Raw genomic sequence first — 115,934 nt, 5'->3', positions numbered from 1 at the left:
TCGTTTGTTGTTCTTTTTCTCTTCTTCGTCCAACAGCAAAGCAAGTACTGCTAGATCTTCTAGCGATTCGTCAACACTTCCAGTCATATTATAATTTTTTTCAAACACTCAAAGTCCGAAAGAACAGTGAAACATAGAATTTAAAAAAACGCGCTTGTGCTCAGTAGATAGGTTCTAACTGTACTGGACGGGCATGTACAACGAATACGGAACGGACACGGAACGGTATTGTATAAATCCAAAGCACTGAAACTAAACGTATGTTACTGATATTGAACGGACACGGAACGGTTATGTGTAAATAGACCTTTAAGCTTATTGTAGTCTGTCATTTAAATTTTTTTTAAATCTCATTATTTTTTTTTTTAAAAATGTAATACTTTTCAAATTAATAAGCTATTTCAAAATAATTTACATTTTATATAAATGTATTAAGAAATGAACCACTAAGTTAACTCGAGTAACACCGAACACCAAAATCGATTTAGTCGAGGACTATTGCATAAAAATTACAAAACTTTATATCGAATACTAATCGTATAGGTATACACACACAAAAAAAATAAAATAAAAATAATAATAAATAAAATTTATATATTCAAAGCTCCGCTCAGAATCAAAAATGTTGAATTATACGTATATCTCATAAGTCAATAAATTATATATAGATTATTGATTGCAACAAAATTAATTTAATTTGTTAGGTCTTCCTGTTCCACCCTACATAACAATAGATAAATATGCATAAAACAGTTTAATATTATTTTATTTTATTTAAATATAATTTTAGAGTACATAGTAATTTAGAAACTGGTTCCTCCCCGAGTAGTATACAGAAACCAAACGCTGATGGTTTTTCCGAAAAAAAACTGATAATACTTCCTTCAATTTAAGTGTTGAATCACAGCCAACACAGATACAATAAGCAATTCAGATGTGGACAAAAGTTTGGAATCCAAAAAATAAATTTCTATGAAAAGAAAAAAACCAGATCATGCTGGAAAGTTGGTTTGATATGTTGAGGGAAACTGCATCCATAAGAAAAGAAAGATATGAAAAAAAGGAAATTTCTGGTCATGATGTGGAGCTCTTTTACCTAAGTATGGCTAAAATAGCAAAACGTTTACCTAAGGCAAAGGAGGCTAAACTTCGTATGGAAATATACAATAAGGTTTCGGAAGCAGAATTGGCTCACTTAGTTGAGATTGAAACAGCCACTCAACCAAACACATCATTAAACCGTCAAATGACCAATTCAGTATTTTATGAAACTCAAAACCAACTGGTACATTTACAACCTCAAAATTTAGTTTGCATCAAGAACAGAGTGAAAGTAGTTGGTCTACCTCTTCATCAACACATTCAAACAGCCAGACTTACGTTTATGACAAGCAAAACTACTGTCGTCCCATCCTTGATGCCAACTTACGTCTTAATAACTAACCTTTCACGTATATTTCAGAAGGTTCATCTAATCAATATGAGTCCCTTAATTAAAATATATTATTATTTATTAATAACATAACATTTTCAATAAAATCTTTTTGTTTTTCAAAGTAAGTTAATATTATTTTTTTTTTCAAATAAATGCCAATATTTATTGTTAGGTATATTTATTTTACCATTCATTTTAAGTTAAGTTAATTTATATAACTACAATTGTTTTATTTTTGAAAAAAGCAATAGGTAAGTATTGCTGTTCTCTTTTTTTCATATAATATTATTACACTGTTTGTTTCCTTAGAATTATTTTTTTGTATTTGTTTATAAAATAATTTACTAAATAATTTATTTTAATTTATAGATTTGCAAAAAAAAAGTCATTAGTTTATTACTACACTTATATTAAAATGCAGGCAAAGTCAAATTTGTTTTTACGTTAATTTTTTACTTGTTATTTTTATTAAAAGTAGGTAAGCAGTTTAATGATAAATAAATATGTATTTAAATTTTCAATTGTTCTGCAAACTTCTTTGTGAAAAATGATTACGTCTTAATTATATAATATTATATTTTATAATGCAAACGAAAAAAAATTAAATTGTATTTATTACTTACTTTAAGCATACAGCTAATCTCTGTTCAGACGGTACTGGTGCTCGAAATTGTGTGTTTTGTATTTTAATATTGTCCTTTATCAAATTATGTAAATTACTAAATTGATCATACGACATACGAAAGTATTGATGAAACTTTTCCGGGTCATTTATTAACTGTGGAAATAAGTTGGTAAATACGCCTTTTTCTTTCATTTCCTTGTTAATAGGGTGCATCCAAAATCTGTGGTTCTTGGCTGTTTGATTCAAATTATATGTTGCTACAACCATTTCTTCTACTTCTTCTATCCAATCACTGTCAGATGAACTTGATGAATAATCCATAATGCAGTGACAAAGTGTACCTTACTTCTTTCGACAACAAAATGGTACTGACTGACAAAAATTAGCTTGTAAAGTGTGTTACCCAATTATTTTAGCATACGATGCTATCACACGCGTTGTATTAATGTGTACATTGCTGTCTCATACGTCTTACCACGGCGTGGTATGTAAAGGCATGTTAACACGTGGCGTGTGAATAGTGTGTCCCGACCTTTAACCGTGGTCCGTCACATGTTATCATAATACGTTGTTATCACTTATTATTTATTTTATCATTACTCTTTAGCTGCAGTCACGGTTTAAGATAATAATAACGATTAAGTATAATATGTTAAATCGTGGCTGCAGTATATACACAGATAATTTTTTAATTTAATTTAATTTATTTTACTTTTTGCTTTCATCGGTATAACTAATAATATCTTCCACATTGACAATTTCAATTCCTTTTCAAAATGTAGTGGCAAGTAAGAAATATGTGGCTGCAGAAATTAAACAAATGGGAATATTTTATATAATATAAAATAAAAGTAACGGTATAAACAAGTTATTGATTGTAAAATAAAACAAGTTCCATTGTAAAATAAAACTAACAAATAGTTACAAAACACAAAAAAAGTCAATTATATAAAATAATAATAATAAAACCAATGTTGTGAGCTATAATATTAAAGTCAATATACTACTTTTTGTATTGTATTATACAGGGTCATTCCAAAAAAAGTCAACTATATAAAAAACCTTCTAAATATTATCATAAAATACTACTCTTTATAATAATAGGAACACACGGATTTCAAAAAAGTTATGGTGTCTATTTGTTTGTCTGTATAGTTTATTATTTTTTCTTTATTTTTTGTATGTGAGTTTTTACTTGATTTATTTGGTTTATTATAACTTTGCATTTTAATGTACACTTCATTTTGAAAATCTGTTAGGGCATTAATAAATATAAATAGAGACGGATGAGTACTAGAGAAATATGAATTGAAATGTGAATGGAACGATTCACAAGCATTAGTTGATGTCGATGATGTTGCTGAGGCCCACATTGTTGGAGGATATGAAGCATCTTCATCAATATAAGTGTTAACTAAATACGAAGCAAAAGTTTCCAATTTTTCATTTTGTGGAGGCATTGCAGCTAATGTGAATACATAAACATTCCCAATTTCATTTGGATCTATTAATACTAAACCAAAAATATAATGCAGCCGTTTTCAACTTCACTAGTGTCATCTCTGTATTCTACAGAAAGTCCTAACTCTTGGATTTTTCTGTACCACGCTTGTGTGAGGTGAAATTTACAACACTCTATTTTTGTTACAGGCTAAACATTTAAAACAGTATTGTGTATAGACTTTTCAATATCTACTATTACCGTCTTGGGAGAAAATAATAAATTCATTTCAGTACATTTATCTACTAAAAACTTTAATACCCGCTCATAAGGTAAAGAAGATTTATCTGATAATAAGCAAAATATCAATGGTATATAGTGGTATATATATATCCATATAAAGTCATCAATTGTTTAAAAAACTTAGTGCAATAAGAAAACTTGCCATCTAAATAAACAGTTTCTGATTTTGTTAAGCAATTTAAATTTGAAGAGCATGCAAATATTATTAAATTATGATGTTCGTCATTTAAAAACAAACAATTTTCATTCTCAGAAGTTTCTACTACAAACGTTTTCAAAATATTATGAACTTCTAGAGTATTTTTGGAAAATGCTGGAAATATTTTAAGTCTTGCATTATACATATTTCTTTTAATTCGTAATAAGTCACTAGTATCAATGGCGTCACTATTACTTTCCTGCAAAACTCTACGCAATATTTTATGTGGAGCATCAGATATATTATCCGTTGCTTTTCGCTTTCCCGATTGCGTGCACAAACGTTGTACCTTTTGCTCATCAGAAGCGTGAGTGTGTTCTACATTAGATCTTGATACAACTTCCCTGTCTGAAAAAATGTATGTATTATAAATTATAATATATATAATGTAGAAATATGTATATAATCATTTAATTGATTTAAATCCTTTAGGTAAACATAATATTTACCCGGGAGAGTTAACTTGTTTTAAAAATCGGGAGAGTTTACCATACAATCGGGAGAGTTACAACCACCCAGTAAATAATTACTACTAAAGCCGTGAGTCTTTATTACTATTTACTATTGTTCAACCCCAACATTTGTGATCCCAAATCTATCATCGCTGTACGATTCATTCACGAATCATAATTTATATGCATATAAAAGAAAATAATTTAACCGACCTATTGTAAAATTAAATTATTATCTTATGTTCAAATAAAACAATTAGTTAACAATCATTACAACCAGCATTGCGTTGAGTTTTGTTACATGGCACGGTACGCAGCGGCAACCAGTACGATAACCACTGCACTTTTGTCAACCGTCACACGACAGCGCGACACTGCCAACTCTCTCACCACGCCGCAAAGGCATAAGGCGGGACGGGAAGGCAAGTCGCGCAAAACGAGTACCGGCTGCCGGCGGCTTGCGATCTTACGTCGACCGTCCCACCGACAACGCTCTCTCGCTCACCAACTGTCAACGTGACCATACCCAAAAACCACCATCGATTGACTCGCTTTGTTAATATCGTTCCGCGGCCCTTTTTATTATATATATATTTCATACTTTAGAGATCACGTCTAACGTTCATCTCACCGTCACCACTCTGCGATCTTTCCTATTGTTGACGTAACATCGCCGCTCTCACTTCTCGACCGGACATACCGTGTGACCGTCGCAGCCGCGAGTGCTACGACCACCGACATCGTTATAGCTATAAGACTAATTCTTCGTAAACTTGTGTTTTTTCTTTTGATCTAACATAATAAAGAGTCTCAGGGCTATACGCAGTAAACCCACAGTGTTATGCATTAAAATTCTTTCTTCCTAGTGTCACCTACCTCTACTACATCAATCATCACCATAGACCTATTAACAGATGAACTGCGCCTAAGATGAAATTCATGTCCTCAACATGAAATAAGGAAAACTATTCCCTATGGAAGAAAAAATAAGAACTAATAATATTTTGTCCATGATTTTAATGATAATTCTCGGATGCGCGTGAAAAAAGGGTTGTCATTAAAATCAAATTTTTCAGGAGAGCAAAAACAAAGTTAAATTAAATATGCAAGATCAGGTATTCAACAGTTAACGTAGTTCATCACACCATTAAAATCTATAAATTCTGCACTACAAAATAAATGAGCTTTTGTATTGCTTAAAATTTGTTTTAAGTCCTAATATTGTACAAACTTAAAAAAAACTGACTTAACTCTTTTTGCACTAATTTCACGATGTGATTAAACGTGATGAAAGGGTTATGTCACCAAAAACAGAATGTTGAAGTATAAAATAATATATTAACTTTTAACAGCATGCAAATACAAAATAATTAACCATATGAGTATATTGAGTATAACAATAAAAAAAAATAAAAACTAAGTAACCGACTTGGTATTTGTTTTACAAAATAAATATTTGTTCCTTTATAAAATATAATATTGAAAAAAGTTTAAAATATAACAAAAACAATACAATATACAATTTTTTCACTTTTGTCATATTATTGCATAAATCGTAACAAAACGTTTTTTATTAATTTGAATTTTTCTTGGTTGTTTTTTTCTTTGACACGTTTTTATTTATTTTTGTAGTTTTACTTTTATTTTTTAGATTTTGTGAACAGCTTTTGTTTTGTGTCGTATCTCCTAAATCAGTTTCGAATTCTTCTTCATCGATCGTATCAGGATATATATTTTTAATATCACTTCTTGATTTGATATTCTTATCAAAGTCTGGGTAGACAGAAGATATATAAGGTAGCATATCGGTCAAATCTTTTTTTTTCTCATCCGAAATCGGAAGAGATTCGTTGTAAGCATTTCTGAGATGTAAACGTGAAGCAGTTTTTTTTTCCTTTCCTACTAAGTTTTACTTCTAAAAACGTTTCACTATTTAACTCATTCTTATAATACAAAGTATTTGGAGAAGATTTTTCATAATGTAACTACTTACCATTGCGCCAAATTAACACTCCACCTTCAGTATTCGGTTTTTTATACTGTAGCTGGTCTTTCAATAATGCAGCAAAATCGAAAAAATCATCTATCTCCATCTCTGTTACGATCATAGGTTTTTTTTTCCACATTGACGAATTAACGTGGCCCAGTCATGAGGATGTTCTATCGAACCATTGTACTTTTTTTTTCTGTTCTATCACAGAATGATCTGTATGGCGCTCCATATGTGTGTGGCCGGGGATGAGAAACTTGTGGTCTATAGTTTGGAGGTTTTTATTATTTTAAAGAGCAACCACATAACAGCCACGTAACTATTCTTATTTTGACCACCGAATGAGTGATAACTCACTGTATATGGTAATTTGCTGAATATTTGAAGGTACATTTAATAAATACTTAGGTTGATCTCTGGCTTTTGGGTCTGGAGAAAAAAAAACGGGAAAAAATTACTAAGTCCATATCACTGCCACAATACTATCATTGCAGCAATACTACGCAGTGTTGCCATAACAATAGTTTTATATACCACAACATCGCAAAAGTATTCTAAGTTCAAAATAATCAATTTATTCACTCGTTCATATTCCAAAATATCGCTGAAATATCGAAAACGTCTTAGAGGTTTTTTTATTAGTATACCGTTATAGAAAAATATCCGGTAGTCAGATTTTTGATTTTTCGTTTTTCCGACCGCTTTTCATGGACCCCCTTGGTTAGGTTAATATATTATAATATTATTATTATTAAATTATTAAATTATTAAATTATTATTTATTTAATTAAATATATTATACATCTGTTATATTTAAAAAATGTATTGTTTGTTTTAATTTCTTATATCATATTTTTTAAAATATATAATAATATATATATTTTATATGATATAATTATATGAACTTACAAATGTGATGGTCCTAAAAAGGGCCGTTTTAAATTGTCGGTTCTTAAAAGAACCATTTTTGTTGATGAACCGGTGGCCTCCTATGAGCAAATCGATCTGTAAAAATATAATATCATTTAAAATTACGCTCCAACCAAATTTATTATGCATATTGAAACTCTCGAGAAATTTTGTACAAAATATAATGTAACTTATTCCTTTTTACCGTTATTCAACTTACCTTATTTAGTTTAGCATTCTGGACACTGGCAGTCTTCAATTTCTCGTGTAATTGGTATGTATCCAATACCAGGATATGCCCTTCCTATGTCTCTCATAAACCTACACAATTGCTGCTGTATACCACCTTCCCGGTTTAAAATATTAGTGCGGTACATCCATTCACCAATGTAAGAGGTTGACTCTCTTGGGCAGTTACATCTAGTTAACACTCGTTTTAGTTCACGCCACGAACGCTTGGTAACGAATTGGTTCCATGTTGGGCGGCAGTGCATCTTCCCACTGCTTGTCCAAGCACTCAGGGCTGAATCGACCGGCAGGTACCCAAATATATTATGTAGAAATTAACAACAAATTTGAATTTACAATATATTACATTACAATAAAAAAATGTTTAACACAAACACGTGTATTCACTTATGAACACTGCACAGTCTCAATAGAAATGAGAGGACAGTGTTAATAGAATTTCACTATCAAATAATGTTTACTCAACGCTCCTCGTCGGTTGTGATGACGCTCGATGTTGGGTTTTTTCAGATATTTTGGGGTTATTACACCGTTCCGTGTAATTAAATTGGAATAATTCGGGTGTTAAAACAACTCCAGTGTTTAGTTAAGTTGAAAACAACTAACAATTCTATAAAACTCAATAACCTAGTTTGGATTAACGTTAATTTAATATTAAACTGAATCCGACTTAATTTTAAATCAATATTCAATGTATTTATACCAAATACTGTTTATTGTTACGGCCCTAATGTTTAAAAATACCACCGATTAAAAGTTAATTTAATTGTATAAGACACTTAATTCAACATATCCTTATTGACCCTCCGATTTGTTGTTAAATTACCGCGGATATTTCTATGCGTGTACATTCAGTTTTACAACATCAATTATTATTCCTACATAACCTAGTAAAGGGGATGATGAGTTCATACATATTTTTAAAAAAATAATCCGACATCTAGAAGTACATAAACTAATTTTCCATTATTTTGTACCGATTTTAACGGTTTTTTTACGATAACACGATAATGGCCCAGATAATGGATTACACACACTAAGGTTCATTACTCACACAATGACAAATATTTTTCAATAATATTTTTGCATAATTTCCTAAATTGTACTACTTAAAATATTCTATGCTCTAACAGCCTTAATATAATATAATTGAGAAATAAAATTTATAATTCACATTCACTACGTGTGTATCAGTCGTTGCCAGATAAATTGAGACGTCGGCGGCGGCGCTTTTCAGAAAGTGAAGCCCAAACTAGTCGTTGGCAGTGTGGTGCAAAGGTCACACAGTTGGCTACGACGCGTGCAGTCACCAGTTCGAACCCGGCTCAGTGCAAAAGTTTTATTTATTATTATTATTATTAATTTATTTATATTATTTTACAATTTCTACTTTTTGTTGTAATAATATTCAAATACGGAGAACCACTGGTTTTCCGTTATCGCGCCGACGCCGCTATCTCAATTTATCTGGCAACGACTGTACATGCTACGACCACGTATTTTTTTAAATTTTCGAAAATAAATGATCGGCGATTGGGTCGTAGTATGGCTTTGTGATTGCGAGGCTCCGTTCAACGTCACATGATGTAGTTGACTCATATTTAAACAAAACAATTTGTCCTGGTGTTAGGTTACAACTGAAATATTGTCCTCGTTCGATTCGCCATTTAATATTTAATTTATTGATTATAGAGGTTATAAATACTTTTTTTTTGTAAAACCAAGGATATTTTGGTTTTAACTTTATCTGCAACTCTTCCGTTACACTCAAGAATCCCTAGCATTTATTATAACTTTCATTAAGTGTTAAATTCTTGTTTTGTAGTTTAATTATGACTTGTGATAAAAAAAATGAATCGCCCTGTATACAGTCTCTCGGGTAAACACAAACGTTTAAATTTAAAAAGGCTGTACCTACTTTTAGTCATATCTTCATAAAGTACCAAATCACCCACGTATCAAAAAATCTCGGGTAAACATGCGCAGCTAACATGCGCACGCCTATGAGTTCATCACACATATTTTTATTTAAATAAATAGCACCATCTATTGTATAAATTTGAGCTCAGTAATAAGTGTACAGGCACTAAACCTAAAATCTTGATAAAAGCATGTTTTTATTTATATTTTTCAATATTCACTATTAATTATTATATTGTTCTAGAGTAAGAATTCGTCGAACCGTCAATGTGATTGGTAAACAATAAAACTATAATAATGTTTTGGTATCATATGATAAAGAATAAACAAAATCCTGGAGACATTTTTCAATTATTTAAATCACTATTTACCAACAATATTGCTTGTTTACTTAGAATGTTTGATCTAATCCGACTTTTTAGTATCTCTATCCATTTTGATTTTAAATGGGCATCATCAAACAATAACTATTTTTCATAACAAATAAGTATTATAGGTAATATATTACATTTTACAAATCATTTAATATAAAACATTGTCAGAATGTGCATTTCAAAAAAACAAAAATTATAATAAATTAATATGTATAATGTATATTACACAGAAATACTTCTTTCGTTTGACGATGCCCATATTTTTATCATGTGTGACGTGTTTCATTTCAATATAATCCAAAATGTCTTTCTCAGAATCAAATATAAACAAATCATGTTACTACTGTTACGTGCCCACGTATTAAGTAGTCATATATTAATTATGTACAGCGCGCTGCACGTTTCTAATAATATTTGACACTATAACTCATAAGGCAATTAGTATAGTATAACATGCGGAGGTCGTTGCAAAAGCGTAGAGAATACAATTAAACTATAGAAGGTGCCGTCACATACGTATCTTTCCTGGAAAGCCAACGCCCATACGCAGGATACGAGTCGACCAGCATACCAAATACGAGACCCGAACTCTGTCTCATGACCGAGCTTAGCCACTACTACAACCACCCACTCCAAAGGACACAATCATATATATATATAGAAGCCCAGGACAAGAGCTCTTCAGACGGTTAGGGACATTCAGAGTCAGGTCGTAACACCACTCACAGTTTATATTCTATCTTAAAGAGTCGTAACACCACTCTTTTACACCATATATTATAACATTGTAATTTTGTACTACGTTAATAAACATTCATCATACCTAGTACATCACGTATTTCATTTCTGCGTTGATGTATATATCGACGTCGGTTGGGACGTAACACTACTTACTAGTAAAGATAAACTTAGGACTGTGTTTAAACCAGCCGGTCATAGGTAGACCTCATCCTGCAGCCGGTAGAACGCGTTCACCGGTAGACCGTATACTATAATATAACAGCCGCCATAAGCTTATAGGACGGTAGATTCACATGGACATGCGTATTTATTATACAACCCATAATATTACGTACCGTGTGTCAACGAAAGTAGGGTACCTACTACCTACACTCGGTTACCTAAATTACTCAGTAAGTTATACTTATTATAGAATTCTGCGTATAATCCACGCAGTTTGAGATAACCATTACCTTTAACTTTTAAGAAATATTGTACCACTTACCGGTAATACGATTTTAGACCGCGTAATTCCGCAGTCGTGTAGCCAACGCGCACGCACAAAAAATGAGTCAAGCGTTTACTGTCTAGGACAGAGAACCGAATGGAATTGAAATGGCGGATTTTTATCATTAATTTACATTTAGATAAGAAAAAACACAATTTGATAGCGTACTTTATATTACAATCCTTATCACAGAATACAGATATTATTATAATAAAAAATAATAAATAATAATATATTATATTACTAGCTCTAAGTGAAACTCGTGGAGGGTTGGCCTCGCTGAGAGTCGGTACCGATTTTGGAGACAATGTCGTCGGAATTATATGGCCCTCCTCACACGGGGATACTGAAAAGAAACTGCAATCGACTAGATACTAGGAGACTAGGCAACTGTGCATGTGTGTTTGAATGGCGTCGTTCAGACGGCGCTAGTAAAGTCGCCGCGACTGATAAACTGACGCGACTAGTCAACTGGCGACTATACATGCCGGTCTCCTCGCTACTTTGGTAGATCGAGTTACTTAGTAATTTTTATTTTGTGTATAATAAAATAATATAACATGGATCAAAATTTTAATATAAAATTTGTGCAACAAATAGAAAAGTATCCTGAGCTATATATTTATACCTTAAAAAGCTACTCCAAAATAAATATAACGGAAAAAGCTTGGAGTGAAGTAGCCACAGAAGTTAAGGCCGGTTTACACTAGACAGTGTTGTCCAAGTAAATTTATCAGTAGCCAAAATGGAACCAGAACTGGCAGACGTAGTGTTATCAGTCTGTGGAGTTTTAGCTCAAGAGTGTGCAAACCAAATTATTTCTAATCGTAAAAAGAAAAGAAAAATATGGGTGCGAGATTGAGTTGCCAGGCGAAATATTTTTGGTGGATCAAATACGTTGTTAACGGAGCTCCAAGTGGAAGACCAGGTTTCATGAACTATATGAGGATGAGTGATGGTCATTTTAATATTTTACTAACAAAGTTGGAAACCCGTATTCAAACACAGGACACATTTTTTCGAGAAGCAATACCAGCTAAGACAAAGCGGGAAATTACATTACGATTTTTTCTCGGTATTTTTCAATTGCAGCAATATTTGCAAAGATCAGTCCAACACTCCTTCCATTGACCACTAATGCTTGTTGAAAGAACCTAATACCAATTTTTAAAATAAAAAGTAATAATTTTGAACATTCTAACTAAAAATAATTTAATGTATTATTCAATTTGTCATTGTAAGGTTAAACATGATGTATTCACAACTACAAATACCTTGATATAATTTTGTTTTTTATAACTGTGAATAATAATTAATGAGTCAAATATTAAATTTGATAACTTAAAATTTGTAAATTTACAGTGAAATTGTTTAAGAGATAATTGTGTCAACAGCATTAAGTATAGAATGCTTATCATATTAATAATTATTATAAACAGACAATGTCCTTTAAAAGCAATATTTTAACTACTTGATGATAAATAGAGATTAAATACACAAAAATACTATTCATAGGTATGGGAAAAAAATAACCACAAATGTGTCCATAAAGGCATAAAATATTATTAAAGGTTTTGATAAAAATATAAGCATCTACCTGGAGGTCCAATTATTAATCTCAATTTAAATTACTAGACATTTTTTTATCAGTAATTGTTAATTTAAAATTGAATAAAATATACATTTCACATATTGATATTATATTGTTAATATATTAAATGTATGTGACTAATTATAATAAAATAGTTTATTAGTTATAAGCTTATTACAAACAATTTCATTTACCTAGATGGGGGATTTTGAACTGTAGAAGCATAAATGGCATTACGTTCTTCATTCAGCGCAACAGCAAGTTGTCCTATGTCAAGTGGTTGTAGTGGGAATCTTCTACGTCTCATCTTTTTCACTCGTTCTTGAGCTTGAAGGAATGTGTAGTTGGGAGCTGCTTCTGGGTGGCTAACAGACATAATTAAAAAATACCAACAAAGTAGTTAAAAATTAATTTATATTGTTCATTATTTATAAGTACTAACAAATAATAAATAATATGAATATGATTATATAGATAAGTTTGAATATGACTCACTTGATAATTTCATTATTATACAATGTTCTCATAAATGAAGTTGTAACTGCTGGATCAATTCCTCTTTCACCAATGGCTTCTCTCAAAAACGGCACATTCAGGTCAATCTCTGCAGGTTGGTGATCGTGGTAGTTCTGTAGATGAATCCTATTATCCCTCAAATCTGTACTTACAGTTGCAGTGGAATGACAGTACTGGTTCCGCTTCTTCTGCCGTTCGCATACTAAATACCTATAAATTTAACAAATATACCTATATTATACATAATATAAAATAATGTTAATTAAGTTAACAATAAAGGTCAAATAAAGTTGGGCAATTAATAATTAAATTGAATAGGTACTATATACAAATTAAAAAATAATACTATTATACATACACGCGGCCTCCTCGAGCTTCACGTTTGTAGTACTTAAATCCTAAATTGTCCACATAAATCCTTGATCGGCTTTGAACTCCAGGAATTATAGAATAAGTTTCAGACACTCCTACAACGACAATCTCTTCATCTTCTTCATCTTCTAGTTCCTCTTCTTCTTCATGCAATATATGATCATCTTCATACACAACTGGCAAAAAGTAGTCATGGTCCACCAAATGATCTGGAAGAGCGACGATTTCTTCGTTGTTCATCATTATTACAAACCTATATGCTAAAGTAAATACACAAATAAAGATAAAAAAAAGTAATTGTTTTTAATTAATTATAACAAATAATATCAGATGAATAGCAGGTAGGCAGTTTACAACGAATAACGAAACACAGAAAATACAAACAAAATAAAATTATTCAAATTACTACTGAATAGACAAGTGATAGCACAAAGTCGACGGAATCGGGTATGACCGATGGTCAAAGTTTTAAAGAGCGTCGTGCGGAAGCACGAACAAAGTCGGCAGAATGAAGTTAACCGATGGTTAACGTTTTAAAGAGTGACGTGTGAAAGCACAAACAAAGTCGGCAGAATCAAGTATGTCAACGTTAAACGTTTCAAAGAACAAACGAACAACTTAAACAGCTAACGGTGGTGCGTCGTGCGTGTATAGAAGCGAAATAATTCCGTAGACGTAGAGTTCGAGGGCGAGTCGTTGTTCAATCATTTCGACTTAGTGCGGTAGCACATCCTTCGATAATCGTGATGGTGGGAGGTGGCTAGGCGGTGGAAAACTGGGAAAAACGTCTCTCAAAAACCGTTACAAAACACAACAATAGAATAATAAAAAGGCGGGAATTATTAAATACATAATTGATATTGAACTTCAAGGTGGTGAATTTATGAATACTAAATTCTGTATTGAAAAATTTGAACTTATTTGAGGTTGGCTAAGTTGGTTTATCATTTTTTTTTTATTTTTTCTTTTTTTTTTTTCTCCCATGATATTTCGGGACAAGTACCCCTATCCCTGACGTAGGTATAGTCGAAATTACTGGTCAGGCCAGTCAGACCATGGCCTGACCTAATACTGACCGGATAACATACCGACTTAATAGAATTTAAAATTAAAATTAAAAACTTTTTTTGTTATTAGAATTATTTTCTTATTCATAATTTTGCCTGTCCTAACAACATTTTCTATTTTCGCTAATGCGTAGTACTAAAGTATAGTGTATAGATCATGTACTATGGTTGTAGCCATCAAGCTAATTCTCGATGCCATAATGAATACATGAGTTCTAGAGCCCGAATGTATGTGAGTATGCGCATAATTCTGTTTGCGGTAAGGTACTGCAGTCAATCGCGCAGTAATTACTAATAACCAAGGCGCTCTAGCTTTTTCAATTATTATTGTGGCATCAAATCCAATACAAAGACTTCAAATATGTCTACACGTCTTATAGTACATGATTTAAAGTACCTACGTACGTACCGTATCATAAAATAATTTCTGGAAATCTTCTACAGTTTTTTGTACCATAGTGTCTTGTGACTTTACCATGTCTACGGCGTCGTCATCAGCGATAGTGCTCGTTGTGGTGTCGGCATCGAAATCTTCGTGACCGTCGGTTGTCTGCAGATGCTGATAAAACAGAGACAATTCGAATTTATTTATTTTAAATATTAAACATGTTGGTGGGTAGGTACATTATTAAATATTTAAGCCTCAACGTACTGCATGCTATACACAAACATTATATTATAGGCACTTACTGTTGCTATAATGGTAGCCTCCTCACCGAGCTGAAGTCCCTCGACTTCAGTTCTATTTTGCTCGAGGTATGTGCTTTATAATTCCAGCGAAGAATAATTGTAGAAATCCCGGAAAAGCTCAGTCACGCCACCACTGTCATTCAAATAATTATTTATTGAGCTCTTCATATTTTCTTTAAAAACTCGGGTTGTCTGACGCAAACCTCGAAGTACACTCTCCTGGTCGGTGCAGAGGAGATTGTTTTCTTCAACTAAATCATTAATCTCAATTTCGTGCTGTTTGACCAAATTATTAAATTTCAATTGCATACACTGTACTTCTTGATCATGATCTTTACGCATCTGGTCTTTAAGTTCACGCATGCTTTTCAGCGCGGCCTCTTGCCGTATTCCCTGGTAATAATTTAAATTTCGCAAATGTTGAACTAACGTCTCATGACTTCTTTGTAAGTTATCGACCATCACCCCGTGGTTTATTTCCAATTCTCCAATTTTTGATTGAAAGTAAATTTGTACATTTCTCATTTGTACTTCGTGATCGATTTGTAAATTTAAAACCGTTGCCTCGTGTTCCGCTCGCAGCTGATCAATTTCCTCTTGCCTATTCGTGTTTACCGCATCGCCGTTCTCGGTACATCTCAGTTGTTTTTTCATATTGCTAACTTCAGCCTTAGTATCTTTTTTATTATCAGCACAAATACTAAAACTGCTAGTCTACAATAAACCAAAAATTAAAAATTAATATATTTAAGATATTTAAGGGTCAGTGTTATCATTTATCGATTAAATCGAAGTATTAAATTATACATTTTTTACATTTTTGTTGCTATTGTTGTGAGCGGTAAAATTTCATTCATAGTCCCAAATTATGCCACACTAATACTTCTTAAATATAACAAGTATCAATTTATTGTATATTATATATAAAACGAGGGCAAAAAAATGAATAAATAAATAAAACCTACAAGGAACAGGTTAACACAGAAAAGTTTATATAGTTGATGATACTATTGTAGCATATTTAAAAGCAATGCTAAATCACCTATTACAACGACAAGCTTGACAACTGCTGTAAAGCAGAGTGGTACCCAATTGACCACCTTTTTTATTTTTATATTTTTTTTTGTCTGTGTACACGATAAGTAGTCGAAATAATGCTTCGATTTTTAACTTCAGTATCTTGTTCGGTGGGAAAGAGAATCTAGTCGGTGATTTGAGGAGGTTAATATTCCCAGTAGATTTCATAAGTGCCGGAAAAAACAACAATTTTCAACAAAATTGATTTTATTTTTTGGTGTACCTAACTCTAAAATTAATAACCATAGATATATGCAATTTTTTTCTAAATGTTTATATTAAAAATACATTATCACAATTTTTTTTATAACCTTAAAGTTCTAATTTTGAAAAAATACGTAAAAATCACGAAAATGTGCAAACTATTTTGAGCTAGAAATTCCAAAATTTTTTGGACCTAACCTGTCACATAATGCAAGTGCATCAATGCTAGTTTTAAGAACTGAATGAGTTCTTGAAAGTTTGGTTTTCCACAGCTTAAACTCTGCTGTAGCTGTAGAAACATCATGATTAACCAATGGTGAATAAAATTCTAATAATTTTTGGAAACTATTCCGTTCTTCAGACGACATAGAGCTATTTGGGGAATGGGACTTTTCGGCGCGGGTGATTCGGCGCGGACGTTTCGGCGATATGTCAATTCGACGATGTCCGTTTCGGCGCTTGACCGTTTCGGCGATACGGCAATTTACTTATCTGTAACATTGTCTCACCGTATGGCGTGTGGTATAGAAATATTATCTTTATTACTATATACCATATCTTATACTATTAGTACTACTATATATTATCTTTACTGTTACTTTATTGTTATTATTACAACACGATAAGGTGGTCACGATAGTCGATATGGATGATCTGATAATTTTATAATTTTATAATTTAGTTAGTCTGCGGAAAGTGAAGTACCTACTTATACGTAGTCAAGTATTTCGTGTATTACTATAAACACGAATTATTTTTTTTATCATTCATAAAAGGTAAATAAATAGGTATTATGTCAAAAGTAAAATCAAAAAGAAATAAAAATGTGATCCCCGTGGATGGTTTTATGTTCATATTTGATAAGCTTAGTGCGGACGAAACTAAACGGTTTTGGCGATGTCGTCGTAAAGATTTGGCTTGTCCGGCTCGAATACATACCGGTATACATGATTTTAAAGTTATAAAATTTTCTTCTAAAAAACATTGTCATGATTCTGAAGCGGCTAGAATAGAAGCAGACACAGCTTTAACGAGTATGCGTCAACGAGCTATTTCAACAATGGAACCTACGTCTTGTGTAATTAACGAATGTGTTAACGGGTTATCAGATGCGGCAAAGGTACACACATTAAATTTTGTTTTTCTATTATTATAATATTATAATATTATACTGTCCCTATCTGGTCCTTACAGTAATAAATAATTTTAATTTTAATTTATAGGGTGTTTTACAATCTTCCGAAGCTCTAAAACGACAAGTACGGCGTATAAGAAGTACCTAATGAAATAGCAGCTCCATGTGATCCATCAGATTTACTATCTTTACAGATACCCGATGAGTATCAAAATTATTCACCATCAATCGGAGTTAATGAAAATTTTTTATTGGCTGATAGTGTGGGCCTAGCAATGAAAGAATATTAATATTTGGTCGACCACTTGGACTCAAGTTATTGAAAGATTCGAAAATATGGTACATGGATGGAACTTTCAAAGTGGCACCTACTCTATTTTGCCAAGTTTATGTTATTTTAGCTGAATTTTTAGGGGGAGTCCATCCTGCAGTTTATGCATTGCTACCTAACAAAAAGGAACAAACATATGTAAAATTATTTAGTATGATTAATCAATTACAACCTGATCTCCATCCAACATCAGTTTCTTGTGATTTTGAACTTTGAGCCATAACAGCAATTAAAAATTCATTTGTAAATATAAATATTTTTGGATGTTATTTTCATTTAAGCCAAAATTTTTTGAAAAAAGTTGGGGAGTTACATTTACTGTCAAAATATAATAATGAAGCAAATTTTTGTGTTGCAACCAAAACAATTATTGCACTGGCGTTTATACCACTGTGTGATTTAGATATGGCTGCAGATGAGTTGGCAGACGAACTTCCAGATGAGCTTATACCATTATTTGAGTGGTTTGAAGAATTTTATATTGGGAAGAAAAATCGACGTATAGGACGAAGAAAACCACGATATTCTCCTGAAATGTGGAATCTTCACCAACGAATATTGAATGATACAGATCGGACAAATAATCATGCAGAGGCGGCGAACCGACGATTAAATATTCAAATGGGTACTCATCCAACGATATGGACCTTCATTGCGAATCTCAAAAAAATTCAAGCCGGGCGTGACACGTATTATGAAAATCTTGTGTCGGGAAATAGTCCTCCAAGGAAGTTGAAAAAATTTCAAGACACAGATAAAAGAATGAAAAGGTTAGTAAATAATTATGATAGGAAAAATAAAATGATATTTTTAAGAGGTATAGCAAATAATATTGCTTTAAAATAAAATTGTAGATAATTTTTTTTTTATATTGGCTAAATAATGTAATATCATATGTCTAACTGTATTAACTAGGTATAAATAATTATAATTATTTTGATTTATTTATTTACGATTTAAAGGGACTTGTCTTACCTTCAAATAATAATTATTATTTTATCCTAGATCCAGCTATTTGTTGTAAATAAACATTCAAAGCCTATAATTTAAAAATATATTTAAGTCACAAGGTATCTATTAACAAAAATTAAAATTCTAAATTTACCTTCAAAAATTTGCTTATGTGCCAGAAATCTTAATTCTAACTGTGATATAAAATAATCAATATAGGGAATAAACACAGAAATCCTAAAATAATCTTCTTACCCTTGATTTTCATCATTGAAGTTATGATTTGCCCTGTTTTTCTGCTTACTAGGTAAACGTTTTCTCTTAATTTCAACATTAATAATATCTGACATTTTCTGTACGCATGAAAATGTAATAAAATAAATAAATTATATTACATGCATTAATATATTCAGTATTATTTAGGTAATATAATTATAACCTTCATGGAACTATATCGTCGATGGGCGAGTAATACGTCGTATCTCAAAAAAAATTGATTTTGTGATTTATACATCAAAAAAAGCAGAGGAAAATAACACATGTTTTGATTAAAGCCAATCCTCGTAGTCGTAACAAGCTCTACCATTGCACGCTTTATCATACCTAGTGTTCCGTATATTTCTATAAGTCTATGCGTAGATCCCTGCATATAGTGAATAACCTTTGCTGTGATTACATTTTTTTATTCTTATTTTATTTTTATAAAATAATTATTATTTATATTGAAATCTATACAACGGTTGGACAAAATATAAACTTTTGGTAACCTATATCTTATATTAATATTATAATATCCATGCATGACGCTTAAAATAAATAAAACCAAATCGTTTCTTTCATGAAATATCGTTTTCGCAGAATAGTTTGTTTGTTGCATAGATACCTGCATCACCTTTGCCATAATCGATGAAAGCATATGCGTGACAAAAAAATAGTATGTGTGTCTCATGCGGGAAGGCAATTTTAGTCTTGGGCGAAATGCGTCTCTCGCCTGCGGCTCGTGCCACACACATCGCCAGCGACTGAAATAGCTAACTTCCCGCCCTTGCTACACAATATACTATTTTGTGATACTTACAGAAGTATACAAATAATCAATGCATACCTACTAATAGCTGAACAAGCGAAAAATTAATTTACTAATTGAGTATATACCTTTTAATTGGACTGTCTCGTAGATTTGTAAAAAGTATAATCTTATCCACTTGTCCTGCAATATCTCCAAGAGCTAATTGTATAAGACACCAAATATATTGTGACAAACGCTATTAAATTTAAAAAAAAAGTAATTGATTGTTATTAAAACAATACAACTGACACACTAGATTAAGCGTTCTGCCTTCAAGTTAACCATTGTCCATTACACAGTCTATTTTTCATGTATAAAACGTAATACTGATTGAGAGTTGTTCATTGTCTATCTCAAGCTTTTCAATAAAAATAAAAGTTCCACTCGTAGTATAATTTATTTTATATTAAATAAAATATATACATTTTAATAGGTAGTAATAAATATAAAAAAAAGTAATCGTAATATTGCTATGTATGTACACAAAAATAATACCAAAAATAAATAATTAGTAAACGAGAATAGGATACATAATATTATAACTGAAAGTAAATAATACTAATATTATATTAGTTACTTATAAGTAACAATTTAAGTAAACAATAAATTTAATGGCACATGACTACATGAGTACAAAATTACAGCGCAACTCATGCAAGTAATACGTAAGGCAATTTATTACAATTATTAAAGAATATTATATATTATTAATACGTATTGTACAAAATAATGATCTATAGCAGTTACAGTACGAAAGTGTCCATAATAATGAACAATATTTACATAAAAATCATAATATGTGTGAGTCTTATAACTAAATTCAATCAACTATATAATAATAAATATTATTCCACAACTATTTATAACTACTATATTATTAATATTTACAATTTAAAAATAAAAGTTATGAGGATGTCAACGCACTATTCGTTTTCTCTCTCTAGCCCACGCGCAACATAGACAAAACGTATTTACGCAGAATTATTTTTCCTATGTTTTTAAGTAATCTTAGAGTAAAATCACCCATTACAAAAAATATTGAGAATAATATTTTTGAGGGAATGACATTTAAATGCGCAGCATTTTTTTGTTTATTTTGAAAGTCAAATAACAATAAAATATAAAATCGATAAGTCATTCCCTCAAAAATATTATTCTCTATCTTTTTTTTAATGTGTGATTTTATTCTAAGATTAATTAAAAACATAGAAAAAATGATTTTGAATTAATGCGTTTTGTCTATGTTGCGCGTGGGCCAGAGAGAGAAACAAATAGAGCGCTGGCATCCTCGTATGATTTATTGACTAATTTTGAGACCTATACGGATACACGTGGTTTATTGTCTTTTGTTTAAAATATTTCTAACAAATATAATAACAAGTTAGGAACTGTCCCAGTCTGAAGTTTAGGAATAAGTGATAAATTAAAAAAAAATGATTACACCTACCTATGTACCAAATTACTATCATTTAATCGCTATTTACTGTTTGGTAATAATTTCACTGGCACTGCGACAGCATAATTTTCGTCCTCGGAATCCTGGTCTTTATCTTTATTGTGGTCATGACTGTTTTGTGGACTGTGGGCGTCTTCTTCAAAATCGTCCAGCTATTGCTGTAGGTCGTCCGTCTGAGTCAAACAATTTGATTCCTTGCGGAAAACGTACTCGTGCAACAGGCTCAGCTTTTTTGCCTATACAAATTTAAGACATTTAATACTACCATAAATAAGTTAAAAATTATAAGAACATTTTCTGATTTAATTTTGTTTGTTAGATACGTATGCAACGGTCCCCACCGCACCATTATCAAAAAATGTAATTTATTAGACCTGATATTATGACGTAGGTATAGTCGAAATTACTGGTCAGGCCAGTCAGACCATGGCCTGACCTAATACTGACCGGATAACATACCGACTTAATAGAATTTAAAATTAAAATTAAAAACTTTTTTTGTTATTAGAATTATTTTCTTATTCATAATTTTGCCTGTCCTAACAACATTTTCTATTTTCGCTAATGCGTAGTACTAAAGTATAGTGTATAGATCATGTACTATGGTTGTAGCCATCAAGCTAATTCTCGATGCCATAATGAATACATGAGTTCTAGAGCCCGAATGTATGTGAGTATGCGCATAATTCTGTTTGCGGTAAGGTACTGCAGTCAATCGCGCAGTAATTACTAATAACCAAGGCGCTCTAGCTTTTTCAATTATTATTGTGGCATCAAATCCAATACAAAGACTTCAAATATGTCTACACGTCTTATAGTACATGATTTAAAGTACCTACGTACGTACCGTATCATAAAATAATTTCTGGAAATCTTCTACAGTTTTTTGTACCATAGTGTCTTGTGACTTTACCATGTCTACGGCGTCGTCATCAGCGATAGTGCTCGTTGTGGTGTCGGCATCGAAATCTTCGTGACCGTCGGTTGTCTGCAGATGCTGATAAAACAGAGACAATTCGAATTTATTTATTTTAAATATTAAACATGTTGGTGGGTAGGTACATTATTAAATATTTAAGCCTCAACGTACTGCATGCTATACACAAACATTATATTATAGGCACTTACTGTTGCTATAATGGTAGCCTCCTCACCGAGCTGAAGTCCCTCGACTTCAGTTCTATTTTGCTCGAGGTATGTGCTTTATAATTCCAGCGAAGAATAATTGTAGAAATCCCGGAAAAGCTCAGTCACGCCACCACTGTCATTCAAATAATTATTTATTGAGCTCTTCATATTTTCTTTAAAAACTCGGGTTGTCTGACGCAAACCTCGAAGTACACTCTCCTGGTCGGTGCAGAGGAGATTGTTTTCTTCAACTAAATCATTAATCTCAATTTCGTGCTGTTTGACCAAATTATTAAATTTCAATTGCATACACTGTACTTCTTGATCATGATCTTTACGCATCTGGTCTTTAAGTTCACGCATGCTTTTCAGCGCGGCCTCTTGCCGTATTCCCTGGTAATAATTTAAATTTCGCAAATGTTGAACTAACGTCTCATGACTTCTTTGTAAGTTATCGACCATCACCCCGTGGTTTATTTCCAATTCTCCAATTTTTGATTGAAAGTAAATTTGTACATTTCTCATTTGTACTTCGTGATCGATTTGTAAATTTAAAACCGTTGCCTCGTGTTCCGCTCGCAGCTGATCAATTTCCTCTTGCCTATTCGTGTTTACCGCATCGCCGTTCTCGGTACATCTCAGTTGTTTTTTCATATTGCTAACTTCAGCCTTAGTATCTTTTTTATTATCAGCACAAATACTAAAACTGCTAGTCTACAATAAACCAAAAATTAAAAATTAATATATTTAAGATATTTAAGGGTCAGTGTTATCATTTATCGATTAAATCGAAGTATTAAATTATACATTTTTTACATTTTTGTTGCTATTGTTGTGAGCGGTAAAATTTCATTCATAGTCCCAAATTATGCCACACTAATACTTCTTAAATATAACAAGTATCAATTTATTGTATATTATATATAAAACGAGGGCAAAAAAATGAATAAATAAATAAAACCTACAAGGAACAGGTTAACACAGAAAAGTTTATATAGTTGATGATACTATTGTAGCATATTTAAAAGCAATGCTAAATCACCTATTACAACGACAAGCTTGACAACTGCTGTAAAGCAGAGTGGTACCCAATTGACCACCTTTTTTATTTTTATATTTTTTTTTGTCTGTGTACACGATAAGTAGTCGAAATAATGCTTCGATTTTTAACTTCAGTATCTTGTTCGGTGGGAAAGAGAATCTAGTCGGTGATTTGAGGAGGTTAATATTCCCAGTAGATTTCATAAGTGCCGGAAAAAAACAACAATTTTCAACAAAATTGATTTTATTTTTTGGTGTACCTAACTCTAAAATTAATAACCATAGATATATGCAATTTTTTTCTAAATGTTTATATTAAAAATACATTATCACAATTTTTTTTATAACCTTAAAGTTCTAATTTTGAAAAAATACGTAAAAATCACGAAAATGTGCAAACTATTTTGAGCTAGAAATTCCAAAATTTTTTGGACCTAACCTGTCACATAATGCAAGTGCATCAATGCTAGTTTTAAGAACTGAATGAGTTCTTGAAAGTTTGGTTTTCCACAGCTTAAACTCTGCTGTAGCTGTAGAAACATCATGATTAACCAATGGTGAATAAAATTCTAATAATTTTTGGAAACTATTCCGTTCTTCAGACGACATAGAGCTATTTGGGGAATGGGACTTTTCGGCGCGGGTGATTCGGCGCGGACGTTTCGGCGATATGTCAATTCGACGATGTCCGTTTCGGCGCTTGACCGTTTCGGCGATACGGCAATTTACTTATCTGTAACATTGTCTCACCGTATGGCGTGTGGTATAGAAATATTATCTTTATTACTATATACCATATCTTATACTATTAGTACTACTATATATTATCTTTACTGTTACTTTATTGTTATTATTACAACACAATAAGACGTACATGAATATGGCCCCCCGTCTTTGTCCAAACATTTTCAAAATTATTGTAAATAATTGTAAATTAATTGTAAATAATTGTAAATTACATTTGCAAATTTGTAAATCAGCAGATAACTTATAAATCAAAAAACAAAAGTCGGGGGGCCAAGTTCACGTAGCCCCCCGACTTTGGCCGATCGCCTCCGGACAAATTGCAGGCAATTGTAAATTAATTGTAAATAATTGTAAATTACATTTGCGAATTTGTAAATCAGCAGACAACTTATAAATCAAAAAACAAAAGTCGGGGGGCCAAGTTCACGTAGCCCCCCAACTTTGGCCGATCGCCTCCGGACAAATTGCAAGCAATTGTAAATTAATTGTAAATAATTGTAAATTACATTTGCGAATTTGTAAATCAGCAGAAAACTTAGAAATCAAAAAACAAAATGTGGGTAAGTGGATGTCACTCTGCTGTACAGTAGGTTACAAGTGGGTCACTGTAATGAATGGTGTTAAATTTGAATTCAATTTCTGTTTTATTTAATACTTAATATAATATGCTAATTCACCATTATATCTCCTGTTGAAACAAAACTTTAATTTTTTTGGGAGATCATTGTGAGATTGCATTATGTAGCATGTTATATTTAAAACTAAACCGTCTGTATAAAAACCCAATGCTTTCAGTAATAACGCATCGTGTGGCCTCAGCATCAAATCAAATTATATTGTTTCGACTGTACCGATTGTTATTATTATTGCATGGTGGACGTGTCGTTACTTGTGTGTTGTATTTTTTCGGGATTTCCTATTTTTGTGTAAAGGCGTCGTCTAGATATGCCATTGACGATTTCTGTAGACAACAATAATAATATAGGCTAAAATTTACTGATTGATAACAATATTATTAAATTAAAATTATAGTGATTGTGTTCTCATATGCAGTCCAGATGTCCAGTCGCATGCTCTTGCATTTTACCCTGGTTTATATATTTTATAATAATTTGTGTATTGTTATATTTTACTTGAAACTTAATACATCTTGTTTATAATGGTAAGTTTAAAAATATTTTCAATTACAATAGTGTGTACCTATTATTAAAATAAATTTATTAAATGATACAGCCATAGGTAATTCTTTTCATAGTCCACACTAAATTCATATTTGTTGATTCAATTTTTGTATGCCATAAAGTTATAATACTTAATTTCTATCAAGACATTTGATTTGATTATATTTTTATCTGAATGATTAGTAAAGATAAGTTTTTGGTTCTTACAATATCCATCTATGTAGTGAGTTACTTTGTAATGGATGTAATATTAGGTATAGGGATGTATATATTATATAATATCTATGGTCAACTTCTCAAAGTGGGCCCACCGCATAACATGTATTTCAAAATTACCTATAGTTACTATCTTTTATGAGGCATATGTAACTTCGACGGGTTTCTAACTCACGCGACATAATATAATATAAAAATATATAATATTGTATATGTTTTTTGTGTTTTACTTTAGTTTATATTAAAAAAATTTAAATTGATAAGAAATCAATAAAAAATCTTTTAAAGCAAATTGATAAAAAATATGTTTGATAAAAAATTCATTATTCAAAAAATCTATATTTTAAATTAAAAATAGATAATTTGTAAAAAATCTATTGAATAAAAAAAATGTTAATTTATAATCCAAATTTGCTAAAAAAAACTATATTTTTATGTTTTTTTTACCAAATATTGATTGTGTATCAAATAAAGATTTTGTATAAATTTAGATTTTTTTAACCATATTTTATCAAATATATATTTTTTAAACCATAGATTTTTATCAAACGAAAAATACCTCACATTATTATTTTTTATTTCATTTAAGTTTTTTTTAAAAATATGAATTTTTTATCAGGGATTTTGTTTTATAAATTTTTTTTTCAAATTTAGATTTTTTATCAAATATTGATTTTTTTACAAATAAAGGTTTTTTAGCAAATTCAGATTATTATTTAGTATTTTTTAAATTGTTATTATGAATTATCCATTTCTTCATTACATATATAATTATCATTGAATTTTTTATCAAATAGAATTTTTATTAAATTTATTTTTATAAAATTTGGATTTTTTATTAAGATTTTTATTAAATTTATTTTTATAAAATACGAATCTTTCATTAAACAGATTTTTAGTTAATTAACGTAACAAATAGTTATAATACGTAAAAACTGTACAAAGTGTAAATCAATACTAGACACTGCTAATACTATTAATTCATTAATCCATTATAAATATTATAAAGTTTTAATTTCAAGTAGGTTAGGTTAGGTTTTTCATGTTATGTAATCCTCTTCATCATTATTACTTGTTGTGCTTAATTGTATAGTTGTATATTTTCTTATTAAATAAAAAAAAAAAAAAAAGTTTTAATTCGGTGAAAACTATAAAATAAATTGTATATTTTAGGCTACAGTTAAAAGGGGACGAAAACCTCGTGTTGACGAGAACCTAGTTTTTGAGACATTAAAAAAAAGAAAGCATGAAATTATAAATGAACAAGGTTTAATTAGCCCAGTTTCAAGTAATGTGTGGAAAGTTTTATCTGAAGATTTAAATTACAAACTTCCTTCAAATTCATTATATATTATGTTTTATGAGGATAGACATGGATGGAAATCTAGATTAATTAAATTGCTTGGATTGGAAGATCATATAAAAAATTCTATAGAAGTAGACCAAAGTTCATCATCAGATACAGAATGTTCATTGCAATCTAATGAAGGTGAATTCCTCAAAAAGTTATTTCAAATAACTATTCCTTTTAATGTGTTCACTCAAATTAAACCTAAAACTGTGTCTTATAAGGATAAAAAATCTGCGTACAGATCGTATGACATACTCCCACCAGGAATTTGGACAGATATGATCAACGATATATTTTTAAAAGAGCATAAACTTCCATGCAATTTCATATATAAAAGAGGAAAAGTTAGTCGTGATCCTCGGAATAGTAAACATTATATTTGGTTCTGTGCTAAATGTAAAGATTGTGGTTCTGAAATGGAAGGGTGGTCAGACACAGAACCTAAAGGTGGTGAAGCACTTATCCTTAGTCTCCGTACTAACGACACTAGGGGCACCGAAACAAAACATGACACTAAGCGTCCATTAAAAGGTTTCAAACGAAAAATTGTTGGGGAACAATTGTCGTCAGATTTTGGATCTAATTGGAGGAGAAAAAATGCCAAAGATTTGGAATTTGGATGTACTTCTCCGCCAAATCTTTATACTCTTAATACTTTGAGCAAAGCTAAGCAGCAATTTAAAGATATATCATTAGGAATTGTTGAAAAGTGTCCTATTAAATCTCTCGTTGAGTTCAAACATAATTCAACTTATGCTGGATCAATATATAATATTGGTATGGATCCATTTTTTGTTTACTATTGGTCCAGTCATCAAATTATTATTTACAAAGATGAAGTAAAAAGTTATTGCAGATTAGCCATAGATGCTACAGGTGGTTTAGTACAAAAAATTAAAAGAACAAGTATGAACATATCATCAAATAATATCTTTCTTTATGAAGGAGTAATAAATACGGGTTTTGGGCAAATTCCAGTAGTACAAATGGTGTCTGAAAGTCACGATACAGACAATATATTCAATTGGTTATGGCGTTGGAAAAAAGTGGTAATTCGATGTCCTCAAGAAGCAGTGTGTGATTATTCATTACCAATACTGGGTGCTATGTCTCGTGCTTTTTGTAATGCATCCTTAAGTGAATATGTTGACAAATGTTTTTTATGCTTAAATAAATCACATAGTAATTTACCATCATGCTACATAAGAATAGACGTTGCCCACATGGTAAAAATATTTTGTAGACTTAAATGTTTGAATGGGAAAAATAAACATCTTAAAGTATTCTATGTCAGTTGTCTCAGACTCCTTTTAGTATCAAAACACATTGATGATTTTCGTGAAATTTTAACAAACTTACTAACTGTTGTATTGAGTGAAACTGATGGATGGTTAGATAAATGTTGTACAAAACCTAATCCTTCAGAAAAAAGTAGAGTCTATTTAGTAAATCGTATAAAGGATATTATACCAATTAAAGACGGAGTAAATTTTGATATGTTAGACGATGAAGAATTTAACGAAGACTCTGAAGAAAATTTGGCTTCTGGTTTCGATGAACGTCCAACCCAGATTACAGCATTTCTAGAAGATGTATTAAAAACAAGTAAAGATAATTCTGAACAAAATGGTAACCGTTTGTCTGCTCATTTACTTCCAGAACTAACCACTGATATTATACGTTTATGTAAGCACTTTCCTCTTTGGACATCTGTCATGCAATCATTGTTTGATTCCCCATATGATATTGCTACTTCTGCATCCGTCGAAGGGGACTTTAAAGAACTGAAATGCAATATTCTTCGTTTTGAACGTAAACCAATGACAGTAGACAGATTTGTTATAAATCATTTAAATAGCATAAATAGTAATGCTCGACTATTCAAGAGTGCCCAAATTCGAAACTCAGCAAAAATAAATAAACAAGAAATATCAGTTAAAGGCCAGGATACAAAAAATACATTATCAGTTGAGAAAACAAAACCACTTGATATCATTGATGTTCAAAATGATATTTGTATTCAGCATGACAAAGATGTATATATACCAAGTTGTTCAAAGACAATATTTGATATTAACGACTCATTTGATGAAGAGTTTGACAAAGAAATAAACGACACGCTACCAAATGTAGTCTCTGACAAAAAACCAGATGTATGTGAAGGCGAAAAATCTGATAGCAAATATAGTTGTATAGAAGATGAAATATCTGACGACAACTCAATAACCCTTTCAACTTCTCAGTCTGGTGAAGAATATGAAAATTGGCGTGGACGTGGTGGTGAATCACAGGAAATATATTTTAATGATAAGCCTAAAAGACAGAGAATAACAAAATATATGCAAGCAAATAGAGATATCGAACTGTCGTTTAATAAAAGAAAAACAAGATCAAATTTCAACTCATTACTATTGAATGGTAATTTATCATCTATAGTTTACATGGAAAAAAAAAGATATCTTGTAAATAACACTTGTGCGTTTGATTCTGTAGCCGTAATTATTTCAAGAGCATATATTGATAATGATGAATATAAACATTATATTGATGAAAGTTCTGATGAGTTTTTGAATTTTTGCAAATCAGTGGCTTGTGGAAATTCCCCAAAAACTATATATAAAGAACGAGTTAAATTAATAAGGAAAATATTTGACGAAGAAGACGGAGTATCTGGATTGAAAGTTATAAACTCTGAGTGCAACGTAACATTCATAATTTATAAATTATTACAAGAATTTCCGTCAGCGAAAGAACATATCAAATGTTCTAATACAAATTGTGAAAATGCCAATAACATCAAAAATTGTAGCACAATCATATTGGATGCACAAAAACTTCAAAAAATATCAAATTTGGAAGGTCTGCTAAAAACATATACAGAAGAGAGAAATTATAACTGTCGTCAACCATCATGCAACGGGATAGTTTCGGCAAACAAAAAATTAAGTCATCATATATTTATTGAAATGGATCAAGTTGTAGGAACCAAACATTTTAATATGGCTCACTTCCCGCTAGAATTGAGTGTCAATAATGAGAGGTATGTATCATTTATTAATTAATTTATGTAATAAAATGAAATTATACTACATTATACTTTTTACTCAGCTTTTTTTTAAATGGATCCATCAATTATACAAATGGACATTATATAAGCCATGTACGCCGTTTGGAAACAAACACAATATGGGAAACCCACAACGATTTGGTTAAAAAAATCGCCAGATGTAAGAAACCAGAACAGATAAAAGTGAACCCACATTTATTAGTTTATACCAAAAAGTAATATTTTTATTGAGCTATATTTTATTTTATTGAATACAGTTATATTTTATTTTTTAATTAAAGATACGAGTTAGTACTTTTTAACCAATCATAATTTTATATTTTTAAATAATTTGTTATAATGAAAAGAAATAAACTATGTTTTTAAGCCAGCTAATTGTATATTAAAATAGATCATTTCAGCATAGATTTCAACTGAAGGTGATCTCAGCCGGTAATGTAGCAACAAATATCACAATTATTCTTAATTTATGATAAACGTTAGGTAATACTCACTTGTACTCCATTCGAAGCCTCAACAAATATCATATAATAATATTATGTTACATTTGTAATACAATTCATTAACACCCAAACAAGTTTTGAAAGGAAGTAGATTTTAGAAATTCTCTAAAAACTATTAAAAATAAAAGGGTATAATTAAACAGGAAATTATAATAACTTCAACACTACCTAATACTTAAAAAAATATCACAATACTTCTGAAGGGTCTAATAACTCAAAATCAGCCAACGTATGTAGTTGGTCGGATTGCTGGACTCGATCGGCCAAAGTCGGGGGGCTACGTGAACTTGGCACCCCGACTTTTGTTTTTTGATTTATAAGTTGTCTGCTGATTTACAAATTCGCAAATGTAATTTACAATTATTTACAATTAATTTACAATTGCTTGCAATTTGTCCGGAGGCGATCGGCCAAAGTTGGGGGGCTACGTGAACTTGGCCCCCCGACATTTGTTTTTTGATTTATAAGTTATCTGCTGATTTACAAATTCGCAAATGTAATTTACAATTATTTACAATTAATTTACAATTGCTTGCAGTTTGTCCGGAGGCGATCGGCCAAAGTCGGGGGGCTACGTGAATTTGGCCCCCCGACTTTTGTTTTTTGATTTATAAGTTATCTGCTGATTTACAAATTCGCAAATGTAATTTACAATTATTTACAATTAATTTACAATTATTTACAATAATTTTGAAAATGTTTGGACAAAGTCGGGGGGCCATCTTCATGTACATCACGATAAGGTGGTCACGATAGTCGATATGGATGATCTGATAATTTTATTATTTTATAATTTAGTTAGTCTGCGGAAAGTGAAGTACCTACTTATACGTAGTCAAGTATTTCGTGTATTACTATAAACACGAATTATTTTTTTTATCATTCATAAAAGGTAAATAAATAGGTATTATGTCAAAAGTAAAATCAAAAAGAAATAAAAATGTGATCCCCGTGGATGGTTTTATGTTCATATTTGATAAGCTTAGTGCGGACGAAACTAAACGGTTTTGGCGATGTCGTCGTAAAGATTTGGCTTGTCCGGCTCGAATACATACCGGTATACATGATTTTAAAGTTATAAAATTTTCTTCTAAAAAACATTGTCATGATTCTGAAGCGGCTAGAATAGAAGCAGACACAGCTTTAACGAGTATGCGTCAACGAGCTATTTCAACAATGGAACCTACGTCTTGTGTAATTAACGAATGTGTTAACGGGTTATCAGATGCGGCAAAGGTACACACATTAAATTTTGTTTTTCTATTATTATAATATTATAATATTATACTGTCCCTATCTGGTCCTTACAGTAATAAATAATTTTAATTTTAATTTATAGGGTGTTTTACAATCTTCCGAAGCTCTAAAACGACAAGTACGGCGTATAAGAAGTACCTAATGAAATAGCAGCTCCATGTGATCCATCAGATTTACTATCTTTACAGATACCCGATGAGTATCAAAATTATTCACCATCAATCGGAGTTAATGAAAATTTTTTATTGGCTGATAGTGTGGGCCTAGCAATGAAAGAATATTAATATTTGGTCGACCACTTGGACTCAAGTTATTGAAAGATTCGAAAATATGGTACATGGATGGAACTTTCAAAGTGGCACCTACTCTATTTTGCCAAGTTTATGTTATTTTAGCTGAATTTTTAGGGGGAGTCCATCCTGCAGTTTATGCATTGCTACCTAACAAAAAGGAACAAACATATGTAAAATTATTTAGTATGATTAATCAATTACAACCTGATCTCCATCCAACATCAGTTTCTTGTGATTTTGAACTTTGAGCCATAACAGCAATTAAAAATTCATTTGTAAATATAAATATTTTTGGATGTTATTTTCATTTAAGCCAAAATATTTTGAAAAAAGTTGGGGAGTTACATTTACTGTCAAAATATAATAATGAAGCAAATTTTTGTGTTGCAACCAAAACAATTATTGCACTGGCGTTTATACCACTGTGTGATTTAGATATGGCTGCAGATGAGTTGGCAGACGAACTTCCAGATGAGCTTATACCATTATTTGAGTGGTTTGAAGAATTTTATATTGGGAAGAAAAATCGACGTATAGGACGAAGAAAACCACGATATTCTCCTGAAATGTGGAATCTTCACCAACGAATATTGAATGATACAGATCGGACAAATAATCATGCAGAGGCGGCGAACCGACGATTAAATATTCAAATGGGTACTCATCCAACGATATGGACCTTCATTGCGAATCTCAAAAAAATTCAAGCCGGGCGTGACACGTATTATGAAAATCTTGTGTCGGGAAATAGTCCTCCAAGGAAGTTGAAAAAATTTCAAGACACAGATAAAAGAATGAAAAGGTTAGTAAATAATTATGATAGGAAAAATAAAATGATATTTTTAAGAGGTATAGCAAATAATATTGCTTTAAAATAAAATTGTAGATAATTTTTTTTTATATTGGCTAAATAATGTAATATCATATGTCTAACTGTATTAACTAGGTATAAATAATTATAATTATTTTGATTTATTTATTTACGATTTAAAGGGACTTGTCTTACCTTCAAATAATAATTATTATTTTATCCTAGATCCAGCTATTTGTTGTAAATAAACATTCAAAGCCTATAATTTAAAAATATATTTAAGTCACAAGGTATCTATTAACAAAAATTAAAATTCTAAATTTACCTTCAAAAATTTGCTTATGTGCCAGAAATCTTAATTCTAACTGTGATATAAAATAATCAATATAGGGAATAAACACAGAAATCCTAAAATAATCTTCTTACCCTTGATTTTCATCATTGAAGTTATGATTTGCCCTGTTTTTCTGCTTACTAGGTAAACGTTTTCTCTTAATTTCAACATTAATAATATCTGACATTTTCTGTACGCATGAAAATGTAATAAAATAAATAAATTATATTACATGCATTAATATATTCAGTATTATTTAGGTAATATAATTATAACCTTCATGGAACTATATCGTCGATGGGCGAGTAATACGTCGTATCTCAAAAAAAATTGATTTTGTGATTTATACATCAAAAAAAGCAGAGGAAAATAACACATGTTTTGATTAAAGCCAATCCTCGTAGTCGTAACAAGCTCTACCATTGCACGCTTTATCATACCTAGTGTTCCGTATATTTCTATAAGTCTATGCGTAGATCCCTGCATATAGTGAATAACCTTTGCTGTGATTACATTTTTTTATTCTTATTTTATTTTTATAAAATAATTATTATTTATATTGAAATCTATACAACGGTTGGACAAAATATAAACTTTTGGTAACCTATATCTTATATTAATATTATAATATCCATGCATGACGCTTAAAATAAATAAAACCAAATCGTTTCTTTCATGAAATATCGTTTTCGCAGAATAGTTTGTTTGTTGCATAGATACCTGCATCACCTTTGCCATAATCGATGAAAGCATATGCGTGACAAAAAAATAGTATGTGTGTCTCATGCGGGAAGGCAATTTTAGTCTTGGGCGAAATGCGTCTCTCGCCTGCGGCTCGTGCCACACACATCGCCAGCGACTGAAATAGCTAACTTCCCGCCCTTGCTACACAATATACTATTTTGTGATACTTACAGAAGTATACAAATAATCAATGCATACCTACTAATAGCTGAACAAGCGAAAAATTAATTTACTAATTGAGTATATACCTTTTAATTGGACTGTCTCGTAGATTTGTAAAAAGTATAATCTTATCCACTTGTCCTGCAATATCTCCAAGAGCTAATTGTATAAGACACCAAATATATTGTGACAAACGCTATTAAATTTAAAAAAAAAGTAATTGATTGTTATTAAAACAATACAACTGACACACTAGATTAAGCGTTCTGCCTTCAAGTTAACCATTGTCCATTACACAGTCTATTTTTCATGTATAAAACGTAATACTGATTGAGAGTTGTTCATTGTCTATCTCAAGCTTTTCAATAAAAATAAAAGTTCCACTCGTAGTATAATTTATTTTATATTAAATAAAATATATACATTTTAATAGGTAGTAATAAATATAAAAAAAAGTAATCGTAATATTGCTATGTATGTACACAAAAATAATACCAAAAATAAATAATTAGTAAACGAGAATAGGATACATAATATTATAACTGAAAGTAAATAATACTAATATTATATTAGTTACTTATAAGTAACAATTTAAGTAAACAATAAATTTAATGGCACATGACTACATGAGTACAAAATTACAGCGCAACTCATGCAAGTAATACGTAAGGCAATTTATTACAATTATTAAAGAATATTATATATTATTAATACGTATTGTACAAAATAATGATCTATAGCAGTTACAGTACGAAAGTGTCCATAATAATGAACAATATTTACATAAAAATCATAATATGTGTGAGTCTTATAACTAAATTCAATCAACTATATAATAATAAATATTATTCCACAACTATTTATAACTACTATATTATTAATATTTACAATTTAAAAATAAAAGTTATGAGGATGTCAACGCACTATTCGTTTTCTCTCTCTAGCCCACGCGCAACATAGACAAAACGTATTTACGCAGAATTATTTTTCCTATGTTTTTAAGTAATCTTAGAGTAAAATCACCCATTACAAAAAATATTGAGAATAATATTTTTGAGGGAATGACATTTAAATGCGCAGCATTTTTTTGTTTATTTTGAAAGTCAAATAACAATAAAATATAAAATCGATAAGTCATTCCCTCAAAAATATTATTCTCTATCTTTTTTTTAATGTGTGATTTTATTCTAAGATTAATTAAAAACATAGAAAAAATGATTTTGAATTAATGCGTTTTGTCTATGTTGCGCGTGGGCCAGAGAGAGAAACAAATAGAGCGCTGGCATCCTCGTATGATTTATTGACTAATTTTGAGACCTATACGGATACACGTGGTTTATTGTCTTTTGTTTAAAATATTTCTAACAAATATAATAACAAGTTAGGAACTGTCCCAGTCTGAAGTTTAGGAATAAGTGATAAATTAAAAAAAAATGATTACACCTACCTATGTACCAAATTACTATCATTTAATCGCTATTTACTGTTCGGTAATAATTTCACTGGCACTGCGACAGCATAATTTTCGTCCTCGGAATCCTGGTCTTTATCTTTATTGTGGTCATGACTGTTTTGTGGACTGTGGGCGTCTTCTTCAAAATCGTCCAGCTATTGCTGTAGGTCGTCCGTCTGAGTCAAACAATTTGATTCCTTGCGGAAAACGTACTCGTGCAACAGGCTCAGCTTTTTTGCCTATACAAATTTAAGACATTTAATACTACCATAAATAAGTTAAAAATTATAAGAACATTTTCTGATTTAATTTTGTTTGTTAGATACGTATGCAACGGTCCCCACCGCACCATTATCAAAAAATGTAATTTATTAGACCTGATATTATGACGTAGGTATAGTCGAAATTACTGGTCAGGCCAGTCAGACCATGGCCTGACCTAATACTGACCGGATAACATACCGACTTAATAGAATTTAAAATTAAAATTAAAAACTTTTTTTGTTATTAGAATTATTTTCTTATTCATAATTTTGCCTGTCCTAACAACATTTTCTATTTTCGCTAATGCGTAGTACTAAAGTATAGTGTATAGATCATGTACTATGGTTGTAGCCATCAAGCTAATTCTCGATGCCATAATGAATACATGAGTTCTAGAGCCCGAATGTATGTGAGTATGCGCATAATTCTGTTTGCGGTAAGGTACTGCAGTCAATCGCGCAGTAATTACTAATAACCAAGGCGCTCTAGCTTTTTCAATTATTATTGTGGCATCAAATCCAATACAAAGACTTCAAATATGTCTACACGTCTTATAGTACATGATTTAAAGTACCTACGTACGTACCGTATCATAAAATAATTTCTGGAAATCTTCTACAGTTTTTTGTACCATAGTGTCTTGTGACTTTACCATGTCTACGGCGTCGTCATCAGCGATAGTGCTCGTTGTGGTGTCGGCATCGGAATCTTCGTGACCGTCGGTTGTCTGCAGATGCTGATAAAACAGAGACAATTCGAATTTATTTATTTTAAATATTAAACATGTTGGTGGGTAGGTACATTATTAAATATTTAAGCCTCAACGTACTGCATGCTATACACAAACATTATATTATAGGCACTTACTGTTGCTATAATGGTAGCCTCCTCACCGAGCTGAAGTCCCTCGACTTCAGTTCTATTTTGCTCGAGGTATGTGCTTTATAATTCCAGCGAAGAATAATTGTAGAAATCCCGGAAAAGCTCAGTCACGCCACCACTGTCATTCAAATAATTATTTATTGAGCTCTTCATATTTTCTTTAAAAACTCGGGTTGTCTGACGCAAACCTCGAAGTACACTCTCCTGGTCGGTGCAGAGGAGATTGTTTTCTTCAACTAAATCATTAATCTCAATTTCGTGCTGTTTGACCAAATTATTAAATTTCAATTGCATACACTGTACTTCTTGATCATGATCTTTACGCATCTGGTCTTTAAGTTCACGCATGCTTTTCAGCGCGGCCTCTTGCCGTATTCCCTGGTAATAATTTAAATTTCGCAAATGTTGAACTAACGTCTCATGACTTCTTTGTAAGTTATCGACCATCACCCCGTGGTTTATTTCCAATTCTCCAATTTTTGATTGAAAGTAAATTTGTACATTTCTCATTTGTACTTCGTGATCGATTTGTAAATTTAAAACCGTTGCCTCGTGTTCCGCTCGCAGCTGATCAATTTCCTCTTGCCTATTCGTGTTTACCGCATCGCCGTTCTCGGTACATCTCAGTTGTTTTTTCATATTGCTAACTTCAGCCTTAGTATCTTTTTTATTATCAGCACAAATACTAAAACTGCTAGTCTACAATAAACCAAAAATTAAAAATTAATATATTTAAGATATTTAAGGGTCAGTGTTATCATTTATCGATTAAATCGAAGTATTAAATTATACATTTTTTACATTTTTGTTGCTATTGTTGTGAGCGGTAAAATTTCATTCATAGTCCCAAATTATGCCACACTAATACTTCTTAAATATAACAAGTATCAATTTATTGTATATTATATATAAAACGAGGGCAAAAAAATGAATAAATAAATAAAACCTACAAGGAACAGGTTAACACAGAAAAGTTTATATAGTTGATGATACTATTGTAGCATATTTAAAAGCAATGCTAAATCACCTATTACAACGACAAGCTTGACAACTGCTGTAAAGCAGAGTGGTACCCAATTGACCACCTTTTTTATTTTTATATTTTTTTTTGTCTGTGTACACGATAAGTAGTCGAAATAATGCTTCGATTTTTAACTTCAGTATCTTGTTCGGTGGGAAAGAGAATCTAGTCGGTGATTTGAGGAGGTTAATATTCCCAGTAGATTTCATAAGTGCCGGAAAAAACAACAATTTTCAACAAAATTGATTTTATTTTTTGGTGTACCTAACTCTAAAATTAATAACCATAGATATATGCAATTTTTTTCTAAATGTTTATATTAAAAATACATTATCACAATTTTTTTTATAACCTTAAAGTTCTAATTTTGAAAAAATACGTAAAAATCACGAAAATGTGCAAACTATTTTGAGCTAGAAATTCCAAAATTTTTTGGACCTAACCTGTCACATAATGCAAGTGCATCAATGCTAGTTTTAAGAACTGAATGAGTTCTTGAAAGTTTGGTTTTCCACAGCTTAAACTCTGCTGTAGCTGTAGAAACATCATGATTAACCAATGGTGAATAAAATTCTAATAATTTTTGGAAACTATTCCGTTCTTCAGACGACATAGAGCTATTTGGGGAATGGGACTTTTCGGCGCGGGTGATTCGGCGCGGACGTTTCGGCGATATGTCAATTCGACGATGTCCGTTTCGGCGCTTGACCGTTTCGGCGATACGGCAATTTACTTATCTGTAACATTGTCTCACCGTATGGCGTGTGGTATAGAAATATTATCTTTATTACTATATACCATATCTTATACTATTAGTACTACTATATATTATCTTTACTGTTACTTTATTGTTATTATTACAACACGATAAGGTGGTCACGATAGTCGATATGGATGATCTGATAATTTTATAATTTTATAATTTAGTTAGTCTGCGGAAAGTGAAGTACCTACTTATACGTAGTCAAGTATTTCGTGTATTACTATAAACACGAATTATTTTTTTTATCATTCATAAAAGGTAAATAAATAGGTATTATGTCAAAAGTAAAATCAAAAAGAAATAAAAATGTGATCCCCGTGGATGGTTTTATGTTCATATTTGATAAGCTTAGTGCGGACGAAACTAAACGGTTTTGGCGATGTCGTCGTAAAGATTTGGCTTGTCCGGCTCGAATACATACCGGTATACATGATTTTAAAGTTATAAAATTTTCTTCTAAAAAACATTGTCATGATTCTGAAGCGGCTAGAATAGAAGCAGACACAGCTTTAACGAGTATGCGTCAACGAGCTATTTCAACAATGGAACCTACGTCTTGTGTAATTAACGAATGTGTTAACGGGTTATCAGATGCGGCAAAGGTACACACATTAAATTTTGTTTTTCTATTATTATAATATTATAATATTATACTGTCCCTATCTGGTCCTTACAGTAATAAATAATTTTAATTTTAATTTATAGGGTGTTTTACAATCTTCCGAAGCTCTAAAACGACAAGTACGGCGTATAAGAAGTACCTAATGAAATAGCAGCTCCATGTGATCCATCAGATTTACTATCTTTACAGATACCCGATGAGTATCAAAATTATTCACCATCAATCGGAGTTAATGAAAATTTTTTATTGGCTGATAGTGTGGGCCTAGCAATGAAAGAATATTAATATTTGGTCGACCACTTGGACTCAAGTTATTGAAAGATTCGAAAATATGGTACATGGATGGAACTTTCAAAGTAGCACCTACTCTAGTACATCTCAGTTGTTTTTTCATATTGCTAACTTCAGCCTTAGTATCTTTTTTATTATCAGCACAAATACTAAAACTGCTAGTCTACAATAAACCAAAAATTAAAAATTAATATATTTAAGATATTTAAGGGTCAGTGTTATCATTTATCGATTAAATCGAAGTATTAAATTATACATTTTTTACATTTTTGTTGCTATTGTTGTGAGCGGTAAAATTTCATTCATAGTCCCAAATTATGCCACACTAATACTTCTTAAATATAACAAGTATCAATTTATTGTATATTATATATAAAACGAGGGCAAAAAAATGAATAAATAAATAAAACCTACAAGGAACAGGTTAACACAGAAAAGTTTATATAGTTGATGATACTATTGTAGCATATTTAAAAGCAATGCTAAATCGCCTATTACAACGACAAGCTTGACAACTGCTGTAAAGCAGAGTGGTACCCAATTGACCACCTTTTTTATTTTTATATTTTTTTTTGTCTGTGTACACGATAAGTAGTCGAAATAATGCTTCGATTTTTAACTTCAGTATCTTGTTCGGTGGGAAAGAGAATCTAGTCGGTGATTTGAGGAGGTTAATATTCCCAGTAGATTTCATAAGTGCCGGAAAAAACAACAATTTTCAACAAAATTGATTTTATTTTTTGGTGTACCTAACTCTAAAATTAATAACCATAGATATATGCAATTTTTTTCTAAATGTTTATATTAAAAATACATTATCACAATTTTTTTTATAACCTTAAAGTTCTAATTTTGAAAAAATACGTAAAAATCACGAAAATGTGCAAACTATTTTGAGCTAGAAATTCCAAAATTTTTTGGACCTAACCTGTCACATAATGCAAGTGCATCAATGCTAGTTTTAAGAACTGAATGAGTTCTTGAAAGTTTGGTTTTCCACAGCTTAAACTCTGCTGTAGCTGTAGAAACATCATGATTAACCAATGGTGAATAAAATTCTAATAATTTTTGGAAACTATTCCGTTCTTCAGACGACATAGAGCTATTTGGGGAATGGGACTTTTCGGCGCGGGTGATTCGGCGCGGACGTTTCGGCGATATGTCAATTCGACGATGTCCGTTTCGGCGCTTGACCGTTTCGGCGATACGGCAATTTACTTATCTGTAACATTGTCTCACCGTATGGCGTGTGGTATAGAAATATTATCTTTATTACTATATACCATATCTTATACTATTAGTACTACTATATATTATCTTTACTGTTACTTTATTGTTATTATTACAACACGATAAGGTGGTCACGATAGTCGATATGGATGATCTGATAATTTTATAATTTTATAATTTAGTTAGTCTGCGGAAAGTGAAGTACCTACTTATACGTAGTCAAGTATTTCGTGTATTACTATAAACACGAATTATTTTTTTTATCATTCATAAAAGGTAAATAAATAGGTATTATGTCAAAAGTAAAATCAAAAAGAAATAAAAATGTGATCCCCGTGGATGGTTTTATGTTCATATTTGATAAGCTTAGTGCGGACGAAACTAAACGGTTTTGGCGATGTCGTCGTAAAGATTTGGCTTGTCCGGCTCGAATACATACCGGTATACATGATTTTAAAGTTATAAAATTTTCTTCTAAAAAACATTGTCATGATTCTGAAGCGGCTAGAATAGAAGCAGACACAGCTTTAACGAGTATGCGTCAACGAGCTATTTCAACAATGGAACCTACGTCTTGTGTAATTAACGAATGTGTTAACGGGTTATCAGATGCGGCAAAGGTACACACATTAAATTTTGTTTTTCTATTATTATAATATTATAATATTATACTGTCCCTATCTGGTCCTTACAGTAATAAATAATTTTAATTTTAATTTATAGGGTGTTTTACAATCTTCCGAAGCTCTAAAACGACAAGTACGGCGTATAAGAAGTACCTAATGAAATAGCAGCTCCATGTGATCCATCAGATTTACTATCTTTACAGATACCCGATGAGTATCAAAATTATTCACCATCAATCGGAGTTAATGAAAATTTTTTATTGGCTGATAGTGTGGGCCTAGCAATGAAAGAATATTAATATTTGGTCGACCACTTGGACTCAAGTTATTGAAAGATTCGAAAATATGGTACATGGATGGAACTTTCAAAGTAGCACCTACTCTAGTACATCTCAGTTGTTTTTTCATATTGCTAACTTCAGCCTTAGTATCTTTTTTATTATCAGCACAAATACTAAAACTGCTAGTCTACAATAAACCAAAAATTAAAAATTAATATATTTAAGATATTTAAGGGTCAGTGTTATCATTTATCGATTAAATCGAAGTATTAAATTATACATTTTTTACATTTTTGTTGCTATTGTTGTGAGCGGTAAAATTTCATTCATAGTCCCAAATTATGCCACACTAATACTTCTTAAATATAACAAGTATCAATTTATTGTATATTATATATAAAACGAGGGCAAAAAAATGAATAAATAAATAAAACCTACAAGGAACAGGTTAACACAGAAAAGTTTATATAGTTGATGATACTATTGTAGCATATTTAAAAGCAATGCTAAATCGCCTATTACAACGACAAGCTTGACAACTGCTGTAAAGCAGAGTGGTACCCAATTGACCACCTTTTTTATTTTTATATTTTTTTTTGTCTGTGTACACGATAAGTAGTCGAAATAATGCTTCGATTTTTAACTTCAGTATCTTGTTCGGTGGGAAAGAGAATCTAGTCGGTGATTTGAGGAGGTTAATATTCCCAGTAGATTTCATAAGTGCCGGAAAAAACAACAATTTTCAACAAAATTGATTTTATTTTTTGGTGTACCTAACTCTAAAATTAATAACCATAGATATATGCAATTTTTTTCTAAATGTTTATATTAAAAATACATTATCACAATTTTTTTTATAACCTTAAAGTTCTAATTTTGAAAAAATACGTAAAAATCACGAAAATGTGCAAACTATTTTGAGCTAGAAATTCCAAAATTTTTTGGACCTAACCTGTCACATAATGCAAGTGCATCAATGCTAGTTTTAAGAACTGAATGAGTTCTTGAAAGTTTGGTTTTCCACAGCTTAAACTCTGCTGTAGCTGTAGAAACATCATGATTAACCAATGGTGAATAAAATTCTAATAATTTTTGGAAACTATTCCGTTCTTCAGACGACATAGAGCTATTTGGGGAATGGGACTTTTCGGCGCGGGTGATTCGGCGCGGACGTTTCGGCGATATGTCAATTCGACGATGTCCGTTTCGGCGCTTGACCGTTTCGGCGATACGGCAATTTACTTATCTGTAACATTGTCTCACCGTATGGCGTGTGGTATAGAAATATTATCTTTATTACTATATACCATATCTTATACTATTAGTACTACTATATATTATCTTTACTGTTACTTTATTGTTATTATTACAACACGATAAGGTGGTCACGATAGTCGATATGGATGATCTGATAATTTTATAATTTTATAATTTAGTTAGTCTGCGGAAAGTGAAGTACCTACTTATACGTAGTCAAGTATTTCGTGTATTACTATAAACACGAATTATTTTTTTTATCATTCATAAAAGGTAAATAAATAGGTATTATGTCAAAAGTAAAATCAAAAAGAAATAAAAATGTGATCCCCGTGGATGGTTTTATGTTCATATTTGATAAGCTTAGTGCGGACGAAACTAAACGGTTTTGGCGATGTCGTCGTAAAGATTTGGCTTGTCCGGCTCGAATACATACCGGTATACATGATTTTAAAGTTATAAAATTTTCTTCTAAAAAACATTGTCATGATTCTGAAGCGGCTAGAATAGAAGCAGACACAGCTTTAACGAGTATGCGTCAACGAGCTATTTCAACAATGGAACCTACGTCTTGTGTAATTAACGAATGTGTTAACGGGTTATCAGATGCGGCAAAGGTACACACATTAAATTTTGTTTTTCTATTATTATAATATTATAATATTATACTGTCCCTATCTGGTCCTTACAGTAATAAATAATTTTAATTTTAATTTATAGGGTGTTTTACAATCTTCCGAAGCTCTAAAACGACAAGTACGGCGTATAAGAAGTACCTAATGAAATAGCAGCTCCATGTGATCCATCAGATTTACTATCTTTACAGATACCCGATGAGTATCAAAATTATTCACCATCAATCGGAGTTAATGAAAATTTTTTATTGGCTGATAGTGTGGGCCTAGCAATGAAAGAATATTAATATTTGGTCGACCACTTGGACTCAAGTTATTGAAAGATTCGAAAATATGGTACATGGATGGAACTTTCAAAGTGGCACCTACTCTATTTTGCCAAGTTTATGTTATTTTAGCTGAATTTTTAGGGGGAGTCCATCCTGCAGTTTATGCATTGCTACCTAACAAAAAGGAACAAACATATGTAAAATTATTTAGTATGATTAATCAATTACAACCTGATCTCCATCCAACATCAGTTTCTTGTGATTTTGAACTTTGAGCCATAACAGCAATTAAAAATTCATTTGTAAATATAAATATTTTTGGATGTTATTTTCATTTAAGCCAAAATTTTTTGAAAAAAGTTGGGGAGTTACATTTACTGTCAAAATATAATAATGAAGCAAATTTTTGTGTTGCAACCAAAACAATTATTGCACTGGCGTTTATACCACTGTGTGATTTAGATATGGCTGCAGATGAGTTGGCAGACGAACTTCCAGATGAGCTTATACCATTATTTGAGTGGTTTGAAGAATTTTATATTGGGAAGAAAAATCGACGTATAGGACGAAGAAAACCACGATATTCTCCTGAAATGTGGAATCTTCACCAACGAATATTGAATGATACAGATCGGACAAATAATCATGCAGAGGCGGCGAACCGACGATTAAATATTCAAATGGGTACTCATCCAACGATATGGACCTTCATTGCGAATCTCAAAAAAATTCAAGCCGGGCGTGACACGTATTATGAAAATCTTGTGTCGGGAAATAGTCCTCCAAGGAAGTTGAAAAAATTTCAAGACACAGATAAAAGAATGAAAAGGTTAGTAAATAATTATGATAGGAAAAATAAAATGATATTTTTAAGAGGTATAGCAAATAATATTGCTTTAAAATAAAATTGTAGATAATTTTTTTTTATATTGGCTAAATAATGTAATATCATATGTCTAACTGTATTAACTAGGTATAAATAATTATAATTATTTTGATTTATTTATTTACGATTTAAAGGGACTTGTCTTACCTTCAAATAATAATTATTATTTTGACTTATTTATGATTTAAAATTACTTATTATATTTTATAACACGTTTTTATATTATATTATATATTTTTTTTTTACTATAAAATTTCACCGAAATGGTCACTCGCCGAAACGGACATCGTCGAATTGACATATCGCCGAAACGTCCTAGATCCAGCTATTTGTTGTAAATAAACATTCAAAGCCTATAATTTAAAAATATATTTAAGTCACAAGGTATCTATTAACAAAAATTAAAAGTCTAAATTTGCCTTCAAAAATTTGCTTATGTGCCAGAAATCTTAATTCTAACTGTGATATAAAATAATCAATATAGGGAATAAACACAGAAATCCTAAAATAATCTTCTTACCCTTGATTTTCATCATTGAAGTTATGATTTGCCCTGTTTTTCTGCTTACTAGGTAAACGTTTTCTCTTAATTTCAACATTAATAATATCTGACATTTTCTGTACGCATGAAAATGTAATAAAATAAATAAATTATATTACATGCATTAATATATTCAGTATTATTTAGGTAATATAATTATAACCTTCATGGAACTATATCGTCGATGGGCGAGTAATACGTCGTATCTCAAAAAAAATTGATTTTGTGATTTATACATCAAAAAAAGCAGAGGAAAATAACACATGTTTTGATTAAAGCCAATCCTCGTAGTCGTAACAAGCTCTACCATTGCACGCTTTATCATACCTAGTGTTCCGTATATTTCTATAAGTCTATGCGTAGATCCCTGCATATAGTGAATAACCTTTGCTGTGATTACATTTTTTTATTCTTATTTTATTTTTATAAAATAATTATTATTTATATTGAAATCTATACAACGGTTGGACAAAATATAAACTTTTGGTAACCTATATCTTATATTAATATTATAATATCCATGCATGACGCTTAAAATAAATAAAACCAAATCGTTTCTTTCATGAAATATCGTTTTCGCAGAATAGTTTGTTTGTTGCATAGATACCTGCATCACCTTTGCCATAATCGATGAAAGCATATGCGTGACAAAAAAATAGTATGTGTGTCTCATGCGGGAAGGCAATTTTAGTCTTGGGCGAAATGCGTCTCTCGCCTGCGGCTCGTGCCACACACATCGCCAGCGACTGAAATAGCTAACTTCCCGCCCTTGCTACACAATATACTATTTTGTGATACTTACAGAAGTATACAAATAATCAATGCATACCTACTAATAGCTGAACAAGCGAAAAATTAATTTACTAATTGAGTATATACCTTTTAATTGGACTGTCTCGTAGATTTGTAAAAAGTATAATCTTATCCACTTGTCCTGCAATATCTCCAAGAGCTAATTGTATAAGACACCAAATATATTGTGACAAACGCTATTAAATTTAAAAAAAAAGTAATTGATTGTTATTAAAACAATACAACTGACACACTAGATTAAGCGTTCTGCCTTCAAGTTAACCATTGTCCATTACACAGTCTATTTTTCATGTATAAAACGTAATACTGATTGAGAGTTGTTCATTGTCTATCTCAAGCTTTTCAATAAAAATAAAAGTTCCACTCGTAGTATAATTTATTTTATATTAAATAAAATATATACATTTTAATAGGTAGTAATAAATATAAAAAAAAGTAATCGTAATATTGCTATGTATGTACACAAAAATAATACCAAAAATAAATAATTAGTAAACGAGAATAGGATACATAATATTATAACTGAAAGTAAATAATACTAATATTATATTAGTTACTTATAAGTAACAATTTAAGTAAACAATAAATTTAATGGCACATGACTACATGAGTACAAAATTACAGCGCAACTCATGCAAGTAATACGTAAGGCAATTTATTACAATTATTAAAGAATATTATATATTATTAATACGTATTGTACAAAATAATGATCTATAGCAGTTACAGTACGAAAGTGTCCATAATAATGAACAATATTTACATAAAAATCATAATATGTGTGAGTCTTATAACTAAATTCAATCAACTATATAATAATAAATATTATTCCACAACTATTTATAACTACTATATTATTAATATTTACAATTTAAAAATAAAAGTTATGAGGATGTCAACGCACTATTCGTTTTCTCTCTCTAGCCCACGCGCAACATAGACAAAACGTATTTACGCAGAATTATTTTTCCTATGTTTTTAAGTAATCTTAGAGTAAAATCACCCATTACAAAAAATATTGAGAATAATATTTTTGAGGGAATGACATTTAAATGCGCAGCATTTTTTTGTTTATTTTGAAAGTCAAATAACAATAAAATATAAAATCGATAAGTCATTCCCTCAAAAATATTATTCTCTATCTTTTTTTTAATGTGTGATTTTATTCTAAGATTAATTAAAAACATAGAAAAAATGATTTTGAATTAATGCGTTTTGTCTATGTTGCGCGTGGGCCAGAGAGAGAAACAAATAGAGCGCTGGCATCCTCGTATGATTTATTGACTAATTTTGAGACCTATACGGATACACGTGGTTTATTGTCTTTTGTTTAAAATATTTCTAACAAATATAATAACAAGTTAGGAACTGTCCCAGTCTGAAGTTTAGGAATAAGTGATAAATTAAAAAAAAATGATTACACCTACCTATGTACCAAATTACTATCATTTAATCGCTATTTACTGTTCGGTAATAATTTCACTGGCACTGCGACAGCATAATTTTCGTCCTCGGAATCCTGGTCTTTATCTTTATTGTGGTCATGACTGTTTTGTGGACTGTGGGCGTCTTCTTCAAAATCGTCCAGCTATTGCTGTAGGTCGTCCGTCTGAGTCAAACAATTTGATTCCTTGCGGAAAACGTACTCGTGCAACAGGCTCAGCTTTTTTGCCTATACAAATTTAAGACATTTAATACTACCATAAATAAGTTAAAAATTATAAGAACATTTTCTGATTTAATTTTGTTTGTTAGATACGTATGCAACGGTCCCCACCGCACCATTATCAAAAAATGTAATTTATTAGACCTGATATTATGACGTAGGTATAGTCGAAATTACTGGTCAGGCCAGTCAGACCATGGCCTGACCTAATACTGACCGGATAACATACCGACTTAATAGAATTTAAAATTAAAATTAAAAACTTTTTTTGTTATTAGAATTATTTTCTTATTCATAATTTTGCCTGTCCTAACAACATTTTCTATTTTCGCTAATGCGTAGTACTAAAGTATAGTGTATAGATCATGTACTATGGTTGTAGCCATCAAGCTAATTCTCGATGCCATAATGAATACATGAGTTCTAGAGCCCGAATGTATGTGAGTATGCGCATAATTCTGTTTGCGGTAAGGTACTGCAGTCAATCGCGCAGTAATTACTAATAACCAAGGCGCTCTAGCTTTTTCAATTATTATTGTGGCATCAAATCCAATACAAAGACTTCAAATATGTCTACACGTCTTATAGTACATGATTTAAAGTACCTACGTACGTACCGTATCATAAAATAATTTCTGGAAATCTTCTACAGTTTTTTGTACCATAGTGTCTTGTGACTTTACCATGTCTACGGCGTCGTCATCAGCGATAGTGCTCGTTGTGGTGTCGGCATCGGAATCTTCGTGACCGTCGGTTGTCTGCAGATGCTGATAAAACAGAGACAATTCGAATTTATTTATTTTAAATATTAAACATGTTGGTGGGTAGGTACATTATTAAATATTTAAGCCTCAACGTACTGCATGCTATACACAAACATTATATTATAGGCACTTACTGTTGCTATAATGGTAGCCTCCTCACCGAGCTGAAGTCCCTCGACTTCAGTTCTATTTTGCTCGAGGTATGTGCTTTATAATTCCAGCGAAGAATAATTGTAGAAATCCCGGAAAAGCTCAGTCACGCCACCACTGTCATTCAAATAATTATTTATTGAGCTCTTCATATTTTCTTTAAAAACTCGGGTTGTCTGACGCAAACCTCGAAGTACACTCTCCTGGTCGGTGCAGAGGAGATTGTTTTCTTCAACTAAATCATTAATCTCAATTTCGTGCTGTTTGACCAAATTATTAAATTTCAATTGCATACACTGTACTTCTTGATCATGATCTTTACGCATCTGGTCTTTAAGTTCACGCATGCTTTTCAGCGCGGCCTCTTGCCGTATTCCCTGGTAATAATTTAAATTTCGCAAATGTTGAACTAACGTCTCATGACTTCTTTGTAAGTTATCGACCATCACCCCGTGGTTTATTTCCAATTCTCCAATTTTTGATTGAAAGTAAATTTGTACATTTCTCATTTGTACTTCGTGATCGATTTGTAAATTTAAAACCGTTGCCTCGTGTTCCGCTCGCAGCTGATCAATTTCCTCTTGCCTATTCGTGTTTACCGCATCGCCGTTCTCGGTACATCTCAGTTGTTTTTTCATATTGCTAACTTCAGCCTTAGTATCTTTTTTATTATCAGCACAAATACTAAAACTGCTAGTCTACAATAAACCAAAAATTAAAAATTAATATATTTAAGATATTTAAGGGTCAGTGTTATCATTTATCGATTAAATCGAAGTATTAAATTATACATTTTTTACATTTTTGTTGCTATTGTTGTGAGCGGTAAAATTTCATTCATAGTCCCAAATTATGCCACACTAATACTTCTTAAATATAACAAGTATCAATTTATTGTATATTATATATAAAACGAGGGCAAAAAAATGAATAAATAAATAAAACCTACAAGGAACAGGTTAACACAGAAAAGTTTATATAGTTGATGATACTATTGTAGCATATTTAAAAGCAATGCTAAATCACCTATTACAACGACAAGCTTGACAACTGCTGTAAAGCAGAGTGGTACCCAATTGACCACCTTTTTTATTTTTATATTTTTTTTTGTCTGTGTACACGATAAGTAGTCGAAATAATGCTTCGATTTTTAACTTCAGTATCTTGTTCGGTGGGAAAGAGAATCTAGTCGGTGATTTGAGGAGGTTAATATTCCCAGTAGATTTCATAAGTGCCGGAAAAAACAACAATTTTCAACAAAATTGATTTTATTTTTTGGTGTACCTAACTCTAAAATTAATAACCATAGATATATGCAATTTTTTTCTAAATGTTTATATTAAAAATACATTATCACAATTTTTTTTATAACCTTAAAGTTCTAATTTTGAAAAAATACGTAAAAATCACGAAAATGTGCAAACTATTTTGAGCTAGAAATTCCAAAATTTTTTGGACCTAACCTGTCACATAATGCAAGTGCATCAATGCTAGTTTTAAGAACTGAATGAGTTCTTGAAAGTTTGGTTTTCCACAGCTTAAACTCTGCTGTAGCTGTAGAAACATCATGATTAACCAATGGTGAATAAAATTCTAATAATTTTTGGAAACTATTCCGTTCTTCAGACGACATAGAGCTATTTGGGGAATGGGACTTTTCGGCGCGGGTGATTCGGCGCGGACGTTTCGGCGATATGTCAATTCGACGATGTCCGTTTCGGCGCTTGACCGTTTCGGCGATACGGCAATTTACTTATCTGTAACATTGTCTCACCGTATGGCGTGTGGTATAGAAATATTATCTTTATTACTATATACCATATCTTATACTATTAGTACTACTATATATTATCTTTACTGTTACTTTATTGTTATTATTACAACACGATAAGGTGGTCACGATAGTCGATATGGATGATCTGATAATTTTATAATTTTATAATTTAGTTAGTCTGCGGAAAGTGAAGTACCTACTTATACGTAGTCAAGTATTTCGTGTATTACTATAAACACGAATTATTTTTTTTATCATTCATAAAAGGTAAATAAATAGGTATTATGTCAAAAGTAAAATCAAAAAGAAATAAAAATGTGATCCCCGTGGATGGTTTTATGTTCATATTTGATAAGCTTAGTGCGGACGAAACTAAACGGTTTTGGCGATGTCGTCGTAAAGATTTGGCTTGTCCGGCTCGAATACATACCGGTATACATGATTTTAAAGTTATAAAATTTTCTTCTAAAAAACATTGTCATGATTCTGAAGCGGCTAGAATAGAAGCAGACACAGCTTTAACGAGTATGCGTCAACGAGCTATTTCAACAATGGAACCTACGTCTTGTGTAATTAACGAATGTGTTAACGGGTTATCAGATGCGGCAAAGGTACACACATTAAATTTTGTTTTTCTATTATTATAATATTATAATATTATACTGTCCCTATCTGGTCCTTACAGTAATAAATAATTTTAATTTTAATTTATAGGGTGTTTTACAATCTTCCGAAGCTCTAAAACGACAAGTACGGCGTATAAGAAGTACCTAATGAAATAGCAGCTCCATGTGATCCATCAGATTTACTATCTTTACAGATACCCGATGAGTATCAAAATTATTCACCATCAATCGGAGTTAATGAAAATTTTTTATTGGCTGATAGTGTGGGCCTAGCAATGAAAGAATATTAATATTTGGTCGACCACTTGGACTCAAGTTATTGAAAGATTCGAAAATATGGTACATGGATGGAACTTTCAAAGTGGCACCTACTCTATTTTGCCAAGTTTATGTTATTTTAGCTGAATTTTTAGGGGGAGTCCATCCTGCAGTTTATGCATTGCTACCTAACAAAAAGGAACAAACATATGTAAAATTATTTAGTATGATTAATCAATTACAACCTGATCTCCATCCAACATCAGTTTCTTGTGATTTTGAACTTTGAGCCATAACAGCAATTAAAAATTCATTTGTAAATATAAATATTTTTGGATGTTATTTTCATTTAAGCCAAAATATTTTGAAAAAAGTTGGGGAGTTACATTTACTGTCAAAATATAATAATGAAGCAAATTTTTGTGTTGCAACCAAAACAATTATTGCACTGGCGTTTATACCACTGTGTGATTTAGATATGGCTGCAGATGAGTTGGCAGACGAACTTCCAGATGAGCTTATACCATTATTTGAGTGGTTTGAAGAATTTTATATTGGGAAGAAAAATCGACGTATAGGACGAAGAAAACCACGATATTCTCCTGAAATGTGGAATCTTCACCAACGAATATTGAATGATACAGATCGGACAAATAATCATGCAGAGGCGGCGAACCGACGATTAAATATTCAAATGGGTACTCATCCAACGATATGGACCTTCATTGCGAATCTCAAAAAAATTCAAGCCGGGCGTGACACGTATTATGAAAATCTTGTGTCGGGAAATAGTCCTCCAAGGAAGTTGAAAAAATTTCAAGACACAGATAAAAGAATGAAAAGGTTAGTAAATAATTATGATAGGAAAAATAAAATGATATTTTTAAGAGGTATAGCAAATAATATTGCTTTAAAATAAAATTGTAGATAATTTTTTTTTATATTGGCTAAATAATGTAATATCATATGTCTAACTGTATTAACTAGCAGGGCCGTCCCAAGGTTTTTCGGGGCCAGGGGCAAATTAATTTGGGGGCCCTTCGACCATAATAATAAGATATGATAAACAAAATACTCACTGAGAATAACAAAATGTTTATGAACGTATTTTTCCAAACCTTAACCAATCAAGCTTATTTAAATTCATGTACCTACTGCATTACATACTTACATAATAGAATTGAATATTATTTATATTATTTATATCAATATTATTCAATACATTATTAGCAATGTATTACCATGTATACAAAAAATTACAATTTATTCCTAGATGGTTATAAATATTCAAAGAAAATATTAACTTGGATGTTTATAGGATTAAATAAATAGATAAGGTAGATTAAGAAAATTAAAAAAAATTTACGTATATTATTTAATTATTTTAAATAAAATATTAAATCGTATATCAAAACACCTTTTTCCTAGCTTTTTTTTCAGCAAAGCTGTCTATAACATCATCATAATCTAGAGTCTTTGCCAACTTGTGTTCGATGGAGAGAAGTATTAAATGATTTAAGCGGTTTTCTTCTGTAGTTGAACGTAAATAACTTTTTATTAATTTCAGTTTACTGAAAGATCTTTCTCCCGTTGACACAGACGTGGGAATGGTAGAAAGTATTCGAAGACAAATACATATTTGAGGTAGTATATTTTGAAGTCCTTTCTTATAAATTTGATTAAGAATAGAAATCGATGCAATTTCGCTATTGTTAAAAATAATTGTTGATACTTTATGTATTTTGAAATAAATTCGTAGTTCCTCTTTTAATACATTAGCACACACGTCATTAGGATATACACTTGAAATTATATCAGCTTGAGCTTTGAAATATTCAGCACTTGGTTCTTCTGTATCTGGTGGACTGATTATTGAAGAAAATGTGTTTGTTATTTTCTCCATACTTGCTTGAATACCATAAATATCTGATAAAAGCCTATCTAATGCGGTTACAAACACTTCAACTTTAAATTTGTTTTCAATATCATGGAAAGGCTGTTCATCTGAAATATCATCGTGAAAATGTTTTTTTCTTCGAACTCTTGAAGTTATTCTAAATTCTGTTGTTAAATTCAAAGTGGAAGCTACTGATTTAGACTCCAGTAATAAATCATTCCAAGAGTCTTTTATCTGTTGAATTTCTGTAGCTAATTGTTGAAAATGCATCGAACTTTCATCTATGGAGGTTTTTTTGCTCTGAAGAATTTTATTACGATCATCAATACACTGAAGAACCTTGTACCAGATAGTTGTTAACAATATAAATTCAAAGGAATGTAACCATGAAATTAGACCAACTGCTTCTGCATGATTATCTGCAGGTAGATTAATTTCATTTTTAACACGAACAAGTGAATTTAGAATACCGGAATAATTTTTAGATAATGGACGAACAGCATCAATTCTGGCACTCCATCTAGTAGCTGATATTGAATGTAGTGAAAGACCAGCAGTTTCTTGAAGTATCTTCCATCTTGATGGACTACAAGAAAAAAAGTTGTATAGCTTTTGAATGTTTCCAAAAAATGATTTTACTTCTAGGCTGGTTTCCATTGCATGTACTCCACATAGATTTAAAGAGTGAGCACTGCATGGTGAGAACAAAGCTTGAGGATACTTCTCTATTATTTTACTTTTCACGCCGTTGTATTTGCCAGACATATTTGCTGCATTATCATAACCTTGACCCCTGCATAGTGCTAAATCTAAATTGCATTCAACTAAAATTTCTTCTATTTTGTTTGCAATATCAGCTCCTGTTTTTTTTTCATAGTCAACCATTGTTAGAAATCGTTCTTGTATATCCCAAGTTCCAGCATTTTCAAAAACATATCTTATAACGAATACCAATTGTTCCTTGTGTGACACGTCTGGAGTACCGTCTACAATAATTGAATAATATTGACATATTTTTATTTCTTCAATAATTTTTTGTTGAACTTTTTTGGCACAAATTTCCAAAAACTCATTTTGACTTCGTGGAGATAGATAGTGAGCAGACATTTTTTTACCACTGTCTTTATATTCCTTAATAGTGTCCAAATGATTTTTCATTGTTTCGCTGTAATGACTAACTAATTTTGCAGTTGAAATAAAAAGCCCACAGTCATCATGATCGATCGTTGAGTGTATGCCTCTAAATGGCAAATTATTTTCTGCTAAAAACAATGTGATATCTACTAATACCCGAAGGAGTTTTCTCCATTTTTCTTTCTCTGTGTTAATAGAAACTTGCAAATCTTTGTCGATCCCTTTCCTACCATTTATTGCTTCTACCAAGTCCTTCCATAATAAATATTTTTCTATGTGTTTCGTATTCCCTTCGTGGTTATCGATCTTGTCATAAAGTTTTCTCCAATTATTTCCAATACCATTTCTACATAAACCCGACGGCTCAAATTCATCATCTCTTAAAAAAAGACAACAAGGAAAGCAAAATAAAGCATTTTTTAGTGTACTCCATACAAGCCAGTCGCGTTTTACTGTTTCTTTATTTGGTAAGGTTTTTTGTAAAAGTGAGATGGGAAAAGAGCGATTCTCATGTTTATCATGGGGAAACTTTGATGGCATAGTAGGTGGACCAACTGCAGCTAAATAGTCACGATCTGACGAACTAAGTTTTTTCCAAGTTCCTGGATCGTTACTTAATCTAAACATTTCGTCAGATTGTTTGTTAGAATTGGCTTCAATAATGCCTTTGGAACAAAATATATTACTGTCAATAACATTTTTATCTAATTCCTTTACACTTTCATTCTCGTTCATTTGTACACATTCAACTTCCTCATTATTATGTGTGTTAATAACGTTTTCATTAATTTCTTTTGGATATGGAACAACTGTATCATCAATTTTACTTTTTTTGGACTCTCCTACGTGAATATTTAGGGCTTTTTCATTTTCTAATACTTCGGGGTCTACAATATCACATTGTTGCTCGTTTATATCATTTTGAGCCAAGTTCCTACTTGACGTACACCAACCTAAATCATGTAAATTACGTTTTCCTTTTTCCTCTTTAAGTTTTTTTTCATTTTTTGCCTTCCTCTTCGCAGCACCCGATAAATACACACGCTTCATAATTTTTTTTATTATTAACAACTCTAAAGTCATAAAAAATAAGTAGTGTAAGTAAATTATATTAATTTAATTAATTGTTTTAAATAAATTATTAGAAATTAAATTAAGTAATCGAGTACGGTAAACGGAAAAAAGTCTCTCGTTTAAATAATATTATAGGATATATTTTATTCAATTTTAAATTAGTTTACGAGAGGTAAACCACAAATATAAATGAATACATTTTTATATTTTTTAAATAATATTATTATAATATATATTATATTCAATTTTTAATTAATTTACGAGGAGTAAACCACTATGATAATCATAGAATACAATTTTATAGACATGTAAACTGTTTTTTCTCCCAGTCTGCCACTGGAAAATGCTATAAAATATTTAGATAACAAGTAAAAAAAAAAAGGTTTTCTTCAATAAATTTAACATGTAATTATGAATGTAAATAGGTATAACCGTATTAGGTATAATTTAGTATTATTCTGTAAGTACAGGTACATATAATGATACAGACTATAGCTTAATGCCCCAATACGAAGATATACTTCTTTAAAGACTAATAGAAATATTAAAAATTAATCATTTTAATAAAAATAAAGAATAATATGTACATATTTTAATCAATTATTACTTACTAATATTCGTGTTTCTGCTAATCGCTATTTACTGTGCTAGTAATAAATTTATAAAAATACAGTGACACTGTGGTAGTGTGGTATACGTCGACTGTCGAGTAATAAGCAACCGACTGGTGCGGCCGTGCGGGTTGTGGTTTACTATTCAGAATAATCAATTCTACAATGTATCGGTTATAGGTTTTTGTCTAAAAATATCGCGTGCTGCGTGCATCGTCACCTATCGTAGCAAATGGAGTATCGTTATCGCGATCTATCCACATTATACTACACACATATACACATTATACTACACACATATACACATTATACTAATATATTAAAATATTAGAAGTAGAAACGGCGGCATAGACGAGCGGTGCGGTGGAGGAAATTGTTTTGACTACGTGACTGGACGTCATGCTTTTATACTCGCGCATTGTATGACTGTATAAGTGTTAAATTATAAAAAATTTTATTTTAAGTATTAATATTATGTGGATGACGCAAAGAAGATAATTTTTGTCTCAATAACGGTGGTCGGTGATAGTTCTTTGTTTTTAATTATTATACATCAAGACTTTTTGGGGGCCCCCTAAAATATTCCAACAATGGGGCCTGGGGCAAAATGGTCCCGTTGCCCCCCCCTCTGAACGGCCCTGTTAACTAGGTATAAATAATTATAATTATTTTGATTTATTTATTTACGATTTAAAGGGACTTGTCTTACCTTCAAATAATAATTATTATTTTGACTTATTTATGATTTAAAATTACTTATTATATTTTATAACACGTTTTTATATTATATTATATTTTTTTTTTTTACTATAAAATTTCACCGAAATCGTCACTCGCCGAAACGGACATCGTCGAATTGACATATCGTCGAAACGTCCTAGATCCAGCTATTTGTTGTAAATAAACATTCAAAGCCTATAATTTAAAAATATATTTAAGTCACAAGGTATCTATTAACAAAAATTAAAATTCTAAATTTACCTTCAAAAATTTGCTTATGTGCCAGAAATCTTAATTCTAACTGTGATATAAAATAATCAATATAGGGAATAAACACAGAAATCCTAAAATAATCTTCTTACCCTTGATTTTCATCATTGAAGTTATGATTTGCCCTGTTTTTCTGCTTACTAGGTAAACGTTTTCTCTTAATTTCAACATTAATAATATCTGACATTTTCTGTACGCATGAAAATGTAATAAAATAAATAAATTATATTACATGCATTAATATATTCAGTATTATTTAGGTAATATAATTATAACCTTCATGGAACTATATCGTCGATGGGCGAGTAATACGTCGTATCTCAAAAAAAATTGATTTTGTGATTTATACATCAAAAAAAGCAGGGGAAAATAACACATGTTTTGATTAAACAATATCTTATCATTATTTAATTTCAAAGAGGTTAGAGACTAAATGGTAATATGATCGTAACTCAATTATAAAATGTTTGGTCATGAAATATGTCGTATCTCATTTCATATAATTGATAAAATAGCACGTTAACTTAATATTATGTTATCGTTCCATTTAAATATTATTTAGAAAAATCTGAATTAATTTCTGTTAATACTGAAATGTAATGAATGTGTTATCCTAGCCTTAATTATGAATAGTAACTACTATATGTAGCATATTATATTTTGTTCTATAGTTTGTTATTATAACAAAAAAAGTTTTTTTTAAATATTTATGATGGACGAAGAAGATATTGATCAGCTTTTGAATGAGATTGACAATATGTCAGATTATGGTTAGTTATAATATTTTGTCACATAATATAAAATCATTCTTGCCTAATTAAAATATGTAATCATAATCTTTAGATATGGATATAAGTAGTAATGATATTGTAATGAATAATGCTGATCACGTAGAATATTATAATAATGTTGAGTGTAACCTTGTAAACAAAGGTAAGTTTTTTAGTAAAAGCTGGTAATAATAATAATAATAAGTTTATTACCATCAAATAAGATTACAAATAGTATTAGCCTAAGCTGAAGTTTAAAAATTGATGGATCTCCTCAAAAGCCGATGGCTGTGCTAGAGGAGAGAGTTCACAAACGTAATTAATGGTTAGATATAGATTTAACGTAAGAGAAAAAACAAAAAAACAAAAAAAAAAACAGATATTAGATAGACTAAATAAAAATAAAACAAGAAAAATTACAAAAACATAGTATTAACATAATTTTTATAACTTAAGTAACTTTTAAAATTATTGATGTTTAAATTATGATCACAACAAAATTTTACAAACTTGAATTGAGGACATTGCTGTCCAAAAACAGTTCTAATTTTTGGTATAATGACATTTGATTTCAATTTTAGTCGGGTAGAATAATCATGGCTTGGAACAGCTATGTCCTCCTTAAAACTATACATTAATAAACAAATATTTTTAAAATATAAAGACTTAAGGTTTAATATATTTAACTCTTTATATAAACTCGAAGTTTGATGCATGCAAGGTATATTGAAAATGAATTTGAGCAGTGAATTAAGTGTTACTTCAAGGTTAGAAAGATGTGTATGGTAAGTACCTCCCCAAAAAGAAATACCATATGAGATGATTGACTGCACAAGTGCAATGTAAGTTAACTTTTTAAGTTTATGATTTAATATGTGTTTGATCGATTTGAATATATAAAAAAAATTTTTAATCGTGTTATTAATATGGTTAATATGAATGTTCCATTTAAGGTTTTCATCAAAATAAACACCCAGATATTTGAATGAAGTTACCCGATTTAGTGTAACACAGTTGCATAAGATTGTTGGGTCGATGTTTTTACGGCAGCTATGCGAATGGACCTTAATTATTTGATCATCATAAAAAGAAGTGTTTTTTATTCTAAAGTGAATATATTTAGTTTTTTCCATGTTAATTGCTAGAGAATTATTGTCAAACCAGTTTTTAACCATTGAACAACAATTCTCAGCTGTTTTAAATAAATCATTAATGTTACGATTATTTACTAAAATAACTGTGTCATCAGCAAAGCAGATCAGTTTAGCCTCTGTGGACAGATTGAGAAGGCCATTAATATAAATTATGAATAGTAACGGTCCAAGAACAGTACCCTGCGGTACTGAGTAATTTATGTTAGCACAATCACTCAATTTATTATCAATTTTCACTCTTTGAGTCCTTCCTTTTAGGTAGGATTTAATTAATTTATAAGTAACACCTCGAATACACCACATAAAAATAATTTTTTTAGTAATATTTCATGGTCAACCATAATGCAAACATAATGCAAACATATATATATATTATATAACCTTAACGTGGGTGACAGCCGGCTTGAGAAGTTGACTTAAAGTGGTAGTGTACACTGTGTACAGTGGATTGGCCTTTCGGCCATCGGTGGCCCATGGCGGTGTCCTCATCATATAGTCGTACACAACAACCGAAATGAAAATCCAGTGTCGTGAAAACGGTTAAAAGATGATACCAAACACGAGGTTAGTGTGGTTGCGTGAAAAATTTTCGTCGTGGACAGTGTTGCAATTTGCATGTCCGGGACGTAATGGAGAATGATGGTTGATGATGAATCCGTAGAAATCGAATGAAAGAACGTTGGCGGCCGGAGCGGTCTGCTGGTCTCCGACGGTGGCTTGTTGAGTGGTAGGTAAAAGGTATTACATGTTATAAAATCTTGAGGAAAGTTAAATTTGTACAGTTATATTAAATCTTGTGTTTTTGTTTAAAGTAATATTCAGAAAAATTATTCAAGGGACTTGATAAAATTTATAAGATTTTCGAAACCTTCCCGGATTTCTTCAATTAATTACGGTGGTTGAAATGTCGATTTGTCTGTTTTAAATTTAATTTCACATGGTTCTACTGGTGCGCATCTAAGTCTAAAGGGTCTGAGGTGAATAAACGCTTGAATTTGTTTATTGGTGTTTGTGTCTTTATACGTTGTTCATAGCTAAGTTCGTTAGGTATTTGTATTATTGTACCTTGTTTATCCGTTACTTCTGTTATTTTTGTTACTATTATTTTTTCTTTATTAATAATTTTATTGTCTGAATTAATATTTTTTATTTCGTATTTATCGCGTTTAATCGTATTTAATTCAGTGGCAATTGCTATAACCATGTTTCTTGGTATATTACTATAGGTATTGGAGAAATTGTATAATATGACTTCGTCATCATTATTTAATAATGTAGCTTCTAAAGTTATTTTTTTATTATTTTGTAGGCGCTCAGTTGGTTTTATTATATATTGTATTTGCTTGTCTTGCATTTTTGTGGACACTTTTAATTTTGACCTAGTCTTTGGAGCTATGGTAATATTTTCGTTAGATATAATTTTAATTTTATTTTTATTAATGTTGGTTGCACTTGTGATGCTTTCAGTTGTATAAATGTTTAAGTTGTGATTTACATTATGTTCGTACCATATTTCGTCCATTTTTATAGAATTATTATCGATTTGTATGTTTTTATTTTTAAAATCGACTATTAGGTTGTATCTAATATTAAAATCGTTTCCTAATAGTAATTTACAATTTAGTCCTTCAACGACGTATACTTTGATTTGATATTGGCGTGTGTTGATTGTAATTATTAATTCTGTTGTTCCTATTTGTATCAGTTCGTTGTTGCCAGCGCCTGTTATAGTTATTTGTTCTTTGGGTTTAGTGACTTGTTTATTTTTTATTAGGGAATAATCTATACATGATATATTTGAGCCTGTGTCTATAATTGCATTTTGTTCGTTGCCGTCTAATTTTATTTTTATGGATAACACTCTTTGTTTTCGTTCAGTATCTGAATCTACGCTTATATTTTGATTGTTGATTTTGATTTCATTTTTTAATTTATCGTTAATTGTGTTATTGAAATTTTTCCCTAACGTGATTATATTACTAGTTTGTGAACCATTGTTTTTAAAATATTTATTTTGTTTTTCATCGTCATTGTTTGGTAGTAGGCATATTAAAATTTTTATTTGCGTGTCTTGAAAAATAAACTTAATCATAGTAGAAATAATGTTCCAATTCATTTTGTCTCGTTCAGTGCAAATTTTGGGTAATGCTAAAGTAGTAATATTATTCTCAATACAAAATTTCCTAGTGTTAGCTAGTGTTCTAAAAATGTTAGTGTACGCTGGTTTGTCGTAATATTCATTTTTTGTTATGAGATATAGAACCCATTGTCTTCCGTTTTTCAAATAAGCAATTTCGGTTATTTTTTTTCTTTGGTTTTCTTTGGTCTATTAAATTTTGAACGTTGTTAAATTTATTTCTAAATTGTAATGCGATCCCCTTCGACATAGTAAGGCATTGACTTGTGCAATGGCCGATTGCGATATCATTTCGTAATGATAAAATATTTACCGTCTGTTCAATGTAATCGCATAGGAAGTCGGTTCTATCGTTATTGCTGAGTAGGAATTTTTGAAATTCGTTTAATGGGTTCAAACTACTTATTGTTACGATGTTTTCTATAGCTTTTTCGTCATCGACGTTTACTTCATAAGTTATTAGTTTATTTGATTTTTTTGATTTGTACCAATTTTCTACAAAATGAATATAATTATTTTTTTCAATTTTTTTATCTCTGTTAAATTTAGAGGTGTCGATTTTTAAATTAATATTATTTGTTCCCCGAGGTAGATATTCCGATTTTTCTCCTAGCTCGTTTTTTGAAAAATTGCAATCGTTTGCATAATGTCCTTTTTCATTTTATTTGTAGCATATTATGTTTTCTCTTTCCATTAAATTTTTCCGGTGTTGAGTATATTTCTCTGCTGTTGTCCCTACTGTGCTGTTTTCTATTTGCGTCATCTCCACGATTTCTGTTGTTATATCTATTTCTACTTGTATCTCTAGACCTGTCGTAGGAGTTTTTCCTATCCCTAGAATAAGACCTATCTCTATTATTGCTAATTTCTCTGCTGTTATCTCTGTATTTATGGTTATTATTTCTATCTTTACTATTTTCTCTGAACTTATAGTCGTTGTACCTATCGGGATAAGGACCTTTTCCCCTATAATTGTTCCTGCCTTTGTAATCTGATTTGTGTGGATATGGACTTTTGTCTCTGTTGCGTGATCTATCTTCAAAATTTACTGTCTTGTCGTATTTTTTTAAATTGTTCATTTCGGTACATAGTTGATCAATTTTGTTTTTGTAATAACTGTCTATTCCTTCTAATTTTGTATTTAAACGTTTAATTTCTTGGTTGCTGTCTTTTGTTTCGGTATTTAATTGCATTAGTTGTTTGTTCAAAATTTCTGTGTATTCGCTAAGTCCTGAGCTTCTTGAATTAATTCTAAATTGCATAAGTTCATATTTTTTTAAATTTTCTTTTAACTTTTTTAAGTTACTGTTGTCGTGAAGTGAAATTGTGTGTAATATAGGTTCTTTTATACCTTTTAGTATGTAAACACAAATATCTTCCTCTTTCATATCCCTGTCTACTTGACTACATAAATATTCTATTTCCGTAACAAAACTAGAAATTGACTCTAAGTCGTTTTGTTTCCTATTTTCTAATTTGGCTTTCAGTATTATAGAGTATCCTATTGGTTGAAATTCGTTTATGAACTCGCTTTTTAGATTTTCCCATGACCAGTTTCTTCCTTTGTTTTCCAAGTTTTGTAAAAATTTGTTGGCAGTATCTTTCAGAAATATTGATAAGAATTTCATTTTTTCATTGTCGTCCCAATTGTTTATTTGTGCTGCTTTTTCGTACTGTCTAAGAAATGTTTTGATGTCTCCTTGTCCGGAAAAACTATCTGGTTTAATTATCATTTTTTCCATTTTGTGTTTTGGATTTTTATTTTTTAAATTATTTTGTTTTTCAGGTGTGTTTTCTATTACAAATTGTGAGTTGCTAAAGAAGGTGGTATTTAAGTTCGATTCAGTTTTAATTGGACTTTCGATATCTTCGTATATGTGTTCTTTTTTTGATGGTTCGTTAGAATTTAAGTTTATTAAATTATTATAATTATTGTCAGAGGTTTGCTCTAAATTATTTTGATATAAAGTATTACTAGTGTCTAAAATTTTGTCTGCCTGAATTATTAATTTATTTGCGTTAATTTCTAAATCGTTAGTTATATTTTTAATGTCGTTAGTAATTGATTTATTTTTTGTACTATTACTTGTTTCAGGACTTGAATCACTTAAGTTACTTTGTATGAGTAAATCTTTAATGTCGATTTTATCTTTTATTGAATTTTCTTGAACTTCGTGTTTTTGTAATTCGCTTAAGGTTTCTTCAATGTCGTCTAATTCTGTGATCCCTTTATAATATTTTGATAATCTAGCCCTTAGATTATCTACGGTTCCTACGCTTTTTAATTGTTTAGATTTGCATAGTTCAATAAGTTCTGATTTTTTGTGTGAATAAATATCTGTTAATTTAGTAATTTTCGAACCTAAGGCTATAAGCTCTTCGTCATTCATATCATATTAAGATTTAATTGAATTAAAGAAAAATTTTGTAATGAAAGAAGTTGATTTTTATTAATATATTTATACTTAACAATAACTACTTAATTTTTGAATAATTTAAGAATTAAAATTAAAATATATTTTTTTTTTTGAAATAAACTAAATACAATTTTAAAGGGTGAACGAAAATTAAACTAATAAAAAATTATTTAAATTATTAAAAAACTAATCTACAATCCTAATATTAACATTTAAGTATATTACAAAACGTTGCTCACCTTGGCGTATATGTGTAGACGCACGGTTAGCAAAATTGTACTCACGCGGCACAAACGTTGTCTTGTCGGTAAGACAAAAATCGAACGCGTATTTGTTAGTTTATCGGTATACACGCACACAATTGCGTTCTGGGTTTCTACTGTACCCAAAACTCTTATAACTGTTATTTTAACTTGTAAAGCACTAAAAATTTGCTCCCGGTTACACTACCAGAAATGTACAATTAATCGCACTTCACTTGTACAAAAAAACAAAAATTATATATTGGTGTACTCACGAGGTACAAGCGTTGCTTTTTCCGTAAGAAAAATTTATCGAACGCGTATGTGTTACTCACTCGGTATACACACGCACAAAATTGCGTTCTGGGTTATTACTGCACCCCAAAACACACACAAAAAGTATATTTTACTTTAACAGGTAAAAACACTAAACTTGCTCCGGGTTTTACTACCCAAAACGTACACAATTGTCGTACTTCACTTGTACAAAAAAAATTGGTGTGCCAAGGGAATTTTGTCCCAGACCACACGTAAAAACTGTTGTACTTCTCGTACATAAACACTTCGAAAAATTAAACGTGCCAAGGTTGAGGTACCAGGGCACACGCACAAAAAAAAAATGTCTCCGCCCGTGAATAAGAACCCCGTTGGGCGCCACTCTGTGGTATCACCCGTAAGTTGACGAAGCCACAAATGTCTAACAGTGATAGATGTGACTTATAAAAAAAAGTCTTGTGTCGGAGTGACAAGCTAAAAAATGTATTTAAATTAGTGAAGAACTGATCAATTAATCTATTAAAACAATCGACTTCCCCGGTTTTTTTTAGTAATTTATTACATTTTAGTAGTACTTACATATAATTGCAGAGTTTTTTCCCCTTTTTAGAATTAATTTTTTCACGACAAACCCATTTAAACTTGTCGAGTGAAGATTGGTCTTTCACCAACTTCATTTGATGTCCACGGATACATTTTTCTTCCGTGGGCAATGCACCTAACAGTTGTAATTTATTTATCAAACCTAAACCGTCGTTTAGGTTTGACATCATAAATAAATCGAATAAATTAATATGATTCTCCATCGTATAGGAAAGTAGTGTCGTAGATGTTTTCGCGTACGCACAGAAAAACACAATGGTTTTTTGTTATAGAAAATGTATAATACGTTAGATATACTTAATCTACAATTTTATGGTGTTTTAATGGAACAATAAACCTAATGCAATGAGTTATTTATATCATTATTTAAGTTTAGAAAATGTATAATACGTTAGATATACTTAATCTACAATTTTATGGTGTTTTAATGGAACAATAAACCCAATACAATGAGTTATTTATATCATTATTTAAGTTTTCGGTGCAACAAATATACATTTTTAATTTAACTTAGGTGGATTTGGATAGCAGATCGAGGGATATTTTCGTTTTTAATTACCTGATAAAGTGGATAACCTCGCACCGTAATCTCCATAAAAGCACAAGTTTCAAAAACAAAAACATCAATCTTTATGATAGGGACAGTGAACTTAAAATAGCCAACTTCATTCGCCGATAACTTCGAAACTAAGTCCGAGCCCCAAATTCTGATTTCACCATAATTTTTTTCTTCAAAAATATGACAAAGTCCCCTAAAAAAAATCGCAAAAAAAAGGGTGTCCGGTAAAGTAGAAAAGTTCCCCATGACGAAATGAATGGTGATACATTCTATGAATGGTTTGTACGTATTCTGCCATTATTAAAAGAAAATGCCATAATTGTGATGGATAATGCACTCCCTGCTGCCACCACCACCAAATGACGCCACTGGATATATGGTTGCTAATATCTGGTATTTAAATCTTAAAATATTTTCGAATGAGAGTCGCACCAAAGTCAAAAGATTGTTATTTGCGAAAACCAGGACTATATGCAGAGAAAAACAATACAAAAATGTTAGGATCAATAATGCTGAAGTATTAGTCAGGAAAGATGATGGCTCAAAAAATTAAATCTGAATTAGATATTAATAAATTGTTAGTATAAATAATATTATTGTAATTCTTTTTGCTATTAAAATTGTTTATGAATGTAGATATTATAATAAATGAAATTGATTCGATAAATAATATTAACTCCATATTTATAGAAAATAATCATATTATTCAAAATTTATATAAATGAAAACGCAATTACATTATTAGCTTTAAATATTAGAAGTAGGTATTAGATTTCATTTTGATGAATTAGCACTATTTCTGGATTCAAATTATTGTGATTACGATGTAATTGTTTTAAGCGAAACATGCTTGCTCATGATTTTAAATTTATATTAAACGGTTATCAGACACTTAACTCAATAGGTAAATTTTATTTAATAAAAGTGATGGTGTAACGATATTGATTAAAGAGCAAATTAAATTAATAAACGTTAGGGACACCATAATTAGTAACTGTAATTCTTTAAAATTTAAATTTAAAATTAATAATAGCATTTATACTAATGACAACTTAGATTTTTTTATAAGTGATTGAGAGTTGTATCTTATTAATTATACTAACAATAATTTAGCAACAAATTAGCAATAATTCTGTTATACCTTCTACCTTCAGAATATCAAAATATATCATCTTTTAATGGATTTGTCTCATGTATTAATAATTTCACTCGGAGTTTCAATAACTCTAACTAGTGCGTTGATCATATTTTTACAAAAAATATAGAAATTAGTGACATCAGTTTATATAATACAATAAAGTGAAACATTACCGATCATTATGCCACAGCGCTTTTCATAAAAAAATATTTCTAATATTAAGTATAGTAATGATAATCTACCTAAGACTAAGTATAAAATTGATTTTATCCATTTGAATAGGTATGCTTATAAAAACAGATTTAAGAGAATTTAAATAATTTAATAATAATAATTAAATAACTTAATATACAATTTAATCTCTGCTATTAGTATTCCGAGGTACTTTCTTTTGTGGGGAGTCTGTATGCTGAATTAATAATAACATTACAATCAACTTTTTTGGCAATAGTTTGAGTTAGGTCCGAGCAATTTTTTGGTATGCCTTTTATTTTGATACTATGACGAAGGTTATATTGTTCCAATTCATCAAATTTAATCTTTAATCAATCAATTTCATTATTAACTTTTATATTTTCCAATGTAATTATAGTTATAAATAATAACAAACTCAAAAGAATAATAAAAGTAAATAAATTAATAGCTTAATAATAATTAGTCAATAATTAAATAGGTAATAGTAGTATATATATACCAATCCTGGCGCAGCTCATAATATATCAATAAAAGATCACAAAGAAAACAATGTGCAAAAAGATCAGAAAATCTAATTGCAATAATAATTGAAATATTTTTCTAAAAATCTAAATGCAATAATAATTAAAATATTTTGTGCAAAATCCCCCCAAAATATTTTTTCTCAAAACTTATGTTATTAATAATTAAAATATTTTTTCGCAAAACTTATGTCATTAATAATTAAAATATTTTTTCACTTTGCAATATTTCTTAAAAATATTTTTAAGAAATACTTATGTTATAATGACACATTCCTAGTATATGGAATCAAGTCAAAATACACACGGTAACAGAGAGTCGTTTTATACCCCCGCGAATCGCGGGGGTTAGATAATCCTAAATCTTCAAGTGATATTTTTTTCATCTTGTTTTTATAGCCTAATATGGTAGCTACATATTTACCTTTAAACCAAGGATTATCGGAATATTAACATAATCAAGACTAAACAAAAAATCTTGTTCTAATCTTTTTGGTTTTGATTTCTAATTAATGTATTGAGATGGTTTACAAATTCATTTCTGTCTATTTTTGTTTTATAATGTCCCCAAGCTAATGTGTTAATACCATTTTCTAAAATAAATCTTTTATCATCATAAACACTTAAAGCTTTTTTGTTTTGTTTTACAGTAAAAATATCATGTTTCTTAGTTCTAAATAAATTTTGTTTAACATGTTTTGATTTTTTTGTTAGTAAACAATTTTCAAAATCATTAAAACATATTTTATTTTCCACAACATTTTTTTTAACACCTTTAGCTTTTTAAATTTCTTTTTCAGTATCTAAGATTCTATGTGAATATAATTTGGATCTTAAACCTATAAATTCAGACATAATTTCTCCATTTAACTCATCTTTAAATTTACCTAAGACTTTTTTGTTTCTTAAAGGTAAACTATAAATATTCTCTTGTGGATAATCTGACGTGTCAAAATGGTCTAACATAGTTTTCATATCCTGGTAGAAATCGTCAGTTTTTATTTCTAATATTAGTGAGTCTGTATCTGTATACATCAATCTAACTCTATTTCCATACTTTTCCTTTATTGTATTATAATAAAAATCGTACATTAACAATTTAGACAAATCTAAAACACACATTCCTATATATATTGGTTGTTTGAAAGTTATTTTTGTTCTTTTCATATGGACTGCAACTAAATTCTCTGTAAAAATGGTTCTTTTGTCAAAATTTGGTTTTGCAATTAATTTTTCTAACTGGAATGCATTATTACATAATCTTATGTCAACATGATTTCGAACATTCATCATGGTACGTCCATAAACACTGTTCTTCATTAATTTGAAATATTCTTGTTCAAACTCATTCTTAGCTTTTGATATGAGATTAGTATTAAAATCTATATACACTTTTAACTAAGAAGATTGACTAAATTCTAAAACTCTGTGAATTTTCTCTATTTTTAAACCTAATTTTATATATAATTTTAATGTTTCATAATGTATTATATATTTTTTCTTGTCATACAAAGTTGTTAATAATTTTGGGAGTTGTTTACCATCAAAATGTCTTTCCGGTGCTAAAGGGAAATCTGAATGTAGATCATGAAGTTCTTTAGGGTAAGTTAAATCGACTTCTAAAATATAACCTTTAGGTGATTCATCAGAAATATTCATAACATTAAAATCCTCATGATTGACAATCCATTTGAAATATATAATAAACATAATAATATTTTTAAAATAAAAACATTATTTAATATTTATTTCTTTAGTCGCTAGATGATATTGACGGCCCACGGACACCAGACGATATTTCTGATCAACAATCGGTCGACGAAAACGACGGACCAGATTTTTTCATGGCACTATCACCATCCCAGTTTATTACGCCACCACCATCAACATTCATCGTGCATCCAACACCGATTCGCAAAGTTAAGCGACAACTATTTTAATTTTTTGTACATCATTTTTGTGTAAAATAAAAAAATAAAAAAAATCAAGCGTGATACTTAAAACAAGTTTTTTTCATTTATTATAATATAAGGCGCAAAATAGTTATAAGGTATAAAATATTTACAAGGTATAAAATAGTTATAAAATATTTACAAGGTTTACAATTTTCTAACATCGCCACTAAACGGGTTGTAAGTTATAATCTGGTCATGTAGTATTAAACAATATGCTGCAGTTTTTTCTGGAATAACTGTATCCGTTTCAAATTCAATACGTAGATCTATGGTCGACGACTTCACATTATCGTTTTGACGTGATAAATCAACTACGACGATTGGAACGTTGTTTTGATAATAATGGCTCGCAATAATCTCGCCCATAATACGATTTTTGAAAGTCTGTAAAGGCCTTATACAAAATACTAGTTGTATTATTTTTAAAATTTGCACGAAAGTCTTCGTACGGATACACTTCAGAATTTAAGTGGACCTTAAGGTTTTTTAGTTGACAGTGATCGAATTGCCCAGCATCGTTTTCAATATTTTTTTTTGGATCTGTTTGTATCCCAAACAGTACAAATCTCGGTTTTTCTAGCAGACTACTAGACTTTACCGTCCACGAATGAGAAGTATTTCTAGGAAGTATCGGATATTCGCCCAGGTCCCGAGTTCTGAACGCACACGATAGTGTTCTATGTGAATCCATTACTTTTATCAGTCTTAATTTTTCTTTATCACTGACTTTGATAATAGACATCTTCCAAGTCACCTTAGTAAGTTCAATTTTAATTTTTTTATTTTTATCAACGGTTGCAGTCGCACCCTCACCAACAACGTGTTCGCATCAAGATCGCTAGATGCGCGATTTAAAATCAGTTGCTGATTACAATTAAGCAATATTTTTTTATAGTCTTCACAAAATCCGAATAAATGTTTTAGAGGTATACACCCGGTAAATACATCGTTGGGCATAAAATTTTTATTGTCTTCGCTATCCATCGCTGAATCCCAGGCCGCGTTTTCTAGTGCATTCAAGTCGTTTGGAGTATACGAACAGTATGCTTTCAAACAAGACGAAACTCCAGGTGATTTTAATTTCTGTATTTCTATTCCGTTTATTTCATATCGCATTTCAGAGAATAAAAATGCCAATCCATTATTTGAAAAACGTACTTCTCCAACAGCATCGGTAGGTTTGTTCACTTTGCCCTCGATGTAAATATAGCTTTCGCACAGTAAAGTGTTAAACTGTAAAGAGTCCATATTCAAAACACTTATCCTGATTTCATCGTTATTTGATAAAGACATGTTTGAGTACGGAGTGAATGAATGATAACTCATTTGCGTTATTTTACACTCGTCTACATAGTCGGCTGTGACGTCTAAATACAAGTCATCCATTATTGCAACGAACGGAGAAAATTTAAATTATTTTTCGTGATCTTGGTCTTGGGTTTAGTAATAGTTTTAGGTTTAGATGTTATCTTCATAACGGCAGACGATAAACTGGCAGGTTTTTTGATTGCACTGGTTTTTATATTAAACTTGAGCGCCATATCCACGCATTATTTGTAAACGAGCTGTTATCGGTTCACTGCGCAAATTTATCAGGCAATCGTTTTGGGCTTTTAGCACAATATTTAGGTACTCTTGTTACTGATCTCGTGTTGAGACCGTAGAAAACCAGATGTCTAGGTACTTCAACGATTTTATACCCAGCAGGCACAGACGGATAAAGCTCGTGTATAGTCTGACTCGGTGCTCCGTCACAGAATGAGCCAGTAATTAAGTTGCACTCTACTTTTATACAGTTTATTTTCATGATGTTGACGATATTTTCAGACTCGTGAGTGGAACCAGTAATGTATACAACATTTTGAAAGCCTAGCAATTTCGCTATACTATTCTCGACACTCAAATCCACATCATGACTACACACTCACTGCACTTTAATGTCTTGCTGTTTGCTTTTAACTCGAAAAAAAGTGACAAAATCAGGCATCATGTTTTGTATAATAGTCTCTAAATGAACCAATTCGTAAGTCCCTGTAGGTATAATAACGTTTTTATTTTCATTTAGAATATCACGAGCAAGGCCGTAACTGGAAATTAATTTCGGGGGGGGTTTTAATCCAAAAATGTGTGTTCTAATTGTATTATAATATTGTGTAGGTAATTAAATATGGTTAAAAATTCATAATATTGTAGAATTATAAATAGTATTCGAAGTACTCGAAGTGCTAACTCTTGTCGGCCACATAAAATAATTGTTTTTATAATTGGAACGAGTTTTTTTCTATTTTCAGAAATTTGTAGAGCTCTTGCGGAATCGAGTTGTTGTCGAATATCTGGTTGAAGTTTGGTATACGTGTTAATAAAATTTTCACCAAATATTACACTATTTTTATGAAACTGTGTTGTGCTATGATGGGATAAAGTTTCAATAGCTTTTTTCCAATTATTAAATGGCTTATTAACTAAGATTCCTAATTGTTGATGATTTCCCTTTCCTCCGAAATCCCTGGCAAATAAAACACAAAACGTGCACATTGCTCCTTGTTCGCCTATTGTTGTGTAAGCAAGCCAAGAAAATCGTTTAAACCAATTAAACTGGAATTTTAAATTTCTTTTTCCAACTATGGGAAATTTATAAGTTTCATCGGGTGTCCATTTATTTACTAATAATTTATACTTCAATTCGTTACTTACAGTTTGATTCAAATATTTCCCAATATCATAAATATTAACGTTTGAGGTAGATGTTTCATTGTTCAACTCTGGACATAAACTTGATGTATGTGGTGTGTCTTCGACTTCATTTTCCAATAAATTTAATTTAGGCTTTTTTATAAAAAAATTATTCATCATAGTGTTTTGTCTTTTTGCCATTTCAAATAAATAAATTAAACACTTCGTAAATCGTAGCACAATAAAACGACAGAACGTAAACCAAATGTCAACTAAATATTGGAAATGAATATTGCCCGTGAAAAAGTTTTAACTATCATCAAAGACTATTAAGATAAGATTACTAAAATACTAAGAAATAGTTCTTTGTCGATTACACATTCTGGTGGTAATGTATTATACATATATATACCTATGCAGTATGTACCTATAATATTATCAAGAAATCCGGCTGATATACCCGAAGTGAATTTATCTGGTACAAATTGTTATTTTTAAGTTTATAACGTAGACCATAGCTGTCATTCGTATATGCACGTATCAATGTTTATCGATTATTCTAGACTGAAATAGTTATTTTATTACGACATAAAATAACGCGAACAATTTCGGGGGGGGGTTTGAACCCCCAAACCCCCCCCCCCAGATACGGCCTTGATCACGAGACCCAATAGTATTACTATTACACCCAGGTTCGATGTTTGGTATCGAATTATTTGTCTGTAAGCTCAAAAGACATATCCGTGCTGTGCTTCCTACTTCCAACGGTAAAAAAATGTCACATGACAATTCACTCGAGTTCCCGTTCAATGTTATCGTGTACATTTTAAGCACAAGTGCCCACAGTTTGTAGTATTATATTTCTGTTCTCTGCTATAATTGAAATTGATGTTACACCCGTGAAAATATTTTTGTACTTCTAATGGAGGTGGTAGATTTCCAAAACTGTCATAATATTGAACTTGATTTCCGATTTTTTTATACGCTACCCAGTGAGTACCTGTACCGTGTTCCGAGTCCAAGTTAACAATCGCTGATTATATTCGTTTACGACGTACGGGTAACCTGTTTCTTGTAAATACACCGATGAAATGAGGTATTTTCATTAAACGAGCGATTTTTATAAGTTCGTAATCGTACACGAAGATTCCCGGGTTTGGCGCCTTGCGGCTACAACCGCGGACCTCACATTAGCGCTGTGCGCTAGTCGAGAGCCGCGGAGGTTCACGGACGGCGTACGGTGGTTTTACCCACGTAGTCCGCCGGCCGCGCGTCGTCTATGGACCACGAGCACCGGTCACACTCCCGTTCCCACCGAAGTCGGGAGAGGGTGTGACCGTACCGTTGGCTAAGGCGTGCACGTGCCCTTCGCCACCCTGGTCGGGCCGCAGGCTATCCTCGTTGCTTCCCGTTTTTGGTTACGGGCAACCTCCGATACATATAGCCTCACCGGTAGGCTGGGTGGGCGCTAAGGAGATACTCACTCGGCAGCCTTCCCCTAGACCGAGCTTGGTCTTTTAACCACAAAGTTAGCTCCCGCTAACTGCCACTCCGAAACCAAACCGCCGTCGACCGCGCCACGACCAGGGCCGGTGCGCGACCGCCGTGCGAGGGCACAGCGTCAATTGCTCAACGCCGCGGGGCTCCCCCGCATCCCGAAGTACCATTCTCGCTCCCGTTAGGAAAGCACATCAATGGTGGGATGTCCGGGCCGAGCTTCGTCGGCTTGGGGCCTCAGCTGTGATCCTGCCAAGATTTATGGTCGTGTATCACGGGCTCATGGTTGGCCCTCACCAGCGGCGGTTGCCGCCGGCGCGGTTTGGCCGCGACCCCCGAGTTAGAGGCTCGGTAGCCTATGCCACGCCTCCCAGAGGCATCACCGAGGTGATCGACTCGCTCTTCACGGGGTCGCAGTCAGAACCCCCAACACCCTAGTCCCCGAGGGTTTCGGTGTGTCCGCGTCCCGGACGCCGGCCCCGCCTGGCCGTTTCCCTTTTAGTCGCCTCTTACGACAAGCAGGGAGTACTGATGCTGAATTCTGGATGGCCCCAGCAACAGGGCCGTACTCCTCGCCCCTGGCGTATGAGCGCGCCCCTGGTCAGGACGCGCTCGAGCGTGCCCCGCCGCTTGTGCCACTTACGCCGTGCGTGCTCATCCGGGGCACCCCGAGACTATGCACATACACCGCCTGGTGTGGCTGCGCCCTGACCTTAATAGGTCCTACCTATCGGTTCTGTTTATAAGACTGTTTTTGCTGAACAATCTTAAGGCCTCGTATGTTTTTCTTGTTTGGAGGAAGGCACCGTTCCTCGGTGGCCACGCTTCCCCTTCTTCCCGTAATGCCTTTTCAAGTGTTTCCCTGTGCACCTTATTCCGTTTGCAGTACAGGAGTACATGTCGGACTGTTTCCGAGCCATTTCCGCACCGGCAGTTCGGACTTGGGACAAGTTTAAATTGATGGAGCTTCCCATAGAAGTCCCCATGTCCCGTCAGGAATTGCGTCGTATAGTGATCTAACGTCATTGGTATCTTGTATCTCCAGCTTAGGTCTGGAATCATAATTTTTGTCCATTCTCCTTTGTCCAGGGAGTCATATCTACTTTGCCATTCTGCAATGAGGTCCGTAGTCATTGTTTCGTAATCCTCCTGGGAGATCATCCCCTTCCCTAGCCTCTGCTTGCCAACCTGTTTTCTGATCTCGAGGTCTAGGGGGAGTGCACCAGCAACTGCTGTGAGGCAGTTTGTTGAAGCCGTCCTGTATGCACTAGTGATCGCTATCATGGGATCTCTTTGCATGCTGCCCAGAATTTTTATTGATTTTTTCAGTTTGCACGCGTCTTCCCATATTTCCGCCGCGTATGTAATGCGCGGGAGGAAGACCGCCTTGTATATGGTCATCGCTGCCAATCTGCCCATGCCCCAGTTGGCCGAGGTCAGGCATCTAAGGCGCTTGTAAAGGTCTTTACTCTTTCCTTTCATTGACGCTACGTGATCCCAGTAGCTTTGTCTGGGGTCGAGTATTACCCCAAGGTATTTGACCGTTTCGCTTGCTTGGATTACTGGGTCATATGCGCCGGTGCCAAACTTAACCGTATATTGTGGCTTCAGGCCGCCCTTTATCGACATCAATTGACTTTTCCCCGGGGAGAACTGTAAGCCATATTTTCCAGCCCACGTCTTAAGTTCTTCGAGGTAGTCCTCGGCCCTTCTGAAAGCTGTTGCTGGCCTTGCTGCTCCGGCTATCAGGGCGATGTCATCTGCATACAAAATGATGTTTGCCGTAGGGTCCATCTTAATTTCGCCAATACTCGTCATGGCCACTTTCCACAAGGTCGGGCCAAGTTGGGATCCCTGTGGGCATCCTCGTTCTAGAGTCCTCCGGAAGTTTGCACCTTCTAGCTCGTAATCTACCTTTCTGTCTTCTAGATAACTCAGGATCAGCCTGATGGTTCTATGGGAGGCACCCATCTCCGCTAGCCTTGTAAGTATGGGAGCCCATCTCACGTTGTCGAACGCTCCGGTTATGTCAAGAAACACTCCGAACACGAACCGACAACTGGTTGTGGCAACCCACTCATACATTTGGGTTATTGCTGTTATGGTTGATTTGCCTGGGACGAAACCGTGCTGGTTCGCAAAGCCATTCAGGTTCGTCTCCCTCTCCAGGTCTTGGATCATTATAGTCTCTAGAGCTTTGCCCAGGGTTGGCAGTAAGCTTATGGGTCGATATGACTTGGGATTTGACATGTCCTTTTTGCCTGGTTTTGGTATGACGACCAACTTTGCGGTGCGCCACTCTCTTGGGAAGTTAGCTTCTCTTATACATCTATCAAAGAGTGTAATTATGACGTCGCCTATGATGGGCCATGCTTTCCTCAGGATGGCCGCATTTATGCCGTCTGAACCGGGAGCTTTTGAAGGACTCATCCTCCAGATGGCGGCTTTTACTCTTTGCCCGTCTATTTCATTTGGGTACATTTCTAATGGGCCTTCGCGTTTGAGCTCACAGGGCTCCGTCTCGCCAGGGAAGAACGACTCGAGGAGCAAGTCAGCTGTTTCACTGATAGTACTGGTGGGAGTCCCATCTCCACGTGTCATAGTCGAGGGCACTGTCCTCGCTTTCGAGCCCCGCTTTGCCCAGCTGAAAGCCTTACCCCAAGGGTTGTCATTTATCTGTTCCGCAAAGGCTCGCCATGCTGTGTCCTTAGCCTTTCTTATTGTTTTCAAGTAGTTATTGCGTACTATGTTATATTCTTGTCTATTTGTACGATGGAGACCCAATCGCCTGATTCTAGCAAATTCTACTCGGAGGGTTGTCAGTTCAGACGTCCACCATGGCTGCTTCCCAGTGTACCCGTTCGGACGTTTAAGTCGGGGCATTGACTTTCTTGCCGCTATCTGTAAAGCGTTCACGATAGTGCGCGCTTGCGTGTCAATGGTGGTCACGTCTATGTTCTGTTTTTCCACACAGAGGCTCTGTGAAAAGGTTACCCAGTCCGCCTTCCGGGTGTTGAATCGATAGGCCTCCGGACCCCGCGGGGCTCGGTCTCTGAGCTTGACTTCGAACGACACCACGTTGTGATCGCTATCCGTTACATCGCAGACCTTCCACTCGCTGACTAGATTGCGAGTTTGGGGTGCGAGTAACGTGACGTCGATATTCGACGTACCCATGCCCTCACGGTCGTACGTTGGAATGTGGCCTGGCATGTTCGCCACCGTTAGATCGTAGTCTTCTACAAGCTCTTCAACTATGAGGCCTCTGCTATTGCTGTTGGGACAGTGCCATAGCCGGGAGTGACCATTCACATCTGCACCAATTATTGTGCGAGGTTCCCGGTCTAGGATTGGTCTTAGTTTTTCAACGAAACTGTGGGTCGGCATGTTGTATTTAAAATATGCCGACACCACTGTGATGTCCTCTGCCTGGCCACCTCTGCAGATTTTTAATGCGACTATGTGTTTCGATGAGAGGTCAGTTAGCTCAATGACCCGTAGTTCTGAGTTTAGAACTACAATTATCGCACCGGGGTCTGACCCGCCGGCAGCCTGTCTGCATCCTTCAAAGGCGTACGCCGCTCCGTTGGTCTCAACCGGCTCCTGGATGAGGACCACGTCCGCCTTTGTAACATTACAGTGGTGCCTGAGCTGGAGACTAGCTATTCTTTGTCGATTTGTGTTGTGCTGCACTATTTTTATGGACTTGGTCATATTTGGCCGAAATCTGTGCGCCTAAGCAGGTTTCTCTTGGCCTGTCCTCGTGCCTTGCATGTTGCACTTGAAGCCTTGTGAGGGCCTTTACAATTAGCACATCTCACTTCTTCCGCTTTGCACGTGCGGGAATCGTGCGCACCTGCACATTGTCTGCACGTGGGTGACTTTTGTTCACATCTTTGGGCAGTATGTCCATATTGCTGGCAATTGTAGCATTGCGGCGTGGAACTATGTAACTTACACCGGCACCGGGTCATGCCAATATATATTGACCTATTTTCTATCTTAACTAGTACATTCGGGGGCGCTTCTATCACCCAATGTACAACATCGCCATCTCTTGGGCCTAGCTTATGTAGCGGGGTCATGCCTCTTACGTCCTCTGCTGTTAGCCCGAGTTCGGGGTTTTGACCCACAAGGCATTCAGCAAGCTCTTCTTTGGTAATTCCGCTATCTACATCATACAGGATAACCCGAGGTTTTCTCGGGCTAATCTCGGTTGCATGCTCAATGCCCTTTATCACCTCCAACGTATTGTTGTCATCAGGAATAATTATCAATGACTTGCCGCTGACGATGGTTTTAGCTCTCGGGTTTTTTAGTTTAGCCTTTACCGTTTCCCATACACTGGTTTTGGCATTTGCCACCGTGACCCCACTAGGTATTTCAATCATAAAACGTGTCGTGGCCTTGACTTGTCTACTCTTATTTTCCTGCTGTTTTCTCTCAGCGGCCTTGCTGGTTTTAGGCGCTTTGGCAGGAGCTGGTGCAACTGATACCGCCGCCGGTGTTGATACACCCGCCGCTGCCCTAGCGGCGTAAGTGTTTTTCGGTCCTTGAACAGGCACTGCCCTATCTTTTTTCAGTGCTGCAAGCTCGGCAGCAAGGCTGTTTGTCTCAGTGTTTTTCGAGTCAAGCTTGTTCATGAAGACCGCCAGGCTTGCTAATTGGGCATCTTCCTGGCCCTTTATCTCACCAGCGAGCCTACTGTTGTCGTGTGTAATGCTCCTTGTTAGTGTCCTAAGACGGCTTAACTTGCTGAGCATCTTCTCAGCAACCGTAATGGCCAACTTCTTCTTTTCTTTTTCTTGGACCACGGTCTGCTCGAGCCAGCCGATAAGCTCATCAAGCTCGCCAGCAGGCTTATTGGCCTTCTTAAGCTGCTTGGAGGTCTGTCCACCTGGCGAGCCCGGCGAGGGTGGGCCACGTTTTTGGCCGCTAATGCCCATATCACCACTTGTGCCAGCTACTTGTGACATTTCGGTGTCGTTATCGCCACCTCCCCTCAATCTAAGAGGGTCTGAGTAGCAGTGTCCGTTATCATAGTACTCCAAGTTTTCCATTTCCGAGTTCGATTGCGCATGTACCGAGCTATTGATGACGACCTGTGTGGCGAGCTCACCCACACCTGCCGGATCTAAGGTTTCCTGGGCCTTTGTATCAGTAACATCGTTTTGTGTTTGTTGTGTATTCATTGTTAATTTTAGAGGGGGCTGCCCTCTGATAGCCCTACACCCTCTGGCCGCCGGCGGGCTAGTTCGGCGGTTGCATTTATCCATGCCAGGGGTTAGAAGTCCGGAGTCGGCCTGCTCCGGACAGTTTGAGAGTCGCTTAGCGCTGGACATGCGTCCAGTCGGGCGGGGTCACCACGACAAGGTGGACTCTCGTCGACCCCGTTCGTAATCGTACAGTGCTCTTCTGAGTAACGTAGATATTAGTTTTTTTTCGGTTTTGAACCCCCACCACTTTTAAATGGTGTAGCACCAGACCCGATTTTGTACGAGTTGCCTTTATACGGTGCGAGATATAACCCACCACCGAAATGCGATGGCGTGTTCCTTTTAAATTCATTAGCCAACTTAACGACGTTGGCAACGCCGCCAGTCAGTGCTCCAAGTGCCGATAAACCAGCGAAAATCGGAATAAGTGGTAACACCCCGCCCTTTTTTGGAATTGTTATAATCCTTGGAACTTTAGTTTTTCTTTTTTTTTTTTAATGTTTTTCGTGCGACGGTTAGACATTTTTTACTTAATTTCATCAGGTTTTTTTCATCGATATTTTTCTTTATAGCGTTTTTAGCTGCTTTGATGGCTGCTTTAAACCCACATCCAGCCTCGATTTTACGTTTTGCTTTCATGGCGGTTGTCACGCCCCAAGCTACAGCTTTCTCTTTTAAATTTGAATCTTTAGCCTTATACTTATCCCAGGCTCGCTGCTCTAATATATTATCGGCTTTGTTACGATCTGCGAAAGAATTACTATTTTCATATGCAATGTCGTGCTCTCTCACAAGCAGAATCCAGAAGGTTTATACCGTTGTCACCATGTAGGTGTTGGAACAGTTAGGGCAAACTTAATAACACAATAACGACACACGCTTTTTCTGTGAAGCACCTTTTATTCAGAGTTCGAATCACAATTTGTTACAATTAATAATCGCGCGTGGGTTCGTCGACGACGGTTCGGCTTAAGCTGTTTTCCGTCGCCACCGCCGTTGGCCGGGCCGGCGGCCGTGCCACAGGCGGCGGCCAGACCGGTTGTCGGTCGCGATCTCGCGGACGTCGATAGAGACGCCGCGGTCGTTGCGATAACGACCGCGACATACTCCCCCCCGAGTCCGCGAGACGCGACCGAGCAACCTAGTCCACGGGGAGGATGACTGGGTCCCCGGGCGTCACCTCCATGGCCTGGATCCACCGCTCCACCGCGGCCAGCTGCTGTTCCGGGGTGTCTGGCTGCTGGGCCAGCTGCTGCTCTGCTGGCGGCTCTGTTGGCGGGGGCACCACGGGCTGCTGGGCTTGCGGCTGTACCATGGGCCGCTCGTCGGTCTGGTCGGCTTGTGGCCGAACCGCTGGCCGCCTGAACCGGCCACGCCCATCCCGGACGTCGTGGCGCTGGTACGCCGTCGCTGTTCGGCGAGGTGGCACTCGTCCGGGCGGTCCTGCCCTAGGCCTGGCGGCTTCGGGCTGTGGGGTGTTCGCTCGAGTGGACCGGCGTCCCTCGGCGAAACCCCGCTCGAACAAGGCCCATGCAGTCGGGCTTGCTCGTATCCGGCCGAACGACGCGGTAGCCGCGCGTTCGGCCGACCAACCGCTCACCGTGTCCTCCGGACCATCGCCCGACAGCCTCCTGGCTTCCCGCAACAACTGCGCGGCCATTGCCCGGAGCTTTTCCACATGCGCGGCAATCATGCCGCGGGATGGCCGGTTGTTGCGGTTCGGTGGGGGGTTATTGGCGCGTTCTGCCATCTGAAACAAGGTATGATTAGTTAGTGTTCTCTGACGGTCCTACAGCTCGCTTCATCGCTGAGACATGTAACTTAGTAGGGTGTTTACCCTCCGTCAAGAACACTCCGGTCCCTAGTGGTTTACCCAACTTAACCGGACCTAACCATTTCGGGGCGAACCCCGCGTGAAAACGCTTCTCCGCACTTGATTGCGGATGCGCTTTGTAATATACCCAATCCCCTACTGACAGATTGTCTTTTCCCGGGGATTCTGGGGCTATATGGGTACTGGGGCTTTTGGGGCTGGACCCCACCGGGTAACCCCTCTCTCCCACCGGAGCATCATCCGGTTCCACCGGAGGATCTTCGATTTCTACCGAAGGGTTCCGATCTGCTCCGGACACCTCCGGACCACCTTTGCCGTCGTCCGGCGACTCTTCAGCCAACTCGAGCTGCCAGTCTCCGGGGGCCTTGATCTCCCGACCAAACATCATTTTGGCCGGCGACTGTCCAGTGTTTCGGTTTTCTCTGTTTCTTACAGAGAACAACACGTGTGGCAGGTAGACATCCCACAGATGATGAGGCTTATCAACGAGTAAGGTCCGCAACCCTTTCTTCAACTCTTGATTTCGCCTTTCTACCGGGTTGGCACGTGGGTGGTATATTGGGGTCGTCCATCCTTCCACTCCCCACCTCTTGAGTGCGTCTCCCATTGCCTTGGACACGAACTGCGGGCCATTATCTGACAATAATGCCCTCGGGTATCCGAACCGTGGGAACAACTCCCGTTCGAATGTATCTACAATCGATTTGGTCGTCGCCTTTCCTAAGGGGTACGCCTCTACCCAGCGACTGTAACAATCAGTTACCACCAAAATCGTTGTCTTACCCCGCTGCGTTCGTGGGTATGGACCCATAAGATCGATACTCAGCACCTCCCAAGGTTGCCGTGGGACTCTGGTGCATATCTGATCTTCTGGTTTGCGATTCAGTGGTTTTACCCGTGCACAGACGTCACACGCCCGCACGTAATTACGCACTGCTTCACGCATACCGGCCCAAAAGAAACGACTCTTTATACTTCGGTACGTTTCTTTCCACCCTGGGTGATTCGCTGCCTCATGGTCGTGAAACCTTTGTAGCAAAACCTGGGCCTTGTCTACCGGGACGACCACCCCCTCTTCTCCAAGCGCGATGGATCGAGGGTGGCGGTGCAACACCTTGTCCCGGATGACGTACAACTTCCGAAGCCGACCGAACCTTGCACCGTCTCCAGAGAGTTTGGCAACTAACTCCCGTATGTTCGGGTCGTTTTGTTGCCACTCTCGGACAGCTTGCAATGTGACGTTTCCGTCACTCCTCTTCGGCTGGATCGCTCCACACTGGGTGACACCCACACCGGATCCTCCGGACATGCCGGACAGATCACCGAAGACTCCGGAAGTTTCTCCGGACACTCCGGGCCGAATCACTGGGGGATCGTGGATATTGTTCTCCAACGATTCTTCGTCCACTGTGTTCGGTCCCACCGGACAACGGGATAGCGCGTCGGCTGCTTCATTTTCTACTCCGGGCACGTGCCGGATTTCAAAATCGAAAGCCCCGAGTTGTAGCGCCCATCGCGTTAGTTTGCTGTTGGTACAGCGAGCTTGCTGTAACCATCGGAGTGCCGCGTTATCTGTAAATAACGTAAACTTACCAGACTCAAGATACGGCCTGAACCTGTCAACCGCCCAAACTATGGCTAGACATTCACGTTCAACTGCCGAGTATCTTCCCTGTGCTGGATTTAGTTTTTTACTGGCGTAGGAAATGATTTTCCTGTCACCACTCTCCCCCCGCTGGAAGAGCACGGCACCAACTCCGACTTCGCTCGCGTCGGTCTGTAGGTTGAATGGCTTACCCGGAAGAGGAGGGCAGAGCCGTGGTGCGGACACCAAAGACTCCTTCAACTTCCGGAACGCCTCTTGCTCAATTTCTGACCAACGCCATTTGGTCCCTTTGGCCAACAGACTCGTGAGTGGTGCTGTGATCTCGGCGTAGTGCGGCACGAACTGACTGTACCAACCACAAACGCCTAACACCCGCAACACGTCTTTAGTCTTCTTTGGAACCGGTAATTCTTGAATCGTCGTCAGTTTTTCCGGCTCCCTGTCTATTCCTTCACCGTCCACGACGTGACCTAGGAATTTGATCTGTGTCACCCCGAATGTACATTTTTTCGGCTGGCACGTCAGACCGTAAGACTGGAGTCGCTCCAAGACTCTCTGCAAGTGGTTTAGATGTTGATCGGGACCCTCGGAGTATACCACGATATCATCTAAATAAACCAACACAAATTTACCAACTAACCCACGGAAGACTTCGTTTACCAAGCGGCAGAAAGTGGCGGGGGCGTTTTTAAGTCCAAAAGGCATTACTCTGAACTGGAATAATCCTCTTTGGGTCCTAAACGCCGTGAGTGGACGTGTCTCTGGTGAGAGACCCACCTGCCAGTATCCTGATTTCAAATCCATGGTGCTGTAAATCTTCGCTCCACCCATTCCTCGGACCATGTCATGGAGATCCGGCATCGGGTGAGCGTCCGACTCCGTCTGCATGTTCAGACGGCGATAGTCAACGCAAAATCTACGTGAACCATCCTTTTTCTTCACGAGTACCACCGGTGCAGCCCATGGAGATATGCTCGGTTCGACAAAACCCTGTTCCTCCATGTCTCGCACCATCTCGGCAATCACCTAGTTTTTCTCTCGGGAGTACCCGTAAGCGTTTAGAGCCACCGGATTTGGATCCTTGAGACGGATCTGGTGCTCTATCACCCGAGTTCTGCCTACCTCTCCGGAGAATACCTCCGGATATTGGCATAGGACTTCTTTGACCCGCATACCGTACTCTCCTTCGGGTAAACCTGCGGTTGTTAAGTCCACTCCTACGGTGACCGGAGTTACTGGATTTCTCCAACTCACGGAAACACGTCTTTCTTTCCCCAGGTGGATTATGCAACCGCTATAGTCCCAAGCGACTTGTTGCTCCACGAGGAAATCATGGCCCAGGAAGACATCTCCAATTAGGTTGTCTAGCACTGCGGCCCTAAAGCTTACCTCCAGATCCACTATCCGGGCCCGAAATTCGGAAAACTCCGTAATTTCTCGGGTCCGACCGTCCGCCATCCGGACAATCTCCAGTTCTTCGGTAAAACTCCGGCCAAACTTCTTTGCCACCCACGGTTTGACGTATGTCCTCGCCGCTTGGGAGTCCAGTAGCGCTACTACTGCCCCGAGTGCAAACTCTAGTTCAATGGCCGGTAACGGAACATCCGTTACTTTCGTTTTCCCCGTTGACACCGTTGCAATGGCTGGAGACTCTAACACTCCGGTCCGCAGATCCGAAAAGCGTTTTCTCAACTCAAACTTTGAGTCCGTATCCGAGTCTCTCCTCTTGCACTTTTCCCGTGGATCAGGAATAAACTCCTCGGAAAAATCTTCGGATGTGACCGGACAAATTAACAACTGCTTTGTTAACTCATCTTGTTCCGCATCACCTGAAATACTGTCCGCGACATTTTTATTGGAAAAATTACTCACCTCGGTGAAATTTTCACTTTTGTCCGGAACATTTTCGATCCTTAATGATTTTCCCGACCTGTTGTCCAGCTGGTCGGAACCCGTATCCATCACCGAACCATTTACCCGGTCCATTGTCACGAACTGTGGTTCCTTTGTCGGAACGTCGCTTTCAATGGGTTTTCTCGGGTGGATTCGGCGATTTCTCCGGTGTTTTCCTAGAGGCTCGACGGTTTTCACCGGACAACTCTTCACTCCGGAGGTTATCTTCGGGTGACCAAAGTTTTTCTCCGGAGGAATTCCGTTCGTACCGGATTTCTCCGGTTCAGAACCCTTCTGACCCGATTTCTTCGGGTCCTTTCCCGAGTCTCCGGTCCGTAACGCTCCGAAGTTCCGTTTCTTCGGGTCAGTTCTTGTAATTTGTGGTTCCTGTACCGGAACGTTACTCACTGCCCGACTTGAACTCCGTTGCTTACCTCTCTTCGGACGACTCGTACTTTTCCCGCCGGTTACTTCCTGGCCGGCCGGGACCCGGCGGTCCCGCCGGTCGTTTTGGCGTTTCCCGACTCCGACTTTCTTTTTGGACATGCAGCTTGCCAGTGGTCATGACTACCACATACCCTGCACCCTGCTCCCGAAGATTGTCTTTGCTTCGGATTCGGCACTTGGGATTTCTCAGCACTCTCAGCTTTTCGTTTATCCAACCATTTTAACTTTGGTGGTACGCTGGTGCTCACTCCCGCCTTATCCGACATTACGGCCTTGCTACCATCCAGTACATGGGCAAGCGCTCGTAATTCGCTGAACGATTTCAGTCGCTGTATACGTGCATGAATTCTAAATTCATCACGCATGAGCCCAATCACTGTCATCACCACCGCTTCTTCTGTCAGACCAAGGTTTAACCTCCGATACAACTGGTACTTATGTAGGACGTACTCCCCCAGTGTTTCGGTCTTGGTCTGAGCGGTGCTCAACAATTCTGATTGCAGACTCGACTGCAACTCGTCCCCGTTGAACTTCTCCAATAGTTCAGACCTGAACTCTTGCCATGGTAAGTCCAACGCTCTCATGGTTCCCCACCATGTTCCTGCCTGTGCCTTAAGCTGAGGGGCCAAAACGGTCACCCATCTAGCCTTGTGGATACCAGTTTCTTCAAGTATTGCCTCGGCCTGGAGCAAAAACCGCACCGGGTCTTCCTCCCTCTTACCGGCAAACTCTGGTATCGACGCACGGGCCATATTCAACTCATTTTGAGGAATGAGCAGGCTATCCGGAAAATGCACGCGTTTTTCACCGGAAAAACTATTCCGTAACGCTTCCTCACGACTTCTACCGGACCCTTCACCGAACACTCCGGACAGATTACCGAAGACTCCGGACGTTTCACCGGACACTCCGGACCGGTTACCGGAAACTCCGGAAACACTCCGATTTCTCGGGTTTTCCCCGGTCAATCTGCTCCGTATGTTCGCCCATCGGCTCTCAAAACTCACACTTTGAGTTTTGACCGGAAGATTTTGACTTTTGTCCGGGCAAATCTGATTTGCCCCGGACATATCGCTGGTTGATGGTTGTTGGGAATTTCCACGGCATGAGCAACTTGCTTGCTCCACCCGTTCGGTCGACCTAAGCTTTTCTTCGGCTAACTCCCGCTCCAAGCGTTCCACGCTCTCGCTGAGAGTAGCGATTGTCAGTTGCTGCTTGTCGACCGTTGCTTCCAACCCCTCCAGTCTATCTAACATCTGCTCCATGAAGTGGTTTATCAAATTCTTATCAGAGTCGACCTCATCCTCCCCACTCAGAGCCTCCGATGTTTTCCCTTCCGGTACCTGGGCTGACGTCTCGTCAGTTTCCCCAAACCGTACTGATCCTGGATCCATATTTTCCTTAGCCCTAATATACTCTTCTAATGCTAAGAGTTTATCGGCCTTGGACCCCCCGGTCTCAATACCACGTTTCAATAATTCCCTGTTAATATCGACAATATTTAACTCACTAATGCGTTTAACACCCATTGTGGAGATTAAATCTAATTGCTATTATCTATACTAAATTAAATTACGAAATTACGTAATGGATACGAAATTACGTAACTCGGGCTATCGCTGGTAGAGATATGTACTTTCCAATCTATAAATAGCCTAAACCAAGTTTAGCACTGTAGGGATTACGCTAAATTATGCAAACTTTGCTACAATTTACCACCTTAGATTGGACAAGCCCTTAATATTTTATTTATAATAAAAAAAAAATCAGAATAAAAAATATTAGGAACCGGTATGATCAGGACACCTATAAATTGTAGGTTCTTTTAACCCGATATGTGCTAATTTACTTTAATTTACGTAAAATTATTTTTATTAAAATTAGCACTTACCTTACTCCTTACTCGACTGCGCCAATGTAGGTGTTGGAACAGTTAGGGCAAACTTAATAACACAATAACGACACACGCTTTTTCTGTGAAGCACCTTTTATTCAGAGTTCGAATCACAATTTGTTACAATTAATAATCGCGCGTGGGTTCGTCGACGACGGTTCGGCTTAAGCTGTTTTCCGTCGCCACCGCCGTTGGCCGGGCCGGCGGCCGTGCCACAGGCGGCGGCCAGACCGGTTGTCGGTCGCGATCTCGCGGACGTCGATAGAGACGCCGCGGTCGTTGCGATAACGACCGCGACAACCATGAGCTATCCGTTTTTTTAAATTTGTACCAGGATCACAATATTGATAACCTAGAGAGAGAGAAATGTTATAATTATTACTAATATAATATACGCATATTATGATCTCACCAGGCACGTGAAGCTCTAACGGTAATATGTTTATAAGCGTGTTGATAGGACCAGCGCCTTTATTGTTGTTCCTTCTTCGAGCGATGGACATCGTGTACTGATCAAGTTCGCTGTATTACAGAGATATTTATTTAAAAATGAAATTCCTTAAACAGGATATACAACTCACAGTTGAAAACGTGGACCCGCCTACTTCGTATAAAAAACAAAGACATGGGGCGATTCTACCTAATACGATAAGATCACTTATCGTGGGTCCTTCAGGTTGTGGGAAAACTAATTTAATATACACATTATTAACACACATAAACAGTATTCGATTTCACAACGTTTATATATATTCAAAAATATTGGATCAAACAAAGTATAAATTATTGAGTGATATTTTATCAGACATTGCTGGAATACAATTATTTACGTTCTACGAAAACGATCAAGTTATTGAACCTGAAAAAGCTTTACCAAACTCTGTGTTTATTTTCGATGATATTATAACTGAAAATCAAAACATTGCAAGAACTTACTTTTCCAGAGGTCGGCATAATTTAATAGATGTTTTCTATTTAGCTCAGAGTTATTCAAAAGTACCTAAGCAACTTTTGCTTGACAACGCTAACTTTATTGTACTGTTTAAGCTAGATGAGACAAATTTAAAACATGTTTACATAGAACATTGCTCTGGTGATATGTCATATCCAGAGTTTAAAGATTTTTGTACTTCATGCTGGCGTAAAGGGATATTTGAGTTTATCGTCATAAACAAAGACTGTGAACGCGACAATGGGCGATATCGTCACGGATTCGATACGTTCGTTGTTATATAAACTAATGTTTTTTATAAAAACACTTCATTCGAAAATATGCCGTCTAACAATGAAGTACTCGGAGAATTGATTAAAGCCAATGAAAATATTAAACGCAAGAATACTGCATTAAAACACTTTTCAGAGGGTTGGACCTAGCTGAGAGCCCTGAGGGCACCCTCTCTTCAGCTTCTTCTCATGTTTCCTACCTTCCAGCATCAGTTGCGCCCATCTAATGGGGATGTATGACTCAGTCATTCGTAACGTTCTTTGTGAAGTGCCAATTCTTTTAAGTTGTTTCAACAATGGGGTCCAGCTAACGTTATCAAACGCCCCCGTTATGTCGAGAAATGTACCCATGACGTGCCTGCTCTTCGACTCGTGGGTCCATCGGTACATCGTTTTAATGGCCGTAATGGTCGATTTTCCTTGAACGAAGCCGTGCTGCTCTCCTATGTTGTTCAAGTTTGTCTCCGTTTCCATGTCCCTAATAATGAAGGTCTCTAATGCCTTACCAAGGACCGGTAGCAGGCTTATTGGTCAATAGGCTCCGGTGGTTGCCGGGTCTTTGTCCCCGCCTTTAGGGATGACTATCACATTCGCTCTTCGCCAACCAATGGGGAAGTAGCTTTCCTTTAGCGCTTTGCTGTATAGCCCCGTTAGTGATGTCCCTATTACCGGCCATGCCTTCCTTATTATCTTGGCGTTCATGCCGTCCAGTCCGGGTGCTTTTTTTGGTTTGATACGCCATATCGACGCCTTGACCTCGGAGAGGGAGGGGGTTTCGACTCGTTCATCTAACGGCCCGAGGAATTCAACGCTTTCGTCGTCCATCTCGTCTGGGGCATTCAGTAGCAGTTCAGCCGTATCCTCAATTGTTTCGGTATAGGAGCTATCCGACCTCCGTAGATTGCCTTGCACGGTATTTGAGGGGGCACCCTTTCTCTTGGCCCACCTGAAGGCCTTGCCCCAGGGGTTCGTGTTGAGGTCTCCTGCCAGGGCTCTCCATGCAGCCATTTTCGATTTCCTAATTTCCGAGAGGTACCTGTTTCGGTGTCCCCTATACACCTCAGGCTCGCCGGTTCTTTGGCCAAGTCTCCGGGATCTTTCCAGCGTTTTCTTAAGTTCAGTTAGCCTAGGGGACCACCATATTTGCCTGCCTTTGTTCTGGTTACGCGGCTTGGTGCGCGGGATGCTTATGTCCGCGGCGGACTTTAGGAGTGTTACTAGTCCGTTCGCATGGCTATCAATCGTCCGTTCATCGACGTTTCCAACGTGCATCGTTAGGTAGGCTAGCATTTTATTCCAATCTGCCATACTCGTATTGTACCTTGTGGGACCAGGTTCTGGGCGCGTCCTTGCTATCGCAACTTTGTAGCTTATCACCCGATGGTCGCTATCTGTTTCGTCAGTGACCGTCCAGTCAATCACTTGGCCCATCATGCTGCTCGTGACGAGGGTGACATCGATGTTGGATGTACCCATGCCAGGTTAGTCGTAGGTATTGATCGTACCTCTTCTGTTCACCGTGTGAAGCAGGTAATCTTCCACCAGGTCTTCGACCTGGCGCCCCCTTTCGTTACTCTCGGAGAAGTGCCAAAGAGTTGAGTGGCCGTTAACATGGGCCCCGACTATAGTTCTGGCTTCCATATCGAGGATTGGCCGTAGTTGCTCAATGAACACGTTAGTGGCCAGGGAGTACTTAAAGTAGGAAGATACAACTATCATTTTATGTTCGTTTAGCCCCAAACTGACCGCGACTGTATAGTCCGTTTTGTACTGTTTGAAACTGAGGGCCTGCATCTCGCTGTTCATTATGATGATGGCGGCTCCTGCCTTTTTGCCCGAGTGGATTTGCCGGAAGGTTTCAAATCCAACAACCTTTCCGTGTGCTATCACCGGTTCCTGTAGCAACACTATATCCGTCTTGTTAGCTCTACAGACCTCAGCTAACTGGTGGCTTGCAATCCTAAGCCGATTGAGGTTGTGCTGTATTATACGGATTGGCTCAGTCATTGCTGGCCAAAGTCCGTGCGCCTCAGGAGGCTTCTACCCGAGTAGCATTTTCTGGGTTAAACGTCGGTTTTTAAAAACTGAGTTCTAATATCAGTGCTAACACTGTTGATCAATATTCATGGGAAACCCAGATGAGCCAGATATGGTTCACAGAACATTTTTATGCACGGATACTGATCAAATTATTTGTCATAGATTTAGTGTCGGTTTAATAGACACTGAACCGTGCACATATTGTTCTGTTAAACTTAACATTAACTGAACCGTTTACAGTGTTCACACAAAGTTTTTCTACACCGTGTTTAAAAACGTTATATGAACTATAGACTTTATATCTTTATCGGTTATTATTATATACAATAACAACTAATATATATATATATAACAATAATATAAATGACGGTAGATATTTATAAATACGAAGCGGCTTTTAATATAATTATTAGTTATATATATACATATACAATATAATATCTATATTTATAATTTGTATAATATTTTATTATTGTTTGACAACGCGTCGCGCGGGTATGTCACGTGATCTGCCGGTTTCGAGCGCTGTTGTCGACGATACGGTTGCTTACAGCTTTTATTTCATTTCATAAATATGAAAACAATTGTTGTGTCGAACTGTCGAAAGCCGACCTTGTGAGCTGTGATTTTTATAGTATTCGTAAATAAAAATCTTATAGGTACTCTAATACTTTTATACCTTAATATTTTAAAATTGTTAATTGCTAATTATTGATATAGACGTTTTTTTCAATTTCCAAGTAGTTGCGGTGTATATTATTAATATTATTAATATAAGACTCTTTCTAACTTAAGGACTCATAGTGATTTTGTGGCATGTATTGATACAGAGTTTCATTGCGGTGAAACTGTTGTTTCAAAAATACCTGAGTTTGATATTATAAATAGTACTCCATTTGATTATATGCACAGTGTTTGCATTGGAGTTATGAAAAAAATGTTGCTGTTTTGAACTGGAGGTGTGAAACGACACCACTTAGCTCTTCCAAAAAATTTGTTATTTGTTTTAGATACAAAATTAAACAGTTTAGGACAGTATTTACCTCATGAATTTCAAAGATCTCCAAACGAGAATAGTAGAAAACACCCAATTCATGATGCATCTCGTCTTAAGGCCACAGAACTGAGGCAAATTTTACTTTATACTGGCATGGTTATTTTTCATGATGTAATTAGTAAAGAAGTTTATAATCATTTTTTGGAACTTTGTGTTGCTATAAGAATTCTTTCTATTGATAATATATCTGATGAGTACAATGAATTTTCTAAAAAATTAATTTATCACTTTGTTGCTTCATTTGCCCATATTTATGGAAAGTGTTACATGTCCCATAATATTTATACATTACTTCATTTATCTGATGATGTCAAGAAATTTGGGTCCTTAAATAAATTTTCGGCATTTCCTTTTGAAAGCTATATGCAACCATTAAAAAAAAAAATTAAAAGTGGTGTAAAACCGTTACAGCAGCTGGTACGACGCTATACTGAAGAAAAAATACTTTGGGATAGTCGAACATCAAAAACTGAAAATTATAATGTGCCTTTTAACTTTCAATGTAAAAATAAAAATCGTCCATTTACTGATAATAGTTGTGAACCCCAATTTACAGGTTGGAAAATGAAAAATTTTGTTTTAAAATTAAATAAAGCTGACAGTTGTATAAAAACTAAAAACGGAGATATTGTACTGATAGAAAATATTGTTACCTCCAAACTGAATAGTGATGATATATTAATAATTGGACGGAAGTTTAATAAGTTAACAAACTTTTTTAATAATCCTTGTTCTTCACGTTTATTAGATATAGAAAGTGCATCTAATCTTAGTCATCTTCAGTCTTGGAAGTTAAGTGATATTAAAGAAAAAATGATGTGTCTTCCATTGACTAATATTAATGTTTTTGTAATTTTGCCTTTACTGCATTTACAATAAATTAACACCTATATTTTATATTTAAAAATTAAATATTTATTATTATGTATATATAAAATTAGAAATGTTGTAAATAATATAGTTACTAATTTATTTTCGTATAGTTAATTTATTCTATAATGTATTATATTGAAAATGGTTTTTGTTATCCTTAAAATCCTTATGTTGAGATTGTTCAGTGTTGTATACCTATGCAAAGGATACTATAGAATAATAGTTGGGTAAATATTTTTAGATAGTGTTAAAATATGTATATAGATTTTGAACTTTGTAGTAAAATTAATAACAATCAATTTATTATCAGTTCATAAATGATACTTATTTAAAATAAATATATTTCATTTGTTTATATTTTGTATCAAAGTATTGTGGTTTCTTAGGACTTGGTATGTTGTTGTTTTTACTAAGACAAATGAGGTCCAACATGTTCCAAACACATGGTTAGTAAATAAGACGATTTGTTGGTTCCCATACCTCCAAAAAGATCAAAAAGAAATATATTTCTCTATGTCACAAGTTGCTAATATGATATCGAAACATACGGCCCCCAATTCCAAAGATGGTGCAAATTATAAAGTGAAATCAGTTGCAGGACCGTTTGGTAATAAAAATTAACTATATTTTTCTAATAAATATGTCTTAATAATGTTACTAATATATTAGAATAAATTAGTGATGAATTTATATATGTATATATATATATATGTACTTAAATACTCGCTAATTTTTAGAAAAAGAAAGTCAAGCAAAAAAATTATCCAAAGCTTGGTCAGAACCAGATACGTCAGATGATGGTAGTTATATATCTCCAATAAGATCATCTCCTAAAAAAAGGAAAATAATACCAAAATGTAATCGCCAACTTGAAAAAGAATTTCTGGAACCACCTAAACCACCTACCACACCTATATGTAATATTAATAAATTGTATAACTTAGAAATATATGTATTTAAAAATATTTGTAACTTTTCTCAATGTGATAGCAACTAGATCTAGTACACATTTTGGTTCTGTTTTGTCAGAGACAAATGATATACTACAAGGCATGAACTCCAGCTCAATCGATGAATATAAAGAAAATAATATGAATAGTATGTATGTAGTCTTGTACTATGATGACTATTTAGTTATTTGTTGATAATAACAAAATCAATTTTACTTATTAATTTATAAAATATTTTAAACTAATTAGTTTTTTATTGTTACCTATTATATAAATATAGACAGTTTGTAATGAATCCCACTATGAATTCTGGAGTCTTACCAATGGACCCATTTATCTGTTTTTTATTTTTTTTCTCATCATTGTTGAATGTATTAATTAATCTCTCATCAACAAGATATTTGATAAAGAAATAGAAAATGAAAAAATACGACTATCTTGACCGCCTATTAATCTTTGGATACAAGTGTGTAGTGTATATTGGTAATATATACTACGTATACCTTCTAATATCATGTAGTTGATTATTAACTATAATACTATTTTAAACAATTTGTAAATAATATTACATTTTTTTTTATGTGATTTTCATTTCATCTAGTTAATACTTAATAAGTTTCATGTTCAGGGTGTGATTAATCAAATGAATACTCAATATTGAGAATGGGTAGAAAATAAAAAAAAATTTAAAAAATTATTACATTGGCCCCCGAATGGTTGGAACAAAAATTGAGTTGAATAGGTACTTATTAGTTATTAGGTACCTAATTATTATCTATGACTACCAATAACAATTAAGCACACTTTTAAACATATTATTTTTTAAATATTAAATATATTAAGTTCCTATACTGAAACTATTATACATTTTTTACCATTTCTGAAACTGTGGAAGGTATTGAATATAGTTAATGATAAGTATAGGTAGATAGTAGGTATGATAGTACACTTTTGTCTTTCCCAAAAACCAAATGTAAAAACATTACTATAATAAATCATGGTTACCTGTAGTTACTAATTCATAAACATTTCAGTTAATATAAAAAAATGTGTCCGTCAAAGCATAATAACGACTGTCCGCCAATATATTAACAATATTTCCTCTCACCAAAATGTTTATCCAATGAACCCAGTACTATATCATATTAATTGAATATTATAATTGATATATGAATGAATACATACATTTAGAAATTAGGATGTATTTCTGATTTCTTAATACTAAAAAAAATAATATTCTAGGTAAGTACCTATCTAATAAGTAGTAAAACATCATTAAAAAAATATACAGATATATAAACTGCATTATTGTTTACATTTACACTATATAAAATACCCCATATCCGCGACAAGAATACCAGCAATTACCTATATGAGAAAAAGTCAGAAAGTTTTCTTAGTAAAATACTTAAATACATATTCAAACTTTAAAATATTTGTATAGTATTTTATATCTTTTTTCTTAACAGTATTTCAATATTTGCTAGGTAATTAAATACTTTTTGAGTATTTTTACAACACTGTAGAGAGTTATCTTCATACAAATATTAATGTAACATAATATAAAAATATAAAATTAATTTTTTGGTTGTGTACTATTAGGGTCGAACTTCAAAACGATGGGTAGTTGTTATATCCAAAGAAAGTAAAGACTTTAGTGTTGTACCTATTAATTGGCTTAAACTAGATTTTAATCTTGAAGATTTGTATGGATCTAATATTTCATTAGTTAATTATTGCCAATGGCCACCCTTCAAAGTGACAAGTGTTGAACTAATGAAGGCTGATGATCCAGATGATACATGGAAATCATTCAAAGTAAAAATTTTGGATGGTAAAATATATGGTAATAAATGTTTATTAATCTTAATCACTCATTTCTAATATTTAATTACTTCTTTTTTAGTGAATTTTAAAGTGGCATGGCACAAACAAGTGGAAATTGAGTTCTCAGTTACAGAAAGTGAACAAGAAGCTCCCAAGAAAAAAAAGATACGTCTGCTAAGCTCATCTTCAGATGAAAGTCAAGTTGAAGGTATTTTGTTTTTATTTGATAGCAATGATTCTTAGTTATTACTTTTATAAGTACCAAATATTTTTAATGCCTATTTTGGTCTTCTACAGAAAGTTCTTTCTCTATAATGCCTGTAAACAGTAGAAAACATATCGAAAGCGAATATTATGAACCTAGACAGTATACTGAGTTGCAAGGAAACAAAGTACCAGATACATATTATAAACAACAAATATCAGTTCTGCCAGCTGATCAAAATCCTACCACATCTGCTCCCGGCTCAATTGATGATGATGAGTTTTCATCAAACAAAAACATAGATCTAGTACTTAAAATACATACTTGTTATTTTAACTTCTATTGCTCATTAATATATTACCATTTGTTTTATTTTTAACAGTTGATTTCTACATCACAAACCCCAAATTGTTCTGAAACACAATTTGAGCGCAGAAACTACACAGAGTTGCAAGTAAACAATGTTCCAGTACCAGCTATATATGATCAACAAATATCCATTTTACCGGCTGTTCAAAATCCTACCCCGTCTACTTCTGGTTCAATTGATAATCAATTTTCCTCAAACAGGAACATAGATCAGGTACTTAAAATACTTGTTATTTTAATTTCTATTGCATAAACACAATATTACTACCTATTATCTTATTTTTAACAGCTAATGTATCCACTACCAACCACAAATTTCTCTACAACACTTTATAAACCCTATATTGCTACAAATTCATATAATTCATTACAGAGTGATCGTGTTTTTGGTAAAAATAATATTATAATTTATTTTTTTATTTTTTATTTGACAATTATTTTTCTTGTTTTTATTGGCTAGATAACAATATAAGTATAGATCAATCACTTTCTGAAACACTGATAAAGATTCAAAAGGAACTAGTAGCTAATACTTTTATGTTGAATCGTTTGTTGTCGAAAGTTGAAGTATTAGAATCCAATTCTAAAAATAATAATATAGGGTACTCTTCAAAAACTAATCAATACATTGATTCTGATTTTTTATCACTATTTCCAATGAAGACAAAAGAAGAATTTTTATCTATTGAAGATAAAATTGTTCATGACCTTGATTTTGTTTCAAAACTGGTATTTGCTTTGCTGATGAACTATTCTTGATACATTTATCAGATTAAACTCATGTTTTTGGTATCTAAAATTATATTATCATTTTAGGAATCATTTATTAGAAGTATTGGTGGGTGTGGAACAAAAAATAATATAACAAGAGTATTACAAAAGATATTTATTGATGAATTCGCTGTTATAGCCACTTTGACTGGTCGTGGGAAGAATATATCTGTTGCTTTAGGCAGTTCCGAAATTATTAAGCTAGTTAAAAGTAACTGAGTTTGCATCATATACTTAGATAATTCAACACTCATATATTATAATTATTATTTTCTGTCATGAATCATGATCATGCATAATCTAGCTTTTGATTTATGTGGATATTATTGTTAACAGGGATAATTAAAGCAAATTCAAACAATGTATTGACAGATTCTGAATATGAAACAGTAGTAGCAAATTGGTTAAGACACGGAAATACTCGATTGGGTATATCAAATAATAAATAATGAATATCTTTGCATACAATAATTCATATTCAACCTTTTTCTGTACATATATAGGTATATTCTATGTATATAAATATGACTTAAATTCTTATTACATTTATTCATTTTATGTATTATTTTGACTTGAGTATTTGTTTTAAACTATTCCTGTTACTTATTTATCTAACAATGTTTTATTTATTTGTTTGGTTTTAGGATTGTTATACAAAAAAAAGGAAAGATATATCAGCTGTATCATCAAAATATTTCAAACAATTATTAAAAGCTGAACAACAAAAATTTGAAAAGTGTAGCCAAAGAGTAAATTCTATTAATATGAAGATAGTACCAACTGTAAGTAGTTTTAATGTAACAGGTTGTGTTTAAAATGTTACACCATGGTTACAAACATCAGTTGATATTATAACTCCTGTTGCTGAATGTTTTAAAACATTAGATCAACCAATTGCTTCAAATTATTGCATCCCTTATGTTGATAACTAGGGCTCGGATGTTGTTGCACTAAAAATGTTATAAAATTGATTGCATTATTGCTGTGAAAAAAACCCAAAATTGCACTTAAAAATTGCAATAAAAAAATATTTTGTACCAAAAAAATTTAAAAAATATATTAAAAAATTATTTTATGAAATGGATTAAGTCATTTTATTAAGTAATATTAAAAAGTTTTATTAGGTAGGTTTTAAACGAGTAGATAATAAAAAGATTCAAATTCAAACTCTCGTCAGTTGTCATTAAAAATCTGGTAAATTGTCCGGTCTTCTTATTTTTTCAGAGACCTATAAATAATTTTATCAAAATTTAAAACTTTTTATTTAAACTATTTTTATTTTTTTTTAAAAAAAACTTTACCTTACCTTAAAAATTATTGCACTGTACTATAAACGACTTCTTCAGGTTCTCAAATTCGAAAGACCTTCGATTAGAAGACAACAAATTCTTGTAGATTGAAAAACTGCGCTCGACGTCGACCGAGGTTATTGGTGCATATTTAAAATAAATGAAGTCTTGAATAGATAATTCTTCTGGTAATCCTTCTATTACAGTTGTTTCATCGATCAATATATTAGATATTTGTTGAATAAATTCAAAACCTTTATTTTTCGCCAGGACGTTTTTAAACTTTTCATTAATTAACATGCCGGTGTTTCCTGATACTGAATTTAATTTTTCACTAACATTTCTGACTATTTCAATGCTTGTTGCTAATGGAAGTCCTTGATTTTCCAATTTTTCTATTGTGTCAGGTAAATATCCAAAGTTTGTATGAATATATACTAAATCCGTTTCCAACGACGGATTATTCAATATTTTTTGAGCTTCTTTAATTGAAATAGCATCGTTTTGATTGAGCTCTAGTACGATATTTTTTATTTCTTGAAAATAGGTACAGTAATAAGAGGCAGCTCTTAGCCATGTACCCCAACGAGTAATAATAGGCTCAGGAGGTAATGGTACATTCGGGGCTCTATTTTTAAAAAAAAATACACGAGCCGGGCATTTCAAAAATATTTGTTTTACCTTAGAAATTAATTTGTCAACTTTGGTAAATCGTCCTCTTATTTCTTCAGCAACTCTATGTACACCATGTGCTAGGCATGTAACATGGACCATTTTAGAATAAAGCGCGCCAATTGTTTTTCCTGCTTTGACCATGTACGGTGCCGCATCACTAAGGAATAACAATACATCATCATGGCGTATACCATCAGGCCAAAGAAGAAACATGGATTGATCAAAGACTTTTGTGATTGTCGAATAATTTGTCTTCTCGAGCATTTCTGAGTTTAAAAGATAAACTTGACCAGGTTTGTTGACTTCCAATGTACCTATAATGACGTTGGCTATGTATCTACCTTGAACGTCGGTTGTTTCATCCACTGAAACCCATATTTTGTGTCCGACAATATTAGATCTGATTTTGTTCATAGTTTCTACATAAATATCATTCACGTAATTTTTACGCAAAGTGCTTTCATCGGGAATTTCTTTGTTGGTATATTTTTCCATAAACAAACAGAAATCCTTGTTGTTAACTTTATTTAAAGGAATATTTGCAGATAACAATGCCTTGCAAAGATCTTTCGAAAATGTACATTTTTTTGAGTATAACGTTACTTGTTGCTGTATTTTTGAGGTTGTTGCGTTTTGATGACGATTTACGGAACGGGTGTGTTTATCGGTTTTTAAGTGTTGTGTAACTATGTATCTTCTTTCAGCAGATACTCGAGTTTCACATAACTTGCAAAATAAAACTGAACCGTCACTCGAAAATATGTTTTCCCCAAACTCATCGACATATTTGTTTAATACGTTCTTCATCGATGGCTTACTTTTCGGCATTTTGACGAACAAATTAGAAAAAAAAATACAAAATAGTGTGTACTGTGCGGTGTTAGCGAAATACAGTGCGATACTGAACTATTATAAATTGAAACATGCATTTGTCCCAACATTTTATCATTGTATAACAGTCAAGTCGTTATTCTTATCTTGTTATTGACTGCAAGCCTAAAAATACTTCCCGTAGTCATGTTATAGCGTAAGACCGCGCTATCTACTAATTAAATGGTTTTTCCAGTTACCGCCGACGACGACGGTCAAATAAGCCGTCACGAGTCACAACCAACAAAGCCCGACATAACCATAGATTAAACCTGTATAATCTAACAAAAAAAAGTGAAAACACAAAAAAATACATAAAATTGTATTGAAAATGACGACAATCAACAAAATTGCAATAAAATTGAAAAAATATCAAAAATTGCAAAAAGTTGCACTTAAATTTTTTATATATTAATTGGTACTCGTTTGAAACAAATTTATAACCTACTTAGCAACGAATCCGAACATTAGAAAAAAAGTTGCAAATGCAACAACATCCGAGCCCTATTGATAACCATAATAAATTCCAAGTAACTAATAACACACCTTTATCAATAGAAAATAATACAACACAAAATTTAAGTTTAAGTGATAAATTACGATCATTTATTGTAAAATATAAAGTATCACATAATTGTTGTAATAGTTTACTTAAAATATTACGAAGTGAAGGCCTAGAAGTCCCGAAAGATGTGAGGACATTGATGAAAACACCTAAAAATCATGAAATTGTTGCGGTTTCTGGTGGCTCGTATGTACATTTAGGTATTAAAAATATGCTACTACCTTTTTTAAGCAAGCATAATGCACAAGTATATATCACACCTCACATTTTAAAAATAGGCATAAATATTGATGGACTTCCCATAGCCAAAAGTTCCAAGACCCAACTGTGGCCCATATTGATTTCAGTTATTAATTTTAAAGAATTACGAAATCATGTGATTCCTATAGGCATTTTTCATGGGTTTCAGAAACCCCATTCGATTGAAGAATTCCTTAATCCATTTATTATTGATTTACTAGAGATTATAGATAATGGTTTAACCGTAAATGATACATTATTTACCTTGGAAATATCTAATATATCCTGTGATGCTCCGGCAAAGGCCTTTTTACTTAATGTCAAAAGTCATAATGCTTATTTTGGATGTACATCTTGCACTGAAGAAGGGACATACCTTGAGCACCGTATGACATACCCTGGTTTAGATGCACCATTGAGGACCAATGAGACTTTTAGAAATAAGACTGATGATGATTATCACAAAGGTGACAGTCCATTGATACGCCTACCAATTAATATAGTAGAAATTGTTGTATTAGATTACATGCACAATGTATGTCTGGGTGTCGTTAAACGGTTAATAGAAATGTGGGTTAAAGGCAATAAACAAGTGCGATTAGAAAAGATGAAAAAAGAAAAGATAAACTTTGAATTAAATAATTTAAAACAGTATGTACCAGCTGAGCTTTGTCGCCTACCAAGACCATTGGACGATATTGAATATTATAAAGCGACAGAACTAAGGACATTTTTGTTATATTCTGGTCTGATAGTCTTAAAAAGCAACTTAAAAAAAACAATTTTATTTTCATTTTTTGTTATTAGTATATGCAATTAAAATTTTAACGTGTGCTGATACTTGTTGTACATATAATGATTTAGCATTCCAATTTCTTAAAGAATTTGTCAGGAATTATTCAGTTCTGTATGGCTCTCATTTAATAACGTATAATGTACATAGTTTAATTCACTTACCAATGTTTGTACTCATACATGGTCCATTAGATAATTTTAGCTGTTTTCAATATGAAAATTACTTAGGTGACATAAAGAAATCAATAAAATCCATCAAATACCCTCTACAGGAAATCTTTAATAGAATAATAGAAAAACAAAACATATTATATGGCAAACTTCCTCCTCAATTATTTTCTCAGAGCCCTGCTTTATACAATGAAATAAGACATAACATTTTTTCTCAACTTATTAAAAGTACCGACATACTTTATGAAAAATTGGTTTTACCATTTTCTAATATCTTAAGAAATATTCTTAAAGAAGAAGATAAGAATATTATGTTAAATGATGGTTCAATTGTATCTGTCCATCATATTGTTCAACCCTATAAAAAACCTGTTAAATTGCTTGTCAAACAGTTCCTTAACTATTCTGAATCAACTACTGTTCCACTATCTTCATTTAAAATTGGTGTTCATATAATTAACACTACTCAGATGTCTGAAATGTATGTTCTGTATCAGTTTAGTCTAAGTCGTAGTACAATATTTCGATTTTTAATGAATTATAAACCGATTCGTTTCTACCGGAGTAGTGCATATTGCGTTCGCCCGGCACTTACCCGTGTAATCCTGCACCAAGCTACCGTTTTCTGGACAACTTGACCTAATACCCGATACAATTCATACAATAAAATTACTAAAAATCCAATATAAAATATATATATTTATATGCCGACAAAGATATTTAATTGCATTCATAGTCATTTAAAAATTGTGGTTTTCTCCGTGTTCGTTGAGGTCTTGTTAGTCGTGTTTGTATATTAGTTATTTGTTCTTGGCTGCAGGAAGGTCCATCCGTTGTTGTACTGTTGTCTGTCCCCTCCGTTTTACACCTTCTACTCCGGATTGGTCTACTTTCATAAATCTGCTCTTGGCATCTCGAATCAATCGGGCTTCTGCTTATTTGCTCTTGGCTGCAGGAAGGTAAATCCGTCGTTGTACTATTGTCTACAGGGGGACATACTGCTTTACACCTTCTACTCCGGATTGGTCTACTTTCATAAATCTGCTCTTGGCATCTCGAATCAATCGGGCTTCTGCTTATTTGCTCTTGGCTGCAGGAAGGTAAATCCGTCGTTGTACTATTGTCTACAGGGGGGCATACTGCTTTACACCTTCTACTCCGGATTGGTCTACTTTCATAAATTCGAGGGCAGAGCGAAAAGTCTCTGCCGACAAATATTAGTTACACTGTTTATAAATGCTAGGAATCGTCGAATCGACTTAAGCTGGCAGGCGGCAGCGATTTGGAGGACTTGCTCCACGACCAACTAAGTCCTACAAATGTGTTAGCTAGACTAATTCTGATTATGCTATGGACAGAATCTCTCTTAGATTATGGGTACACGGTAGAGAGTAGAGACTAGAAGGTGGATCAAAGACACCGATGCAGGGTGTTGTTGTTGTCATAATGTCATCCCGTCCTTGCAGTGTTTGGAACGTTCACTAAAAAAATGAATTCGTTCACGTTCAATCCTTAAAAAAAGAACTCGTTCACGTTCACGTTCGTGTTTTTTTCAAAATAACGCGTTCACGTTCACGTTCTTTAAAAAAAATTGTGTGTTCAAAGGGTCGTTAATTTAATTCTTTTTTTTATGAATTGTTTGCCTGCAGTCAATATAAAAACTCATAAACATAATACATATACGACTCGACCCAAAAATACAATTTAGACTTTAGAGCATATACAATTTATAAAGTATCTGAAATAGGTATATTATATCAGATAAGGATTTCCTAGTGATACAATTAAGAAAATATTAGGGAACTGTGCCTAGAGAAAGGGAAAATATTATTATTATAATATATTTTATACATAATATACATAGAAAAATGTATTAAATGATAGATAAATTGAACGTCTTAAAAATCGATCAAATTCATTAAAAATATAAACGTCGTTCACATTCACGTTCTATTTGAAAAAAACGAGTGACGTTCGCTTATCGTTCACTAAATATGAACGTGAACGTATGAACGACGTTCTTTCCAAACACTGCGTCCTTGGCCATATTCGAAGTTTCGAGTGATTTATTGAAAAAGAATAATAAAAGCAGGCCCGGCTCAAAGGGTAAGCGACATAGGCCCACGCCTAGGTTGGCATTTTCAAAACACTGATAATATTATATTATAACTTATTAGGGGCGGCAAAATTTGATTTTGTCTAGTGCACTATTTCGATTTAGCCGGCCCTGAATTAAATTGTTGTTGTACATGGGTATTTCTTAACTATAGTAAAGTTTTGATTCGTCTCGATTCTTGGAATCGACGAAAGGCGTTGTTGACGCATACGGACATTTGATATTTCTAGTATGATAATTTCGTAATAAAAAGCAACACGACGGCATGGCGAGACTGCCGTTTACCTAATGCATATTTGTCCCATCTAACATTATCATGGTTTTGAAATATACCTATGGTATTTATAATAATTATTAATTTATAATATAGTAAATCGCAAAATTAATTCTGCACCCACCCATCACATAGTGGTCTTACTAACGCGTCCAGACGAAGCAGCTTTTAACCCTCAGCACGGCCGCACGCAAATACGCGTCCATACAATGCGGCATTTGAAAAAAAAGTTTGTCCGGATACTTAATAAATAATTTAAAAACTGAAAAAATAAGTATACTGATGCCGCGCATTTTTTCTGAAAATTCGTCCACAAACACGCGGCATAGGCGAGTGGCACAACCCGCACGGCTTTCCTTTGATGTACACCGCCTACTAGGCCGATCGAAAATTTTGACGCGCGGCATCAAAAAAAGTGACCACGCCGGGCGTATCTGAAAATACCAAAAATTTAAATTATATAGCTATAACTTCTTCCCCAACGTTTTCAGCACGTTTAACTACACAGGTACATCAAAACAAATACATTGAAAAAAAGGGTGTTCACTGTTCAGGCTATAACTTAAAAACTAATTATTTAACTTTTGCAATAGCCTTCTTAACTCGTTGTAATACATAGGTTTCCTAAATAAATGTTTAATTCGTGTGGGTGTTAAACTAGATAAATTGTTCCCAATAAATTATTATAACTATATATGCAAGTACATATATTATATTTGTAAATTGTCCCTTGTGGGGATGGGGGGTTTGGACCCCCTTAACCACCCCCCTACCACGAGCACGCCCATGATTTCTATCACCATCATAATTAGTATTCAAAATGACATACAATTACATGCACGTAAAATCGCCGAGTGTCTCATATGCAGCGAGCATAACCCTTCCTGGAAACAATATGACAGCGAGGATTTAAAAGAAAAACGGTCGTGAGTCGTATAGTGTTTCAACTTTGTGTCCCGTTGTCCCAGCAAGTTATACGCGACCCATTTTGTCAAGTTTTACAAGGCTCTTTGGTTTTTATTGGGCTATTAATCTCTTCTCCCTCTTACTGTTAATTTAAAACTTTTTGAAATTTATTTTATAAAAATAATCGTTTTTTTACAATATTTTTTTTTGTTCAATATTGTTGTACGATAATATCCAAAATATAAAAAAAGATAACACAACCTAACCTAACCGAAGAATATACGAATTTATACTTTTCAATTTTCTGTGGTATTTTTGGATTTTTCTTTTGACTTTAATTGCTGCAGTCTGCAGGTGGAAAATATAAAACTATTATTGTCAGTGTGTCACATTGTTCTCGGCAACGTTATTGTTCTAGGGTAAAAGGTACCTACATAATATAATACGTCGTCGCCTTATCAAGTACAATCCCACCCGCCGAAATCAATTGTCAAATGTGTGCGTGTTGCGCACTATAATATCTATTTATATTTTATAATATCCACAATGTCCACTAATATCCACAAAGTAAAATTATAAATACCTACCTATTATTTGTTATTAATATTTGTACACCAGTGTCGACTATAGTACACGACATTCATTCAGTGTAGTCAGTCAGTGGTCTAGTTGAAAGGAGCTGTCGCTACTATTACAAAACTGTTCATTTCGCACATTTAAATACTTGACCTAATTATCATATTATTATCATATTATTCTCAACAATTATAATTATATTATATTGTTTTATATATTTTATAAATATTTGGTTTTGGTGTTAATTATTTTTTTTTTGACAATGGAACATGAAGGATTTATGTACAGAAGTAACGGCTGTAAAAATGGAATCTCGTAAGTATTTATTAATAATAATTAATATTAGGTAATCTGTAGGTTTTTAAATAACATAAATAATTAAAACAATCAAAAAAATTCCTTCTGAAAACTCCTTCCTTCTAACCTAACCTAACCATCTGTTTTTAATTTGTCAGTTAATGTCTTAATGTTTGTAGATGACACTAAATTGCATTCAGTTTGTTAATAATCAGAATGATACAATTATTCTTCAAGAGATTTTAGATAGGTTGGAGTATATTAGATTCTTTTTTCCCTAGAGCTCTTACGTTATGTAAATGTAACCTAATTTGTAATGAGGTTGATTTTTTTTTTATTTGTCTCGTGATTGTATCAGAATGAAAGCTTTGTCATTATTTTCAAGTTAAAACCATTATTATTATATTTTTCACAATTTGTGTATTATATTATATCATTTAATTTAAACTAAAATTTATATTGTTCCTATATATTACTATTTTACTTTATGTTTTTGGATGTCAAGATTATTATTATATCTTCTATGTTAAAGTGCTTGTCCCATAAAATTGTTATTAAAAAAAAAAAAACATATTAATTTCTTCAACCTTGAAATATGCTTTTTATGTGCTACAGAATGTTTTAGAAGCTGCATACTCTCAATAAAAATGTTTAAAACTATTCTCTAATTGTAATTGTAAATGTGTAAACAAAAAAATAAGAAAATTAGATAAATACAATTCCAACATAACAAGACTTTTTTTTTTAGATACTTTAAATGTAATAAAGCTTCATCACATTTATGCACGGGATCAATGAAAAGATTGAGAGATAACAGCATTGTTATAATTCAGCCACATAGAAATCATGTGGGGGATGCAAACAATACCGTCCTCATCAACAGTTTTAGAAATGTATTAAAACAAAGAGGATCAACTGAAAATATATTGTTAAAAACCATTTATGATGAGGAAGCAAGAAGGTAACTATATCACATATAGTATAATAAATTGAACATTGTGTAATAATAAGCATAATATATAGGCATTTGGTAGCTGCATCTTTATACCCCTGGTCATCTGCAGAGTCTATTATGCGTTTGGCCAGAAGAAAATCATTGCCCAGATTACCGAATAATTTAAGGGAACTTGCCACACTGTTTGATGACGGGCAACTTGAAAGATTTAGTTGTTGTGAGGCAAATTTTTTCAGATGTTGTGTACAAGACACTGATGGTAAAACAAACATCATATTTGCTTGTACTTAACTTATTCATACAGTGTTACTGAACGATGTAAATGAAATCCATGCAGACGCAACCTTCAAAATAATCCCAGCTAATATGGGATATCAATTATTGGTTTTGCATGATTCAAAATTATGTAAGACAGACAAAATTATGAATGTCATTATAAAATAATAATACTTTAAAACATTTTTATAGTCCATACCTATCATTTACGTTCTGATGGAGAGTAAAACGAGAAGATCGTATGAATGTGTCTTTCAATTTGTAAAAAATAATTTACTACCTACATTAAGACCAAGTATAATTATAACAGATTATGAAAGTGCTTTGAGGGATGTACTATTATCAGTTTTTCCTGGAGCCCAATCTGTTGGGTGCTGGTTCCATCACAACCAAGTAAGAGTTACATTATGTTACCCACTTTAAAATGTTTGATTAACATTTATAACATATAGGCAGTGACGGACTGGCATGGGTTGCCAGGATGTGATCGCCCCCCGTGTACACTTAAAGTTATTTAAATTAACTGCTTATAAGAATTATTTTCATTAGGTACCTAATCTATATTTGTTTCAATTTTAAAGGCTGTATGGAGAAAAATGAAAAAACTGGGTTATTTAAACCATATCAATAATAATGACAATGCTCTAAAAGCGTTAAGACTATTAATGTGCCTTCCTCTATTGCCCGCTCTTAACATTGAAAATAGTTTTTCAACAGCATTTGCTCGAAACCATGGAGTTCATTTGGAACAACTATTTCAGTATTACCAAAGGTAGGTATTATATGGACTGGAAACAAAAAAACACAAAATATTATATTTAAGAATAAATACTAACCAGAATATAAAAATTTAAACTGCAATGTATCAAAACAATACTATTATTTACAATTATGTACAGTACAATGTATTTTATGGCATAGGTACTGGTTAAGAAATGTTGGACCACACATCATATCGGTTTATGGATTACCTCGGAGAACCAACAACAACGTTGAGAGTTTCCACAACTCTCTAAAAGTCAAATTTGGCACCAACCATCCAAGTTTATGGATATTTTTAGGTAAGTTAATATAGGTATAATGATTTTATTGTTATTTCATAACTCATACAATTATTCTTTTGAAGTTTACAATAGAAATTATAATGGTTAATTTTATTTATTTCAGATCATTTAACAAATTTAAATAAAAACTACCACATTATTGTCAATCAGCTGAACAATAATTTAAATCCAACTAGGCATTTAAGATTCAAATTTCTAGCTAATTCAATGCGAATCAAAAATGCTACCCAACAGCTAAATTTAGGATTGATTTCCAGTTGGCAATTTTTGCAGAGATGTTCTTATGTCACTGAAGGGTACGAGCAAAGACAACGGATTTGGGCTCTGCGCAACAATGACGAGATGGCCGATGAAGGACAGATTGAAAATTTTGAACAAATACCACCTGACGAATTACCTTTAGAGGTTGAACTTAATGTTGGAGACCCACCAGCACGAAGGCCAAGGGAATTACCTTTAGAAGAAAGGGTTAATGTTGCTGATCCGCCGGCAGAAAGTTCTGTATGCATGGTGTGTATGGTAGTAGCGGTAAATGGAACTGCAGCCGAGTATATAATGTTGCCATGCGGCCATGCATGGGTATGTGCATCATGTGTGGAACGCTTACAGGTGCCAAACTCGGTTTGTCCGTTGTGCCGATCACCTAATATTTCCTTTCAAAGAATTTTTTTCTCTTAAATATATTCAAGTAAATTATAAATTGTTAGATTGTATTATATTATTATGTTACTATTAATTATAAGATGACAAAATAAAAGATTAAATGTTGTCATAAGTTACATTTGTTTGTTATCTTAGTAATACATATTTTATTTAACTTGGTTTCACAGAAAATATAGTATGGCAGTATATTTATTTTACTTATTAGTTATTGACATCTGGAAAAAGTATAATAATGATTGTAGCTATTTTTAAGAAATATAGGTATCTGATTTAATCACTTTCATTATCCACAAAATGTTTAAATTTGATTACCATAAAAAATTCTAAGATTTCTACAACAAATAGAAATTAAATTCAAAATTTCAATTTTATTAGTTATACCATATACAATTCCTACTTCAGAATAGTTACTAAAACTAAATTGTATATTATATATATATATATGTATTTGAGTAGATTTTCTTTTTAAATTGTTTACACTCATCAAATTGTGAAATCCATTCATTGTATTTTCCTAAATAACTTTGATTTTATATTAAATTGAATGTTTAAGTAACTAGGTACTAATTTTACATATATAGAATGTTATAAATTATTTGATAATCATAATAATAATAATAACTATAATTGATTCCATCATTTTTCAAGTTACAGAATACATATACAATACAATGAAATAATGGTTATTTTCTCATTTCAAAAACAAAGCTTATGCTGAAATGAGAAAGTTCATAAAAAATACATTGAGTTTTTTTAACTATGATTATATTATTATGTACCCATACTTCATTTATATAATATAGATGTTCAAAATTAATAAAAAAAAGTATTTCAATATAATATGTCAGACTAGGTAATTATATAAATCTGAGGTGTTGACATGCTTCTTATAACTATTATATGATTTAAAAATTAACGAACATTAATTTGTCAATATTTGCCAAAAGTAGTAGAACAAAAAACGTATTTAGTATTAGATTTTTCCTTATTCCTAGTATTATATTTATGATTAAATTTTGCGTCATCAAATTCAACCGAGTACATTTAAGTAGAATATTCTTTTATGAAAATGGAATTTAAACTATCAACTATTGACAGTTTGGAATAAAGATAATAAACTGAGTAAAGTCTAGGTCTATTTAAAATTATTATTAACAAGTTATTTAAAGTTATGTTTAGTGGGTAAAAGTTTGATTTAAAAGCAGATCCCCAAATACATATATTCTATAGCTAATTATAGATTGAGCTAGTGCAATGTAAATTATACGATTATTACAAAAATTTACTTTTTTTTTTTAATATTTTAAATTTATAAAATAATTTTCTAATACAATTACAAATATTGTATGTTATATATGTGATCTTTTCAATTAAGATTATGATCAAAGATAATGCCTAAATATTTTATTTTGGAAACATTTTCAAGTAAACGGCAATCATAAATTCTATTTTACTTAAACAATTTTAGCTATGAGCTATGACATCTTTCTAAGGTACCTACATTAGTATTATTTATACTAAAAAACATAGATTTAGATTTGTTAATACTAAGTTCAAGAAAATTGTTATCTAACCAGGCTTTAATGTTGTTGATACATTTATTAGCTAAGCTACATAGATTGTCAATATTATCATGTTCAAGGTAACACTAATACCGTAAGATACACAGTAGGATACACTAATGTATCATCTGCAAAACAAATTACCTAACCATTAATTTTCAAATTAATACATACATTAATGTATATAAGGAATAGTATAGGACTATATTAGACTATAGGTCCTAAGACGGTACCTTGAGGAACACCACAGTTATCAGAAATCGAAAAACTAAAGCACTCATTAATTCTAACTACCTGTGTTGAATGTTTATTGGAAAGGTAAGATGAGAATAGTAATAGAGCAATTTTACGGATACCATAATACTTTAATTTCTTTATAAAAATATTATAGTTGACCGTCGAATCAAATGCTCTTTTTAAATCAAGGAACATGCCTATTACCTTATTTCCTTTATCCAGACTTGAATGAATGAATTTCGAAGTCTGTAGTAGATCACCATTAGCAGGTGTAAAGTGGGGAGACGCAGGAGGACTGATGGTGGTTAAAAAGCGTCCCCTTTAAAAAATTAAGATTTTATACATTAGACATTATTCATAAAATTATATATGGAACGCTTAAAACTATATAGAGACATTAGCCCCCTCTGGAAATTTTTCATACTTTAATCCCTGACCATTAGTTAGATATACCTTTCCTGAACCCACACTGACTATAAGAAAAAAAAAATTATGATCATTTGAGAAATTTACTAATCTATTTTTGAGACATTTTTGAAATAGACAGTGTGAGAGACTAAGAGAGGTAGGTCTATAATCAGTAAAATTTTCAGAAGCCCCTGATTTATATGAAGGAATGATAAGGGATTTTTCAAAATTTTGTAGGAAAATATATTCCAAATGCCTTATCATAAAAAAATATTTAAAGGTATCGATGTAGTTCTCCATGTATTCTATTTACCATCAAAAAAGAGGAATTTTGTTTTAGGTTTATAATATTTTTTTCTATTTAATTTAAAGTAATATGTGTTAAGAAGATTGAGTCACTAATATGACATTTATCATGCATAATAAACCCCTGTACATTTCTGTAAGCATAAGATAAAAATATGAAATATTATTTCCAACATTGCTAAAGAATAAGTTAAATTCATAATACCATTAATATGTTTATAGTCACAAGAAAAAGGATTAGCAACATCTTTGATTAGAGACCAGACCTTTAAGCAATAAGTTCCTGTATTTAATGTAACAATTATTAACTTTCATATCAAATGGATTTTTTAGTTTTTTGGAATTTAAACATTAGGTATACGGCATAATTAATATGTTACGTTGCCGTCGTCACGATATAAACTGTAAACCTATTTTTTTTTTATTAAACATGACTATTATTCTATTTATTATTGTTTGAATAGTTTTAAATTAGTATCTTTAGTAGTTAGTAGCTGACAGAGATCAAATGTTGGTAGGTATCTAATAATAAACTAACATTTAAATTGCCTATTTAAAACCCCTTAAGAATGTTTTAAAATTAGGATTCCGCGATTATACGGTCCGGCCTAATATGGTTTGAAGAATATTTTATTCCGCATTTCTACGGTCCGCGAATATACGGTGTACGTATTTTTTTTTCCGCGAGAATACGGTCCGGGAGTATACTTTCCAGATTTATACAGTCCGTGACAATACAGTCCGCATATTTTTAAATTCCGCGATTATACGGTCCGGCATAATACGGTATGAAAAATATTATATTCCGCATTTCTACGGTCCGGGACTATACGTTTTTGTTCCGTGTTTATACGGTCCATGTGAATACGTTCCGAGATTTTACGCCCCCCCGTAAATCCGTCGTTGTACTATTGTCTACAGGGGGACATACTGCTTTACACCTTCTACTCAGGATTGGTCGACTTGCATAAATATGCTCTTGGCATCTCGAATCAATCTGTCTTCTGTTGTCTACATACTGCGAGCAAGCCGTTTTCTTAAAAAATAATGTATGTAAGCAACAATTTTCAATAAACAACAACAATTTTTTTCTTATCATAGATAAATGTATACATACGGTATCCTCGTACGGTATCTCTTGGGTAGAGCAGCTAGAATCGGTTAGTTGTTTGATACCGCATCTTCTGACCCTTCGGGGTGGTGAAAGCAACTGCATATTGTCAATATGTTCTCTTCGACGTTTGGGGGGTTCCGCATTTGACAATGGGTTTTCAGGAAAATTAAATTTTTCATATATATAGTCGATATCTCTCAATGTTGCTTCGTGAGGATCAAATACAGAGTTGCCTGTTCTTGTCTTCCACCCATGTCTTTGAATATTATATGGATATGATTCATCAGTTGTTAGCGTAAATTGTTTATCAAGCACAGTACCACCAAAAATCATCTATAAAAATAAAAATACTTACATACTTTGGTTATCTAGTGATCCATTTTGAAAGTAAATCCCCAACGTCCTGTGTTTTAGCATGTTTTCCAGTTAAGATATACATAATGCATTTTACCGTATCTCTGATACCATAACAAGCGATCGTTTTTCTGAGTGTAAGCGAGTACCACATGAAATCATTAGCATCAACTTCCGTAATTTGTTTACCCAAAGTTTCATCGTTCATTCTATAAGTTGCCGTAAGGGACACGTAGATTCCTGGGTTTTGGTGCCTTTCGGCTACAACTGCGGACCTCACATTAGCGCTGTGCGCTAGTCGAGAGACGCAGAGGTTCACGGACGGCATGCCGGCCGCGCGTCGTCTGTGGACCACGAGCACCGGGCGCACACCCGTTCCCACCGAAGTCGGGAGAGATAGCGCCCGTACCGTTGGCTAGGGCGTTCACGTGTCCTTCGCCATCCAGGTGGGATCGCGAGGCTATCCTCATTGCTTCCCGTTTTTGGTCACGGGCAACCTCCGGTGCATATAGCCCCACCGGTAGGCTGGGTTGGAGCTGAGGAGGGTTCTCACTCGGCATCTTTCCCCTAGACCTAGCTTGGTCTTTTAACCACAAGGTTAGCTCCTGCTCTAACAGCCACTCCGAAACCAATCCGCCGTCGTCCACACCCTGACCAAGGCCAGTGCGCGACCGCCGTGTGGGGGCACGGCGCCAATTGCTCAGAACCGCGGGGCCTCCCCACATCCCGAAGAACCGTTCTCGCCCCCTTTAGGAAGGCCCATCAATGGTGGGATGGTCGGACCGAGCTTCGTCGTCCGGGGCCTCGGTTGTGATCCTTCCAAGATTCAGGTCGTGTGCCATAGGCTCATGGTGGGCCTTTACCAGCAGCGTTCGCCGCCGGTGCGCTGGCCGCGACCCCCGAGTTAGAGGCTCGGTAGCCTTAGCCACGCCTCCCAGAGGCATCACCGAAGTGATCGACCCGCTCTTCTCGAGGTTGCAGTCAAGACCCCCAACACCCTAGTCCCCGGAGGTTTCGGTGTGTCCGCGTCCCAGACGCCGGCCCCGACTGGCCTTCCCTTCAGTCGCCTCTTACGACAAGCGGGTGAGACTGCGGGCTTATTCTAATACCGCCCAGACCGCAGGGCGATCTTTTTGATCATCGATCCGTTCTTTGCTTGAGACTTTCCCGAGCAAAAGTTCGGAAAGCCTCGTAAGTCGTCTTGTTTTTCAGAATGGCCCCTTCATATGGTGGCCACGGACTTTGTTCTTGTTGGAGTTTACTTTTTAGGAGTTCTCTCTGGATTTTGGTTCTTGGGCAGGCGAGAAGAACGCGCTTGACTGTTTCGCTGCCATTTCCACAAGCACATCCCAGAGCCGGTACTAAGTTGAACGAGTGGAGCTTTCCTCGGAAGTCTCCGTGTCCAGTAAGCATTTGGCTCGTGTAGTGGTCCATTGTAAGTGGTAATTCATACCGGATTCTTACGTCCGGAATGAGTTGAAAGGTCCACTCACCTTTGTCCTGATTATTCCATCTTTCTTGCCAGACCTCTAACAGATCCTGTAGATTCCGTTCATATTCTTGGTATGATATATCATTTGTCTTCAATTTTCTTTGAAAGACAAAGCGTTTCACTTCTAAGACCAGTGGTAATTGCCCTGATATAACTTGTAGAGCGGCTGTGGACGTTGTCCTATATGCGCCAGTTATAGGACAACGCGGCCTGCCGTAAGGGACAGGAGTCTCCGGGTTTTGTGGCTCTCGCCTACCGCCGTCCGTCCGTGCCTTAGCGCTGGGCGCTACTAACGGGCGGAGGTGGAGCTAGGACGTCGACGGCTAACCGCCTACGGCCTAGGCTCGTCTGTGGACCACCAGCACCGGGCCCCGGGGGGCCCGTACCTTTTCTGAAGGCCGGGATGACTCAGTTAAGTGCCACCTTGGGTACCGGACCTCCCACTAGGTGTTGTGGTTTATGTACTGCTATCTGCGCCTGTCCCACAGCCACCACGTTTCAGCCGAGGTAGGCTCCTCAACCTTGAGGGGCACCACGCACAGCTCCGGCTAGCCGAATCTGTGCGCGGTGGGGCTCCCCTCTTCCATGGTACTGACTAGGTTTTTAGTTGATGTCAGTGGATCCCCAGTCGGATAGTGGTGGGCCTTGCGGTGGAGATTCGGGCCAGCGCTTGCACGCTAACCACGGGTCCCCACCAACCCCTCCGTCGCCTGTGACGGAGCCTACCTAGCCTGGAGAATACCTACTCTATCCAAAGATCTTTTGGCCTCGATGGCCTCCCTAGCAAAGCGACGCAGTGCACAGTAGTTTGACCTAGTGTCTAGTAACACCTTGGTCTCACACGGCCATGCGTCCTCGCCTACATGCCTGATGAGCCTTGCTCTCTCAGCAGAGAGCACAGGGCATCTGAAGAGCACGTGGTCCACCGTCTCGTCCTCAGTTTCACATCTGCACGCGCATTTCCCTATCTACGTCGTACACCAGCACGGTCGGCCACCTCGCACTCTCTTCCCTCACTCCCTTACCATCTTTTTCCATGGCCTTCAGGGCCGCATACGGGGCCTCGTCGGCCGGCCTCACTACCAGATCTCCTCTCGGGAGCTTCGCAGAGCCGCCAAGCTTGGGCACCGCCACTCCCTTCACCAGATCGGCCAAGAGCTGTTTCTTGGCCTCACTGGCCCCAGCAGCCCCCACCGAGACGACGAAGGCGTGGGCCGGAGCCCTCGCCTTCTCCCTCTCGATGGCCTTAGCTGCCTTCTTGGAGGTGGTGATGGCCACGCTCGGCTGCTCCTTGGGCTTCGCCTCATTCTTCTTCTTCTTCTTCTTCCTCTTACTCTTCCTACTCATGACCTCAACAAACGGTTGCTCCTTTCCCTTTCCCTTTACACTCTCCTTGACGGCCGCAGTCTTGGCCTTAGCCTTGACCTCGACCTTCTTCTTCTTTTTTGGCGGAGATGGCGCGACCGTCCTCTCCACCACAACCTCACGCACCTCAGGTCTCGACTGAGACCGCCTCGCCTCCTCGACCCTACCTTGCAGGACCGTGTTCTGCCGGTAGGCCTCGTCGAGCAAGACCTCATACCTGTCCCTAATTTCCAAGATGGCCCGCAGATTGGCCGCCGAAATCTTTCTCTTCTCCTTCTCTGCTAGAAGGAGCGCGTCTAGGTCCCTACCGATGTCCCTAGCCTTTTGGGGAAAGGATGAGATTCCAACGGAGGAGCATTCAGAAATGCCGTCCTCCTCCAGAGTACCGTAAGGGACACGAAGACTCCCGGGTTTGGTGCCTTGCGGCTACAACCGCGGACCTCACATTAGCGCTGTGCGCTAGTCGAGAGCCGCGGAGGTTCACGGACGGCGTAAGGTGGTTTTTCCCACGCAGTACACCGGCCGCGCGTCGTCAATGGACCATGAGCACCGGGCGCACACCCGTTCCCGCCGAAGTCGGGAGAGATAGCGCCCGTGCCGTTGGCTGGGGCGATCACGTGTCCTTCGCCATCCAGGTGGGATCGCGAGGCTATCCTCCTCACTTCCCGTGTTTGGTCACGGGCAACCTCCGGTGCATATAGCCCCACCGGTAGGCTGGGTGGGTGCTAAGGAGAATACTCACTCGGCAGCTTTCCCCTAGACCAAGCTTGGTCTTTTAACCACATTGTTAGCTCCTGCTAGCCGCCACTCCAAAACCAAACCGCCGCCGACCACGCCACGACCGAAGTCGGGACGGGCCGTCGTGTGAGGGCGCGTCGCCAATTGCTCGGCGCCGCGGGGCTCCCCCACATCCCGAAGTGCCATTTTCGCCCCTGTTAGGAAAGCCCATCAATGGTGGGATGGCCGGGCCGAGCTTCGTCGACTGGAGGTCTCAGCTTTGGTCTTACCAGGATTAGGATCGTGTATCACGGGCTCATGGTGGGCCCTTACCAGTGGCGGTCGCCCTGGCGCGGTGGCCGCGACCCCCGAGTTCAAGGCTCGGTAGCCTTTGCCACGCCTCCCAGAGGCCTCACCGAGGTGATCGACCCGCTCTTCTCGAGGTCGCGGTCAGAACCTACAACACCCTAGTCGCCGGAGGTTTCGGTGTGTCCGCGCCCCAGGCGCCGGCCCCGACTGGCCAGACTCCCTTTCAGTCGCCTTTTACGACAAGCAGGGATTACTGATGCTGAATTCTGAATGGCCCCAGCAGCAGGGCCATACTCCTCGTCCCAGACGCGTGAGTTCGCCCCGGGTCAGGACGCGCTCGAGCGGAACCCGCCTCTTGTGCCACTTTCTCCGTGCTAGCTCACCCGGGTAACCCCGAGTCTGTGCAATACACCGGTTTGGTGCTGCTACGTCCTGACCCATGATAGGTCCTACCTATCGCTTCTGTTGCGGAGGCTATTGTTGCTAAATGTTCGCAAGGCTTCATAGGTTTTCTTTGTTTGGAGGAAGGCGCCGTTCCTCGGTGGCCACGCTTCCCCTTCGTCTCGCATCGCATCTATTAGCCTTTTCCTGTGGTCATCGTTTCTTTTGCAATGTAGCAGGACGTGCCTTACTGTTTCAGAGCCGCTTCCGCAGGCGCAGTTTGGTCTCGGAACCAGTTTGAATTGGTTTAGCTTCCCGTTAAAGTCACCATGACCAGTTAAGAATTGGGTGGTGTAGTGGTCTAAGGTCATGGGGAGTCCGTATCTCTGGCTTAGGTCCGGTATCATAGTTTTCGTC

The 115,934-nt window shown here is 34.4% G+C and overlaps 8 protein-coding genes and 11 pseudogenes across 8 annotated transcripts; 10 read left to right on the top strand and 9 right to left on the bottom strand.

The window, feature by feature from the left end:
• Window positions 1–7,709: 7,709 nt before the first annotated feature.
• LOC132953772 (uncharacterized) lies at window positions 7,710–16,015 on the bottom strand (annotated as a pseudogene).
• On the bottom strand, window positions 12,180–14,040 carry LOC132936566 (uncharacterized). Its single transcript, XM_061003309.1, has 4 exons — window positions 13,591–14,040; window positions 13,212–13,442; window positions 12,911–13,081; window positions 12,180–12,279 (listed from the first exon to the last, which is right to left on the bottom strand). The coding sequence occupies exons 1-4, from the start codon at window positions 13,845–13,847 to the stop codon at window positions 12,180–12,182; spliced, it is 759 nt and encodes a 252-aa protein (XP_060859292.1). The 5' UTR covers window positions 13,848–14,040.
• A 1,663-nt stretch (window positions 16,016–17,678) lies between the features above and the next one.
• LOC132953771 (uncharacterized) lies at window positions 17,679–19,029 on the top strand (annotated as a pseudogene).
• Window positions 19,030–21,683: 2,654 nt separating this feature from the next.
• LOC132934190 (uncharacterized) lies at window positions 21,684–23,366 on the bottom strand (annotated as a pseudogene).
• An 8,604-nt stretch (window positions 23,367–31,970) lies between these two features.
• Window positions 31,971–33,320, top strand: LOC132953770 (uncharacterized; annotated as a pseudogene).
• Window positions 33,321–35,719: 2,399 nt separating this feature from the next.
• LOC132933829 (uncharacterized) lies at window positions 35,720–37,657 on the bottom strand (annotated as a pseudogene).
• A 1,663-nt stretch (window positions 37,658–39,320) lies between these two features.
• Window positions 39,321–39,906, top strand: LOC132953768 (uncharacterized; annotated as a pseudogene).
• Window positions 39,907–41,481: 1,575 nt separating this feature from the next.
• On the top strand, window positions 41,482–42,067 carry LOC132953767 (uncharacterized; annotated as a pseudogene).
• Window positions 42,068–43,642: 1,575 nt separating this feature from the next.
• Window positions 43,643–44,992, top strand: LOC132953766 (uncharacterized; annotated as a pseudogene).
• A 2,541-nt stretch (window positions 44,993–47,533) lies between these two features.
• Window positions 47,534–49,471, bottom strand: LOC132933830 (uncharacterized; annotated as a pseudogene).
• A 1,663-nt stretch (window positions 49,472–51,134) lies between these two features.
• Window positions 51,135–52,541, top strand: LOC132953765 (uncharacterized; annotated as a pseudogene).
• Window positions 52,542–52,899: 358 nt separating this feature from the next.
• Window positions 52,900–62,337, bottom strand: LOC132953764 (zinc finger MYM-type protein 1-like). Its single transcript, XM_061026118.1, has 4 exons — window positions 62,055–62,337; window positions 54,504–55,475; window positions 53,224–54,374; window positions 52,900–53,157 (listed from the first exon to the last, which is right to left on the bottom strand). The coding sequence occupies exons 1-4, from the start codon at window positions 62,335–62,337 to the stop codon at window positions 52,900–52,902; spliced, it is 2,664 nt and encodes an 887-aa protein (XP_060882101.1).
• A 7,577-nt stretch (window positions 62,338–69,914) lies between these two features.
• Window positions 69,915–70,550, bottom strand: LOC132953763 (uncharacterized). Its single transcript, XM_061026117.1, has one exon. The coding sequence runs from the start codon at window positions 70,548–70,550 to the stop codon at window positions 69,915–69,917; it is 636 nt and encodes a 211-aa protein (XP_060882100.1).
• Window positions 70,551–79,606: 9,056 nt separating this feature from the next.
• LOC132936463 (uncharacterized) lies at window positions 79,607–86,517 on the bottom strand. Its single transcript, XM_061003198.1, has 2 exons — window positions 86,222–86,517; window positions 79,607–80,300 (listed from the first exon to the last, which is right to left on the bottom strand). Exon 2 carries the CDS (start codon window positions 80,298–80,300, stop codon window positions 79,692–79,694), a length of 609 nt encoding a protein of 202 aa, XP_060859181.1. The 5' UTR covers window positions 86,222–86,517; the 3' UTR covers window positions 79,607–79,691.
• A 5,414-nt stretch (window positions 86,518–91,931) lies between these two features.
• LOC132953761 (uncharacterized) lies at window positions 91,932–92,563 on the top strand. Its single transcript, XM_061026113.1, has 3 exons — window positions 91,932–92,025; window positions 92,156–92,335; window positions 92,409–92,563. Exons 1-3 carry the CDS (start codon window positions 91,932–91,934, stop codon window positions 92,561–92,563), a joined length of 429 nt encoding a protein of 142 aa, XP_060882096.1.
• A 928-nt stretch (window positions 92,564–93,491) lies between these two features.
• LOC132953759 (uncharacterized) lies at window positions 93,492–95,989 on the top strand. The gene is made up of 9 exons (XM_061026112.1): window positions 93,492–93,500; window positions 93,971–94,214; window positions 94,275–94,403; window positions 94,493–94,707; window positions 94,783–94,983; window positions 95,059–95,158; window positions 95,230–95,498; window positions 95,586–95,751; window positions 95,877–95,989. The coding sequence occupies exons 1-9, from the start codon at window positions 93,492–93,494 to the stop codon at window positions 95,987–95,989; spliced, it is 1,446 nt and encodes a 481-aa protein (XP_060882095.1).
• Window positions 95,990–96,714: 725 nt separating this feature from the next.
• On the bottom strand, window positions 96,715–98,332 carry LOC132953758 (uncharacterized). The gene is made up of 2 exons (XM_061026111.1): window positions 96,847–98,332; window positions 96,715–96,768 (listed from the first exon to the last, which is right to left on the bottom strand). The coding sequence occupies exon 1, from the start codon at window positions 98,330–98,332 to the stop codon at window positions 96,848–96,850; it is 1,485 nt and encodes a 494-aa protein (XP_060882094.1). The 3' UTR covers window positions 96,715–96,768; window position 96,847.
• A 527-nt stretch (window positions 98,333–98,859) lies between these two features.
• On the top strand, window positions 98,860–101,547 carry LOC132953757 (uncharacterized). Its single transcript, XM_061026110.1, has 4 exons — window positions 98,860–99,830; window positions 100,426–100,626; window positions 100,966–101,104; window positions 101,389–101,547. The coding sequence occupies exons 1-4, from the start codon at window positions 98,860–98,862 to the stop codon at window positions 101,545–101,547; spliced, it is 1,470 nt and encodes a 489-aa protein (XP_060882093.1).
• A 3,557-nt stretch (window positions 101,548–105,104) lies between these two features.
• On the top strand, window positions 105,105–110,064 carry LOC132953756 (uncharacterized; annotated as a pseudogene).
• Window positions 110,065–115,934: the final 5,870 nt, after the last annotated feature.

The sequence above is a fragment of the Metopolophium dirhodum genome, chromosome 1, assembly GCF_019925205.1.
Source record: "Metopolophium dirhodum isolate CAU chromosome 1, ASM1992520v1, whole genome shotgun sequence".
NCBI classification, from domain to species: domain Eukaryota; kingdom Metazoa; phylum Arthropoda; class Insecta; order Hemiptera; family Aphididae; genus Metopolophium; species Metopolophium dirhodum.
The sequence above is the reverse complement of the archived record's forward strand: the minus strand, read 5'-3'. Positions and strand labels throughout refer to the sequence as shown.

Excerpts from the sequence above, each read along its gene's own strand:
- LOC132953761 (XM_061026113.1), top strand. The coding sequence starts at position 91,932 with ATGTCACAAGTTGCTAATATGATATCGAAACATACGGCCCCCAATTCC. Across the intron at positions 92,026-92,155 it reads ATCAGTTGCAGGACCGTTTG|AAAAAGAAAGTCAAGCAAAA; the intron begins GTAATAAAAATT and ends GCTAATTTTTAG. Across the intron at positions 92,336-92,408 it reads ACCACCTACCACACCTATAT|CAACTAGATCTAGTACACAT; the intron begins GTAATATTAATA and ends TCAATGTGATAG.
- LOC132953758 (XM_061026111.1), bottom strand. The coding sequence starts at position 98,332 with ATGCCGAAAAGTAAGCCATCGATGAAGAACGTATTAAACAAATATGTC.
- LOC132953764 (XM_061026118.1), bottom strand. The coding sequence starts at position 62,337 with ATGAACAATTTAAAAAAATACGACAAGACAGTAAATTTTGAAGATAGA. Across the intron at positions 55,476-62,054 it reads CGACAGGTCTAGAGATACAA|GTTGGTGTACGTCAAGTAGG; the intron begins GTAGAAATAGAT and ends TACATGATTTAG. Across the intron at positions 54,375-54,503 it reads TAAGGAATATAAAGACAGTG|ACGGTACTCCAGACGTGTCA; the intron begins GTAAAAAAATGT and ends CAATTATTGTAG.
- LOC132953759 (XM_061026112.1), top strand. Across the intron at positions 94,404-94,492 it reads AGATGAAAGTCAAGTTGAAG|AAAGTTCTTTCTCTATAATG; the intron begins GTATTTTGTTTT and ends GGTCTTCTACAG. Across the intron at positions 94,708-94,782 it reads CAAACAAAAACATAGATCTA|TTGATTTCTACATCACAAAC; the intron begins GTACTTAAAATA and ends TATTTTTAACAG.
- LOC132953763 (XM_061026117.1), bottom strand. The coding sequence starts at position 70,550 with ATGGATGACTTGTATTTAGACGTCACAGCCGACTATGTAGACGAGTGT.
- LOC132936463 (XM_061003198.1), bottom strand. The coding sequence starts at position 80,300 with ATGGCAGAACGCGCCAATAACCCCCCACCGAACCGCAACAACCGGCCA.
- LOC132953757 (XM_061026110.1), top strand. The coding sequence starts at position 98,860 with ATGCAACAACATCCGAGCCCTATTGATAACCATAATAAATTCCAAGTA. Across the intron at positions 100,627-100,965 it reads ACTACTCAGATGTCTGAAAT|GAAGGTCCATCCGTTGTTGT; the intron begins GTATGTTCTGTA and ends TCTTGGCTGCAG. Across the intron at positions 101,105-101,388 it reads TTGCTCTTGGCTGCAGGAAG|GAATCGTCGAATCGACTTAA; the intron begins GTAAATCCGTCG and ends TATAAATGCTAG.
- LOC132936566 (XM_061003309.1), bottom strand. The coding sequence starts at position 13,847 with ATGATGAACAACGAAGAAATCGTCGCTCTTCCAGATCATTTGGTGGAC. Across the intron at positions 13,082-13,211 it reads TATAATAATGAAATTATCAA|CCACCCAGAAGCAGCTCCCA; the intron begins GTGAGTCATATT and ends TATGTCTGTTAG. Across the intron at positions 12,280-12,910 it reads GTTCAAAATCCCCCATCTAG|GTTCTTTCAACAAGCATTAG; the intron begins GTAAATGAAATT and ends AATTGGTATTAG.